Source organism: Neopsephotus bourkii, unplaced genomic scaffold, assembly GCF_033783945.1.
Source record: "Neopsephotus bourkii isolate Nb327-2 ecotype Australia unplaced genomic scaffold, CSIRO-AGI_Nbou_v1 NB_364, whole genome shotgun sequence".
Taxonomy (NCBI): Eukaryota; Metazoa; Chordata; class Aves; order Psittaciformes; family Psittacidae; genus Neopsephotus; species Neopsephotus bourkii.
In genome coordinates, this window is record NW_026900870.1 from 61,607 (window position 1) to 205,785 (window position 144,179).

Below are 144,179 nucleotides of genomic sequence, written 5' to 3' on the forward strand. Positions count from 1 at the left end.
AAAAATGAAGAGGAATGAGTTCCTCTTCTAAGATAGCCCATATAATCACTAACAGAAAGGCTGACCAAGGCAAGCAAACATCAGACAAGTTTGCTGGTTTACTCACAAGTTCATTTTCATTTAAACAGCATTTCAGGTTTGCAAGTGAGAGTTGATTGAATGGTAAACAATAAGGGTAGGTCAGTTCTCTAGTACTGTCTGGATCTACTTTCCCCTTTATTCAGCAGTGGTGAGGCTACACCTGGAGTGCTGCATGCAGATCTGCTCTCCCCAGTGCAAGAGAGGCACAAACACGGCAGAGTCCAGCAAAGGGCCACTAAGAGGGCTGAAGGGATTGGAGTATCTCCTGTGAGGAAAGGCTGAGAGCCGGGACTGTTCAGCCCAGAGGAGAGGGCTTGATTTTACCAATAGGTATAAATACCACACAGGAGGTTTCCTCTGAACCTCAGGAAACACTTTTTTACCATGCAGGTGACAGCATTAGCAGAGGCTGCCCAGGTAAGTTGTGGAGTCTTCCAGCTTGGAGATATACAAAAGACAATGTCCTGGGCAGTATCGACTCAGGAGTCACGGACAACGCAGGAACGATCAATGTGATCAGCAAATGCCAATTTATTACAAAGATTTAACTCCTTATATACTATTGCTTACAAACACAGTGATTTGGCATATTATGATTGGATACATGTCTTGAAGATCCTTAGTGACTAACATATAATTGGTTAAGCACAGGTGTGAGAACTTGACATTTAAAGCTTGGCAACAGTCCACAGTTCTCATTAACTCAGTGAATTCCAGCTGCTTCTTATCTTGCTTGCTTAAGCTTCCTTGGGCCTCTCATGGCCTTTCTGTATCTTTCAGGATTATTCAGAGTTTATGTACCAATTATCCATTCTCCTGTGAGAACACGGTCTCCACATCTCCCCCTTTTTGTTTTATATATATTTTAGATGACACTACTTAAGCAGGGGATTTGGGCTAGATCATATTTTCAACATATGCCAACTACAGGCTGCTGGGCTTGTCCCTTTTTCTCCTGCATAGCTCTCTGATAACAGGGGAGGCCATCCTCACATCAAGGTCTGGTATGGCATGTGTCCCCACCACTCCATGCCTGCTGGGTTGCAGCCAGCAGCGGAGCTAAAGGTTCTTGGTGGCAAACACAGAGGCCAACCCAGTCTTGCCCTTGATTGTGTTAGCAGGCATTTGGTCAGCCTCAGTCCTTGCACCTTGTTCTCAATGCAGAGTTTCACCTGCTTCATCCAATAACAAGTTGTTACTATGGCAAGGCACACACAAATTTGTATTAGCAGAGAAACTAGCCAATGAAATTTCCTACCAGTGGTGCTCTCTCACCCTCTTAATTTGTTCCATTACCTGCTTTATAACACTACCATTGTATTAGAATATTTCTAGCTTTTGCCTTAGCATTTTCTAACAGCTACTACAAATTTGCATACTATAACATCTCTTTTACAAGTGACAAATCCATACAATACAAGGTGTAGTTTCTTATCAGCAACTGGCTAGTAAATACAGGTGGTTTTATACACAAAATCAAAGCCTCTAATAATAGCTGCTTTACAAGCACACATATTCAAGCTGTTACTTTTCAGATGCCCCCAAATGATGTTTAGCAATCATTAGTTTTTCTCTTCCTCTATCTCATTCTGCGTGGGGTATTCATGTTCTGCTCCTGTATCTGAGGCATCAGGTTCCTCCATTCGTCTGTCCAGCTCATGGCAAGGCTTGACAAACTTTGCAGGCAGTTGCCATAGACCTGTAGGCAGGAGGACACAAATATGCCCCCTCCTCCAGGTTATCAGTTCTTGAGAAGCAGATAGGTTAAATGAGGAGTTTGCCACATCATTGCCCCCCCCCTTTTTTTTTTATCTGCCACCCTGACGCTGCTTAGGTGACGGCTCATACAGCTTGTGGTTGCACTACCCTCTCGCTTTTCCAGTTATCAGTTCTTGTTTCAACCGATCTGTTCCTCCAAGTCTTAGATTCACCCCCAGGTTACTTTAAACATGCTAAGCAAGGCTCATACAATGCGCCCACTGTGTTGCAGCTGCTCTTTATGCTTTGTCTGTGGTGTCTCTACAAACTGCCTTTGTTTGTTTGTTTGGTTTTGGTTTTGGTTTTGTGAGGGTTTTTTGTTGTTTGTTTGGTTTGTTGTTTTTTTTTTCACTCCTTGGCTCTGGCATCCATCCTGGCCGTTCCGCCGGTGGAGCACTGGGAGCCGAACTGGAGGGCAGCTTCTTATCTAACTGAGCTCTTATCAAATAACTCCGATGTCACTCACCCTGCTTTGCACAGCTACAGCTGCCTGCCTGCTTCAGCAGCACCCATAAATACCTGCCGGGAACCACACTTTTGCATTAATCCTGTCTTGCCCAAAATGTTACACTACTATCTATTAGAAACTTTTACATGAACCCAAGAACAAAAAAAAAAAAACACAGAACACCGTCTGCCCTCAAGAAACACACACACACACATATGAGATCCCATAAACACAGTCCACACAACTACAATATTTGAAGCACAAAATCCAGACACTGATTACTCCCAGTACACAATCCCACGTACAGAACGTGGCAGAAGGACTCTGTGGAGACGAACAAGAAACCAGCTCTGAGAAGCGTCATCGCTGTGCGAGGCGTCAGGCTCGACTTTAGCGGGCGTTCCTTCAGAGGCTCTGTATCCCCCACATCACATGAGGCTTGGGCTTTCATACTGACCAAAACACACACTCATTCCAACACAGGTGGCCAGCCTATGTTAGAAGAAGTGGCCAGCAATATCTATAAAGGTCTCCAAAGGTCAATAACCTGGACATACTTATATTTACCAATTTCTAGTACATGAGTATTGCAGAGAGACTGTATCAAATGAGTTGTATATGGGGTCCCAAGTCCACAGTCTGTCACAGTCTGCCCAATACCCCTGATAAGAGCATATGAGAGACCTTCCCACTGTGGGTTTGTTTTTGGGTTTTTTGGGGGTTCTTTGGGTTTTTTTTTTTTGGTTGGTTTGTTTTTTTTTTATTATTTTATTATTTTATTTTTACTTTAACGTAAAAAATGTTGCTCCCTTTACTTTAAGAAGGACTGAAAACATCCATAAAACGGATGTCCTAAGCTCAAATTTCATTTCATTCTATCACTGACAAGGGGGGTGTCAGGCCATCGCTGAAATACTACAATAACAGCACTTAGCTCTAGTGTTTGTAGTGAATTGGAAAAATGACCAAATATCTTCTGCTCTTTCCAACCATCGTCTGTTTCCCAAACTTATCCGGCTGTGTGATTGATTTTGCTTGCACCTGTAAAGACAGTTAATCCTACAACAGGTTTACTAGGATAAAAGGTAACATCTTCAAACTGATTATTCTTTAGCATTGTAAACATATTATGAGGTGGAAAATGTATATTAAGAGGACCAACAAAATCTATCAGAGCAAACTGAAAAGCAGAGCTAGATTGTTGTGCCCAGTCTAACCATACCCTGGTAAGTGGCAAACAAATTTGTGATGGATCACAGCCCATAATTTCCTGACAACGTGAACGACCTCGTACAATCAAAAGAGCAAATACTTCTAACCGAATAATTACAGTTCTACATAGGAAAATCCATTCTAAAATGCATAAAGGATCAGTCTTTTGAAGATCCCACTGTGCTAGTAGACTAAACGGGTAATACTCACTGATGACGATAAACAGAATAACCTGTAAATCTGGATTCCATCGAGCAGCATAAGAGGTAGTAATTTTTGTCATGATGTCATCTAAGTACTCATACTGAGCTTTTGATAGAACTCTCTTTTTTTGCCTTTGACTCACCCTTTAAAAGGGGCATGATATCAGTCAGATCATCATTTGTGATTCCACACAAAGGGCAGATCTATTGAATATCACCCATCAATTTCTGCACGTCAGACAAGGTTTTTATCTGTGTGGTAATTTTAACTTTTGAGGCCTAATTTCAGTTCCAGGAATGATCCACCCCAGATATTTCCAAGGGGCTTCACATTGCACCCTGTCTGGTGCAATTACCAGTCTTGCTTTCGCTAATTCTGATTGTAGCAGGTAGAGCAGATGGTCCTTGTTTAAATCTTTGCCTGCAATTAGGATATCATACATATAGCAATAGATAACACATTTTTGCAGTTTTTGCCAGATCGGTTGCAATGCCCAGGCAACATACAGTTGACAAATAACAGGAGAATTTTTCATACCTTGAGGTAAAACAACCCATTCATATCTCTTAGGAGGCTCTCCTTTGTTAACTGCTGGGACAGATAAAGCAGATTTTTCACAATCGCTTGGGTGTAGAGGAATTGTGAAAAAACAGTCTTTTAAATCAATTATTAAATCCCAACCCTGAGGTATCATTGAAGGACTAGGAAAGCCAGGTTGCAAAGTGAGACAAAGGGGCACAAAATCACAAAATGGGATATAGAAACTTTTATAAGTAGTTTTAAGTAATGTTAAGTTTGATGGCTTTGTAAGAGTAGCAATGGAAAATTACTGAGGTGCATGATACATAGAGAAAAAAAAATAGAGTACAACTAGAGAACATACTGAGAATTCTCACAAGATAAATCATTATAGTTGGCCTAGTTTTAAGAAAAACAGTCTAGAAGAACAGGACACAGGGATAAGGAGTATCTGGGAATGGCAGGTGTCCAGGATGGGCTACAGTTAAACTAACTGATAAGTAGGAGGATAGGAGGATTATTATGTCTCTGGTGCTAACGAACCAATTAAACTGGTATGAGCATCTACTGCGCGTGCTTCAAAGGCTGCCAGAAGTGATGAAGATTGTTGGAAGAAGTAAACGACCCTCAGAGACCACCACCACAATTCTGTACGCATGCGGGGAACTCTCTGGAAAATGATGTAATCCATACGTAGCCTCATGAATATGTATGTATGCCCAGTGACTATATAAGGGTGGCTTGAATAGCAGTACGGGGACACACGTTAGGAGGAGTTATCCCCTGTGTCTCCCAGTGCCGTAATAAAGAATACCTGCTTGTCAGCTTGAAATCTTTGCTGGCAAGTTTGTTCCTGGAGTTTTCTCCGAATCAATTTGGCGACCCAGGTGGGACCCTCTCTGCTCGGCTGCAGGACCCGCTGAGGACAGGGCTCCTTAGGGCCCTTGGGAATTTTTCCCGGAGGGACCCCTCAACTCATTCGGATCGCTACGGGAGCAGACAAGGACCATCTCATAAAAGGTATTCTTTTTTTTGTATAGTCTGTAAGGTGCAGGGGGCACCTCGGTTTGGTAAATTGATTTGGTAAATTGCCTTGGTAAGCGTACGCATGGTTTGGAAGCCTTCCATAAATCGAGATAAGAAATCTCGTAGGTAAAGGTGTATACCCGGCTGCTAGCGTCCATTTGGTGTACACCCACAAGAAGCAGGGGGCTTCTTGTGGTTTGGGTCCTGCAGGACACAGGGGGTGTCTTGCAGAAAAGGTTTTGGATTTTACTGGTATACACCCAAAGGAAGCAGGGGGCTTCTTGTGGTCTGGGTCCTGCAAGACGCAGGGGGTGTCTTGCAGAAAAAGGTTTTGGATTTTACTGGTATTTTATTTATTTTCTGGCTTGTTATAGTAAGGATTTTGGACTTGTGGTTTTGGTATCGGTGACAGACTGTTATAACTAAGCAGGGGGCATCTTGTGATTTAGGTCCTACAAGACACAGGGGGGTGTCTTGTGGAAATGGTTTTGGGTCTAGTGTGCTATCAACAGCCCATAAGGGATTTGATTCAGTGATGCTGTCAGCGGGCGTCCCTGAACAGGTTAGTAGAATCACCCTCCAATACAGTGGGCTGTTCAGTATGGTTCCCACAGTGGAACGCAGACAGGCTGGTCGGACACAAGGGTCTCATCCTTCCTGGGACACTGACAGGCTGGTCAACTATAAAGGGTTCAAGGAAACCCCCCTATTAATGTTACAATATGGTCTGAGCTATAAGGGTTAGGAAGTATTGCTTTTGATTCTACTGGTATTCGCTTATTTTGTGGCTTGTTACAGTAATGATTTTGGTCTTGCGATTCTGGTACTGGTGACAGGATGTTATAACTGTGTTATTAACTGTTGTTTGGTTGGTTGAATTTAAGTCTCTGTCTTTGTCTCAAGTATTGTAACTGTGTGGAGTATGTCTGGGGATCCCATCTGTGTGTGTGTGTGTGAATGTGAGATTGATAATGGAAAATTAGCAGAGTGAAGAGATCTTGAAAAAGAATCCTTTTGGGTGCATTTTGGCACACTGGAAAGAACTTGGAGGGTCTCCTGGGGGCTTGGTAAATAAGAAAATATTGGTAAAATATTGTAACCAATGGTGGCCTTTGTATACTTTGGAAGATCAGGAAAAATGGCCTAAAACTGGAACTCTGAACTATAATACAGTGTTACAATTAATGTTGTTTTAAGGGGGCAAGGAAAATGGGATGAAGTAATGTATGCAGATATGTTTTTCACTTTAAGAAATCACACGGAGTGACAGACTGAATGCAAAATTAATATAGCTCCGCCAGATTCCTTAATTTTGGCTTTGGAAAAGGACAGGGAAAAACTGAAAGTTACGCTGGAGATGCTCAGCCTCTGATATTGGGGAAAGATGTTTAAAGTTAAAAAACAGTAATCAGGAACATAAGGTGGAAAATCACGTACTACAGGTACCTCCGAGAGGAGCACCCTCTGCCTCTGTCCTATCTGATATTGATAAGGAGGAAGAGATTTCTGTCACTGGCAACAAGCAGCACATCCACATTCAGAGTTAAGAAGGGGTTAAACCAGAAGTGCCGTTGCAGAGGCAGGCATCTGCAGGCCCTGCAGAGCAGGGGGAGCTGCTGTGAGAAAAAGAAAAAAAAAAAAGGAAAACCAAGGGGGAAAGGAGGGGAGCTCGAGCAGCTCCAGTGTTTGAGCGTGGGAGGAGGGATGTCTGCAGGAGGTGGGGGAGTGGGCTCTTCTCTTCTGTGGGACCGGACCGGTGTGCGTGCTATGGGGGGTTTTGGATGCTGGAAGTGAGACTGCCTGGGGAGGGCAGTGCCATGGAGTGGCTCCGGTGACTGAACTGGAACTAAACTGACGGGGACCTGGGGAATCTACCCTAGCAGATCCACTGGTTACATTAAGACTATGAACTAGGGGAAATAAAGTGGAATTTTAGTGGATACAGGAGTAACTTATTTGGTGTTAAATAAGAGAGAAAAGAATTCGTTACAGATGTGGGAGCTACTGGCCACCAAGGAAAAGAGGAAAAAAAAAAAAAGGCATTCTTTTTGGAACCTTTAAAGTACAAATTGGGAAAACAAATCGGAATGCATAAATTTTTATGCATGCCAAATTCTCTAAAATCTTTGTTAGGGCGAGAAGCAACATTTAAAGAAGGCAAAATGGACTGCAGAGTTAAAAACAATTAATTGCAGTTTTGAGTTTAATTCAACAGAAAAGCAAAAAGGAGGACCTCCCTGAAATAGAAGAAATCCTTAATCAGGTGTATGTGGGAGTATGGGCACCTGAAGTTCCAGGTAAGGCGAAAAATGCTTTGCCTGTTATAGTGGAAATAAAAAGGGGGGCCTACCCAATTAGAATAAAAGAGTATCCCTTAAAATTAGACGATCAAAGGGAATAAAAAAAAATTGATAAATTTTAAAATATAGATTATTAATTGAATGTGAATTGGAATATAATACTCCTATCCGGACAGTAAAGAAATATGATGAGAAAAGTTGCAGATTGGTTCACGATCTCAGGGCAATCAACAGAATTGCAGAGGATATTCGTCCAGTAGGAGTTAATTCGTATGACTGATTGACTAAATTGAATAATAATCAGAAATGGTTTGCCGTCCTGGATTTAAAAGACACTTTCTTTTGCTTGGCATTGGCCAAAGAAAGCCACAATTATTGGCTTTCAAATGGGAAAATCCTGACAGAGGAAGGGAAACTCAATTAACTTGGATAGTTTACATAAAGGGTTAAAAAAAAAACAAACAGTCCGGCAATTTTTGGAAATCAGCTAGCATGAGAACTAGAATCATGGAAGCCACCTACTCAAACGGGACTCTGTTACAATATGTGGATGACCTGTTAATTGCTACAGAAACAAAGGAAGAATGTATCCAGTGGACAGTGGAATTGTTAAATTTTCTGGGACTGAATGGTTATCGGGTATCCAGACAAAAGGCCCAACTAACCCAAACCCAAGTTTCCTACCTAGGATATGAAAAAACAGGAGGACAGAGAGAACTTGGAACTGCTAGAAAAGAAGCCATTTGCCAGACTCCAAGACCATCGACCGTCAAGGAGCTCCGGACATCCCTGGGAAAGACTGGATGGTGCAGACTTTGGATCCATGATTATGGTGTTCTGGTAAGACCCCTATATGAACTGTTGAAAGGAAACTCTCCCTCTTTAGAATGGACTGATACAGCAGAAGGGGCTTTTAGAAATTTAAAAACAGAGCTAATGAGAACTGCATCTCTGTGACTCCTGGATGTGACTAAATCGTTTTGGCTATATTCCTGTGAAGAACAAGGAATAGCTTTGGGGGTCCTTGCTCAAAAACTAGGACCCTACAGAAGGGCAGTGGCCTATTTTTCAAAACAGCTGGATGAAGCGAGCAAAGGATGGCCCAGATGCCTAAAAGCTATGGCAGCAGTTATCACAAATATTAAAGAGGCTTGCAAATTTACTTTGGGACAAAAGATTACTGTACTAGTGTCCCATGTGGTATCAGTAGTCCTGGAGCAGAAAGGAGATTATCTCCTTCACGTTTTTTTAAATACCAGGCCACTATTGTAGAACAGGATAATACAGAAATTGCGGTCACTAACGTTGTGAATCCAGCATCCTTTTGCAGGAACAATCGACAGAACCACTAACAAAAGACTGCTTGACCACCATAGAGACTGTATATTCGAGCCGACCAGACTTGAAAGAAAGACCTCTGGAAGATGCTGATTCTTGGTTTACTGATGGTAGTAGCTTCATGAAAAATGGTAAATGAAAGGCAGGATATGCCATTACCACCACTTCACAGGAAAAAAAAAAAAAAAAAAAAATCTAAACCTTCACCTGGTAACACCTCTGCCCAGAAGTCAAAAATAATAGCATTAATAAGAGCCCTGGAACTGGCTAAAGATAAAAGGATAAATATTAGGACTGATTCTAAATATGCATTTGGTGTGGTCCATGTCCATGGTGCTATCTGGAAAGAATGTGGACCTTTGAACACACAAGGGAAACAGGTTAACCATGCTACAGAAATTCTACAATTACTGGAAGCTGTTCAGCTACCTGAAGAAGTAGCTGTTATGTACTGTAAAGGGCATCAACAAGGTGGCTCTGATCAAGAAACTGGAAATAATTTGGCCAATTTTGAAGCCAAACGAGCAGCTGAACAATTTCAAATCATGTCCTTAATCCCTGACGGCAAACTACCAATTGAAAAATCTAAACCTAGATATTCAAAAGAGGATAGAAAATTGATTGAGAATCTAAAGGGACAGGAAAATAGAGGGTTGGGCTCAAACACCTGGTGGGCGAATTGTAATCCCCTATAACCAGCTCTGGATGTTAGCTCAGGAAGAACATAATAAAACTCATTGGGGTAGCAACTCTTTGCATAAATATTTAGACAAACAAATCTATACACCACAGTTCAATTAGTGACAAAACAATGTCAGCTATGTCTTAAGAATAATCCTAAGACTGAAAATAGAAATCAAACTGGGACAATTGGGAGAGGAAGTTATCCGGACAGCAGTGGCAAATAGATTTTTCTGAATTACCAAAAAAAAAAAAAGGGGTGGTTATCGATATTTATGGGTGTTAACGGATACTTTTTCAGGCTGGCCAGAAGCATTCCCTTACAGAATAAATAATGCAAAACAAGTGATTAAAATATTATTTAACAAGATAATAAGATCATTTTGGGGTACCAGAGGCAATTTCTTCTGACCGAGACTCGCACTTTAGTGCAAAATTGTTACAAGAAATTAGCAAAAAATTAGAAACTGATTGGCAACTGCATGTTCCATATAGGCCTCAGGCCAGTGGGCAAGTAGAAAAGATAAACCATCTGATTAAACAACAAATTAGTAAAATATGTCAGGAAACAAATTTATACTGGTACCAGGCATTACCACTGGCTTTATTAAGAATTTGAACTAGACCCCGGTCAAAAGAAGAGGTTAGCCCATTTGAGATTTTGTATGGAAGACCATATCAGTCCCAGTTTAAAGGAGAAAGTCTTCAGGAAGTGGGAGAAGGCTATCTCCAACAGTTTCTGATCAATCTGGGAAAACAATTGGAGGAGATAATAGGGAAAAGAGCCAGAGGTTTGGATTATCCAATTCACCCTTTCAGATCTGGAGACTGGGTTTATGTTAAGAATTTTTCAGGAGATCCTCTACAGAAGTGGAGCGGAGTATACCAGATATTATTGATCACCTTTACAGCAGTGAAGATAAAGGAACAACCTGCTTGGGTACATTATTCAAGAATAAAGAAAGCACCAGAGCCAGAGAAGACAGGGTGGATCGAACCTTCAGTACCCTTGCGTATGAAATTGTGTCGGTCATAATTTGGACTCATATGATAACTGGCGCACAAGCTTGGGACCAGAATTTATACCTGAAATTAGTGCAGAATGTTACTAATGTTTTCATCATAATCACTGTTGGGTGTGTGCACAGTTGCCTAAATCAGGAGAAAGCCTGGATCTCCCATTAATTGGAGTTCCAATTCCTAACAGTGTCTCATGGACAAATTTGTGGGTGAACACTAGCAATGTGTATTCGAAGGAAAGGTTAACATTTGAAATAGTTAATCCTAACCCAGGTAATAAATACTAAACCTGTGCACAAAGATGTATTACATCAGAAACCAGGGTAGGAGATCAGGCTTGTTTAAATGCCACAGATGTAGGTCACCATTCAAATTACAATCATACAATTAACATAGATGGTATCGCAGTTCAGTGATGGCCCATTCCTAAAGGGAAAGGATGGTATTGGTTATGTGGAAAAATGCTTATCAGATTCTACCCCCAACTGGAAGGGGGCATGCACCTTAGGTGCTGTAATACCCAATTTTACTATTATCAACAGGTACCCTTCCAGGACCTGGATTAGAAGTTTTGCTAAACGAATTAATTGAGGGTTTTATCCCTATTATTGAACGGCACAACTCATTTCACAGTTTTGTAAAAGGGCTAATTCCATCTTTGGCAGTAAGTGAATTAGAGAAGGCAATTGTAAATATCTCAGCAACCATAGAGGAAATGGAAAGTAAAAACATCTACATAATCCAGGCAGAACAAGAGATAACTAGCCTATCTAAGGTGATATTACAAAACTGAATGGCTCTAGACATGTTACTGGCATCACAAAGAGGGGTTTCTTCCATAATCAATGAAAGCTGTAGTTCCTATACAGACTAAAGTGGTGGAATTGAAACAGATCTGGAGGAAATTTGGAAACAAACTAAGATATTTCGTGAAATGGCCATGGATGACACCTCCTGGGGCTTTGAAGAAACATGGAAAAAGTTAACTTCATGGTTACCCAATCTCTCCTGGTTGAGGCAACTGGTTGCAGGAATATTGGTGTTAATTATTTTAATATTGATTACTTGTGGTATGATACAATGTTCCCTCTGGTGTTGTAAATGGTCTATGATAAATTACGAGTATTGGAAAAGGAATGAAATTAAGCAACAAGTATAAACGGGAAATTATTTCAAAAAGACTTTTGATGGTAATGGTAATATATAAAATGTTGCAAAAGAATTTGCAAAAGGACAGAAAAAGGGGGGAATTTGAGACGAAGGGACACAAAATCACAAAATGGAATATAGAAACCTTTAGAATTAGTTTTAAGTAATGTTAAGTTTGATGGCTTTGTAATAGTAGCGATGGAAAATTACTGAGGAGCATTAGACACAGAGAAAAAAATAGAGTACAGCTAGAGAACATACTGAGAATTCTCACAAGACAAATTGTTATAGTTGGCATAGTTTTAAGAAAAACAGTCTAGAAGAACAGGACACAGGGATAAGGAGTATCTGGGAACTGCAGGTTTCCAGGATGGGCTACAGTTAAACTAACTGATAAGTAGGAGGATAGGAGGATGATTATGTCTCTGGTGCTAACGAACCAATTAAACTGGTATGAGCATCTACTGTGCGTGCTTCAAAGGCTGCCAGAAGTGATGAAGATTGTTGGAAGAAGTAAACGACCCTCAGAGACCACCACCACAATTCTGTACGCATGCGGGGAACTCTCTGGAAAATGATGTAATCCATACGTAGCCTCATGAATATGTATGTATGCCCAGTGACTATATAAGGGTGGCTTGTATAGCAATACGGGGACACACGTTAGGAGGAGTTATCCCCCGTGTCTCCCGGCGCCGTAATAAAGAATACCTGCTTGTCAGCTTGAAAACTTTGTTGGCAAGTTTGTTCCTGGAGTTTTCTCCGAATCAAAAGCAACGACATTCAATTGTGTTGTGTCCAAATTTGTCACATTTAATACATTTATCTGCAAAACCAGTAACACTACCCTGAGGGAGGGGCAGGTTGCTGAACTAATTTTCTTTACAGTACACTCTTTTGTTTTAAATGTTCCATCCGTCCACAATTATAACATCTCATACCTTTAGTACCCCCACGATCACCCTAACCTTATTGTAGAAGGCGTTTAACAGCAGCGGCAAAGGCAGTAGCCATGTATCCAGCCTTTTCCTCTGCTGTGACCACTTTAAACCATATCTGAAGGTGGGGAGTAAGCAACGATTGAGCTATCATACAGATATCATATGGTGCTAAGATATATGCAGGAAGAATATGTGCGATAATTACCTGAGTATGATGATTTAACCCGTAGGATGTTACCGGTTGACGCTCCTCCTTTACTACCTTTAAATCCAATGCCTCCCACTCCTTTCTCCCTTGTGGAGTATTAAACACCCTGAATGCTAAGGGACCCATCACCAAAAATTCCCCCGTAACAATTGCATCTTTGATCATCCCACGCCAACGTTTAGCAGGGTTATTATCATAATCCCCTACCCCATGCCCAACATCCCCCTCCCACTCCTCTTTCTTTACTAGTGAATTGTAGGGGGGGGGGGCAGAGGGTTTGGAGGTTTCTTTTGTCTCCAATGCTTATAATTTCTTCAGCAACTGTCGCAGCTGACCATCACTGAGGCTGGTTCACATCTGCTGATGAGCCGAACTGTCTGAATTGTCTGATTCTGAGTCGGGATCGGGGGGGGGGGGCACAAGTCTGGTTCTGCCGGAGACTCTGGGTCTGGTTCCAATTCCAGTTCGGGGTCTCCTTCCTCTGTGTCGGAGGTGGCCGCATTTGCACTCTCTGCCTGTAATTTTGGGTGCAAACGCCATTTCACTTTATCTTCCCCCTTATACCGAGGAGGCTTCTGCGATGCCGTGCCAGGTACAGCGGGGGGGCAAATACCATAGACATAGCACTCTTCTCTACCTCTGACTGACTTCGTGAATGAGCAGCAGCCAGGAAAACAGATGCCAGTGCTGCCCGTTTCTATTTTAATTCCTTTAAATTCTCAATTATCGATCTCCATAACGAATACTTCAGGGCTTCCTTTGTCCCTTTACTGATCTCATCCCACACAGCCTGGCCTATATGTTCCCATTCAGAAACCTGAAAGGTAGCTTGCGCTGTGGGTATAAAGCCACGATCACGGGCCCACTTTAACAGCCTCTGTAAGGCAGCACTATCATGTTTCAGTCCTCTTTTAGAGAGAATATGTTGGAGGAGCTCCATCACTGCCTGTTCATCTTTGGATAGGAAGTGCCCCTTCTCTTCCCCGGCCGCTCACCTGATCAGGGCAAGATCCCACAGTTTGTAGACCTCTGACTTCACAGCGCTGGGGCAGCGCTGACTTTCATCTGGCTCTCCACCCCCTCTTCTTTGATCAGACCTTCAAACTTGCATGCCACAAGTTACTGATCTGCGGGTCCCTGTTCGGGCGCCATTTGTCGAAGCGGGAGTCACGGACAATGCAGGAATGATCAATGTGATCAGCGAATGCCAATTTATCACAAAGCTTTAACTCCTTATATACCATTTCTCACAGGCACTTACAGTGATTTGGCATATTATGATTGGATACATGTCTTGAAAACCCTTAGTGACTAACACACAATTGGTTAAGCACAGGTGTGAGAACTTGACCTCGAAATCTTGCCAACAGTCCACAGTTCTCATTAACTCAGTGAATTACAGCTGCTTCTTATCTTGCTTGCTTAAGCCTCCTCGGGCCTCTTACAGCCTTGCTGTATCTTTCAGGATTATTCAGAGTTTATGTACCAATTATCCATTCTCCTGTGAGAACACTGTCTCCACAGGGCAGCTGGCTGTAGGTGGCTCTGCTTGAACAGGGGAATTGGACTGGATGACCTCTGGAGGTCCCTTCCCACCCCAACCTGTCTGTGACTTCATAGTAGGATGAGCTTCTTCAACCGTTTCATTACAGTCAAATGTATTGATATGCAGCCCATCTAGGACCAATGATCACACTAAAATTATTCTCATAGTAAATTCCTTTGTGACCGAAAGTGACTTTCAGTGATCACTGTAGATAATACTGTGGGGTGAGGAGGGGACCACTAGTAAACAGAAACACACAGGTCAGAAAGCTGCTTTTCCTTCTACACTCAGCAGCAAAACCAATTAGAGGAATGTGGAAAAGGGGTGTGTGGAGACAGTGTTCTCACAGGAGAATGGATATTTAGCACATGAACTCTGAATAATCCCAAAAGATACAGCAAGGCCATGAGAGGCCCAAAGAAGCTTAAGCAAGCAAGATAAGAAGAAGCTGGAATTCACCGAGTTATGAGAACTGTGGACTGTTGGCAAGCTTTCGAGGTCAAGTTCTCACACCTGTGCTTAACCAATTATATGTTGGTCGCTAAGGATCTTCAGGACGTGTATCCAATCATAATATGCCAAATCACTTTAAGTGTTTGTAAGCAATAGTATATGAGGAGTTAAGGCTTTGCAATAAATGGCTTTTGTCTGATCATATTGATCTCTGACTGGGTCCATATATTTTTCTGCGGCAATTGGTGCCCAACGTGGGGCACCCCCTTTTTTTCATATTGAAACTTAAGGAATTAAAGTGCGTGGCACCGTAGAAAGTGGAAAACGTGGAGCCACAGGGACGTCAGCTGGATTCGATCCGGCAGAACCAGTATCAGGAGGTATATGCCTCAGAACGGAGCCTTGTAAGCTCAGAAGACACTGTGCAGTGCAAATAAGGTAACAGCCGATGGGGTCTGGAAGAGGATTATAATGGGGAATCAATTCAGTAAAGAAGAAACGGCCATCCTTAAACTCTTCTAGCATATCCTCTCAGTGAGTATGACGATAATCTGTTAAAAAGACTATTGCTCTGGAGTAAAGAAAAAGAGTTGATCCAGGGGGCTAATGAAGCCTTTGAGCTTGGGACTTGGGAAAAAATCGCTAAGAAGGAAGCCTCTGTTTTATGGATGTTTTCGGTCCTTCTTAAGGTGAAGGGAGCAGCCTTTAAAGAGACAAATTTAAATTTAATGTTGAAATGGTCAAAGATGCATTATCCAGAGATTGATGAGTCATTGTATTTGAGGTCTCTGTGTGGAATGGCGCAGGAGTTAAACTGTGGGATGCAGTTACAAAAGGCAATGACACTGTGAAAAATTTGTTAGTCATTTGGAGAACTATTTTAGAGACTTTAAAATAAAAAAAAAAAAAAGAGATCATGGAGCCCAGTACCACACCCACCCCTCCCAAACCTCCGTCAGTTGCCGCCGCGGCTGTGAAGACTGAGGAGAGAAATGAGGACGATCTTTTTAACCCAGGCCCTATTGACCCTGAGAAGGAGCCTGTGCACGTCTGATTTATATCCCCCAGATACTCATGATAAATGGGTAGCTGTAAAGGGAGAAGCGAGACCAGTGGGGGATGCAGACGTACTGTGTGGTGTATGTGCTGGATCAAGACCCACGGTGGGAAGGTCTCTCGTATGCTCTTATCAGGGATATTGGGCAAACTGTGTCAGACCGTGGACTTGGGACCCCATATACAACTCATTTGATACAGTCTCTCTGTGATACTCATGTACTAGAACTTGGTAAATAAGTATGTCCATGTTTCCATTGACCTTTGGAGACCTTTATAGATATTGCTGGCCACTTCTTCCAACATAGGCTGGCCACCTGTGTTGGAATGAGTGTGCATTTTGGTCAGTATGAAAGCCCAAGCCTCATATGATGTGGGGGAGGCAGACCCTCTGCAGGGATGCCGCTAAAGTTAAGCCTGCCACCTCATAGTGCGATGATGCTTCTTGGAGCTGGTTTCCTGATAGTCTTCACAGGGTCCTTGTGCCACGTTCTGTATGTGGGACTGCGTAGTGGGAGTAATGACTGTCTGGATTTTGTGCTTCAAATATTGTAGTTGTGTGGAGTGTGCTTGTGGGATCCCATATATGTGTGTGTGTGTGTTGAGGGCAGATAGTGTTCTGTGTATTTTTTGTTGTTGGGTTCATGTAAAAGTTTTTAACAGGTAGCAGTTTAATATTTTGGGCAAGAAAGGGTTAATGAAAAAGTGCGGGTGCTGGCAGGTATTTATGGTTGCTGCTGAGCAGGCAGGCATTTATAGCTGCTGCCGAGGAGGCTGGCATTTGTAGCTGTGCAAAGTAGGGTGAGCGACTTTGGAAAAAAAAACACAAACAACAAACAAACAAACAAAACCCCTCACAATCTACTGACGTATTCAGGCAGTTTGTAGAAACACCACAGACAAAGACTAAAGAGTGCCTGCAACACAGTGGGTGCATGGTAGGAGCCTTGCTTAGTGTGTTTAAAGTAACCTGGGGTGAATCTAAGGCTTGGAGAACACATTGGTTGTAACAAGAACTGGTAACTGAAAAAGTGAGAGGGGCAGCACAACCACAAGCTTTATCAGCCATCACCTAAGCAGCATCAGGGTGGCAAAGAAAAAAAAAAAGGCAGTGATGCAGCAAACTCCTCATTTAACCTGTCTACTTCTCAAGAACTGATAACCTGGAGGAGGGGGTATATTTGTGTCCTCCTGCCTACAGGTCCATGGCGATTGCCTGCAAAGTTTGTCAAGCCTTGCCATGAGCTGGACAGACGAGTGGAGGAACCTGATGCCTCAGGTACAGGAGCTGAACTTGAATACCCCAAGCAGAATGAGATAGAGGAAGAGAAAAACGAATTATTGCAAAACATCACTTGTGGGCAACTGAAAAGTAACAGCTTGAATATGTGTGATCATAAATTATTAGATGCTGTGATTTTGTGTATAAAACCACCTGTGTTTACTAGCCAGTTGCTAATAAGAAACTACGCATTGTAGTGTATGGATTTGTCACTTGTAAAAGAGATGTTAGAGCATGCAAATTTGCAGCAGCTGCTAGAAAATGCTAAGGCAAAACCTGGAAAGATTCTAATACAATGGTAATGTTATAAAGCAGGTAATGGAACAAATTAACAGGGTGGGAGAACTCCACTGGTAAGAAATTTATTTGGCTAGTCCCTTTGTTAGCGTAGGAACTGACACATAACCACCGGAATGGTTATATGAGGTGCTTTATTGCAGCGCTGGGAAACCAGGGGCACGCGCCCAAATCTGGCTTCAGTCTTGTCACCTAGCATTCCCAATTTATACAGTATCCAACACAGATTACATCACCAATTAACACGTATGCCCTACATCAGTCCATTACGACATCAGCCTCTTCTGCGCTTGCGCAGCCCCCTCTGGTGGTCGTCCTGATCAAGTAAGGAGTCTTCCTCGGATGAAGTAAGTAGTCTTCCTCGGATGAAGTAAGAAGTCTTCCTCAGCTTGTCCTTTTCACCTTCTGTTCTTTGGACATGTTCCAACCATTATGTGGATGTCAGCATTGTTCTATTTCCCCTTGACTGCCTCTGGTATGTCTAGGTTCTACTTGGATAGAGTTTTACAATATACTTTCCTAATTTATCACTATACCCTTCACCATATACAGATGTATTACCTCCTGCTACCAAGACTACTATTGTATCACTGGTTACAGGTTAACCACGATACCGGACTGCAAAATTATAGCTCTTTCTAATCTACAAAATCACACTATTGATTTATAAACCTCTTAAACATAATCATTCCTACCAGTTATACATATATAACTATTCTATCTTTCAAAAATTTCACTCTTTTCCAACACCTTGCTGCCATCAGCATCTTCAGCATGCTGCTGCACCCTGTAATAGTTACTCTGCTAATGTAAATCTGTGTGTGCTTTGCCATAGTAGTGACTTGTTAGTGGATGAAGCAGGTGAAAGTCTGCATTGAAACAAGGTGCAAGGACTGAGGTTGACCAAATGCCTGCTACCACAGTTGGCCTCTGTGTTTGCCACCAAGAAGAACCTTTAGTTCCGCTGTTGGCTGCAACCCAGCAGGCATGGAGTGGTGGGGACACATGCCATGCCAGACCTTGATGTGAAGGATGGCCTCCCCTGTTATCAGAGACCCATCCAGTAGAAAAAAGGGGAGGCCCAGCAGCCTGTAGTTGGCATATGTTGGAGATATGATCTAGCCCAAATCCCCTGCTCAAGTAGAGTCATCCAAAAGATATATAAAACTAAAAGGGGGAGATGTGGAGAGTGTTCTCACAGGATAATGGATAATTGGTACATGAACTCTGAATAATCCTGAAAGATACAGAAAGGCCATGAGAGGCCCAAGGAAACTTAAGCAAGCAAGATAAGAAGCTGGAATTCACCAAGTTATGAGAACTGTTGACTGTTGGCAAGCTTTCGAGGTCAAGTTCTCACACCTGTGCTTAACCAATTATATGTTAGTCACTAAGGATCTTCAAGACACGTATCCAATCATAATATGCCAAATCACTGTGTTTGTAAGCAATAGTATATAAGGAGTTAAGGCTTTGTAATAAACAGCTTTTGTCTGGTCATATTGATTTCTGAGTCCATATATTTTTTGCAGCAGGTGTGAGCTGGGGAGGAGCCATAGAAGGTTCAGTAACTGAGTCTGGAAAAACCTGCCAGATGGTAGGGAATTTAAGTCATCACATAGAACTGACATCTGGGAGCTATCGTCATATCTCTTGCTTTGGGAAAATGCACCAGGTCTGGAAAGGATCTATACAGATCCATGTTCCAGACCTGGAAAAGATTTATTCAGTTCCACATTCCCTTGTTCATATCCTCCTTTGATCTCTGATCTTTCACTTCTATTCTGAGCTCTCTATTTTCATGCTCAAACTGACAGTTTGCTTCTTGCAGTGTTTGCTAGTGCTGTCTTGTGTGTTTTCCTTGGCCAGCAGATATGCAGCTCTTCACTCTGTCACCTGCAGCTGAAACTTTCCCTGCAGTGTCACTGGGACATGATCATTGTTCCAAGTGGTTCAAGAAAGACCACATAAACTCAGAATTATTTGAGCACAGAATTACAGCTGTAATCCGTCACACGGCCTTTAACCTTGCCCTCATCACAGGTCTCCAGATCACTGTGTATGACCTGAGAAGCCACATCCTCATGATCACTGATGCTACAGACGATAAAGAAGTCTCAAACACCAAAGGAAAAGCTATTGTTTTTAATATATATATACACACTGTGTTTACAGAGTCAACAAGTTAAATGCAATATTCATAGAAGCATTTACAATAAAAATACAATCTCTGTGTAGCCAAGTACAGATTTAACATGGTAAAACAGGAAAAAAGATCTCACCAAAAGTACAAATATACAGTACAAATTGATTTAGTTAAAAGGTACAAAAAAAAAAAAAAAAGCACAACAAAATAGAGATTATCTTTAGAATTATTAATGCTTTGTTAAAGATCAGGTAGAGAAGAGTGGCAGGAGCAACTTTGGAGTGGAGCACCTGACTAGTTCTAAGGCTTTAGATACAATGCAGTTGGTTACATGTTAATACAGCTATTACATAACTGGGATTATAGTTGAGGGATCAGCACTTATCTACAAAGACCTCCCTGCTTCAGTGAAGCCCAGTCCCTTCTTCAGGGCCACAGTGCTTCTCTGCTTTGCACAGGCAGACCTTCCCCTAGTGCCAAGGTGCCATGAAAGCCAAACCAACCAGAATGTGCATGGGTGTATTTGCAAGGGGAGGTGGCAGCAGCCTAGAAAGATATTAGGGGCAAGCCCTGCCCTCCATGGACAGATGCGAACACCATGAAAGGGCCTCGACTATCAGCAATTTAAGTCATACATGGAACACACCCGGAGCCAAATTCTGTACAGAGTGTGAATTCAGAGTCATTTTAGCAGGTTATGCAGTTTCAGGCCCTAGGACAGCCTGAAAGACAAAGAGCAGTTGTGAGTGGTGCTAGGGAAAGGCACATATGCTGCTGTGGGCAGGAGCTAGCATTTGGGCTACTCAAGCTGGTGTCATTTCTGTTACAGTATTTTCTAAGTAACAAGGGTTAGTTCTCTACAGGGCAAAGTGACTTCAAGTGTGGGGTGGAGACCAGGGGACGGGGACACTTAATGTGAAAAGTGCATTATACTTGTGTTCCTGCTGGAAAGAGGAGGCAGAGAGGCCTCTGCAGCTTCCTTTCTTTCCAGACAGAGCTTCCACTGCATAGTCTGGTACTGATGAGCACTCATTGCTTGGAGCAAGTCTCACGTTCCTGGAGCAACAGTGCACACAGAGCCTAAAACAGGCCTGGCCTCTGCTGGGCAGCCGACCCCAGGAATGGCTTGTGAGATAGTACAGATGGCTACAGACACCCATTATTGCATCCTACAAACTCTTGCCACAGAGTGTGAGCTGGATAAGACCAAGGCCAGGAGGTCACTGCCACTACCTCCTCCAGGTAGGACAGCCCACACTCTCCTCCCCTTCACAATAGCAGCAGGAAAAGAATATATTTCTCTGAGAAGCATGTCACACCTTTGCCAGCAGAAAAGCCCAGATAACCATTTCATTCCACAATGTCTTCCTGACTTTATCTCCTCCTTTCCCTGTAAACCTAAGAAATAAAAGCCTCCTCCATGGTTTCATTTATAGCATTTCTGCCTACAGAAGCACCTGTCTCACTCCCTATCTCAGGAGAGCCTCAACACTTAATACAACCACCACCACCACAGGGGCTGAGCAACACAGCCCAGCCCAGGCAGGACAGAGTCCAGTGATCACAAGAACTGCTAAGCTGGGCTAGACAGCCACCAGTGGCCCCTCCTGCCTACCACCTTTGGGGCAAGCAGCCAGATGCCCAGATACTTCATCTCAATGTCCTGCCATGAGATGTGCCCCAAACCGTTGCTTCCATAGAAGAGCTGGCAGCTGAAACGTGCACAACACTGGGACAGACAGGGAGTCTGTGTAGAAACACCATGGTCAAATTCACCCTGGCCTGTTCTACAGAGCTCAAAACCATGCTCAAGAGATAAGCAGCTAGCCAAAGCCTAGGCCAATGGCCAGGTAAACACCAGGGCAAGCGCCTTCACAGCTCTTCAGCTACCTACAGTACAAAGCTATTTTAGCCATACAGCATCTTGCCCCATGCATCAGTGTCTGCCCTTTCAGACCACTATTTAGTATGGCTGAGATCTAGGAGTAGTTACATGAGTAACTGATATAGAAGTAATTACATGAGATACAGCAGGGTCTCCAAACCCTCTCTCTGAAAGACAGACTTCTGTGTTCAGAGGTGCACATGAAGGGCCCTGCACCCCTCAGCTGCTCAGACTGTTCCCTCCGTGCGTGCAACCAGCCTGGATACATTCACACACCATATGTATGCAAGATCCTTTCTTAGCTGCCTGCTACAGCTCTGAATTCCTCTGCATGCATCATGCAAAGATCAGGCAAGAGAACTCGGGCTCTTCTGACTTTGGCCACAGACACCCTGGATATCCTGAGCATTAAGTACTAACCAACATTAATCAAAGTCTTCATGTAGAAGTATCCAACAAACAGCAACTGTGAAACACACACGGGGATGAAGCTCAAGCACCTGGGCCCAGACAGTACATTTCACTGACAAATGGTGCCACGAACACAGCTGCTGCATCCAGAAAGGTAGAATCTTCACATGACAGCATTACTGTGACTTCATACATTGCAAATATAGCTGATGAGATCGGAAGCAGTGTGTCATTTGGGGGAAGCTACATGTGATACAGGCAGCATCCTCATTCTGGAGAAACCCCCATGAGGCACAAATGATGAAGGCATGAGTAATGCATATCTCACCTAAGGCCTGAAAACAAACTGTCCTGATGCAGGCATTTCAAAGGCAACAGAAATGGCTAGCAATGTGCAAGGAAAATGACTGATGGCCTGGATGGAAGGGACATTTTGGAGACTAATTTGCCTAATATTCAGGCAGAGCACCCCCTTGTCTCACAGTCAGCTGAAGCCAACTAGTTACAGGACACGTTCCTGGAGCGTGCAGAACAGCCCTGAGACACCACCACTGCAGTTGAATGAAGGACGGTGGTGCCAAGGAGAGGTGCTGACACACAAGCTGCTTAGTGAAAGAGCAGCAGTGCCCTAACAGTCAGGCAGGCCTGACAGAACACTTCAGGAAGAGGAGACAAGATGGAAAACAGTATGCTGAACATCAGGAGCAGCACCAGGACTCAGCAGGGACCTGCACACTGAAAAGAAACCCTCTCAAAAGCTTGGTCCTAGCACAGAGATGGGTACCTTAATACAAGGAACAATTAACTTAGGTTAAGTCAGTGCAGACTCTTATCGTCCACAGTCCACCAACTCTTATCATTCACAGACTCTTATCGTCACTAATTTCTATTCCAGGTAAGTAGTTAGAGCTGGTGTCATAATACACCATCAGAAAGGGTAAATTAGTGTAACTACAGGAGCCTTCACTTGAATAGTGTTATTACCATAACGAGGTATTAATATACATTTGTATTAAATCTCACCATGAAAAAGACTACTCTTGATTTTACCACATTCCACAGAGGAACTCCAAAGTGAAGAATCAGAAAAACTAACACAAAACCACCCCAAAATGCCCCATGGTGCTGTGGAATTTTTAGATTCACTACATTAATCAGAGAAGTGTACTTAGCAGAAACTTTGTACCTTGCCTGCACATGCACTAACACTCCTCTCTTGTCTAGAGCTTATTCAGGAAACTGCCTGCAGGGAAGAATTAGCCATCTGGAAAGTGTTCTGATTTAATTACAAAATAGTCTTGGCCTTCTCACAGAAAAATGATGTTTCCATCCTTCCCTAGAGAATGATGAATATATTTTACTCCAGCTTTAAAAAAAACCCAACCAAAACACTAAAATCCAAACAATCCCCCTCCCAGTGCCATCCATCCACAGGCTAAGCCTCTACAAAAGCTGTAAACCCAAGAGACTTATTTTTTTAAGTTATTAACATGGGAAGAAATATTTGATTTGGTGACAAATGATTAAACGTATTTTATAGCAGGAAACTGACATCTCCCGTCCCAACTCGCATTCCATTCCAAGTGCTCAAATTCAACTACACCTACACCCACACCCAAACCCATCCTTCTGGTCCTTCTTCTTGAATTTCTGTGATTCATTCAAATCCGTACATTCTTTGCAAGAAAGAGCAGCTGGATTCAGTGGAAGAGATATTAAACAGAACCACCAGAGAAGCATCTCTGTCCTGGCCTCAAGAGCTCCATTGGTGAACGGTCCTTTTAAAGTGCATGTGTGAAAAAAAAGGGATACTCACAGTTGAGCCCCCTAAACTCCAGTAGGGATTCATTTCTCCCAATCATGAGAAAGGAGGAATAAAATCTTAAGCAATTTTATCTGCTACCTTAAGCCATGTCTGCCCTCCTTGTCTCCACACCTACCCTGAATACTTAGACCCTGCTCTGCAGGAAATCAGTTACTCAGGGAGGTGTGAGAAAGCCCCAGCCTTCAGCCTCTGTAATGCTCTCATTGCAAGCTCATGAGCACGTCCCTGGTCTCTACCCCAGCTAACTTGTTGTTGCTCCCTGAGGCACTAGAGCCCTCTTGATTCCCCAAGAGAAACTGGTCAGCCACTGAACTGGAATAAACCCAGTCCCATGGGGCAGAAAGCAGCTTTGCTGGTGAACCTGCTACAAAGTCTGTGAAACTTCTCCACCTAACGGTGAGGCTCACCTACAAGGGATGCCCTAGCTCACAGCCTCCAAGGGATCACTTCCCTGTATTAGAATGCCCTTCAATAGACAGCTTGACCTCCTGGGGAATGAAAGAGGGACAGAGCAGAGGTGGCCAAGGCTCCTCTGCCTGCATGCTGTATCTCTGGAAACCTGGGGCTGTCCAGCTGTGCTGACTGCCAGTCTCAGGCTGAAAGGGTTCCTCATGAGAGTTCTGGGTTGCGCTGTCCCTATCTGTGTGGCTCTTCCTTTCAGCAGCTCTGTCAGATGGCTCTCTGGACCCCTGAGCTGTTCTTTCAGCTGTCTCCCTAGTAGATAGCAACCGATCTGTGGGAGCATAGTTAGCCTGAGAAGCAGAGATGCCATTCATGCTCTGTAAACTGATTGATATGCAGACATCGCCCACCTGCAGCCTGTGACAGGGCAAAGCAAAATGCTGAGCAGTCCGCCCTGGGCTACAGGAGGACCAGCCCTGGCCATACACAAAGAAGGGATGCTCTGGGGACACATCAATGCTCACTTTACTTTGCTGCTCCCCAACCACAAAATACAGTGTGACAAGCCCAGGCCACTGGCTTTCCTGAATATCCACCACAGTGCTGGAGTTGATCTTCAGGCCCCCACTCACCTCTGCACTGCGAACAAAGTCTTGAGTCTGCAGGTCCTCTACCCGCTTCAGCTCTCCTGTAGCCAGCTGGATGATGGCTCCTTTCATGAAATGAGAGGGCAAGTATGAGGAGCTGGGGGGCTGCAGCTGGGCAGGGTCCTTTTCAAGCATACTTCCTTGAGCCTGTGCATCTGAGCTCCACCCCACCAGGGTTTCTGAAGTGTAAGACCTGATGGGCTCAGATCCAATGGCAACCAGGACTGGCTTGCCGTTGGCTATCACCATTCCTTTGGTTAAGTGTCTTTGTCTAACCAGCTCTTCAGGGCACATTACATACGGACTCCTGGACTGGCTTTTCTCAGCAACAGCCCTTTCCACTGTGCTCCTCAGCATGTCTTTTGACTCCCCCTGCTGATCAGGGTGTTGTGGTTTATGGCAAAGTTTTAAAGGGCTTGGGTCATCTTTCCTCTGGGCTGCCAGAACATGATAATCTTGAGATGCCAACACCCCCACCACCCTCTGAACCTCCAGATCAGTGTCTGGGGTGCTTCTGTGAGCTGGCACAGAGACCTCTGTTCCCAAGGTCTGGTAACCTGAAAGGAACTGTCCATCAACCACACATCCTGCTGCAGCTCCTGGCAGACAGTCTTCAGCTTTACTGCTGGCAGAATCCACAGCCTCGCTGGTCCTTCTCAAAACATTACGCTCTGGATGTCTCTGTCCACCACTTGCAGCAGCTACCTCTGAATTCAGCTGACTGTCTTTCTGAGGAGACTCTGGGCTTCTGCCTGCTGTAGGTGTCTCATGTGCTGAATACCCTGGTGGGAGGCGGGACATCTGATAATAAACAGGAATTCTACTTGGTGCAGTACCTAACAGCTGGGTCCCAGCATGGTGCTGCATCTGACCAGGAGAAACTGCAGAAGTGAATTTGCTGAAGGTGTGGGTAGGAGAGGTAGTCTGGGGGGAAGGAGTGGTTTCTTCCATGAAGAGAGAGGCGTATGGCACAAAGTGAGGGACATGAGAGGCAGTGAGGTTGGTGGAAGAAGACAGGAGAGGACTAGGCAGGAAGCCAGGAAGGACAGAACAGGGCACTGTGTAATGCAAGCCAATGAACTGTAGGGATGTTGGGGTTATCTGTCCATAGTGAACGGGAGGGTAGGGCACCCCCGAGTGCTGGATTATTGGTGAAGTCACACTGAAGGCAGGGGACAGGGGAGTCACGTTCACCATGGGGTGCAGATCTGGGGGGGAGAAGGTGGCAGGTGGCGCTGCCACTTTGTACAGCATCCCATACTGGTCCACTGACAGCCCTGCCACGGCCTCACCCGGGCCATAGCACAGGGCTGTCTGGGCCCACTCGGTGCCCTCGCCCGTGGCCTGGACAGTCCCTGCCCGTCCCACCTCAGTGCCGGCACTGGCAGCGGGAAGATCCCGCTTCTTTGGCGGGAGACGCTCCTGGCTCCGCTCGTGGCCTGCTCTCATGGTGCCCCGCGGTGTCCTGGCAGCTCCAGCCTTGACTCTCGTTCATGAGGGCACCCGCAGGGGCTGCCACACGCTGGCTCCCGGATCTCGGCCGCCGGCCGCCACCTCACCTGCGCCAGGAACAGAGGGAACTATGAATCCTTATTAGTGTATATAAATATATAAAGGGGGAGTGTCACGAGGATGGAGCCAGGATCTTCTCAGTGGCAAGCAATGATAGGACAAGGGACAATGGGTACAAACTGGAACACAAGAGGTTCCACTTAAACCTGAGAAGAAACTTCTTCTCAGTGAGGGTGATGGAACACTGGAACAGGCTGCCCAGGGAGGTTGTGGAGTCTCCTTCTCTGGAGACATTCAAAACCCGCCTGGACACGTTCCTGTGTAACCTTATCTAGGTGTTCCTGCTCTGGCAGGGGGATTGGACTAGATGATCTTTTGAGGTTCCTTCCAATCTCTAACATACTGTGATACTGTGATACTGTAATTCCGGCCCAGCTACCCAGGGCCCCAGAAAGCAGCAGGAGACCCAAGCCCCAGCCCTGCCAAGGAGCAGGGCGACGGCCCCCAGGTCTAGTCCAGGATCCCAGAGAAGGAGGGCGCCCGAGTCCAGTCACAGGACCTGGAACCCAGGCCGCGGCCCGCCCCACCGAGCCGAGCCCGCGGCATCGCAGAGGCGCCCCAGCTCGCGCCTCACCCGCCATCAGCCAGCTCCTCCTCCGCGGCCCGCATCAGCCCCAGCAGTGCCCGCGGCCACCTACAGCCTAGCCCAGCCCAACCCCTCGCCGCGACACACAGCGATAACGCGACGTACCACCCCGCGCAGAGAAAATGCCTCACCCATCGATCGAGGACACCCTCGCCGGTTGCCATGGCAAGCAGCCACACCCGGTGGCACTGCTCCCCAGGGTTCAGGGCGGGACCTGCTCCCTGCTGCGGGGCATCGGCGGCCTCGTCTAGAATGTGAGCAGGCCCTGCGGATAAGGTCCAGGCACTCGCTGATGTTCGAGGTGACGAAAGGTCCGGGAAGTGCAGAGAAAAGCCGCGCGGGGCGGGGACCGGCTGTGCAGCCGCTGCTCTCGATCCTCCTCCTAGGCCCGTGCACCCTCCGCCGCTCAGGCGCTGCCGCCGGTCCCGCCTCACGGCCGCTTCCAACACCAGCCGCAGGGAAGGCGCCGGACGGACCCTCTGGCGTCAGCAGAGTGCGTCGCTGTGCTTGCAGCCGCAGTGACCGCTCGGCAGAAGCGGCGCTGGCAGCGAGACCCTGGAACCGTGGTTGCGAACGACACGTTCCACCCGGCCCTGCTACGGGAGTCGCTACGGGAAAGGCCGCCCCGCGCGTGACATCATTGCTGACTGCAAAGGTGCAGACATATTACCATTCGTAGGACTGGGATCGCGGCTGCTTCCACGAAGAAAAGTAGTGCGAGCGGCTTTTGCCGCGCCCCTCCCTGACACGCCCGGTCCGCACTGTCCCCGCTGAGGTTGTCGCCGTCGCGCCTCGCCTCTGTGGCTGGCAAGGGCTGGGAGGCCGAGGGGAGCGGGCCGGGGAGCGGATCCTTCCGCCTGCGGTATTGGTGCTACGGCAGCGCAGCTGCCATTTTGAATGCCTGGCTCCGGCTGCCGCCGCTTTCTCCCCTTCAGGGACCAGTCCGGTGAGTGGGGTCGTGGCTTCGTCGTTATAGATCGCCCCACGCCGGGTGCTCGCTGCTTTCCTGATTCTTTCTCGCTGCCGACCACGTTGGGTCTTCGCTGCAATGGCCTGCGAGGTCTCGACCACCCTGGGTCCCCCGTGTGCCGTCGGCTGCCTCTGCCAGCCGCCGGGCCTCCGCGACCGTGCCGCGGGCTTTGCTGCAGCGGAGGTTTCTCGGTGCCCTTCCGTCGTCTCTGCTGGTGCGGCTTCCTGGGGTCTGTCCGCGCTCAGTTCTCGGCCGCGGCCTGTGTCCCCCGCCCGGTGTTCGGGCCCGCTCGGTCTCTGCTCCGGGCTCTGGACCGGGTGGTGGTTTCCTGGGGCGCGGTGGAGACTCGGCTGTTACCCGCTGGAGCGGCGCTGATGGCGGATTCTCTCGTCCTTGTGGTGAGAGTTGGGCGACCTTCCGCAGCGCTCCTGGCAGCTGAAGGCGTAGATCGCGGAGCCCTGTGGTGCGGATTGCAGTGTGGTACAGGAGGCCCCGGGCGTCCGAGCAGTGGCTTGTGCTTGTGTATTGTTAAGTTTCTTTTAATAAACATAAAAAATGTGGCATCTCATCTGCTATCTGGCATTAACAAAGGTGTAAAGAAAAGTGGGTGGGTTTGGTTACAAAGTAATAGTTCCTCTTTTGTGTTGTTTTGTTGTAGGTTTTTGTTGGGTTTTTGTTTGTTTGTTTTATTTTAGCTGTGCAGGAAAGTGAACAGGAAGTAAAATACCCAGATTCCCTTACAGATCCAAAATAGTTAGGAAACTGGAAGCAGGTGAGAAATACAAAGGTGTTGTGGTTTAAGCCCAGTTGGTAACTCAGAATCATGTAGCCGCTTGCTCACTCCCCCCCTCCCCCCGGCTCCTCCCCTGCTCCCGGAGGGATGGGGATGAGAATCGAAAGAATGTAACTCCCACAGGTTGAGATAAGAACAGTCCAGTAACTAAGGTATAACACAAACCACTACTGCTACCACCAATAATAATAATGACAAGGGAAATAACATGGGAAGAGAATACAACTGCTCACCACCTGCCGACTGATACCCAGCCCGATCGGAGCAGTGATCTAGCTCTTCCAGGTAACTTCCCCCAGTTTATATACTGGGCATGACATGCTGTGGTATGGAATACCTCTTTGGCTAGCTTGGGTCAGCTGTCCTGTCTCTGCTTCCTTCTGGCTTCCCCTCCTCCTGGCAGAGCATGAGGCTCAGCAAGTCCTTGGTCAGACTAAACATTTGAGCAGTAACTAAAAACTTTGGTGTTATTAGTGCTGTTCCCAGGCTGAAAGTAAAAAACACAGTGCTGCACTAGCTACTAAGAAGGAGAAAAATGACTGCTACTGTTGAACCCAGGACAATTTTTTAGCTTCTAAAGAAAGGGAAATATTTTTTTTTCTCTGGTACAAGTTGAGGTTAATGTTTTTAACAGTTGCAAGCTCAGTGCATCTTTTGAAGCCAGTTCAACAGGAGTTTGATGTACACTTATTGCTCGCAGGAATGGGAACCTCATTAGAAGTGCTTGTCTTTTCTCACTGACTGCTTTTGTTAGTGTCCTGGATTCAGCTGTAACAGTCTTTTATTTTTTTCTTCTTCTTAGTAGCTGGTTCAGTGCTGTCCCCATCCTTCTGGGAGCAGGGGGAGGAAGAAGGGGGGGGGTGAGCTGGTGGCTGACTGTATTACTGGATGGGCTTAAACCATGACAATGGGGCTGCAGCACTAGGAAGCCAAGAGAGGAGAGAGGTAGGACTGATTAATTTGACAGGCTAATAGGATCTGCTCGACCCATAGGTCTTTAGAGAAGAACAGTGCAATATCCTCTGTCACTAACCTGGTTCTTGTCCTCTCCACTTCTGAACAGCATGGTGGTTTGCTTCCTGAATACTCTTGGGTTCTGACTGAAACTGGAAAAATTGGGCCATCACTTCTTCTGTGAGACTGTGTTTTAGGTGGAAGAACTCTTGATTCAGTCCTACCTAATACTGTAGGTATTAACTGGTGTACAGGGATCATCCCTGATATCTAGAGCTTGTTGTTAGCAAAGAAATGGCAGAGTGAAACTGCTGCTGGAAATAAAATAAGGAAATTGGTAACTACTTTGAAAAATTGCCTTGTAATTTATGTTAATATGCAGAGAATAAAAACATTTGCCTGTATTGGGGGGAAAAATATTCACTAGTTGTGAAGATCAAGGCTTGCTACTTTGAAGGATTGCTGCTACTAAGCAGCATTTAGCCAGCTAAAGTTAAACTTCAGGTCTGCTATTACTAGACGATATGGTTGTTACCTTTCTGTTCATCATCTTGTGCAGTAAAATGCATTTCTATAATATAGAAAGTCTGTAAATTTTAATTCTTCATGGCAGTTTGCTGTCTGATAGCTTTGTGGTTTTCACCTGAAGCTGATTTTTGTTAAGGTTTCGCATGGTTCAGAGTGTGAATTTCAAAATTCTGTCCCATTTTAAGACAAGTGATCATCTAATTTTGACTATATAAAGTGTTTTAAGTCTTCTGAGCTCTGAATTGTTTAATCCTATTTATGGTTTGCTTTTGTAATTCTTTTGTATTGTTTTTGTTTTCACTCTCATCAGTAATCTGTTGTTCATTCAGATGCCTGAGCTGCATATTTAGCTGTATTTTTATCGAAGTAGTAGTTTCTGCCCGAGTAGTCCCTGCTGGCTTGGTCTCCCCCAGTTCTGTGATTTTCTCAGTAACCCTGTCTCAATACCATCTTGATGCTTGCCACCTGATGTAGTCAGAGAGCTAAGAGCTACAATTAAAGTTTTTGTTGGCAACCAGTGGCCCTTCCAGGTATATGTGTTCTGCAGATACCTGTAGTAGGAAGCCATTCTGTGGGGTGTAGCAAAGCTGACTGTATTTGTTTCACCAGGCTGCTGCTTGGGATAGTTGCTGCAGTAGCAGGTCATCTAAGCTTTTATGCCTGCAGAATCCCAGAGAGGCTGGTATTATCTGTGCTGTATAGGTGGGAACTGAGACCATGAGGTATTCTGAGAACTGATTTCCTGGTGGTTATGTGGAAGCTGTGTCTGACTGCCTTTCAGATGTGACAAAGTGTCTGAGAGATCCAGTAAAAAGGAAGAACTACTTAATGTTTGTTTGAAGTTCTTGGGGGTGGGGTGTTTGTGTTCCTAAGCAAGCTTCTTGATCTACTTTCTTGTCCTTATTCTTCTCAACTGGTGTTCATGTACCTGAGCATGGATGAGATGCATTTTTCTGTATTTTTTTAGTGTTCTAGTGACACTTAAATACCATGTGCCTGGATAGGATTCTATTTTGTTGCCCAGTATAAAAATATGATACATAGCAGAGACATATGCTAGAAGTATGACTGATAACCAGTGTGTGAAGAAAACAAATTCGTAGCAAAAATAAATATCCACTTTATTTACATCAGTGCTTTATATGGAAAAACTCATGTTGCAATCTGATAAATACTCTCAAACTGTAATGTCACAAGAACAACTCTTGGAACAAATAGGTAAAATTAGTAATAAATTGCCAATAGGAAGTGAAGTTCACAATATCTCTGAAGGAATGCAAAACTGTTCAACTTGTAAATCTGGTATGTAGCTATCTTAATGAATGCTTTATTTACAATAAGTGGTAGTTTGTGTGATGCATTTTTTGTTTTTTTATTATTTTATTCTTTTTTTTAAAGGACTCCAGGAGAGGACCCAGGAACTGCATGGTTCTTGACAAGTTCCTAGGAAATGGATACAGGTTGTCTAGATTATAAAACACTTGGATTTTTCAGAAATCTTGACAGAGCCTCTAACCAAAGGTTTTTACAGCACAGTTTTTTCAAGAGAGTTCTTATTGCGAGTTAATAACTAGCCAAGGAAGAAAGAAAAGTGTCCAGACAATGACAGAAAATCTGTCTGCTTTTGTAGTAGGAGGTGGTTATGGAAAGGTGTTCTGTGAAACTTCCAATCAGTGTGTTCCTAATGCACTCTGGAGGAGTGATTAGTGAGGTGATAGTTTCATCCTAAAGCTGTGGATTTTGTGGTATTGAGGAAGTATGCAGTAAGATGGTAAAATGCATTCCTTGTCAATAAATGCAGAGCAGTGCCTACCTGAAAAGCCATTAAGATAACTGTTAAGATAAATACACAGGGAAAGGCTGTTACTCAAGCCTGAGGTCTTAGAGCTGTCTGTAAGATCTTTACTAGAAATGTCAGTTCCCCAGCAGCCAAATGGGCAGAGTGAATTTAAACACTTTTAACTTTCTAAGTGCAGAGAAAATAAAAATCTATGTGAACTCTTGGTGCATCCGTTGCTTGAATTTTTTTTTTTTATAGGTATACTCTTTTTCAGTGGAATTTTGAGAGGTACAAAGCAATCTGAAGGAATTGTTCCATGGCTTCATAGAAATTGGAATAAGACTCTACTGCTTAGAAAGGGAGCTGGCTGAGGGGTAGATAGGCTGTACAATCACAGATGACATAAAGTCAATTAATAGGTGATGAGTATTTTATAATAGATCGATGTGATTTTTTTTTTATGGGAAGAATTCAAAAGTTTTGGGTGTGTTTTTTGTTTGTTTTTTTTTTGTTGTTGTTGTTGTTTTTTTGTTTGTGGATTGTTTCTTATTTTTAAATAGAACTGAATGATTTAATATTAACTAAAAAGGAAATGGAGCATGGAGTTGCAATACAAGGATGGAAGTTCTGAATGTTGGAAAATAAATCATAGCTTTGTCTTTTGCCTTTAGTCCTCAGCAGTTCTAATTTGTTTTCTCCTTATCAGGCAGGAAGTGTGTGTAAGATACAGTTGCTATTAAGAAGTAGTTCAGATTGCACTATGTCTGTAATAACTGCATGTTGGTGTGTTACACAGATGAAACCAGGAGGTAGCTTAATAATTTGGCTATCATCTGAATAGGAGTCTTTAATTTGCATTTTCCAAAATGCTAGTTTCTGCTTGTTTTCCAGTGGTTGTCGTTACAAGCTGGCTTGCTAATTGTTTATTTATGGAAGGACATTTGTAAATATAGACTGTTGCTTTTGTTCAGTGCCTGAATGATGTTTGGGTGAAATCATGTTAAATTTTCAATGTTTGTTTTCATTTTACCTGCCTTCTCAGTGAGGTGGGAAGTCCTGTCTGAGAACTGGTGAAGGATGAAAAATAAATGTTCATATAAAGCTGTATGGTAACTTTGTTCAATGCGGTTTTCCCTATTGATTAAAACTATTTAGGCAGTTGTCATGGTTCAAGCTCAGCTGTAAATCAGAACCATGCAGTCTACTTCCCCCCCCCCCCCCCCCCCCCCAGCTCCCGGAGGGATGGGGAGGAGAAAAGAAAGAAGGTAACTCCCATGGATTAAGAGAGGAAAAGTCCAGTAACTAAGGTATAACACAAACCACTACTGCTACCACCAATAATAATAGTAAGGGGAATAACAAGGGAAGAGAATACAATACCACCAGCCGACTGATAGCCAGCACAACCCAAGCAGTGATCTAGCCCTTCTGGGTAGCTGCCCCCAGTTTATATACTGGGCATAATGCGCTGTGGTATGGAATACCTCTTTGGCTAGTTAGAGTCAGGTGTCCTGTCTCTGCTTCCTCCCAGCTTCCCCTCCTCCCTCGCAGAGCATGAGGCTCAGAAAGTCCTTGGTCAGACTAAACATTTGAGCAGTAACTAAAAACTTTGGTGTTACCAGCGCTGTTCCTGGGCTGAAAGTCAAAAACACAGTGCTGCACCAGCTACTAAGAAGGAGAAAATGACTGCTACTGCTGGACCAAGGACAGCAGTCTGTCCTTTCTGTTGTCCAGTGCCAAACTTAACCTGCTGAAGCCCTCTGTGAGCATACTTAGAGCATGCTTTGGTCCCATGACAATAAAGCAGTGTGATTGTACAAGTCATGGGCTGAAGGTATCAGTGTTCAGCAGTTTGCAAACTCTTCAAATATAGAATAGGAGCAAAAGGACTTGTGATATCAAAGCAAGTTGCTGCCAAACTTCGTTTTCTTTGCAGGCTATGTATTGGTGTTTCAAAAAGTTTCCGAATAATTCTGTCTTTAAAATAAGAAAGTCAGTTATGGTTTTGTTATAAAAATTCCATCTTGGCCAAGATCTGATTTAATTTTTTTTTATTACAATTGATTAATATCAAGAGGCAATAAGCAAGCAGCGCTGGGTGTGCCGGGGAGTCTCCGCTCCACCCAAGACGCACACCGAGATTTCTGGGGTACAGTCTCCTATACTCCTCAGTCTTGGGTTTCAGCCAATCCTGTTGTCTCCTTCACCCGAATATCAACATGGTTCCTTTTCATTGTTCTCCTCCTGTTGCTGGGGTCTTATCTTTGGGTGAAGAAACTTCTTAAAAAGTTATTGAATTCCTTGGCAATACATTAACAGGGAATGTCTGTCACAAGCTTAACCACCATCTTAGCCCCCTAAATTCCAGTTCTTATATAGTTACTTATTCAATACTCAAGTTTCACCTCATCCTGTAACAGGATGTATCTCTTGATTACCTAACCCCCTTCAGGCATTCAAGCAGTTAAACAAAGTACCCCTTAAAGTAACAAAGTGTTTGAGTAGGAAGGATTATTCCTTTGTTTCTTCTCTTTCATCATTGTATTGACAGGAACATCTATCATAATCTGATCATTCTTATACATCCTACACATGATACAATGATTTCAAGGATTTTCGATTCCACCCAAAGTACAATGATGGCAAGAACTCCTAAGTTGCTGACATGAATCATTCCTATATATCTCACAGTTTTGACTTGTAATAACTACTGCCTATCTTCTCAGGAACATTAAAGTTCAAGATCAGTTAACTAGGGTGCAGAACAATGGCGTAAGTGTGGTTTACTGCTGGAGGGAATGCTTCCTCTCTTTCCCACTCCCCCTTGGGTCTCCCAAAGCTGTGTTCTCGCTGCTGCCTTCATGTCTACACAAGCCAAACTGAGGTCTCTCAAGATGACTGTTTGGGAGGAAAACAGTAAGCTGGTGTTCAGATGTACCACATGAGGCAACCTGGACACCATCCCAAGAACGCCAGTGTTAGAGCAAAGGAAGGGCTAGAACCACTTCTTTCTGCATGAGCCTGTGCACGGGTGACCTTAGTCATTGTGAAGATGTTACCCATAGGCTGCGGAGGAATATTCTTGCAGTGGTGCTTTTATTTATTTATTTATTTTTTAAACTTCACAATTTCCCAACAAGAGCAGGGCTTATGGAAGTCAGTTTAGAACTATGTGATATGTGTGTGTACTAGGTGAGTCAGGGCTTAAAAGTTAAGGGCTTTAAGCACACAAGAGAGATTTTTGGGTTCATGATATGTCGTGGTTTAAGCCCAGCTGGCAACTCAGAACCATGCAGCCGCTCGCTAACCCTCCCCCCCCCACCTTCTACCTGCACTCCCAGAGGGATGGGGAGGCAAACTGAAAGAACGTAACTCCCATGGGTTGAGATAAGAATAGTCTAGTAACTAAGGTATAACACAAAACTACTACTGCTACCACCAATAACAATAATGACAAGGGAAATAACAAGGGAAGTGAATACAACCACTCACCACCTGCCAACCGATACCCAGCCCAACCCAAGCAGTGATCTTGCACTTCCAGGTAACTGCCCCCCATATATACTGGGCATGATGTGCTGTGGTATGGAATATCTCTTTGCCTAGTTAGGGTCAGGTGTCCTGTCTCTGCTTCCTTCTGGCTTCCCCTCCTCCCTGGCAGAGCATGAGGCTCAGGAAGTCCTTGGCAGACTAAGCATTACTTAGCAACAACTTAAAACATTGCTATTATCAGTGTTGTTCCCAGGCTGAAAGTCAAAATCACAGCACTGCACCAGCTACTAAGAAGGAGAAAAATGACTGCTACTGCTAAACCAAGGACATCTGTTATGTGAAAAACACGAACAGAGCAGTTTGTAGCAATTGGAACCCCAAACAATTTTTAGGAAAATAATAGGGACCAAAATAAAAGACATTTTATACAAATAAATCAATGGCATATCTACCTCTTAACTGTTGCATGCAGCATATTGCTTCTCTCCCCCTTAAGAAAGAACACAGAGAACAAGGCAACGAAGGAAATCGGTCATGGAAGGGCTTGAATGTGAGGCTGTTTTTTGGACTGGGAAGGATAACAAATGGAAGAGTGTAGAATAATTGGGAGCATCAATGGAAACAAGTAATTGGCAATGCAGGGTGGAAGAAGTAGCTGGGTCTCCATATGTCATGCAGTGAAGCTGTGTGGAACCCAAGTTGTGTCCTGTGAAGTATAGTTGATTCTAGAAGATTACCTGGGTTCCAGATAAAACCAGAGTGTCTTTTATTTCTGGCTTTGGAAGTTCTTGGGCCGCAAAATGTTGAAGACTGCAAGAGGATTGTGAGGAATTACTGCTACATGCTTGACCTGTTCTTATGCACTTCCCTAGGCATCTGCTGTGGTCAGGAATGGGGTACTGGAGAAAGTGGAGCTTTGATCAGACCTGGGTATGCCATTTCTGATCTACTTTCTGCTGTCTTTGACTGCCCAGTTAGGACAGTGAAGGGTTGGCAGGGCATGTTCTTGGTGTATATGGGGGTCAACTTGTATTAGTTAAGAATAGCTTTTCTTGGAGATTGAGGCGACTTCCAATATGACAGATTCAAAATAGAAACATGAACTTAAGCAGATGTTACATGGTTTTATAGAATTGGAGAGGGGGTTGTATCCTACCTTATTGCAGTTTGAAGACTTCATCTAACTATAGGCTTCCCCATAGGCAGTATTGTGGTTTAAGCCCAGCTGGTAACTCAGAACCACAGAGTCACTCGCTCACTCCCCCTCCCTCTACCCCCCACTCCCAGAGGTAAGGGGAAGAGAACTGAAAGAATGTAAATCCCACAGGTTGAGATAAGAACAGTCCAGTAACTAAGGTATAATACAAAACCACTGCTACTACCACCAATAATAATAATGATAAGGGGAATAACAAGGAGAGAGAATATAAAACTAAAAGGGGAAAAGGAAAAGAAAACAAGCATAAATGATGCACAGTACAGTTGCTCATCACCTGCTGGCCAATACCCAGCCTGACCTGAGCAGCGATCTGGGCCTTCCAGGTAAATCTCCCCAGTTTCTATACTGGGCATGATGTGCAGTGGTACGGAATGCCCCTTTGGCTAGTTTGGGTCAGGTGTCCTGTGTCTGCTTCCTCCCGTCTTCTTGTGCCCCTTGTCACTGGCAGAGCATGAGACTGAAAAGTCCTTGATTGGGGTTAGCGTTACTTAGCAACAGCTGAAAACATCAGCGTATCTTCAGCATTGTTCTCAGATTAAAGTCGAAAACAGTGCACTGCACCAGCTAAGAAGGAGAAAAATAACTGTTGTAGCTGAATCCAGAGCAGAATTAAACCCTTATTCGATATTCATGTCCTGTTCAGATCCTGTATTTTTCAACATACCGTTGCTTTTTGTCTCATGTATGTGTGTGTATATGTGTGTGTGTATGTATGTATGTGTGTGTATATATATACACACAGAGATATCATTCCTTAGTCCATGGACCAATACCTATAAAGTTGCTGAATTCATCCAGTCCGTTAAGTTAGGCTCCATCTGTTGTAACAGTCTGAGGGCAGGAGAGATGGCGTGTAGTGTTTGATTGTTGCCTGTTGAAGACACTGCTGAACTCATCTGGTCACTGCTGAGCATGTCTGGTTTCATCAAACTTCGTTCTTTGTTGGGGTGATTGGAGGAAAGGCAGGGTCAGTTGCTGGTGACCTGAGGACAGTTCTGCTGCTGCTGGCTTTTCCTATGACTTTATTTTCCGCTGATGATCATGACAGCACATCTCTCCTTTTCACAGGCCAGAGTGATGGAGATAGACATCTAGCTGTGAAATAAGAACTCTCTCCTCTAAACAAGATAACAAGGTTTTATTGAGGGACAAAGTCAATAAAGCAAAAGCAACAGCACTGGGCTCATGACCGTAGCCAGAGGTACAAGTGATTAGTATTTGTTACAGGTTTATATACTTTCACTACTGCATTAGTCACATACATATTCATAATTCTCGTGTATAGGCAGGGAATATTAAAGTGGCTTCAGGAATTTATTATCATAAGTCCCCTCCTCTTGGCATCTACACACTGCTCTCTGGTGATTGTGGACAGGGGTCTTGAGGATGAAGGAAGCAGTCTTCCTCACAGTGTACTTTTCACCCTTGGCACATTTGGATGCCCCAGTAATCACACAACTAGCTGAAACCAGCCATATCTGTAATTCTTCTGATAACTAGCAACGATTTAAAACAGTGTGACCTTCCTGCAAAATTTATTGCAGGATGGGCAGGCAAGGAGTATCCCAAGCTAGCAGATGTTTGGGAGGCTCTGTCTCTAACTGATAAGTGGAAGGATGGTGTGAAATAACTCATTCATGCTTAGTGGGGCCACTAAATCCTGTTATCTCACCACAGACTTACAACGCAAACATTGTTCTTTAAAGCTGAAGATACTTTAGAAGACTAGTGTGAAACAATTAACTCATGTTTAGTGGGGCCACTACATTCCGGAGACTTACAACATAAACATTGTTCTCTCTCTACAACCTAAGTTAAGCTAATAAGTGCTTTAACTCTGTTTCCCAGACACTAGCACTAGCTTTTCTTACATCAAGTCCCTCCCCCGTCTTTTACCTTTACAAATTCTTTTGCTATGTGATTCCATTTTGCTCAAGAGTTCTGTTCCTTTTTAACTTCTTGTCTAATCTTGTGTCTTTAGTGAGATTTGTTTCTGTTATTGTAAACTCCTACAGTTATATCCACATAACCACACCTATGATTTACAAAAGCCTATACATTTATGTGTTTATCACATAGCTGATGGGCTATTGAAGTGTTATAGAGCAGGCAACAGCATATAAATGAGGTCATTGGCTGTTTACCCCCAAGATTAAATTCCCTTGAGGCATATGCTGGATTTCCCCATCCTCCCATATTATCCACCCAGTATATCCAGGTCCCTGAGCAAAAGCAATCCCACAAGTGGGTTTGCCTTGACCTGAAGCAGGAATAACTCTGACTGTCTTCCCGAGCAAGTTCCTTATGTGCACCGCAGGAACTTTATCCCTCTCTACAGTATGTAAAAGTTCTGATTGAACTGGGCCAGCCCTGTTGGCAGATCCCCTAGTGTTGACCAACCAGGTGGCCTTTGGTAAATGTGTATCCCAATGTTAGCAAGTCCCACCACCCATTGCTCTCAGTGTAGGTTTTAACAGCCTGTTGTACTGTCTGGGGTTCCTTGTCACTAAAAGACTTCTTTCTCAAGGCCCAGGATAGTGTTCTGTGCAGTGGCGTGGGGCGCAGCGTACGTTTCTAGCCATCCGGTGGTTACTTCCACCATGGTAAGCACATGGCGCTTGCCTTGGCGGGTTGGTGGGAGTGTGATATAGTCTGTCTGCCGGGCCTCCCCATATTTGTGCTTCAGCTATCGTCCTCCGTACCAGAGAGGGTTTAACTGCTTGGCTTGCTTAAACTGTAGCACATATTTCACATTGATGAATAACCTGGGCAGTGGTGTCCATTGTTAAGTCTACCCTTCGATCATGATCCCATCTGTATGTTGCATTTCTGCCTTGATGGCCTGAGGTGTCGTGGGCCCATCAGGCTAAGAATATTTCACCTTTATATTGCCCATCTAAATCCACTTGAGCTACTTCAACCCTAGCAGCTCTGTCCACCTATTGGTTGTTCTGATGTTCCTCAGTGGCCCAACTTCTGGGTGCATGAACATCTACATGGTATACTTTCACCACCTGGTTCTGCACCCGGGCAGCGATATCTTGACACAGTGCAGCAACCCACATGAGTTTACCTCTGCATTGCCAGTTGCTCTGCTTCCATTGTTGCAACCTCCTCCACAGGGCATACACCACCATCCACGAGTCAGCATAAACTGCTGGCCACTTTTCTCGTTCAGCAATGTCCAAGACCACCTGGATGGCTTTCCCCTCGGAAAACTGACTCGATTTACTCTCTCCTTCAGCAGTTTCTGCAACTTGTTGTTGGGGACTCCTTACAGCTGCCTTCCATCTCTGATGCTTTCCCACAATACAGCAGGACCCATCAGTAAACAAGGCATATTGCTTTTCACTTTCTGTCAGTTCATTATAGGGTAGGGTCTCTTCAGCATGCATCACCTCCTGCTCTGGTGATGTTCCAACGTCTTTGCCCTTTGGCCAGTCCATGATGACTTTTGGAATTCTTGGATAATTGGGATTTCCTGTTTGTGCTTGTTGTGTATTTAGTGCAGCCCACTTACTCTTTGTGGCATTGGTTGCATTATGTGTAGATGGGACCCTGCCTTTGAACATCCAGGACATCACGGGCAACAGGGGTGCCAGGAGGAGCTGTGCTTCAGTGCCAATCACTTCTGAAGCAGCTTGAATCCGTTCATAGGCTGCCAGTATCTCCTTTTAAGTGGGAGTGTAGCTGTCCTCTGTATCCCTGACTTCAAAAGCAGAGGGGTTGACCTCGCTTCTCCCCTGAAGCTTTGTGCCAGAGGCTCCAGGCAGGACCATTCTTCCTGGCTGCAGCGTAGAGCACGTGTTTTGCATCTGTCCTAGTCTGGACTGGTCCAGGCGCTATTGCATGAACTATCTCTTGTTTTATTTGCTCAAAGGCTTGTTGTTGCTCAGGGCCTCATTTGAAATCATTCTTCTGGGTCACATGATAGAGAGGGCTTACAATTAGACTAATTTGGGATGTGCATTCTCCAGACCTCCACAACACATAATACGGAAGAAGCACAAACTTTTTTAGCTGGTGGAGACACTGCTGTCATCTTGTTGGTCACATCTGTGGGTATCTAGTGATGTCTGTCTTGCTGTTTTTTTCCCCAATAATTGTATCTCCTGTGCAGGTCCCTTGACCTTACTCTGGTTGATGGCTGTCCTGGGTGCAGCAGTAGCAGCCATTTTTCTCCTTCTTAGTAGCTGGTGCAGTGCTGTGATTTTGACTTTTGGACTGGGAACAGCACTGATAACACTGATGTTTTTAGTTGTTGCTCAGTAATGTTTATTCTGACCAAGGACTTTCTGAGTCTTATGCTCTGTCAGGGAGGAGGGGAAGCCGGGAGGAAGCAGAGACAGGACACCTGACCCTAACTAGCCAAAGAGGTATTCCATATCACAGCACATCATGCCTAGTATATAAACTGGGGGCAGTTACCCGGAAGGGCTAGATCACTGCTCAGGTTGGGCTTTGTATCGGTTGGCAGGTGGTGAGCAGTGAGAATAACTCTTCCCGTGTTATTTCCGTTGTCATTATTATTTATGGTGGTAGAAGTAGTGGTTTTGTGTTATACCTTAGTTACTGGACTGTTCTTATCTCAACCTGTGGGAGTTACGTTCTTTTTTTTCTGCTCCCCATCCCTCTGGGAGTGGGGGTAGAAGGGGGAGAGTGAGCGAGCGGCTGAATGGTTCTGGATTGCCGTCTGTGCTTAAACCATGACAATGGCAAAACCTGCCTTCAGAAGGATTTGGCTTATTTTCTTTCCTTTCTCAAAAATGCTTTCCACTGTATCGCCTGACATGATAATGTCATCAATGTATTTTAGGTGTTCTGGAACTTGCCTCTCTTCCGGTGCAGTCTGGATCAGTCCATGGCAGATCGTGTTTCTGCCCCTTGGGGCACTTGGTTCCAAGTACTGGATGCCCCTCCAAGTAAAAGCGAACTGTTGCCTGCGCTCTGCTGCCAAAGGAATTGAGAGAAATGCATTGGTAGTATCAGTTGGGAGTTCCCACTTGGCTGCCTTTGACTCCAGTTCACACTGAAGTTCTAGCATGTCTGGTACTGTAGTACTCAATGGTGGTGTGACTTCATTCAGGCCATGATAGTTACTGTTAGTCTTCACTCTCTGTTAGACTTTGCACTGGCTATATAGGGATATTGAAGAGTGAGCCTGTCCTGCTGTTTAGTCTTTGGCTTTCCAGTCTACGGATTAGCCTGTGAATGTGAATCTGGGAGTTTCGGTTGGTGTGATATTGCCACTGGTGCACTGTTGTGGTTGGGATTAGCACTTGTTCATTGACCTTCAGCAACCCCACAACAGAAGGATCCTCTGAGAGACCAGGCAAGGTGGACAGTTGCTCAATTTCCTATATCTCCAAGGCAGCTGTACTGAAAGCCCATTGGTACCCTTTTTGGTACATGGTGCAGCATGTATATATAATGCTGAGCAAAGATTTTTTCAGTGTAGGAACATTGCACACTGCATGGAAAGAACATGACTGCCATGTTCAAAGACTTTATTGCATGTTCAGGTGTTTTTCTGGAGATGGTTTTCTTACTTCTCCTTGGCTGTTTCTGTGATGCTTATTAGTGCAACATCTGAATGCATAGTAGGCATTAATTTATTCATATCGCAGTATATTGTAACTTCACATGGGGATTGAGCCACGTCTAAGGATTCATGTGTCCAGTAATGCTTATCCTACATATGTCAGCATTTTGGGGCACAATTTCCTTATGCAGGAAGAACATCTCTTCCATTTTCAAAATTGAATGATTTGTGTCTCTGTAAATTTAGACTTTCTAGGTATGAAGATGGGTAACTAGAATGTGAGGGGTCTACATGGTTTGACTGAAGAGACTTAATGTTATGTATGGATTCTGTAGGAGGCTAGATTTATAATCCAGACCTACAAAGCTGTATTCATCTGTTTTACAGTGAGTCCACTGTTACTGGATGTGCATCTCTGCTTTTCTGCAGCAAACAAGTCCCTTGCTACCTCTGTATGCTTCCCAGTCTGTCCTGTGGTGTCATGCAAGCCAGTTACTACAGCATCTGAATGCTCAACTTTCTCTGATATGGCAGTGCTTAAAATACATGAGACACTGTCACTGGGAAGACAGCAACCCCGACAAAACCTGTAGCAGACTGCCATGGCAACTTACAAATTGGTGTGACATTACCTGTTATCAGAATGGCTTAATTATATTTGCAGTCTAGTGTGGGTAGAAGGAGACTGTGGAGATGCTTGTATAGCCTGATCTCCCAGAAAGTAAAATGTCAGCTTTGGCAACCATGAACTTAAGGTTCAACTGTTGAACATGATTCTGAAGTTTGGCTTTTGAGAGCCATTCTCCCCTTGAAGGATACTTGGAAGGATAAATTGCTTTCTAGGTCAGATGGCTTCATCAGTATTCCATCTGGCAAAGTGAAAATACTTGGAGTTCATTTAGAAGACACTTTTCTTGCACACTTTTTCATGCCAATGCCACCAGATGGTAATGCAGCAGGCTTGTTTTATTCAGAAAGGATTGTGCTGTTAGGGGTGTAATAAGAATGGTGTCAACTTGATTGATCTTCAAAAGAAGATTCTCTGAAATACCCATGCATCTAGGGCTGTTCTTCCATCTGCTTTTTCTGATGACTTCCATGCCTTTAAGAAGGAAGTATGTATGGCATAAGTTTGCAGGATTTTTGAATCATGGTTATTTGAAGCACTTGTATGAAATCTTGTGCAAATTCTTAAACACATTGCTTTTTGTGAAGGATTTCTGTCCCAAGTTGTCATGACTTTGGGATCAACTCTCTTTGGAGACTGACTTTTCTGGAAAGAGGCAGATGATATGAATATGAGAAGCATACCTTGCAGGATGTCATTTCTGCTTGTTTCAGGTGGGGAGTCATGTTACATTCACCTGACAGCTCAAAGCATAGTAATTCCTGTTTCTTATATTCTGGAAATGCAACTGTGGGGTACAGTGAATTCCTCTGGGTTTCAAGTTTACTTTTAGCCATGCTACTGAAGCAATCTGTGTTTTCTTAATTCTTCTACTTATCTAATTGTAGGGTAAGAAAGAAGAAAAAATATGCCAAAGTATGAGACCATTACAAAGCCTTTAGGTGCAATACAAAGGTTACAGGTCTCTTTCTTCTCCCAGAGGATGCCAGCCCCTATCAGACTGCGAGAGTTGATCCGGACCATCCGGACAGCAAGAACCCAGGCAGAAGAGCGTGAGATGATCCAAAAGGAGTGTGCTGCTATCCGGTCATCCTTCCGAGAGGAAGATAACACATACCGGTGCAGAAATGTGGCAAAGCTGCTGTATATGCACATGCTGGGATACCCTGCACATTTTGGACAGGTAGGTCAGAGTTCCGTGCTTGCTGTGCTATGTGCATATGTCAGTCTGCTTTGTGTGTTTTGGGCACATTGACTTGTTTGGAGCATTTCTAGCTGCAGTTTTACTGTCTGCTCTTTGAGATGTTTTGAGATCTGTCTTCATATATATTCTGAACCTACATTGGTTAGTTTTGACTTTTAGTGAGATCTGCTGTTTGGAGACTTACATATTTTGTTATGAAACTTGGGGTTTGTCAGCTTTTGCCAGACTGACTGCTGCTCACCAGCCATGTTTCTGCGGAGCAGTAGTTCCTGAACCACAGTCCAGTACATATGGATATTTTTTAGATGGGTTCAAATCCCATGTGGGAACATCTTTCTCTGATGGAAAATGCCAGATGCTTCAAAGGAGGTTCTATACCCTTTTCTTTCTATAGCAATCTGTTTTAGGCAGATAAGAGCTGGTCTGTTCCCAGCAATAAGGAATTGGTGTTCCTTATCCCCATCTGTTGTGGTTTAAACCCAGCCATGCAGCTCGTTCACTCACTCCCCCCCTTCTTGCCCTCCCCCTGCTCCTGGAGGGATAGGAAGGAGAATCGAAAGAATACAACTCCCATGGGTTGAGATAAGAACAGTTTAGTAACTAAGGTATAACACAAATCAGTACTGCTACCACCAATAATAATAATAATGAAGGAAATAACAAGGGAAGAGAATACAACACCTCAGCACCAGACGACCAATAACTCGTCCCACCCCACCTGACCAAGCACCAACCGATACCCCGTCCAACCCAGCAGTGCCCTAGTCCTTCCGGGTAACTCTCAGTTACATCCTGGGCATGACGTGCTGTGGTATGGAATACCTCTTTGGTCAGTTTGGGTCAGGTGTCCTGTCTCTGCTTCCTCCTGGCTTCCCCTCCTCCCTGGAAGAGCATGAGGCTCAGAAAGTCCTTGGCAAGACCAAACATTTGAGCAGTAACTGAGAATATCGGTGCTATCAGCACCGTTCCCAGGCCGAAAGTCAAAAACACAGCGCTGCCCCAGCTACCAAGAAGGAGGAAAAATGACTGCTACTGCTGAACCCAGGACACCATCTCAGTGAGGTAACTTGGAGAATGCTGGTATGGGTTTTCTATCTCTCTGCTTATTTTTGACATGCTGTTTTTGACACAGGTAGATTGTGGAAAAGAGAGACAGAAAGATGAGAGTTCTTGATCTACAAGATGTTCTTCAGGTCGAGCTTTGCTTAGTCTTTGGGGTACAGTCTGTTTTGCTCAGTTAAAGTATCCTGTTAGTAGTAATCTAATCTAGGCCTTCCATAAAGTCAAAGAAAAAAAAGTCAGTTAGATTGTTGTATTCCTTAAAGTAGTTTCCTGTCTTGGGAGTCTCTCCATTCAGGATTGGATTTATCAATCCTGGTGTTTTACTGAAACAGTAAACTCAAGCCACTGATATCAAATTCCAAATAGTCTTAGTTTTAGGGAGTGAGTCTGGGCTGTGCTGTTGCATATGAAGTGCATCATCTTCTACATCATTGGATTGTTCTCTCAGGATAACAACTTACTGAGTAAGAGCAAGTGAATTTGTTTTTTATCCTGTTCTTAACACCTCACGTAGCCAGGCTCCCTGGTCCAAGAGAGAAACTTCCTGTCACAAGAATTAAGACTAAGTATGTTAAGAGCTTCAAGAAGAATGAACAACGTTAAATAAGTGTCATCTAGAATATCTACATTTGACTTATGCTAGGAGCATGTTTAAATTTTATTGGGATTATTTTATCTTGTTACTTGAGTATTTAATCCCATATATGAAAGGTTAGACCACATATCTAATAATTTTTCAGTTTCCGCTTTGGTCAGTAATGGTAAATTACCTCTTTACTCTCAGTGGATGAAGTATAAATCAGGTTATTTAATACTTGTTGCCAGGGTTGCTACATCTCAGAATCATCAATGCTGACTATTTTGGGAATGGGCTACTTCGTTTGATGGCCTTGTTCTCATGTAGTTTATCAGCTATGCTTTCAGGAAGGTGTAGGGCCCAAGGCTGAAAAGAGATTTTAAGAAGTATTCTCAAAGTAAGTTGTACACCTTTGTATGTCCTCAATGCTTATAACTGGAAGAAATCTTTCAAAGTGCTAATTTGTGTAGATGGACTATAATTCACATGAGTTGAGGACCTGTTGAAGACGCTTGTGGTTCCAGCAGTGAAGTCTTGTAGGTAAGTCAACATTGTAGACAGGAGGTTTCTGAGAGGGACAGGATAAATATGCAGGAAATATGTTTTAGTGAAAAAAACAGAAGAGTGCCATAGGCTGTGCTAGACAGCCTCTCTTAAAGATGTAAGCAGAGCTGACTTCAGCTAAGAGTGTGGATGGTGTAGCCAGTAATAAAAGAGAATTTAGAGAAGGTGTCAGAAGTAGTGAATGGTTAATCTACTTCTTTCCATGCCAGGGATCCTCAACTTTGACCCATGATGTGTTGTACAGAAATCTGAGCATGAGCACCATGTTTAGTCAGTGCATGCTGAGGTGCACCGGATGGCAGACTGTCTGGATCATGTGCAAAGGCCATTTGTACAAGCTTAAAAGTTGTCAGGCTGTCTGGGCAAATGGTGAAATAACTTTATTAGTATTGTCATTATTTCTACTTGCAAAAAGGATCCATTTGGAAGAGAACTCACCAGCCTTTCATTGAGTAAATTTCAGTAATATCTTTCAAATTCAAAAGTACTAGAAATATATCTTGCATTATCTGTTGCAGTCATTAATTTCCTTCTGCTTTTTCTTAGTCATTTGTCTTCTGCCTTTGGCTCTTGCACTGTAGCTTAGATGTCATCAGTTCTACACTGGTTTTGCAGGGGCTTGTATAAGAAAGTGTCTTGTAAATGTGGGGCAGAAAATTGGTTCAGAGGTGCGTTATTCTCTTACAGACAGCTAACTTTAAGATAATTTTCCAGATACACTAGAAAGAGAAGTCTAGTGTTCTGTACCTTATTCCTGGTTGATCTTGCCCATTGTGCAAACTCAGTTATCCTTGTGATCTTACTGTTCAGAGGTGTTTCTTTATTCTATATTTTCAGCTCCTTTAAACCTAGCAAACTAAACTTTTTTTTTTCAAGCTTTTTTTTTTTTTTTACCATTTTGCCACCTTGCACTAGCTGAGTGTTCTCATATGTGAAAACTTCTTGCATAGTTGAGTTGTATGTTCTGATGCCATGTAGGTGTGTTGTCAGTGGCATTACTTTCTCTGGCACTTCAGTTTCTTTACCAGTATCCTGTACAACTTTACCCTCCTGATTTGTGTGTGCTTCTTGTATCTCACCTGTCTGTTACCCTGTTCAAGCTTCCCTATAGCTAGGGACCATGAAAAGCTTTTCATGACACCCTGTATTTTTGCCTGTGTATGACCCCTGTACTTCCTTAAAAATGATCAGTTGCGAGCTTTGTCTGACCCCTCCTTCAGCCCGCTACGTACACTGCCTTGCAGCCCCAGATAATTTGTAAAACAAGCTTGCAAGATGTGTTTGCGAGGGATAGAGCTCTTACCTGCTTTGAGAAGTCATTTCTGCTACTTCCTGGCTGGAAAGTAGATATTGATTATACTCTGTTATCTGTCAGAGAAAAATATTTGAGTGTATAGTACTGTGGTTGATGTCTTTTTGCAGTAAGAAAGTGTTAAGTTTAAAAATGGGTTACCAATTAAGACACATAGTTACCACTTGTAGTCAGCTGATTAATTTATCTTGGGGATCTCCTTCATGCTATTAAACACAGTTGATGTTTCTACATTGTTAAAGGGAAGCTTGTAGTGGCTACAGTGCATATGGTTTTAGTCAGACTTTAGGGGTTCAGCTAGATGTTACAGAGCAACACAAAAACTTAGCTATCTCTGTATCCTGGTTTGCTTAGCTAGCAAGTTAGTTACAGATACTAATAAACAAAAACTAGTTTTAGAATCATAGAATCACAGAATGGTTTGGGTTGGAAGGGACCATAAAGTACATCCAGTTCCAACCTTCTGCTATGGGCAAGGACACCTTCCACTAGACCAGGTTGCTCCAAGTTCCATCTAGCCTGGCCTTGAACACTGCCAGGGATGGGGCAGCCACAGCTGCTCTGGGCAGCCCATGCTAGGGCCTCACCACCCTCACAGGGAAAAACTTCCTAAGATCTCATCTAAACCGACCCTCTTTCTACCCCTTAAAGCTATTACCCCTTGTTCTATCACTACATGCCCTTGTTAGGACAACTTAGAGAGCATGATCCTCTCTCTGGTAGGTAGATACCATTTAAGCCTGGTTCAGAAGTTTCCAGTGCATATCAAATATGACGTATAATCTAGATTTTCAGATCTTTACTATTTTGTTTTTAATGATGGAGCTCTTGTTCTATATAAATGTTATGTTTTCCTTTTCTGATTTGTTGTGGTTTAAGCTCAGTTGTAAATCAGCCACACAGTCCTTGCTCACTCCCCCCCCTTTCCTCCCTCTGCTCCTAGAGGGATGGGGAGGAGAATCGAAAGAATGTAACTCCCACGGGTTGAGATAAGAGCAGTCCAGTAACTAAGGTATAACACAAACCACTACTGCTACCACCAATAATAATAATAAGGGAAATAACAAGGGAAGAGATACAATACCACCCGCCGACTGATACCCAGCCTAATTGAGCAGTGATCTATCCCTTCTGGGTAAGGCTCAGTTTACATCCTGGGCATGATGTGCTGTGGTATGGAATACCTCTTTGGCTAGTTTGGGTCAGGTGTCCTGTCTCGGCTTCCTTCCGGCTTCCTCTCCTCCCTGGCAAATCATGAGGCTCAGAAAGTACTTGGTCAGACTAAACATTTGAGCAGTAACTAAAAACATTGGTGTTATCAGTGCTATTCCAAGGCCGAAAGTAAAAAACACAGTGCTGCACCAGCTACTAAGAAGGAGAAAATTTGACGGCTACTGCTGAGCCCAGGACATGATTGGATATAAATGATGCACATTTATGATGGGGCTACAGAACTGATGGACACTGGTAAAGCAGTTGATGTCATCTACCTGTATTTGTGTAAAGCGTTCCCACACAACATTCTTGTCTCTAAATTGGAGAGACATCAATTTGATGAATGGACCACTCAGTGGATAAAGAACTGGCTGGAGGGCCGCACACAAAGAGTTGTGGTCAATGGCTCAATGTCCGGCTGGAGACCAGTAACGAGTGGTGTCCCTCAGGGATCGGTGTTGGGACCGGTCTTGTTTAACATCTTCGTCGCTGACATGGACAGTGGGATTGAGTGCGCCCTGAGCAAGTTTGCTGATGACACCAAGCTGTGTGGTTCGGTTGATACGCTGGAGGGAAGGAATGCCATCCAGAGGGACCTTGACACGCTTGTGAGCTGGGCTGATGCCAACCTCATGAAGTTTAACCATGACAAGTGCAAGGTCCTCCACCTGGGTCGGAGCAATCCCAGACACAGCTACAGGCTGGGCAGAGAAGAGATTCAGAGCAGGCCTGTGGAGAAGGACTTGGGGGTGCTGGTCAATGAGAAAATGAGCATGAGCCAGCAGTGTGTGCTCACAGCCCAGAAAGCCAACCGTATCCTGGGCTGCATCAAAAGGAGTGTGACCAGCAGGTCGAAGGAGGTGATCCTGCCCCTTTATTCTGCTCTCGTGAGACCTCACTTGGAGTATTGTGTACAGTTCTGGGGTCCTCAACATAAAAAGGACATGGATCTGTTGGAACAAGTCCAGAGGAGGGCCACGAGAATGATCAGGGGACTGGAGCACCTCCCATATGAAGACAGGCTGAGAAAGTTGGGACTGTTCAGCCTGGAGAAGAGAAGGCTGCTTGGAGACCTCATAGCAGCCTTCCAGTATCTGAAGGGGGCATATAGAGATGCTAGGGATGGACTCTTCATTAGGGACTGTAGTGATAGGACAATGGGCAATGGGTTAAAACTTAAACAGGGGAAGTTTAGATTGGATATAAGGAGGAAATTCTTTCCTGTTTGGGTGGTGAGGCCCTGGAATAGGTTGCCCAAGGAGGTTGTGAATGCTCCATCCCCTGGCAGTGTTCAAGGCCAGGTTGGACGAGGCCTTGGGTGATATGGTTTAGGGCGAGGTGTCCCTGCCCATGGCAGGGGGGTCGGAACTTGATGATCTTAAGGTCCTTTCCAACCCTAACTATTCTATGATTCTATAAAGCCACATATCTGGTATATCTGAGGTCAGTCATGGAAGACCGACAGTGTCTGGCTACTTCAGGATGGAGGAGCTGCTAATGACTTTCCTGCTGGCTTGCTGAGAGCTTTGGGCAGGTTGTTTAAGCTTTCTTTGCTTTCCATTTCACCAAAATGGGAATAAAATATACTTTTTAAAATGCATTGAGGCCTAAATGAGTACACATGAAAATTCAGACTGGTTCTCCTCTAGCTAAGAAGTAGTTTAAGCTAATTCTGTCTTTCTGGTGGTTTTTGTGTGTGTGTTTTGGTCCTTTTTTTGTTGTTTTGTTTTGTTTTTTTTTTTTTGTGGTTTTGTATTTTTTTCTTTTTGTTTGTGTGTGTAGGTTTTTTGTTTGCTTTTTTTGTTTGGTTGTGATTTGGAGAAATCTTCAGGAACTTGCCAACAAAGTTTAAGTTGACAAGCAGGTAATCTTTTATGTGGTGCTGGGAGACACAGGAGATAGCTCCTCCTAGTGTGTCTCTCCGAATTGCCAAACAAGCCATTCTTATATAGTCACTAAGGATGTATATTCATTATGTACATACATGCATATTCATGAGGCCACTTTTATGTATTACATCATTCTTCTAGAAAGTTTCCCCGCATGCATACAAAAATGTGGTGGTGCTCTTTGGGGGTCGTTTACTTCTTCCAACAATCTTCATCACTTCTGGCAGTCTTTGAAGCATGTGCTGTAGATAATGCTTACACCAGCTTAATTGGTTCGGTAACACTACAGACATAATCATCTTGTCCTTCTACTTATCAGTTAGCTTACCTGCAGCCCATCCTGGACACCTAATTTGAGCTTCTCTTTACCTTCACGTCCTGTTTTTCTATCCTGTTTTTCTTACGCTTATTTTTGTACTAAGGTCATAAGGACCTGAAACTATGCCAGCTACAATGGTTTATCTTATACAAGGATTCTCATTATGTTCTCTAACTACACTCTGTTTTGGTTTTTTTTTCTTCTGTGAAACATGTACCTCAGGTATTTTCCATTGCTACTGTTACAAAGCCATCAAACTTAATGTTACTTAGAACTGATTTTACTTATTTACAAAGGTTTGTATTTCATTTTGTGCCACCTTGTCTCACTTGGTTTTGGTTTTTTTTTGTTTCTTTTCCAGTTGGAGTGCCTCAAGCTCATTGCCTCTCAGAAATTCACAGATAAGCGCATTGGGTATTTAGGTGCCATGTTGCTGCTGGATGAGAGACAGGATGTTCATCTTCTTATGACCAATTGCATCAAGAAGTAAGGGTACTAGCTGTCCATCAACACATGCTTTGAGGTTTCAGGATTTGAAATTATATTTTGACTGCTTTGGTTTTGGGTTGGGGTATTTTTGTGGGGTTTTTTTGTGTGTGTGTTGTTTTTTTTTCCCCTCTCCTGTTTTAGAAAACTGGTATCTCCGGTTTGTTTCATGCTGTTGACCATACAAGACCGTTCTAATATTGTACTGTATCGGATGATCCTGTTTAGCTTCCTTTGAGGGAAGAGAGTATAAAATTGTATTGGTCCTGAAGAGGTGTACGTGACAAACAACACTTCATGGAACTAGTGTTGCAGAATGGTAGCATGTGTTTCTGGAGGTCATGTGAAGATAAATAAAATCGGGAAAATGAAATGACCACAGTAAGATGCTGGGCCAGTGCAGAAGACCTCTAATTGTTGCAAAGAACTCTTTTCTATTTCTGTAAATTAGTTCTCTCCCGGTTTGCAGTGAGAGAGAACCAGGTGAGCAGTAACGCAGTAAAGTATCAGTAAAGGTCCATGCACCTTCTAAATTTGATTGAATCAAGTTGTTCTTTAAACTTTGTGGGCTGGACTGGCTATCGTATGTCATAGTCACATATATTGCTGCAGCCATGTTGGCCTGGGTTTGTTTACTTGACTTCTGCTGATGAGCTCTGAAGAGTTGTCTGATTTTCAGGATCAAGGCAATTTATCCTGCTTTCTTTTTAAGGTTGGCCTAATGGTCTTGATGAATAGTTTTCCTTGGAAGCAAGGTGGCAACTTGGGATTTGCTGTCTGCTTGGCATCGTGCTAAAATCAGATGAGAGGATACTACATAACTAACTTTTTTTTTCTTTCTCTCAGCAGAATGCTGTTCAAGTGGGACTATTTTACATTATAGTTTAGTAGATGATTAGTGCATTTCCAGTAACATTCCTTTTCAAGATGGATGGGAGTAAGAGTGGAATAAGTGGATTCTAGCTGATTTAACCAGAGGTTTGATTGGTTGGGTGTGCTGTGTCTGTTTTTATTATTTACTTTTAAAGCATAAGCCTTACAGATATTAGCAAGTGAAGTTTTGATCTTCAGTTGGACTGTGGCCTCAAAGTGCTTGTAAAAAAAACTTGAGAAAACTTCAGGCCTGAGGATCTGCTAACTTTCCACCTAGTGTCCAGGAGAGAAGAGACATTTGGCTAAAGATTTTTCATTGAAGTGTCATACCTGTGAGGTTCTTCTATTAGAAGCAGGCTGCTAGGTTAACACTTCTTTTGATTATTTATGTGAAAATGAATTTGTGTGGTAAGGATGTAGACAGTTTGAACTGGAAATGGGTCAGACTGAAGCTGAGCAGAGCGGGTGGACTGCTCCCCACCACCTCAGTGGATTGTTTATTGCTTTCTCCTTTGGCTTTTGTACCTACTTGTTTGTCTTACTTTTATCTAGACATTAAGTTATTTGATTTATGGTATTGTCTTTCATTATTTAGATTGTAACCTAGATTTTTGGTAGAAAAAAGTAAGCGCCCTTGTGAAGCACATACTTGCTATATACACAGTTTTATATAGCTGCCAAAAATCTATTAAAGGAAGGAAACAAAACCCCCATTTAGTGGCTTGTGCTACCTGTTCTTTTGTCTGCATGTTGTCATAATTGCTTGGTGTTACAACCAGAATACTGTCTGGCTTTTCTGCATGCTGTGAGCATTTGGTTACATAGCACTCATTTCCCCAGCTTCTCCCAAACCAGGAACCATACTTCTTACTTTCTTCAACACTGATCCTGGATACTGTGGCAACACAAATACCAAATAGTCAGATGGAAATGTAGTGTAGAAATTGGTTTTAAAGGCTGTTGGGATTTTCATGTGGAAGCTGTATTGCTTGGCACATAGTGTAACATTGGTAGCTGGCCTCATAAATAGCATCTACTGTTAGGTGGTTTAACTTCTCATTGACTACTTTTTGCAACTTCCTTAAGCATAGGAATGGCTAGGATTCCTAAGCAAGGTTCCTGCATGGATTATTTTCCAGGTGTGTGAGTGGTGGAATTTGTTTTTTGACTCAGGACAGGATATTTTTACATAGATTTTCTACACTGTTAGGTTTGTAAATGCAGAAGGTAAAGTCTGTCCTAGAGCATGTTTAAACTGGGACAACCTGCAGGATCACTGCAGGACTGTACTTCATGGTAGGTTCCTTTCTGCATGCAAGTTCCAAAATACAGCATTTTGTCTTCAGAAGTTTTAATGGAATTGTGTGGTCTTTCTTCTTCTCAGCTCAATCCCTAGATACCCGCCTGATGGTTTTAACCAAGTATCTTTATAACTGGGGTTTCTAAGTAGAAGTGGTAGCAAACCCTGTGGTACATGCACTCAAAGTTGCTATTACTCCGAATTCATGCTCCCACATAACTGAGAATCTGGAGATTTCTAGGCAAGGTGTGCAGCCAGTTAGATGACTGCAGGTACAGATGCCTTTTCCTGTGTGTTCGGGTTCTCTGTGCATGCTCATTAGCTTTTTTCTATTTCTTTTTCCTTTTACAGTGACCTTAATCACAGCACGCAGTATGTACAGGGGCTGGCACTCTGCACTCTTGGCTGCATGGGCTCCTCAGAAATGTGCAGAGACCTTGCAGGAGAGGTGGAAAAGCTCCTCAAAACATCCAACTCCTATCTTAGGAAGAAGGTACATCAGGGAACTTTTAAATACTTTGTTATGGATTAAAACTCAAGATTGATTGGATGCCTTGTGAATATCTGGAATACTAGATGGCTTTGATCACACTGACTATTTTCCCAGTGTGCAAGACAGAGGTCAAAGCTCCTTGTCTATCTATAGCAGGAACACGCGTAAGTCTCTAAAAGACAAGCTTCCAACAGGAGAGGCAGTTGTTTTTGTTTGGATAGTCTCTACCAGTAGTATGTGTGAGAGAAAGGTTAAGGGCTTGAAACAGGCAAATGATTATAAGTTGTCTTGTTTCCATAGCAAGTGTGTCATAGCATCTGCAAAGTGTAATCACCCTTGTTCTTTTAAACTTAATTGTTCAGTTTTGGGGAGGGTGAGGATCAGTAGGATTTAAGAAGAGCTGCATACATGTTACTTCTTTGTCTACTGCTGGATCTAGAGAGAGATTGGAGGGAAAGCAATGCTAGGACCTCAGTGCACTTGTCCCTCAAGCAGCAGCAAAGCACAGTGACTCCTATTGTTTCTGTACCCTAGAAGAAGTAGGCACATTTTTTTGCAGCATACTTTGTTTTTCACGGGACCCATCACCTGTTGTAGTTATTTTGTGGGGAAGGAGATGATATTCAGGGGAAAGAAAATGAGCTATAATTTGATATAAATTTAACTGATTGCTTCCAATGCATTATGCCCTCCCTAGCAACAGGAAGACAGACTGAAGTAGCCTTAAAAGGCAGAGCTGCTTTGCAGTTGGTATCACTTCTGAAGTGAAAAATGTAAAAATGAGCCATTGCTAGTGGGAGTATTACTTTGTAGCTCCGTGCCTTCACCCCCTCACTCATAGCAGTTTTACTGAACTCTTTGATGCTCTTTAGTATCTCTTGTGGTAGAGAGATGGGAAAATGTGCCATAAACTTTCCAGAACTTTGTATATCATGAAATTTGTGATAGATCGCACTGTGCTAGATGTTCTCAAAGCATGTATCATTGTCATTACAATATGTACTAATAGAGCTATTTTTCCTATACAGGCAGCATTGTGTGCTGTTCATGTTATTAGAAAGGTTCCTGAACTCATGGAGATGTTCCTGCCAGCCACCAAAAACTTGCTGAATGAGAAGAACCATGGTAATACCTGAGCTATATATACCTGGCTAATACATTAGCCAGGCTATGCCATTCTTTATGGAATGGTGCACTTGCTACCTAAGTCTTTTGTTTGGAGGGAACTTTTGAGGTGTATTTGTATGATTTGTTTCTTCCCATTTCTGTGTAGTGAAAGCAAATGTCATTCAGAAGGAAAGGATGTGTATGACTACTAGTCAGCAGGACATTTATGTGGCATAAGTGACAAAAGGAACTCTTTCACTCAAATGTTTTTTGATAAACTTCAGAGTAGATGGAATGGGAAAGTTTCTGATTTTTGTTTTGGTTTTTTTTTTTATTTATTTATTTATTTTAAATCCATTTCTCTCCCTAAAGTGACTTTAAAGTGCACTTTTTAGGATTGGAGTGTTTTTATCTATGTTCTGTTAGCATAGGACTGTGGGATTCTTTGACGTTTTAGCAGGCATTCCCAGGACTGAGATACCTTTATCACTGTCAAGAAAGAGTCTTTCTTTGGTGCTGTTTTCCATCAGAACTACATCAGAAAATAGATTCTCATTTCAGTGTTCCTTTGTGAGTTTATTCTATTTTAATTCATTTTCTTGTATAAGTGTTTCTAGATGATTATTTAAAGATAAATTCTAATATTAAAGAGAAATTCTAATATTAACACCTTGACTAATTTGTATCAAGCCTAGTGCTCACTTCCCAAAGTCTTACTCCTGTGGCACATATGCAATGAGCATGTGCCTTAAAAAAAGTAGTTGTGTGTACAGTAGATGTCTGCAGTGCTGAAAACCCACTATAGGGAGAAGTTCTGTCCCAAGACAGGGTAGTTGTAAATGCCAACAGTACTAATGTGCCACAGTAGCTTTCTGAGAAGCTATTGGTTTTTGGGGTTTTTTGTCTCTTCTCTCCCCACTCCCCCCCCACCCCGCATGTCTTGTAAACCTTTGAGGTACAGGATAGTTTGCATGTGGAATGTGGCTTATGTGGTGCAGCTAGTTTACCTTGGTTTAAAACATGATGATCAGAACATTCAGACCAGGCACTACCTCAGATAGGCAGTGTCTGTAAGACTCTTTGTCAGTAAGTGATGCCTACGTGATTCATCTTGTGGTAGCATGAGATCCTCTGTCTTATGCAACTCTGAAAAGCTTAGAGCTGTTCTGTTCCTTCTGTTCCCCTTTTAAAGATGGGGATGCTCTTATTCAAGCCTTGGGCAAGCAGAGAATTGAGTCTAGGTTCACCAGCATTCAAGAACTGGATTATCCTTTCTTCTTTCCTTATCCTTAAAAATCAGCATCTCCCTTCCAGTAGCTTTAGCCATGGGCTTTATGTTGAGCTTTCTCCGAAACATAATATATATGAAACCCTTTAAGCAGACTTTTGGGAGGTCTTTGTGATAAGTAAGCGGTATCAGTGTGAAGAAAGCTGTGACATAAGCTTTATAGGTAGATACTTATGTAATTCAAAACATTTTTTTTTTATAGGACCTGTAATAGGTCAGAAAGCTGCATAGCTTGTGGAATATAAATGTTGTCATCTCTGTAGAAAATGTTGCTTAGTAAGCAAGCTTCTGGTATCTTTCTGAGTCAGAAGCTTAACACCTACAACTCAATTGTATGCTGGCGAGTGAAGTTGCTAAGCCACTGTCCATCATATTTGAAAAATCATGGCAGTCAGGTGAAGTTCTCAACGACTGGAAAAAGGGAAATATAACACCTATTTTTAAAAAGGGGAAAATGGAAGACTTAGGAAACTACAGACCAGTCAGTTTCACCTCTGTGCCTGGCAGGATCATGGAGCAGATTCTCCTGGAAGGCATGCTAAGGCACATGAAAAACAATGAGGTGGTTGGTGACAGCCAGCATGGCTTCACTAAGCGGAAATCCTGCCTGAACAATTTGGTGGCCCTCTATGATGGGGCTACAGAACTGATGGACAGTAGCAAAGCAGTTGATGTCATCTACCTGGACTTGTGCAAAGTGTTCAACACTGTCCCGCATGACATCCGTGTCTCTAAACTGGAAAGACATCAATTTGATGGATGGACCACTCGGTGGATAAAGAATTGGCTGAATAGCTTCACACAGAGAGGCCAGTGGCTCAATGTCCAGATGGAGATCAGTAATGAGTGGTGTCCCTCAGGATCAGTGTTGAGACCAGTCTTGTTCAACATCTTTGTTGGTCACGTGGACAGTGGGATTGAGTGTGCCCTCAGCAAGTTTGCCGATGACACCAGGCTGTGTGGTTCAGTTGATAAGCTGGAGGGAAGGGACCTTGACACGCTTGTGAGGTGGGCTGATGACAGTCTTATGAAGTTTAACCATGCCAAGTGTACGGTCCTACACCTGGGTCGGAGCAGTTCCAGGCACAGCTACAGGTTGGGCAGAGAAGAGATTCAGAGCAGCTCTGTGGAGAAGGACTTGGGTGTGTTGGTCGATGAGAAACTTAACATGAGCCAGCTTCAGCGCATGCTCGCAGCCCAGAAAGCCAACTGTATTCTGGGCTCCATCAAAAGAAGCATGACCAGGAGGTCAAAGGAGGTGATCCTGCCCCTCTGCTCTCGTGAGACCTCACTTTGGAGTACTTTGTTCTGGTGTACTGGAGTTCTGGTGTCCTCAAAAGAAGAAGGACATGGAGCTGTTGGAGCAACTCCAGAGGAGGGCCACAAGGATGATCAGGGAGCTGCAGCACCTCCCTTATGAAGATAGGCTGAGAAAGTTGGGGCTGTTCAGCCTGGAGAAGAGAAGGCTGCATGGAGATCTCATAGCAGCCTTCCAGTATCTGAAGGGGGCTTACAAGGATGCTGGGGAGGGACTCTTCATCAGGGACTGTGCTGATATGACAAGGGGTAATGGGTTCAAACTTAAACAGGGGAAGTTCAGGTTAGATATAAGGAAGAAGTTCTTTACTATAAAGGTGGTGGGCATTGGAACAGGTTGCCCAAAGATGTGGGTAAATGCTCCATCCTTGGTGGTGTTCAAGGCTGGGTTGGACAGAGCCTTGGGCAACATGGTCTAGTGTGAGGAATCCTCTAATGTGAGGCAGGGGATTTGGAACTAGATGATCTTAAGGTCCTTTCCAACCCTAACCATTTTACGCTTCTAATTAGTATGTCTTTGTAGTGTTCTGTGTTTATATATAATCATAGAAGGATTTGGGTTGGAAGGGACCTTAAAGATCATCTAGTCAAACTGTGTCTGATACCATCTGACTGTATATTTAACATTCAGGTTTCTTCAAAGTTCCACTCCTCTTTTCATTTGGCTATTACCTGCAGCTTTAAGGCACTGGTATGTTCGTATCTGCTTTCCATTTGGCACAGTGGCAAACCCAAATATAGATACATTGGATTCAAGAATTATTTTTTTTTTTTATTTTTTTGTGATTTCCTGTTGTTTCCTTATGATCTTTGAAATATATCTGGAGCCAATGAAATTAACTTAAATGGAGATACTTTTTTACCTTTAGGTGTTCTTCACACATCAGTTGTCCTCCTCACAGAGATGTGTGAGAGAAGCCCAGACATGCTTGTACACTTTAGAAAGGTAAGTGTGAACTGATAATACTGTAAAGTCAATATTAATGGATTTGTTTGTGGTGGGTTGAGGATTTTTTTTGGGGGGGGGGGGGTGTTGTTTGTTTTGGTTTGGTTTTGCCAGTGTGTTCTCTTAGTCTCCCTAGTGTTCATGTCTTAATTAAATCCTTGCAACTCTTTGGGTTGAAGAAGTCTGCTTGTTATCAGAATTAAAAAAAAAAAAGAAATCATTAAATTTAGCTATTTTGTGTGTATCTAGTCCTAATCTCCTTCAGTAAGTTGGGTAAGTTACAAAACATCAGTCTTAAGACTATGCAGTATGAAGCTCATCCTAAAGTTAGATTTAAAATGTCCTCTATGTTCCCTTAGGGTTTTTTCCACTCTTTGTAGTTAATTGCATAGTGACATTGGCATCACACATGTATTAAACATAAAGAGGCAAAGATAAAAAACTGAGGCTTGTGCTGACACCTGAATATCTTAACCACAGGCACGCAATTTTATAAACTCAGGTCAAAAATACCACTGGAAGTTCTAGTTGTGTAGGTAACTCACCACTGGTGCATGCTATATTGTATCATTTATCAATCTAACTTAAGGGGTTTGATAATCAGTGTTACTCTTCCTCCTTTGGTTAGGAATGTTTGTTTCTCCTCCCCACCCCTGAACTTCCTTGTGTTGTTTGTTGTAGTTTGCTGTGCAGTATTATTGCTGTATCAAAATTTCTGAAAATTGCATTGTCATTCTGACTTCTTGGTCAAAGAAGGAGAAATTTAACAAAGCTGGTACAACAGAACTGGCTGTTTGCTGTTTTGAAAAGTATTAAAGGTGCTTATTTATTTGCATGCCCAGTTTATTCTTCTTCCTTGGCTTGTCTGTATCATTAGGGATCTCAAACAGTACATCCTTTGATGCATCTTAGCATTTTGGCATGCATCTTCCCTTGCCCTGATTGCATATGTCATGGTTTAAACCCAGCCAGACAGCTTTTCACTCACTCCCCTCTTTTCCTTCCCCCTACTCCCAGAGGGACGGAGAGAAGAATCAAAAACAATGCAACTCCCACGGGTTGAGATAAGAACAGTTTAGAACTAAGGTATAACATAAACCACTGCTGCTACCACCAACAATAAGAATGGTAAAGGAAATAACAAGGGAAGAGAATACAACACCTCAGCACCAGCTGACCAATAACTCCCCCCCCCCCAGCCTGACCAAGCACCGACATATACCTCCTCCAACCCTGCAGTCCTCTCACCCTTCCAGGTAACAATCCATTACAATCTGGGCATGATGTGCTGTGGTATGGAATATCTCTTTGGTCAGTTTGGGTCAGGTGTCCTGTCTCTGCATCCTCCCAGCTTCCTCTCCTCCCTAGCAGAGCATGAGGCTCGCAAAGTCCTTGGCCAAACCAAAACATCATTGTTATCAGCTCTGTTCCCAGGCTGAAAGTCAAAACACAGCACTGCACCAGCTACCAAGAAGGAGAAAAAAGACTGCTACTGCTGAACCTGGGACTGGAAGTGGGACTAGGGTCATCTTGAAGGTAGCTTCTAACTGCCTTCTAATTGCTCAGTTATGATAGTGATGGGAAAAGAGGGAAGAGCTGAGTCCACAAAATTTAGGTACTAGGTACATTCTTTTCTAGTTCTCCCTTGTAGTTGTTTATGCTGTGAATGGTATTACATGGATCTCTCCCTAATGCCTGCTTCATCTGTTTTGTCTCTTGTCTGTTTGGAATCCTGCTGTGTGTAGAATGAAAAGGTAAGAATTAATTCTTCTAGATGGTGCATGCTTGCATTGAATCTGTAGATGCTTGTCACTTGTGAGGCAGTGCCTCTTAGTGCCACATTTGTGATTGATTGCCATATGCTTAGGTTGATTGTATTTGTGTAATGCTTTTTTGCGCTGGTCTTGTCTTGTCACTAAACCTCTATGCCCATGGCAGATCTGATTCGCAGTTGTGGCCTTTTCCAAACATGACTTTGTTTTCCTCAAACTCACTCTCATTTGAGGACTTCTTTAGGAATTTTTTTGTGTGCCTAAGCCAACTGGAGCCCTGGGCTTTTTTCTTATCAAAACCTGAGCTTTATGTTTTGCCTGAATCATGGGGCAACTTTGGATGATTTCCAAAAGGGAGCAGGAGAGACTTGGCCACCTGTAAGTGGGCTTACTGTGCTGCAAAGAGCTACCAAGTACAGCTGCACTGTTGGTGTTTTTCATGGGTGGAATCTGACAGCAGAAGATGGGGAGGGATGGCCCTCAACCTGTCTCCACGGCTGTAATGTTTCTCTTTGTTCTGTCCTCAGTCCTGGTAACTCTTGCATGTTAGAAGGAAAAAAAAAAAATAAAAAAATCAGGGTTCCAGGAATGTTCCACCATGTCACTCCATTTGTCTTTTACTCTTTCTTGAGGAAAGATGTTACAGCCCCCTTTGGTTTCCTCTTTAAGGCAGATAATAAGAAATGTATGGTTCCTTTTTGTTTGTGTGTTTTATGAAATGCTTGTTTATAGAGGGTTATGTAATTCCTGAACAATGAAGGTAGGAATAAAAAGAGATGATGGGGGAACTCTGCTGGTTTTCTTCTTCCACTGTACCTCAAATGTACAGGAATTCAGCCCAGAAAACATTGCCTATTTAGTATTTCCACATGCAGCTGTTGTGCTCTTTAAGTCACATTGTGCTTCTGGCACCTTCTGCTACTATTTGTCTTGAATCTGAAGCACCTTTGTGATTTGATGTTGTTAGAAGTGGCATTTTACTATAAGCAATCTCTGATCTGGTAACAATTTAGACTGAATGCAATTCCTGACCTGTAGGCATACAAGAATGCAGAAGCAGCCCATCTCAAGGATGGGAAAGTTGGTGAAGTCTTAAAGGTGAATCATTGGAAAGGGTTTTGTAGAGAACACACAGTTGGAAAGAAACTTTATGAACAGTGTGAGTTGATACAATTTTGTGCTCCCAAATCTGGCATAATAGCAGTGCTTCCATCAGTTTCTCTGTTGCTACGCAGAACCCATCTAACAGTGGTGAAGCAAAGAATTTGGTCACTTTAGTGTTGCTGCTCTTGCCAAGAAGTTTGTGATGAAGAGAAGGGAGAATAGACCCTGGAACTACTTGTGGGAGTCTAACAATAGAGCCCTGGGGGAAGGCTGGAGGGAAATCCATTCTCTGCCCTTTTTGGAAACTCTTTGAGAGCAAGCAGTTCACAAAGCTTTTCTTTCTAGAAGCTAAGTTGGATGGAGTGTCAAATAAAGTAATTATTAATAATTTAATCATAGCAGTACAGTACTTGAAAAGATCAAAACACTTGACTATGCCTGATGCTTCCATGGAGATGCATGCTAAGAATTAATCAGGAGCTAATGTAGAGCCCCCAGGCAAAGTCCTAGAATTGTATCATTTTTATAGTCCCAGTTGATCCCCTTCTCACGAAGAGAGGAATTTAAGTTGGTACTTCCTCTCAGGTCTCAACTGCCAAGCTCTGGCAGATTTAGTACTTTAAAAATACAATATGGTGCTCAGGACACAGCTTAACTGTTTCTTGTTGTGCCCTAGCTAAGCTGTAGGCATTTATGTAACATCAGCTCTAGGTGTATGTCGTGGTTTGAACCCAGCCAGACAGCTTTTCACTCACTCCCCCCCTTCTTGCCCTCCCCCTATTCCCAGAGGGACGGAGAGGGGAATCGAAAAGAATGCAACTCCCATGGGTTGAGATAAGAACAGTTTAGTAACTAAGGTATAACACAAATCACTGCTGCTACCACCAATAATAGTAATGATAAAGGAAATAACAAGGGAAGAGAATACAACAACCCATCACCAGGCGACCGATAACTTGCCCCCCCAGCCCAACCAAGCACCGACCGATACCTCCTCCAACCCTGCAGTCCCCTCTCCCTTCAGGGTAACTCCCAGTTACCTCCTGGACATGACGTGCTGTGGTATGGAATACTTCTTTGGTCAGTTTGGGTCAGGTGTCCTGTCTCTGCTTCCTCCCGGCTTTCCTCCTCCCTGGCAGAGCATGAGGCTCACAAAGTCCTTGGCCAAACCAAAACATCATTGTTTTCAGCTCTGTTCCCAGCCCGAAAGTCAAAACACAGCACTGCACTAGCTACCAAGAAAGAGAAAAATGACTGCTACTGCTGAACCCAGGACAGTGTACAGGTTGAACTTTGTGGAGAAATCCATAGACTCACTTGATTTCAAATATAAGATTTGTTCTTGGACCTGTACTTAAAAGTTGGGGTGAGGGAAGAAACAGCACCCTAATAGGACAACTCTCTGCTTAACAGCTTGTTCCCCAATTAGTTCGTATTCTGAAGAACCTTATAATGTCTGGATATTCACCAGAGCATGATGTGTCTGGGATCAGTGACCCCTTTTTGCAGGTAAGAACTGATACAAACTGATAGCTTTAATTCTAGCACTGTGTTTTGAGGCTTAGGTATGATGAGGTCAGTAACTCAGGGCAGCTGTGTTGATTTTAAGATTTTTGTGTCTTTGTTAGAGCTGATTGTACAGATGCTCTTCATCTACCTTAGTGAAAGACACCTGCTTTAAACAGCAGTTGTAGTGCCTTATATTATGTGAAGTTGTGACAAGGGGGGAAGCAGCAACATGTGTTGGTCTTGCAAAGTTGTGCCAAGTGGGTAATGGGGATACTCAGCAGTTCTGGTTGCTGGGAAGAAAATAAGCACAGCATAAGACTGTTCTTTTTGGTAAAGGTCATATTAAGGATAAGCATTTTGCTTAGGAATGGAAATCAGCAGCTTATTTTGCTGATTTGCCACTCCTCAGGAAGTGTCCTGGGCGTTTCATGGCCCCCAGGTAAAAAAACACTGCTATCCAGTGAGCATTGTTTTGCTTTATTTTGTCAAACAGGTACGAATCCTGCGGTTACTAAGAATTTTAGGACGAAATGATGATGATTCTAGTGAAGCAATGAATGATATACTTGCACAGGTGAGGTCTGCAAGGTCGATGAGCAGCTTAAACTTTCTCTTTTGGTTTCTTAGTACTTTGGATTGAGCAGCACTGGTGAGGATACAGTGGCTTCCTGTGTTGGGTGGAATTTTGCTGTAAGATACACATGTTCATAGGTGTGAAGCTTGTTTGCTAGGGGTTGGTTAATTTCACCACATGATCTGTGGAACAGTGCAAAGGGGATCTGCTTTGCATTCATTGGACTTACTGATACTGTTTATTTTCTCCAGGTTGCCACTAATACAGAAACAAGTAAAAATGTGGGAAATGCCATTCTCTATGAAACTGTGCTGACGATTATGGACATAAAATCTGAAAGTGGGCTCCGAGTAAGTTGACTTTAATATGCACAACCAACACCCCACCCCCCACCCACCCCTCCAGCTTGCATTAGAATAATTTGTGTAGAGGACATGAAACAAAGTTGTTTTGCCAAACATAGTGTTGTGGTTTAAGCCCAGCCTTTAACTCGGAACCATGCAGCCGCTCGCTCACTCCCCCTTCTTCCCCTCTCCCCACTCCCAGAGGGACAGGGAGGACAATCGAAAGAATGTAAATGATTGACAGAGCATGAGAATGAAAAAGTACTTGATTGGGGTAAGCATTACTTAGCAACAACTGAAAATATTGATGTGTTATTCATCACTGTTCTCAGACTAAAGCCGAAAACAAACCAAACCAAAAAAAAAAAAAAAGCTCTGAAGGAGAAAAATGACTGCTACACCTGAACCCAGGACAATATCCACCTCTTATTCCATACCATTCACATCATTCTCAGATCCTGTATTTTTCAATATACCATTACTTTTTGTCTTGTGTGGTGTATATATATACACACATATACATACACCCACACACAAGGAGACAGATATCATTCCTTAGTCCATGGGCCAGTCCCTATAAAGCTGATGAATTCACCCAGTCCATGATATTAGGCTCCATCTCTTGTAACAGTCTTTGAGGGCAGGAGAGATGGTGTGTAATGTTGGATTGTTGCCTGCTGATGACACTGCTGAGTTCATCTGGTCTCTGCTGAGCTTGTCTGGTTTCATCAAAATTCATTCCTTTTTGGGGTGATGATTGAAGGAAAGGCAGGGTCAGTCGCTGGTGACCTGAGGACAGTTCTGCTGCTGCTGGCTTTTCCCATGACTTTATTTTCTGCTCATGATCATGACAGCACATCTCTCCTTTTCAAAGGCCAGAGTGGTGGAGATGGGCATCTAGCTGATAGGCTCTAGAAGTGTTATATAGCAGGCAACAGCATATAAATGAGGTCATTGGCTGTTTACCCTCAAGATTAAATCCCCTTGAGGTATACACTGGATTTCCCCATCCTCCCATATTATCCACCAAGTATATTCAGGTCCCTGAGCAAAAGCAGTCCCACAAGTGGGTTTGCCTTGACCTGAAGCAGGAATAACTCAGACTGTCTTCCCCAGCAAATTCTTTATGTGCACCACAGGAACTTTATCCCCCTCTACAGTATGTAAAAGTTCTGACTGGGCTGGATCAGCCCTGTTGACAGATCCCCTAGTGTTGACCAACCAGGTGGCTTTTGGTAAATGTGTACCCAATGTTGTTAAGTCCCACCACACAATGCTTATGGTGACTGTTTTTATAACAGCCCATTGTACTGTTCGATTTTCCCAGAAGCTTGTGCATGGTAGGGGATGTGATATACCCACTCAGTGCCATGCTCTTTGGCCCAGGTGTCTATAAGGTTGATCTAGAAATGAGTCCCGTTGTCTGACTCATATAGTATAGAGTTGATGACCATGCTGAGAATGGATGCCAGCCCAGTTTCATGATCAATGAGTCTATTGTATTACAAGTCGTTATCATAAAGTACATCAAAACAAAAACCTTAGCCCAGGCCCTAAAGCTGATAAACACTAAAACAGTGAATCATAGAATAGTTAGGGTGGGAAAAGGACCTTAAGATCATCTAGTTCCAACCCCCCTGCCATGGGCAGGGACACCTCGCACTAAACCACGCCAACCAAGGCTCTGTTCAACCTGGCCTTGAACACCGCCAGGGATGGAGTATTCACAACTTCCCTAGCCAACCATTCCAGTGCCTCACCACCTTAACAGTAAAGAAGTTCTTCCTTATATCCAATCTAAACTTTCCCTGTTTAAGTTTGAACCCATTACCCCTTGTCCTATCACTACAGTCCCTAATGAAGAGTCCCTCCCCAGCATCCCTATAGACCCCCTTCAGATCCTGGAAGGCTGCTATGAGGTCTCCACTCAGCCTTCTCTTCTCCAGGCTGAACAGCCCCAACTTTCTCAGCCTGTCTTCATATGGGAGGTGCTCCAGTCCCCTGATCATCCTCATTCTCTCCAACGTATCAACCGACCCACACAGCTTGATGTCATCGGCAAACATGCTGAGGGCACACTCAATCCCACTGTCCATGTCACCGACAAAGGTGTTGAACAAGACCGGTCCCAGCACCGATCCCTGAGGGACACCACTCGTTACTGGTCTCCAGCCAGATATTGATCCATTGACCCCAACTCTTTGCGTGAGGCTATCCAGCCAGTATAGATCCACCGAGTGGTCCACCTATCAAATTGATGTCTCTCCTATTTAGAGACAAGGATTTTATTTGGGACAGTGTCAAATGCTTTGCACAAGTCCAGACAGATGATGTCAACTGCTCTACCCCTGTCCATCAGTTCTGTAGCCCCATCATAGAAGGCCACCAAATTGTTCAGGCAGGATTTCCCCTTAGTGAAGCCATGCTGTCTGTCACGAAGCACCTTGTTGTTTTTCATGTGCCTTAGCATTCCTTCCAGTAGAATCTGCTCCAAGATTTTGCCAGGCACAGAGGTGAGACTGACTGATCTGTAATTCCCTGGTTCATACTGGCTTGCAAGTAATGTACGACATGGTGAAACTGTAAGACCAAGTGCAACAACTCCAAGAGCAACTCAGTAAGCATTGTGATGAGTGACTATTAATTTGAAACAGTGAATGCTTATCACAAATACTGTTAGACACACTGGTCAGATCTGTCATAACCTCAACCCATCATGTGCCCCACGTTGGGTGCCAAAAAGAACTGTAATTCAAGCCCAGCCGGTAATTCAGAACCATGCAGCCACTCACTCCCCCCGTTCTTCCTTCCCCTGCTCCCAGAGGGATGGGGAGGAGAATCAAAAGAATGTAAATCATACAGGTTGAGATAAGAACAGTCCAGTAACTAAGGTATAATACAAAACTACTACCACCACCAATAATAATAATAATGTTAAGGGAAATAACAAGGGGAGAGAATATGAAACTAAAAGGGGAAAAGGAAAACAATTAACACAAGTGATGCACAATACAATTGCTTACCTCCTGCTGACTGATACCTAGCCTGACCTGAGCAGCAATCTAGGCCTTCCAGGTAACTCCCTCCACTTTATATAATAGAGTTTCTATACTGGGCATGATATTCTGTGGTATGGAATACCACTTTGGCTAGTCTGGGTCAGGTGTCTTGTCTCTCCTTCCTCCCACCTTTCCGTGCCTCTCCTCGCTGGCAGAGCATGAGACTGAAAATGTCCTTGATTGGAGTAAACATTAATTAGCAACAAATAAAAACATTGGTGTATTATCAGCATTGTTCTCAGACTGAAGTCAAAAACACAGCACTGCACTAGGTACTAAGAAGGAGAGAAATGATTGCTACAGCTCAACTTGGGACACATAGCTCTTTAGTTGCTTCTAGATAAGACTGTAGCCTGTTCAGAAAGTGATATTTGATTTTTGGTAGTTTTTGTCTTCTTTTTTTTTTTTAATTAAAAAATACAAAAGCAAAGCTTCCTGCAGACTATGTTCTTTTGAGAGCAGGAGAGAGCCTGTGATGTGTTTGTCTTAGCTTTTTCTCTGTTTAGGCAGCCTCTTGAGTTTTGTTATGCTTTTGGTTAAGAACTGCATTGGTAAATGGGACACATTGTTTTTAAGATAATCTTGAAATCATGGAGATGACTAGGAGCCTGTATTGATCACTGACCTTCTCTAATTCTCTCTGTAGGTGTTGGCTATTAACATCCTGGGCCGTTTCTTATTAAACAATGACAAAAATATTAGGTAAGTTGTATGAAGTATGTTTTACCAACACCCGCTTTCAAATGTATGAGAAGCCATTACATAAAGATTATGCTGCAGTAGAGCTTTTCAGGAGATCTCTTTGGCAAGTACTGTTGTTGGGGTTATTGTGACTGTCTAGCTTTCTTCTCTCTTGGTGCATGGTTTTCTCTGCAAATCTTCACTGTGGACCTGCCATTCTAAGTTGATGAGTCTGGGTGTGTGCCATCCCATCTCTTAGTATTCTGATTGCAAATCCTGGTATAGGTAGAAGACTCCAGCCTTGTGAATTACACTCAAACTAGCTTGAGTTGCTTAATCTTCAGAGATCTAATCTTTAATTGCCTTGTTTTTTTCAAAATCTTAGTGAAGACTGGGCAGCTGACGTGAGCCCAGGAGTTGGGACGGGTGCCTGTCTGGGCAGCGGGATGTTGTTGGGCTTGTTAGAGTTGAGCATGGTAACTAACCTTTGAAGATAGGCCAGGCAGTCCCCTGGAAGATTCCCATTTGTTACTGAGTACGAAAACCCTGTTCTGTTGCAAAATAAGACTAAGTTCTGTGCATAGGAATTAAATGCCTACTGTCAAGGATTCATTCCTGTATATCGTTATCTCAGATATGTAGCTTTGACATCATTGTTGAAAACTGTACAGACAGACCATAATGCAGTACAGCGGCATAGAAGCACTATTGTCGACTGCCTAAAGGATTTGGATGTCTCCATTAAAAGGTAATTGAAATATCCATTACATAGACTCTTAAGGTTGACAGCATATGGAAAGTGAGCAGGACAAAGGGGAGGGAAAATGGCAATAATCTTGGGGAACTGTGAGACTAGTATTAATGCACTGTATGGTTCATACTTCAAAGAAAGTAATGAAGATGTAAAAGCAGCCTCCCAAAGAAGGTGCCTGCACATTTTGAGCATGTAGGATTGGAGAAAAAAAATTAAGTTTGCCTGAATTTTTCCAAATGGAGTCTCAATGGAGATCAGATTATGTGCTCACAAGATGGAAAGTCTTCATGAAGTATGATCTTAATCAAAGCTACTCTGACATGCTCCATATTGCTGCTCTTCCAAGATGAACAGACAGTGCCATGTTATCTTGAAGCAGCACTAAGCTGTCCAAATAATGTATTCTAGATGAATTTTGATTAGGCAGTGGTAAAATTCAGACTTGACTTGATTGTTCAAATAATTTGCTTACATCTATGTCCTGTTATGCATTCTTGGTGTTCATTCTTTGGTGTTGGTCAGAGCAATCCCAGGCACACCTGCAGGTTGGGCAGAGAAGAGATTCAGAGCAGCCCTGTGGAGAAGGACTTGGGGGTGTTGGTCGATGAGAAACTTAAAATGAGCCGGCAATATGTGCTCACAGCCCAGAAAGCCAACCGTATCCTGGGCTGCATCAAAAGGAGCGTGACCAAGAGGTTGAAGGAGGTGATCTTGCCTGTCTCCTCTGCTCTCGTGAGACCTCACTTGGAGTATTGTGCCCAGTTCTGGTTTCCTCAATGTAAAAAGGACGTGGGACTGTTGGAATAAGTCCAGAAGAGGGCCACAACGATGATCAGGGGATCCCGCATGAAGACAGGCTGAGAAAGTTGGGGCTGTTCAGCCTCAAGAAGAGAAGGCTGCATAGAGACCTCATAGCAGCCTTCCAGTATCTGAAGGGGGCTTATAAGGATGCTGGGGAGGGACTCTTCATCAGGGGCTGTGCTTATATGACAAGGGGTAATGGGTTCAAACTTAAACAGGGGAAGTTCAGGTTAGATATAAGGAAGAAGTTCTTAACTATAAAGGTGGTGGGCATTGGAGTATGTTGCCCAGAGAAGTGGTAAATGCTCCATCCTTGGTGGTGTTCAAGACCAGGTTGGACCGAGCTTTGGGTGACATGGCTTAGTGTGAGGTCTCCTTGCCCATGGCAGGAGGGTTGGAACTAGGTAGTCTTTTCCAACCCTAACTATTCTGTGATTCTATGATTTGTCAGTTAAATAGCAGTATGTTGCTGTTGCTCTGGGCAGTGGGAGAGCTTGCAACCTTACTTCTCACTAGAGGAAGACAATTTAAAATACTTATGTTTCTTCTCGTTAGTCAGACATTCATAGATACTCTAATTCTTGATCTCACTTTTGCCCAACCTATGTGGAATGCTGCTCTTCTAAATTGAGTTCAGCCTGTTAATTGCTTGCTCTTTCTGTCAAAACTCTCTTCCTCATAGTTACTGTTTTTCTAACTGATGGTCTGAGCTCAGTGCAGCATATGACGTGGCAGTCATGGGGACAGTTACATCCCTGTTGCATCTTGTGGAATCTGTTTGCTGCAGGCCAAACATCATTAACATACTTCCAAAATTGATCAACCTATTTTTCCCCCCTTGTGAAACTGATTAGATATGCTACATACTTGTTCTGATAGGCATTTTTCAAATATATGCCCATGTTTGATTTACATCTAGATTTATAACAGCACTGCTCAGTCTAATATGTACAGAATAGGAAAGAAATTCGATCTGTCTCACTTCTGAAACTTAGTTTTAACTGCTTTATAGTGGGTATCGTGTAATCTATTTTTATAATTGCAATCAAAACATAAACATAAACTTGTATTTTACATGCTGAGCAAGTCAGGCTGCTGTTGCTGTTCAGTGCCAGAGCCAGCACTGAGTCGAAGCTGTGAGATAACAGAACCCCATCTAGGTTTTGGGTAGAAGGCAACAAAAGCATTTTGTTGGTGCCTGATTAGGAAAGCATAGGTAAGCTATGAATGATAGAGCTCCATGTCTGAGTGTTGTTGCAGGATGAAGCCTGTCATCCATCAGCAGAGCATGATGTTGCCATGATGATGCTCATGATGCTGACAGTGTACTATCTTAATTGAAGCAGTATATCGACTGGATGTCAGGGTCCCCAGCTACCAGGTTTCAAGCACTGGGACTTGAGGGGAAGAGGCAGTACCTGGTTTGGGTTACCTGAAGCATGGTCTGTTCCCATCATTTAACTGTTGCAGTGCATCTTTGGTCCATGTGGTATAAATAAGAATGTCTTTGCTGTTTAGTTCAAGTCTTCTTGTCTGTCTGTTTAATATGATCAAACTACATTATTAGGAACTTTGTGACAGGAATGAGCCATGTAATATGACTGAAGGTAAGCTATACGTATTGAGATAAATGTCTGGTATTAAGATTGCAGAGTAGCTCTGTGCATCTGCATTATTGAGATATCTGTTCTAATGTGATTGAGAAGTTAAACTTAAACATGGAAAATGTGTAGCCTGTTAAGGTTAGGTGTAAAGAGTTGGGAACTAATTGGAGGGATGAAAGCAATTCCAGTAATGGTATAGGTCTTCAACCAGGCACAGATCTAGATGGTAAAAGGTAATTAGTTATGTATTTCCACCTTAATTCTGGACACCTCCATGTTTTCTAGGTCCCTGGGTATTAGTTGGGTAAAAAGCAAAATAACACTGACTTGGAGCAACCTTGTCTAGTGGAAGGTGTCCCTGCCTGTGGGAGGGGGGAATGGAATTAGATGAGTTTTAAGGTCACTTCCAACCCTGATCATTCTATGATTACAGTAATAACTAGGGAGATGTTAAGAAGCAGTGCTGCTTTCAGATTCTTGATAACAAATAGCTTGAGCCCAATACCACTGGATTGGGTAATGTGCCTGGTCTAAGTTGATGTTTCACAAACATTGGGAAAATACTAAGCCATCAGAAATAACTGTGTCTGTGTTGTAAGTTGGCAAGCTTGGCACTGGAGCAAGACAGAATCAGTGAGACTGATCATGGGGTTCCTACCAGTAAATATGTGAAAGGATGACAGCAAAACTTGCACATCTCAACATTATGATTTTAATGAGAATTGCTGGAGTCAAACACACATTGAAATCTGAGCTACCTTGAGAAAGTATGTATTACAAAATAGACTTTAGGATTTTTGGCATAATTTTGGCTGTAACTTGTTGAAAACAAGCAGTACAAAATCACTGTACAAAGTAGTTCAGCAGCTATCCAGACAATTTCAAAAGATAACTGAAATGGGAGAGGAATTTTTTAATGTGCTGTGAGGTTCTTTATAGCCTTCTGGTAGGGTATCTCAATGACAGGCAGAGAATAAAGTTCCTGATACTATGAAGAGGGCACAACTTGGAGGGTTGGGTTCTGGATTATACTAAATGCTCAATTTTAAAGAACAGTCAGGGTTTTTTAGTGAGGCTTTTTTAATGCATTCTGACATAACTAATTGCCAGCGTTGTACAACAGTCAAATCACATTTGAAGATATTTCAAAAAATTCAAAAAAGTCAGAAGAATGGGAGAGCTGTGCTAGAATTGGCTGCAGAAGCTTTAAGTAGAAGGGCTAAGGACTAGACTCTGACTTCTCGATGAATATAACAAGGAATAGCAAAGAGCCAGTACTCTGTCTAGTTGTGGTGTCAACTTGGATGTGGGTTCTGAGAAGAGCATCAGGGTAATTTTTGGGTTGTAGAAGTCTTAATGTAGTCTGACAGAATACAACAAAGCCTATCTGTTAATATTTTAAGTCTACTGAATTCGAATCTCTTCTATATGGAGATTGAAGCAGGTCTCTTCTGGATCCCTGAAGCTGGATAAAGTGCGTTGTAGGATGGATTACTTCCTGCAGTTGTGTGTCAGAAATGACTACCATGCGAGTAATTTGTACAAATACTTGGGAAGTCAGACCTTAAAACTGATAGACTCTGGGTGGAAGATATTTCTAATCCTTAGGACATCTGGATAGGTATTTCTAAAGAACCCCACACCCACTTAGTATTTTGGGAGTTAGGTATTTGTTGTCTGCCCATGAACAGGAAACCATTGGTACATTTCATGTGGAAGGCTGTTTTCACAGGAATAATAAATACTGTTCTCCTAATGAAAATGTAAGTTCTTTGAAGTAGCTGGACTTGTGGTTTGTTGTTTTTGGTCGGGGGGTGGTGGTGGTGGTTGGTTTTTTTTTACTTCACTAGGGGAAGATACTTTATCTGTTTTCTGTCTCTTGCCCTAGGCGTGCAATGGAACTGAGTTTTGCTCTTGTTAATGGGAATAATGTCCGTGGAATGATGAAGGAGTTACTGTATTTCCTAGATTCCTGTGAACCAGAGTTCAAAGCAGACTGTGCATCTGGAATATTTCTTGCATCTGAAAAGTATGGGGCCAATTTATTTGCTATTAATTTTTTGTACATTCTCAGAATTATGAGCATTTTTTGTTGCTGCTTCCCTTCCTCATCCCCCAGGAGATCACATCTTCTTGTTTGCTCATCTGTGTGGTGTGTCAGTTTCAACTAACTCTGAGGAACAGGGCACACTAGTGTGTCCCATATGGATAGTCCTCGTATTGCTAAATCAGTCTAGTGTACTGATTGCTGCCTACTGTGTACTGCACTTTGGAACACATGTTGCACTGACATCCTGGCCCTGCCTCCCTGCCCCTCTCCACACACGCAACTTCTCTGGTTAGCTATACAACTGAAATGATCTCATTACTGCTGAGCCATTATAATCAGCACCCTGACTTTGAAGTACTGTATGTGTACTCTACTCTGCTCTTGTGCAACCCCACTTAGAGTACTGTGTGCAGTTCTGGTGTCCTCAGCATAAAAAGGACATGGAGCTGTTGGAGCAAGTCCAGAGTAGGTCCGCAAAGATGATAAAGGGGCTTGAGCACCTCCCATGAAGACAGGCTGAGAAAGTTGGGGCTGTTCAGCCTGGAGAAGAGAAGGCTGTCTGGAGACCTCATAGCCGCCTTCCAGTATCTGAAGGGTGAAGGGATTTAAGGCATGGAATCTGATTGCTGGTTGAAGACCTTTTTATTTTAGATTACATTGTTTATATATGTTTTTCATCATATCCACGTGCTTAAAGCTACAATTGGTTAGTTGCTGCTGTCCATGCGCATAATCTAAAATTATAATTGATTAGTCTGTTTTTTCGACACCATCCTTTCGACCTTCTCCTCATTTCTCAGTTCCTTCTTCTACTTCTCGTTTTCATCCCCTTTTGTTCCATTTCTTTTGCTCCACTTTTCTTGCTTGAGGTTAGTTCCCTACAGAGCTAAAATTAGAGTCTGGCTCAAAGTTAATTCCCCAAAGAATTAAGGTCACTCAGCATACTCTAACCAAGTTCAAACTCTTCTCCTACAGAAGGGGGCCTATAAGGATGCTGGGGAGGGACTCTTCATTAGGGACTGTAGTGATAGGACAAGGGGTAACGGGTTCAAACTTAAGCAGGGGAAGTTTAGATTGGATGCAAGGAAGAAGTTTTTGACTGTAAGGGTGGTGAGGCACTGGAATGGGTTGCCCAGGGAAGTTGTGAATGCTCTATCCCTGGCAGTGTTCAAGGCCAGGTTGGACAGAGCCTTGGGTGACATGGTTTAGTGTGAGGTGCCCCTGCCCACGGCAGCGGGGTTGGAACTAGATGATCTTAAGGTCCTTTCCAACCCTAACTATTCTGTGATTCTATGTGCAAGGTATGGCTGTACTATATTGTACAGCCTTGTATATTTATTTAGCTTTCCAATGTCAGCATTAATACAAAAAAAGTCAAAGAATGTGAAATGTGTTTTGGTTTGGGGGGTGTGTGGGGTGTGTGTTCTGTTTTGGGTGTGTCCCATTGTCCCGTCCTCCCCCAGGAAACAGTGGGCCAGGAATAACTGAAATGGGAGGTTCTGATGATGATGGGTTTCTTGCTGGTGTTGAAGGCTAGTAGTTATTGCTCTAACTTGTTTTCTTAATCTTGTCAGATATGCTCCTTCCAAACGCTGGCACATAGACACAATTATGAGAGTCTTAACAATGGTAAGTGTTGCCTCCCTTGTGTGTGACTATATACAAAATCTTATTTCTGTAGGAAGTTAATCACCATCAAGTTGGACATGGCTATAAAGGCTGGCAGATAACAAATGCTACCATACAGAGGGGAAGTATACCTAGATGGTAGTGACTCCAGGCAATCAGAAATATGTAAACTCAGTGAATGACTGAGTGTTTTTTTTTAAAGAAATATATGATTTCAGAAACAAACAAGAATACAGTGTGTAGCAGAGTTTTTCTGATGCAGTAATCATATTAGCTTCTAAGTTTGGATAGCTTTTGTGTTTTCAGGGGAGACTGAATACAGCCTTAAGTAACTTGCAAAGTGAAAGGGGATGAAGCATTATCTTGGAATTATTCCTATCCTCTAAGCAAAGAGTGAGATGCAGGCAAGATTCTGGATCCTGTGCTTATTTGGCATACAGTCTGGCTTTGAGCAAGTGGTTAATAAGTTGTGTTCTGCCCCCAGGGTGTCTTTCACTTAAAGCCTTCCATTTAACAGAGGAGTTTTCTATGTTGCTTTTTGTTCCTTCTGTAGCATAGGATCCTTATGTCCACACTGTCCTCCTGACAATTTCAGGGTATCTGTAGTATGGATATCTCTGGCTATAGTTGAGTTCATTGGGAAAATGTAATGTCCTGTGCTTCTATCCATCTGAGACTGCTCAAAATCAACTATAAAGTGCTTGATGATGAGGAGGTTGGTTTTTATTTCCATGCACATCAGGTGACTTTGTGAAGGTTATCAGGAGATGCTGGGTGTTACTGAGAAGTTGGATAGTGAAACCTAACAGTAGCTGTTCTTGCAGGCAGGAAGTTATGTTCGTGATGATGCTGTTCCCAATCTGATTCAGCTAATAACTAACAGTGTGGAGATGCATGCCTACACTGTGCAGAGACTCTACAAAGCCATCCTTGGTGATTACTCCCAGGTAATACCAAGCTTGACCAGCTTCTGTTTCCTTGTTTACTGCAATAAGCATGTTTACTAAGCATCTCAAGGTATGTCAACATCACACTGTGTAGCTCCAAGGGATAGATTGCAGGTGAGACATGTATTCTATAAGTTCATAAATATTCTTTTTATTTTGTCTAATTCTCTTATAGAATTCTTGATCAAATCAAATATTCTTGTTTGTTATGATGAGAGCTTCCTTGGCTGTAAGGAGAGCTAAGCTTGCTCTGGGAAATGGTGACGGCTTAATTTGTTATATAGGTATCCATTTATCTTGGGTATCTGATTTTTCTTCTTCAAACAGCAACCCCTGGTGCAAGTGGCCTCTTGGTGCATAGGAGAGTATGGAGATCTTCTGGTGTCTGGTCAGTGTGAAGAGGAACCACCAATACAGGTATATCTTGAGAAAGAAAAGCAGCTGTATACCTGGCTGAGGCTGGAGCTGCTTGCTGCTGCCTATGCAAGGGGAATGCTTGCAACAGTTACTTAGCATTGGTGTCCATGATGGTGATGGACTGTGAGGAGGAGTCTCCTTCCCATGATACAGGCATGGGCTGCCTAAGCACTCACTGTGTCAAATGCAGCTATAACTGACAGAGCAGTGTGCTTTCAGTGCTAGCCTAGCTTGCAGGGGAGCTTCTAGGGTCTTAGCTGTGTATTTTGATGATAAACCTGCTGTTCCATGTGTAGAACAGGAACTGTATTTTAAAGCTAATCTCTTAAAATCTCCACATAAATGCATGTGTCTTGTATGCTCTGAACATAATGCCGCAGGCTCACCAAGTTGCAGAGGAGGTACAACATGGCCATTAAGCAAGAGACAGGTTTTTACAGTATGTCCTGCAAGGCTTGCTGCAAGGCTTCTCTCTGCCTCAGCCTAACCTTTCTGTACCTTTTCAGGTAACAGAGGATGAAGTTCTTGATATTTTAGAAAGCATCCTGATATCTAATATGTCTGCATCTGTTACACGAGGCTATACTCTCACTGCCATCATGAAACTTTCCACAAGGTTTACCTGCAATGTCAAGTGAGTTCTAACTGATGTACTGCACAGGGCTTTGTTGCAAACATGCTGGCATTGGTTGTTTTCAGTGGAAGTATTCCTTAGACATGCTCTGCTTCCATGGTTTACAAAAGTCATTTGTTGGCTTTTACAGTCCTTCTTTGCTTGCAGGGTGGAAGACTTCTGCTGCTATGTACTGTTTTCTCTGTGGATGTCCTCTACTGTATAGGGACTTAATCCCTGTTGCTGTTGCTTGAAAACTCCTTTTGGGGAAGAGAAGTCATTACTTTCAGTGGACTGTCCTTTCCAGTTCCTTTTTTGGGTGATGGAGAGGGAAATAGCCTTATTTCTTACTGATGGCTTCTTGGTGTGGGTAGTTGAGCTTTCTTATGCTATACCTTGTGGTGGTATATTAATCACCTACTGATGCTGTTACAAAGGGACAGTTCAAAAATGGGGTTGCATATTTCATCCAGAAAAACAGCAGAGAATACTGTTTTAAAGGAGTTAGACAGGGCACCTGTTAAGCGGAGGACATATAGTGTCTTCTGGATGACAGGTTAATCCCTTTCTTATTGCTGCTAATTCCATGGTGTGGTGTGTTCTTTTGTTTCCCCCTTGTCCCCACACAGTCGCGTTAAGAAGATAGTTTCCATTTACAGCAGCAGCATTGATGTGGAGCTACAGCAGAGGGCAGTGGAATATAATGCACTTTTCAAGAAATATGATCACATGAGGTAAGTGCTGATGAGTTTGAACAGGATCATTATAATCTACTCTGATCTCCTGTGTGTACTGCACTTTGTGCTTTGAGAGCTTTGTCTGGTGATTTTAGTAGGGTTATAGAGGAACTATAATCCCTCCCTCTATAGATGAGTTAGTGAATGCTTTAAGAATTCAGCATATCCTGGGAGATTATTCTGTGCTCAGAGACTTTCTCTGCCAAAAACGTTGCCCTGCTTTGAGCTTGAACTTGGCTAGTGTTTACTCCTAAGTGTTGAATCTTAAATTTGCTAGCTGAGTAAATGTCTGCAGGTAGCTTTTATCATGCTAGCATTACCACAGTTGTTTGGTTCAGTCTCGTTTTAAAATGTCTTTGGAATAAGCATGCCAAGGTCTATTGACTTGTCTTTCTAAACTGCTCTGAACATGAGGCAATTCTACCAATTGTTTATATGTTTCCATTTTTCAGAATATCTCTTAAATTTACTGTATCTTCTTGTAGTATCTGCTTAAAATCTCAGATTCTGCATGCAAAGGCATGCTATTTCACTGCACCACTCAGCATATGTTTTACAATTTGTGAGCGTATTAATCTCCTTACACCTTATAATTGAAAGGTCCCCATTCATCACTGCTTTGCTCAAGTGGTTGTTTCTTTATGAGAAAGTTAAAGCCCTGTTTTATTGCAGTAACTAAAGGCATAATTCTTTGCAGAATAATCATTAATCTGCTATGTGTCGTAGTTAATTGTTCATACATAGGAGCACCACAGATTCATCTGTTCAGTGTGGATCGTAAGATTGGAGGAGATCTTGTGGGGATTGACTTCATCCACTCTTTAAAACTTTCCATAAAATTCCATTGGATGGAGGAACATTCATTTAAGAGTTTAAATGAGAGGACAGAGAGAAAATGGATGCCATTTGACTAAATATTGCCTGTGTTTGTAGGGGCCTCCAAGCCTTGTTTCAAAGACTTCACAATCCCTTTTTTCAATAGGTACCATCCTATTCACTGTGTGTAGAACACAACATCCTTGTGATTTCCACTTTTCTCTCCTCCTATGGGATCCATGCAGCAACTCAGATTTGTTCTTGGAAACATCATGTTAATGAGCATGGGCATGTGAGCTGCTTATGGCTTCATGTAAAACCGTATGAGAAGGTTGAGAAAAATCTAGCATAGAGGATTTTGATCTGAGTTGACCATTGCAGACAGCAGTGTCTAGTGATCAGCTGGCTTTTGATTACATGGCAGTGTATGCTGTTCGTAGTTTTGGGAGGTGGTGCACTTAAGAAAAACGTGTAACTTCATTTAATTTACAAGTGAGCACCTGTAGTTTCCTTCAATATATTCTGGTGTTTATTATAGTGTAAAGGTCAATGTTTAATAATTTCTGCTTAACAAGACTTTGTCCATGGTCAAAAATGGGGCCTATCGTTGGGTTTATTGGTACTGGAACACTTTTTTCATCCCAAAAGATCTGTAGACAGTGTGGCTTAAGCCTATTACATGCAGTGCTCTGCAGCTTGATCTGCAAGGGTAATGGCCTTTCTTGTATTACAGACTAGTTGTCTCGATACAGATTTTCCTAGTTTCTTGGTTTGATGTCAGGATTCTGGATCCCATGCCTCTTATTCAGTCTCTGTATCATTTCAGGAGGTGTAGTGGTTTAAGCCCAGCAGGTAACTCAGAACCATGCAGCCCCTCACTCACTTCCCCGCTTATTCCCTCTCCCCTGATACCGGAGGGATGAGGAGGAGAATTGAAAGAATGTAAATCCCACAGTTTGAGATAAGAACAGTCCTGTAACTAAGATACAATGAAAAACTACTACTACTACCACCAATAATAATAAGAAAAAGGGGGAAAAAAAGGGGAGAGAATGTAAAAATAAAAGGGGAAAAGGAAAACAATCAACATGAGTGATGCACAAAACAGTTGCTCACTACCCGCCAGCAAATACCCAGCCTGACCTGAGCAGCAATCTGGGCCTTCCAGGTAATTCCCACCAGTTTCTATACTGGGCATGATGTGCTGTGGTATGGAATACCCCTTTGGCTAATTTGGGTCAGGTGTCCTGTCTCCGCTTCCTCCTGGCTTCTTGTGCACCTCCTCACTGGCAGAGCATGAAAGACTGAGAAGTCCTTGATCAGATGAAGCATTACTTAGCAACAACTAAAACACTGGTATGTTATCAGCATTGTTCTCAGACTGAATTCAAAAATACAGTACTGCACCGAGCTACTAGGAAGGAGAAAAATAACTGTCAGAGCTGAATCCAGGACAGTAGCCACCCCTTATGCCAAAACCATTCAAGTCATGTTCAGATACCACATTTTTTTGATATACCATCGCTTTATGTCTCTTTATATATATATGTATACACACACACACAAAGAGAGAGATATCATTCTTTAGCCCATAGACCGTCCCTATGAAGTTTGCCGAGTTCATTCAGCCCATGTTGTCAGGCTCCATAAGTTGTAACAGTCTTTGAGGGCAGGAGAGATGGTGTGTAATGTTGGATTGTTGCCTGCTGACAAAACTGCTGAACTCATCTGGTCACTGCTGAGCTCGCCTGGTTTCCTCAAAGTTCGTTCTTTGTTGGGGTCATGATTGGAGGGAAGTCAGGGTCAGCCAGTGGCTGACATGAGGAGAGTTCTGGCAGACTGGCAGGTTGCTGCTGCTGGCTTTTCACATGACTTTATTAGAATCATAGGATAGTTAGGGTTGGAAAGGACCTTAAGATCATCTAGTTCCAACCCCCCTGCCATGGGCAGGGACAACTCACACTAAACCATGTCACCCAAGGCTCTGTCCAACCTGGCCTTGAACACTGCTAGGGATGGAGCATTCACAACTTCCCTGGGCAACCCATTCCAGTACCTCACCACCCTTACAGTCAAGAACTTCTTCCTTATATCCAATCTGAACTTCCCCTGTTTAAGTTTGAACCCGTTACCCCTTATCCTGTCACTACAGTCCCTAATGAAGAGTCCCTCCCCAGAATCCTTATAGGCCCCCATCAGATACTGGAAGGCTGCTATGAGGTCTCAACACAGCCTTCTCTTCTTGAGGCTGAACAGTCCCAACTTTCTCAGCCTGTCTTCATATGGGAGGTGCTCCAGTCCTCTGATCACCCTTGTGGCCCTCTTCTGGACTTGTTCCAACAGTTCCATGTCCTTTTTATGATGAGGACACCGGAACTGTACACAGTACTCAGGTGTGGTCTCACGAGAGCAGAGTAGAGGGGCAGGATCATCTCCTTTAATCTGCTTTTGATCCATTCACCCTTATGTTGCCAATCTAAATCCATGTGAGCCACTTCAGTCTTAGCAGCTTTATCCACTTGTTGGTTGTGGTGTTCCTCGGTGGCCTGACTCTTGGGTACAGGAGCATCTACTTGGTGTATGTTACCACCACACCAGGTTCTGTACCTGGGCAGCAGTATCTTGCCACAGTGCAGCAGCAAGGTGGGTTTACCTCTGCATTACCAGTTGCTCTGCTTCCATTGCTCCAACCACCCTCACAGGGCATTTGCCACCATCCATGAGTCAGTGTAAAGTACTAGCTGTTTTTCTCGTTCAGCAATGTCCAAGTCCAGCTAGATGGCTTTCACTTCTGCAAACTGAGTCGATTTACACTCTCCTTCATCATTCCAATGCTGAACATTCCAAAATCTGCCCTCTGGCCTGTCCATGATGACTCCTAGGATTCCTGGACAATTGGGATTTCCTGTTCTAGCTCCTTGTGTAATTAGAGCAGCCCACTTATTCCATATAGCATCAGTTGCATGGCGTGTAGAGAAGATCCTGCCTTTGAATTTCCAGCCCAGCGTGGGCAGCTGGGGTGCCAGGCGGAGCTGTGCCTTCAGTGCCAATCACTTCTGAAGCAGCTTGAACCCCTTCATAGTGTGTCAGTATTTCTTTTTCAGTGATAGTATAGCTGGCCTCAGTTCCTCTGTATCCCTGACTTCAAAAGCCGAGGGGTCGACCTGGAGTCTCCCCTGGAGCTTATTGCCAGAGGCTCCAGGTAGGACCATTCTCCCTGGCTGTGGTGTAGAGCAGATTTTTCACATCTGTCCCTGTCAGGACTGGTCCAAGGGCTACTGCATGAACTGTCTCTCATTTAATTTGTTCAAAGGCTTGTTGTTGCTCAGGGCCCCACTTAAAATCATTCTTCTTCCAGGTCACCTGACAGAGAGGGCTTACAATCAAACTGTAATTCGAGATGTGCATTCTCCAGAGCCCCACAATACCTAAGAAAGCTTGTGTTTCTTTCTTATTAGTTGGTTGAGACATTGCTGTTACCTTGTTGATCACATCTGTGGGGATCTAGTGATGTGTGTCTTGTCGTTTTATTCCCCATAATTGAATCTCCTGTACAGGTCCCTTGACCTTTCTCTGCTTGATGGCAAAACAGGCTTTCAGCAGGATTTGGATTATTTTCTCCATTTCTCAAGAACATCTTCCACTGTATCGCCTCACATGATGATGTTATCAATGTATTGCAGGTGTTCTGGAGTTTGCCCCTGTTCCAGTGCAGTCTGGATCAGTCCATGGCAGATGGTAGGGCTGTGTTTCCACCCCTGGGGCTGTTGATTCCAAGTGTACTGGATGCCACTCCAAGTAAAATCAAACTGTGGCCTGTGCACCAGTATCTACAAGAGCCTTATACTTCTGTGGGACTGATGTGCCAGACCAACTGATCCACACAGTCCAGTAAACCCGATTGTCCCTCCACCTGGGTGGAGGCAGGGCTACTCTAATAGCAATCATGAAGTTCTCTACTTACATCTTTGCCTCAGAAAATATATGGACCCAGTCAGAGATCAGTATGATCAGGCAAAAGCCATTTATTACAAAGCCTTAAGCCCTTATACACTATTTCTTGCATGCACTTAAAATGATTTGTCATATTATGATCGGATACATGTCTTGAAGATGCTTAGTGACTAACATATAATTGGTTAAGCACAGGTGTGAGAACTTGACCTAGAAAACTGCCAACAGTCCACAGTTCTCATTAACTTGGTTAATTCCAGCTTCTTCTTATCTTGCTTGTTTAGGCTTCCTGGGGCCTCTCACGGCCTTGCTGTATCTTTCAGGATTTATGTACCAATTATCCCTTCTCCTGTGAGAACACTGTCTCCACATCTCCCCCTTTTTGTTTTATTTATCTTTTGGATGACCCTACTTGAGCAGGGGATTTGGGCTAGATCATATTTCCAACATATGCCAGCTACAGGCTGCTGGGCTCCCCTTTTTTCTGCTGTATGGCAGATGGGGAGGCCATCCTTCACATCAAGGTCTGGCATGGCATGTGCCCCACAGCTCCATGCCTGCTGGGTTGCAGCCAGCAGCGGAGCTAAAGGTTCTTCTTGATGGCAAACACAAAGGCCAACCCGGTCTTGCCCTTGATTGTGGTAGCAGGTATTTTATCAGCCTCAGTCCTTGCTCTTTTTTGTCAATGGGGAGTTTCACCTGCTTCATCCAATAACAAATCGTTATTATGGCAAGGCACACACAGATTTACATTAGCAGAGTAACTATTACAGGGTGCAGTAGCATACTGAAAATGCTGATAGAACCGAGGGACTAGTCAAAGAAATTTCTTACCAGTGGAATTTTCCCACCCTCTTAATTTGTTTCATTATCTGCTTTATAACACTACCATTGTATTAAAATATTAATTTGTTTCATTATCTGCTTTATAATACTACCATTGTATTAGAATAACTTGCCTTAGCATTTTCTAGCAGCTACTGCAAATTTCTATACTCTAACATCTCTTTTATAAGTGACAAATCTGTACAATACAAGGTGTAGTTTCTTATTAGCAACTGGCTGGTAAATACAGGTGGTTTTATACACAAAATCATAACCTATAATAGTAGCTACTTTACAAGCACACATATTCATGTTGTTACTTCTCAGTGTCCCCCAAATGATGTTTTGCAATCATTAGTTTTTCTCTTTCTCTCTCTCAGTCTGCTTGGGGCATTTACGGCCAGCTCCTGTAGCTGAAGCATCAGGTTCCTCCATTCGTCTGTCCAGCTCATGGCAAGGCTTGACAAACTTTGCAGGCAGTCGCCATGGACCTGTAGGCAGGAGGACACAAATATACCCCCTCCTCCAGGTTATCAGTTCTTGAGAAGTAGACAGGTTAAAAGAGGAGTTTGCCGCATCATTGCCCCCTTTTTTTTTTTTTTTTTCGAGGTCGCTCACCCTGCTTTGCACGGCTACAAACACCGGCCTGCTTGGCAGCAGCTATAAACACTATAAACAGCTACAGCTGCCTGTCTGCTTCAGCAGCAACCATAAATACCTGCCGGGAACCGCACTTTTGCATTAACCCTTTCACAGTATGTTAGAGATTGGAAGGGACCTCAAAAGATCATCTAGTCCAATCCCCCTGCCGGAGCAGGAACACCTAGATAAGGTTACACAGGAACGTGTCCAGGCGGGTTTTGAATGTCTCCAAAGAAGGAGATTCCACAACCTCCCTGGGCAGCCTGTTCCAGTGTTCCGTCACCCTCACTGAGAAGAAGTTTCTTCTCAGGTTTAAGTGGAACCTCTTGTGTTCCAATTTGTACCCATTTCCCCTTGTCCTTTCATTGTTTGCCACTGAGAAGAGCCTGGCTCCATCCTCGTGACACTCCCCCTTTATATATTTATATACACTAATAAGGTCACCCCTCAATCTCCTCTTCTCCAAACTATAGAGACCCAGCTCCCTCAGTCTTTCCTCATAAGGGAGATGCTCCACTCCCTTAATCATCTTAGTTGCCCTGCGCTGGACTCTCTCCAGCAGGTCCCTGTCCTTCTTAAACTGAGGGGCCCAGAACTGGACACAATATTCCAGATGAGGTCTCACCAGGGCCGAGTAGAGGGGAAGGAGGACCTCTCTCGACCTACTAACCACCCCCCTTCTAATACACCCCAGGATGCCATTGGCCTTCTTGGCCACAAGGGCACAGTGTCGGCTCATGGTCACCCTGTCGTCCACTAGGACCCCCAGGTCCCTCTCCCCTACACTGCTCTCTAACAGGTCGTTCCCCAACCTATACTGGAACCTGGGGTTGTTCCTGCCCAGATGCAGGACTCTACACTTTCCCTTGTTATATTTCATCAAGTTATTCCCTGCCCAACTCTCCAGCCTGTCCAGGTCTCTCTGGATGGCAGCACAGCCTTCTGGCGTGTCAGCCACTCCTCCCAGCTTAGTGTCATCAGCAAACTTGCTGATAGTACACTCAATTCCCTCATCTAAATCGTTGATGAATATATTAAATAATACTGGTCCCAGTACCGACCCTTGAGGCACTCCACTAGATACAGGCCTCCAACTAGACTCCGCCCCATAGACTACAACTCTCTGGCTTCTCTCCTTCAGCCAGTTCACAGTCCACCTCACTACCCGATCATCCAGACCACACTTCCTCAATTTAGCTGCGAGGATGCTGTGGGAGACTGTGTCAAACGCTTTGCTGAAGTCAAGGTAGACCACATCCACCGCTCTGCCATCATCCATCCACCGTGTTATTTCCTCATAAAAGGCTACGAGATTGGTCAAGCATGACTTCCCCTTGGTGAAGCCATGTTGACTGCCCCTCATAACCCTCTTATCCTTGATATGCCTTAAGATGGCACCAAGGATAAGGTGTTCTATCACTTTCCCAGGGATGGAGGTGAGGCTGACTGGTCTATAGTTACCCGGGTCTTCCTTGCCTTTTGAAGACTGGAGTGACATTTGCTTTCCTCTAGTCCTCAGGCACCTCTCCCGTTTCCCAAGACTTGGTAAAGATGATGGAGAGTGGTCTAGCAATGACCTCTGCCAGTTCCAACACCCGCGGGTGTATCCCATCTGGACCCATGGATTTATGGATGTCCAGATTGCTCAACTGGTCTCTAATCCATTCCTCATCGACTAAGGCAGACCGCTCCATTGACCTGACTTCATCTGAGGTCTCAGAGGTACAGGGCTCTTCAGGACTGCCTCCAGCAGAGTAGAAAGAGACAAAGAAGGCATTCAGTAACTGCCATCTCTGCATCTTCTGTCACCAGGGCACCTATCCCGTTCATCAGTGGGTCGACATTGCCTCTGGTGTTAGTTTTACCTGCCATGTATTTGAAAAAGCTCTTTCTGCTGTCCTTGACCCCTCTCGTCAGCTTTAATTCCAAGGAGGCCTTAGTCATCCTAGCTGCCTTCCTACATCCTCTAGCAGCAGCCTTATATTCCTCTCAAGTGGCCAGCCCCTCCCTCCATGACCTGTAAACTCTCCTCTTCCACTTGAGCATACTCAGCAATTCCTTATTTAGCCACGCAGGTCTCCTGGCCCTCTTCCTTGACTTTCTACGTGTCGGGATGTTCTGATCTTGAGCTCGGAAAAAGCAGTCCTTGAATGACTACCAGCTATCTTGGGCCCCTTTACCTTCAAGCAACCTTGCCCATGGGATTTCCCCTAGCAATTTCTTGAAAAGACCAAAGTTTGCCCTGCTAAAGTCCAGGGTTCCAATTCTACTTGCTATTCTACTGACCCTACCACACAAGATCCTGAATTCCAACATCTCGTGGTCGCTGCAACCAAGGCAGCCCTCAACCTTCACTGCTTTGACCAGACCCTCCCTGTTAGTGAGGATGAGATCCAGCAGCACTCCTCTCCTGGTTGGCTCATCCACCATTTGCATGAGGAAGTTATCATCCATACACTGGAGGAACCTCCTGGACTGTGGCTGGGTTGATGAGTAGTCCTTCCAGCAAACATCAGGGAAGTTAAAATCCCCCACGACCACCACAGCCTGTGACTGTGAGGCCACTCTCAGCTGCCTGTAGAAGGCCTCATCAACTTCCTCACCCTGATCCGGTGGCCTGTAACAGACACCCACAACAGTATTGCCCCTGCCAGCCTGCCCCTTAATTCTCACCCACAGACTCTCAACTCACTCGTCATCTGTCCCTGGACAGAACTCAACGCATTGTAGCTGCTCTCGCACATAAAGAGCAACCCCACCACCCCGCCTGGCTGGCCTGTCTTTCCTGAAAAGGACATAGCCCTCCATGACTATATTCCAGTCATGTGAGCTGTCCCACCACGTCTCTGTAATTGCCACTAGATCATAATCTCCTGACTTAACACAGGTTTCAAACTCCTCCTGCTTATTTCCCATGCTGCGCGCACTGGTGTACAGACATTTCAGGGAGCGAGCTGAGCACACCGATTTCACCCTAGGATTATAGGAGGCCTCCCAGTCTTCATCAATTCTGGAGTGCTGCCACACTGGGGCAAGCCAAGCTACAACCCCATCCCCCTTTGAATCTATTTTAAAACTTCAAATGAGCCCTGCTAATTCGTGCCCCAGTATCCTTTTGCCTCTGTGAGATAAACCTTTCCCACATGCCATTGTCCAGACTGGTGCCCTATAAAACCAGCTGTTATCAAAGAATTTAAAGCCCTGCCTGCAGCACCAGCCTCAAAGCCAGTCGTTTATGGACTGAATTTTCCCATTCAGTCCCACATCATCAATGTAAGATGGAAGGAGTGAAGAGAAGATCACTTGAGCCCCAGACTCTTTCACCATTCGCCCCAAGGCCCTGTAGTCTTTCTTCATCCCCCTCAGACTGCAGGAAGCAGCTTCCCCCTCACCTGTCTGGAAGACCAGCAGCGGGTAGTAGTCTGTCGGGTGCACCCGGTTGGGGAGCGCCCTGGTGATATCCCTGATCCGGGCTCCAGGCAGACTACACACTTCCCTATGATGAAGGTCAACTCTGCATATCGGGCCCTCTGGTCCTCTCAGAAGGGAATGGCCTACTACAATGACCCTTCTTTCTTTCTTATCAGAGGCAGTCTTGAGGTGCGAAGTTGAATGCCTTTTCCTGTGTGGCCTTGTAGGCGGTCCTTGCACCACATCCTCACCTACCTCTCCTTCAAGATCCAGGGCCTCAAACCTATTATGGAGGGACACCTGGGGAAGCAGGGCAGGAAGGTTGCCCATGACGCCAAACTGGAACTCGCTTCCAACCCTCGTCGTCTTTTTGGTCCCCTACCTCTGCGCGACAGCTACAGGGCAGGGGCTGTCTCAGGCCATCCCCCTCTGTCTAAGAGGGCAGGGGGTCCATCCCCTTTTAGGGGGTATCTCCGTGGAACCGTTCCAACTGGCATGCCAGGGAGTTACTCCACCAGTCGATCTCCCTTTCACACTCCCTTATGGTCCTCAGCATCTCAACCTCCTCCTTAAGTTTTGCCACCAAGCTAAGCAGATCTTCCACCTGCTCACACCTCACGCAGGTGGAATGCTGTCCTCCCTCCCCCCGCAGCAGCAGGCTCTTGCACTCCCTGCATCCAGAGACCTGAACAGCCACGGTTTGGGACGGGGTCTCTGTCTTAGTTGCTACAGTCTTCTTACTGCAAGCTCTCTTTCTGGAGGCGACCATATTGGTCAGCAGTCTGGGACACCAGCAACAGGGTCAGCAACACGACCTGCTTGTTCCTCCCTGCGCCTGGTGTCGCTGCCCTCTCAGAGGCTCTTTCAAGGCAAGGGGCAGGGGGGTGGTCGCTGTCCCCGTGGGAACGCTCCCTGCCACGTTAGCCGCTCTCTCGCAAGGGCTGTTGGGGCTTCGGGGATCGGGAGATGTCGGGAATCGCGATGCCTCTTCGCTATCCCCTCTGATTTTCCTAATCTCTGTTGAGACTCGCGGTCACTGAAGCATGCCGGCTGCGGCTCTAGCTGGGCTAGCTCCAATCAGCTGACTGATATCTTCCATTTCAGGCAATAGGGTGCCTTCTGTTAATAGCTGATATGTGGGTCTGTGCATGTGGGGCCCTGGATAGATCATCTCTCAATTGTTTGAACTCCTGGGACAGTTTTTCCACAGCTGAAACGATGGAAGGGGTGGGTTTGTCTTCAAACTCTCTCAGAGCTGATGACTCGCTTCATCCACTTCTGGTGCTGCTGCCTCCCTCTGGCTCATTCTTGCCAATGAGTTGGCACATGCTGATGGTGCGCTCTGTAAATTTCCACCTATTGGGTTGTGTACATCCAACTTTGTCTGGATCTACGGATGCATTCCTTGTTTCTGGCCTATGGTAGATCATCTCTAGAATGACTGATTCCCTCAGGGACTGGAGGCCGTTTTCATTTGTGGTCTACTTGCCTGGGCAACACAGAACATCGTCCTTGTATGGAAACCTTTTCTTCACAGCTCTTGAGAGCTGCCTCCAGGGGTTGAGGCTTCGTTTCTGTTTTGCACTCGCTTCATCAGTTCATCTTCCCTAGCAAGTGATCCCAGCTGCTTAGCTTCCCTACCTTCTAGTTTGTGAATGTTGGCCCTGTTTTCCCAGCATTGGAGCATCCATGTGATGATGTGCTCATTTGCAAGATGGCTGAAATGTTTGCATATATTCTGCAGCTCAGTCAAGGACAGGGATCGAGAAGTTATTTCTTCTGATTTCTGGACTAATTCCTCTCATTCAGATGTCACCCCCTCTGGTATGCACACTGGGTCTTCATCTCCCTTCACTACCCGAGTTGCTCTTTGTGGCTCTTGTTTACTTTTCCCCTTGTTTATAGGGGCAACTGGTATTGGCACAGGTTGGTCCTTTGGTTTAGCTGCAGTATCTGGGTTAGAGTGGGGTCAGTGTCTGTCAGGGTTTGAGTAGCTGCTGTGTCTGTTGCTTTGCCATCAGATCCAGAGACTTCTTTTTCCTGCTCCTTGCAGAACACAGTTCTGTAGGTGTAGGGGAATCCCCAACACGTTGCAGTGACTTGTCCCTCTTTGCTATTGCCAGGACGACAGCATGCTTAAACAAAGTGTTCTGCTAATTTTTGGGGGTTCCACATTTTGTTCAAGAGTGTTAAGTTCCAAAACACTGGAGAGGCCAACTGGTTAAGTGCTTGCCACTCATGACTGTCCAACCTCGGGGAAGATCTCTTGGTGGTCCTCTTAGATCGTTATTTAACCTTAGAGAAGACCCGATCCTGACCCTGCTTAGCTTCTCAGATCAAACGCTATTGGGCGTTCTCAGGGTGGCATGACCATGGGTAAAGCTCATGTAGTATATGCAGCAACATGCTGATTCCTAGCAAAAGAAGCAGGCAGGTTTCAAGGGCTTTAAAATGATATTCAAAACCTTTAGAATTCTCAAATGCTGCTGTAAATAGCCTGGTGGGAGAGCGGAGGGTGTGAAGGAATGTCTCCTTCATAGGTTGACCCTCGGGGGGGTGGGGTGTGGAAAGATGTGTAATTGCTAAAAATTCCCATTACATTCTTCACGAAGTATAGAAGTGATGACCATGCTGAGAATGCATACCAGAGCAGTTTCATGATCAACGATTCTATTCTGTTACAAGTCACTGCCCTGGAGTACAGTGAAAAGAGAACTTTAGCCCGGGCCCCAAAGCAGAGAAACACTAAACCAGCAAATATTGGCTGTAAGCAAGGTGTGACATGCTGAAACCCTGATACCAAGTACCACAGCTCCGAGAGCTAATAAATCAACACTGTGATGAGTGACTATTAATCTGAAACAATGAATGCTCATCACAAATATGATTAGACACACTCTGGTCAGATCTGTCGTTATCTCAACCCTTAGTGCCCCATATAGGCTACCGAAAAGGACTGTTGTGGTTTAAGCCCAGCTGGTAACTCAGCATCACACAGCCACTCAATCACTCACCCCCTTTTTCCCTCCTCTCCCCCTGCTCCCAGAGGGATGGAGAATAGAATTATAGAATCATAGAATCATAGAATGGTTAGGGTTGGAAAGGACCTTAAGATCATCAAGTTCCAACCCCCCTGCCATGGGCAGGGACACCTCGCTCTAAACCCTATCACCCAAGGCCTCGTCCAACCTGGCCTTGAACACTGATAGAATCGAAAGATTGTAAATCTCACTGGTTGAGAGCAACAGTCCAATAATTAGGGTATTATACAAAACTACTACTACTGCCACTAATAATAATAAGAAGAAAAAAACAAGGGGAGAGAACATAAAACTAAAGGGGAGAAAGAAAAAGAAAACAATGGACAGAAGTAATGCACAGTGCAATTGCTCACCACCTGCTGACCAATACCCAGCCTGATCTGAGCAGTGATCTGGGCCTTCTGGGTAACTTTTCTTAGTTTATATACTGGGCATGATGTGCTGAGGTATGGAATACCCCTTTGGCTAGTTTGGCTAAAGTGTCCTTTCTCTGCTTCCTTCTGGCTTCTCCTGCCCCTCCTCACTGGCAGAGCCTAAGAATGAAAAGTCCTTGATCAGATTAAGCATTACTTAGCAACAACTAAAAACATCAGTGTGTTATAAGTGTTGTTCTCCGATTAAAGTCAAAATGCAGCACTGCACCAGCTACTAAGAAGGAGAAAAATAACTGTTAGAGCTAAACCCATGACAGGAGGGTACTCTCAAGGGGTGAACTTAATGTCTTTGGAAACTTAATTTGTCCACTTGAGAGCATGGTGATTTGCTTGTCCAACTTTCTTGTGTGTTCTAAGTGGTTAACCCTTCTGCAAAGACAAATCAAAAGAGCTGACTGACTGAGCTGCATACAGAACAGAGCAGTTGTGTCCCACGTCTTCAGTTAGTCCACTTTTGCTCAATTATTTAATCTTTCTCTTAGGTTTGTTATCCTAGCACCACAATAGAAAGTGTGTCAGGTACTGGGAGAAAATGCGAGGCAAGAGGATTGGTTTGTTTTTCAGTTGTCAACTAATGTATTTGCACTGGCACAGAATGCCACAGTTGCTTCTGACCACCTCAAGCTGTCACAGAGTTTTGCAGCTTCCATGCTAAAAGGAAAAAGCAGGTTGCCCTGTGTATTTTGCCTCCTGAATGTCTGAGTATTTGGTTTGGGATTCAGGAAGATGGCACAGAGTAACTATGTCAGCTTCTTTCAGGCCAGCCCTGCTTGAGAGAATGCCAGTAATGGAGAAAGTCACCATAAATGGCCCTACTGAGATTGTACAGTCCAACGGAGAGACAGAGTCAGCAGTACTGGAAACCAAATCTCCACTCTCTGGATTGCAGCCTCTTAGCCAGGTAATGGAAAATGACTTCAGATTAGTTTCCACTGCCTATCAGACCACTCTACTAACCACTGCCAACAGTAAGCTTGAGATGGTCTCCCTCCTTCTTCTCTATCTCTTTGCTTGTTCTGGCCTGGTGATGGCTGCATCATCTCTACTCTGATGGCTCTAGTGTCAAGAAGAGGTGTGTGGGAGAGAGATCACTCTGGGAAGGGCAAGAGCAGGGTGAGGTAAAGCCGTATATCTGCCAACCTGTCTTGGTGTGCACAAACTTAGTCCTTCACTATCTCCGTGGCCCCAAGAGTATGAAAACTAGATCTCTTATGGGGCATGGGACCATAGACAAACTAAGAACCTCTCTGACTGGCCAGCAGCACTGTTGGTCTTCAATCCAAGAGCAAGTAGAATCCATTACGTTTGTAAGGGAAAGCAACAGGAAGCTGAATATGTAACTATTACATCTACTCTCTTATTAGGTAAATGATTTATTGGACTTGTTGGGGGGAAGTGATATAACACCTGTAATCCCCACTGCACCTACAAGCAAGCCAGATTCTACTGGTGGGGAGCTCCTTGACCTCCTGGGGGACCTCAACCTGACAGGTGAGCAGGCTGCATCTCTTAAAAGTGTGTTCTCAGTCCTGGGGTGGGATGAGCTGGCTTGTTCACATTCTACAAAATCCTAGACTTCATGCTTATTTTTACCAAGGTCCATAATAGCATACAAGTGGGAGTTGGGGAATGAAGTCACAGGTTGACTCTGCGTGATTAGCTGGTGAGACGAGCATTTTCACACTCCAGCCTGGGAATGCTGTGAGCCTTTCCAGGGAGGGTTGGGAGATGTGAGGAATGAATTCCATCTGAATGCTTCCTAGCTCAAGAGGAGCCAGTCCTTATTAATGAAAGCAGAAAAGGGGAGGATGTCAGCACAGATGATTTGTAGAGCTTCATGTAAAAGAATATGATATGCAGCAGTCTTTGGAGAAGGAGTAATTACTCTTCATTACAGCTAAGTAATAATCCTTCAATGTTTCTTGTAGGTTCTCCAGTATCTGCCCCTGTGCCCCAGATAACACATCCTCCGTTCCTGCTTGATGGACTTCCAGCACAGCCTCTCTTCAGTGATATTGCTGCAGGTTAGGGACATGTAAATCCTTAGCCTAAGGTGACACAGCAGCCAACTAAAAGAGTAAACAAGGGGTAGTAAAAAAAGGGGGGGATTTGGAAGTGTGGCACAGACACTGGAGCCAGGAGGAGGGGGTGTGTTTTATTTTCAGAAGAGTTCATGTCTGGGGTAAAGTAAATGCACTCTATGATGTTGGGAATTATCTCCAGATTCTGGAGATTCATGGATTCCATGCTGGTTTGTTTTCTACAGGAATCCCCTCAATTACTGCATACAACAAGAACGGGATGAAGATTGACTTCACCTTTGAGAGGTCAAACACCAACCCTAGTGTCACTGTAATCACAATACAGGCCTCCAACAGCACAGAGCTGGATATGACAGATTTTGTTTTCCAAGCTGCAGTACCAAAGGTAGAGCCACTTAGAGCAACTACAGGGATAGTTTGAGGGCCAGCTGCAAATACTTCCTGATTGGTGCTTTCCTGTAGACAGAAATTGGCAAGGTAAACAAGGATAAAAGCTGTTAATAGGTTCTCCTAGTGCTCAGTTTGGTCATCTCTAGTCTGAAAGTAAACGTTATCAGTAGAACACTGATTCCTATCAGATTGGTCTACTTCTGCTTGGACAAAATCTTGTTTTAAAATCACCACTTCCTAGGAAAGTTGTTAAACCACATGCAGAAAAATGTTAAGTCAAAATAAAAGTGAAGGCACTAATCTTTCCCTTTATTCTTAGTTTATAAGAAATATACCATGCTCTTTGCAGTTCTAAATACTTGGAAAAAGAAAATCCTCTGAAGCCCTTAGCTTCAAGTTTAAATGAGTCCCCACATGATCAGTGATGGTCCTCCTTTAAGCAGTGAATCATCTCCCCTTGCACTTACCTGCAGCACAAAATATGGGAGACAGATATTGACTAGTTCATAGTAGAGCAGACCATTTAAGCAGGGTGTGATTAGACCTTTCTTCAAGTTTGGGAAAATAGATTCACTTCTGGGAGATTCACCTCTAGGAATTGGTAATGCTCTAATTGGGGTTGGTTTCATACCTGCCATAGGAGGGAATTGAGGAAAGAATGGGCCTCCTGCGAAGCTGCAAATGTGCTGAGCAGTTTTGACTGTTTGTCATGGTTGACCCTCTTGGTTGACCACACAGCTGCTCACTCCCCACCCCCCCAGTGGGGAGGAGAATCAAAAGAATGTAAATCCCACGGGCTGAGATAAGAACAGTCCAGTAGCTAAGGTATAACACAAAGTCACTACTGCTACCACCAGTAATAATAATGATAAGGGAAATAACAAGGGGAGAGAATATAAAATTAAAAAGGGAAGGGGGGAAAAATCCCCAATAAACACAAGTGATGCACAATATAATTGCTCACCACCTGCCAACTGATACCCAGCCCAACCTGAGCAGTGATCTGGGCCTTCTGGGTAGCTTTCCTTAGTTTAGATGCTGAGTATGACATGCTGTGATATGGAATACCCCTTTGGCTAGTTTGGGTCAGGTGTCCTGTCTCTGTTTCCTTCCGGCTTCCTGTGACCCTCCTCACTGGCAGAGCCTGAGAATGAAAAGTCCTTGATCAGATTAAGCATTACTTAGCAACAACTAAAACATTGGTGTGTTATCAGCATTGTTCTCAGACTAAAGCTGGAACACAGCACTGCATCAGCTACGGGGAAAGAGAAAAGTAACTGTTACGTCTGAACCCAGGACACTTGTTCCTCTGTGTGTGACACTGGAAACAATGCGTCTTTGCTATTTTGGTACACTACAGTAAGCCCTCACCCCGCAGTATTTGTGCTACCTGGATCTTATTTATGTAGAAAGCAGGTGGACCAATGAATGTTTTATTTACAGGTAGGGAATTGGAAGAACTGATTATTCAGAGCTGGGAATTGAACTCTTAATTTTTCCTTGCTTTCATTCAGTGCAAACAAATCACTTTATGTTCTTACTTGGTTAAGCGTGAAATTGTTTTCTCTGCCCTTTCTTCAGACATTCCAGCTGCAGCTCCTGTCTCCCAGTAGCAGTGTCATCCCTGCATTTAATTCAGGGACCATCACACAGGTCATTAAAGTCCTGAATCCACAAAAGGTAAGTGATTCCAGGAACAGTTATTGAATATATTGTCTTGTAATTGGGCATTTAGTGGCAGTTAGGGATGCATCTCTGAGAGGTAGGGAGTGATGGTAGTGAATTATGTGTTTTTAATGGCAGTCATCTTTGTTAGGTTTAGGAAAAAGTTATGAAAAAGACATGAAGTGCTGGGCACAGGTTTGTCCTTCTATTGGGTTATACTGCTAAAACAGATTCACAGCTTTGGTAGCTTCCTGAATTCATGAACGTCTTTTGCGTTGGAATGGAATGGTTGTTAAATTTTTAGATGGCCTTTCTAGAGGAGCTCAACCTGGTGTTTGTATGTGTTGTAACAACGTTCATTCTTGCTGTCTGCAGTGGTGTTAGTTGAAATGTTTGATCCATAATCTTAAAAAAATTCTCTGTTTCTCCAGTGGTGTTACTTGTTTTTAATGTGATTAGTGTATTTTTAAACAGCAGATGGAAAGAATTTTTAGGTGTGATTTAATCATAATTCCATTTGTTTTACAGCCTTCATAGATGAGCTTCAAGACTGGGATACAACAGACTTGAGGGGAGTGTGAGGGGTGGCTCACATGTCCTCCTTAAGAGGCTTTGCAAGTGTTCAGATAGCATCAGAAAGAAAAATAAAATTGTGATCAGTTATTTCTTGCTTTGTGGAAAACCCTTAAGATTTTCAATATCTTTAAGAACTTAAAACATCTTAAGTTTTTCGTAGGTCAACATTTATGTACTTTTGTAGATGTTAAGTGTTGCTGCTAGGCTGATGCGCAGATCAGAAAAATTCTCAAATCTCAGCCTAAGATTTCACTGAAATGGCTGGGTTTTAGTGCATAGCTTTTGTGGCTTCCATGCATCTCCCCTTATCTCTGTGCAGGGTGCTCCCCTCTGCCTAAAAGGCACAAGACTATTCTCTTTGTCTTTTATGCAACTGATAAGAATTTCTTTGTGGTGCTGTAGAGCACCTTTCAAAGATCACCTTGAAAGTTATTTTCTGAATGTTGGAGGGTTTATGAGCTTTCCTGTAGGGTGGCAGAAGTCACAGTATATTCACCTCGGGTAGGACTCACAAGGTGAAGTACCCGCAGATAATGGGGTGTTTTCTTGTTGGAACACCAGAACACTTCAGAACACAGAGGTGCAAAATAGTATTTTCCTACCCTCTTCTCTTGCCTACTCTTTTCTAACTCTTCCACTTCAGGCACATATGCATCTCTTACTGTCTTTTCAGTTGATACTGCCTGAAAGTACAGCTTCACAAGAGCCCTCTCCATGAGATTGTGTATTTACCTGGAATACTCCAAAGGAGGCAACTTTGGAGTGTTGCTTTGCTACTTAGGAGGTAGCTGTCAGTATTGTAAAAAAAAAAAAGTCTGTTCACCTGGACATGGACTGTTATTATGCTGGATCAAAACTGATGGCCAATTTTCCAAAGCAACACTAAATATAGCAAAAACTGCTACCGATCATATTGATCTATCAGTGATAAGGCATAATTTCTTTATCCTGAGGCTGGTTGGAGCAGTCATTGTCCTCCTTTCCTCCCTCTGCTCTCCCTTTTCCCCATACCTACAGGGCAATATGAAAAAGAGGCAGAAATAGCCAACTTTTTGCTTTTAGGGTTTTGAGGAAACAGGGTTTTTTGAGTGAGGAGAATAGGGAGCTTAGCTGGAGCATGCTGTCCTCTAGCTATTATTAAGGGCCACCTAGTATCTGGATGACAGCCAAATGACAGTGTAAAATAACTTGTGAGCTATTCCATCTTTAACAGCAGGAGGAAATATTCCTAGAGACTCTGTTTTCAGTCTTTCTTAGGTTATTTCCTTCACAGCGCTACGGAACAATACTTGAAGTTCCCAGACCACTCTTTTGAATGAACAGCTAATATGGGAAATGACACCTCTCCCTGAAAGCCTGAGTGCAGAGCAGCAGAGTCTGGATCTGCCTTGTGCTTTTTTTCCATTGTTAAATGGGATTTTAAGGCAGCTATTTTTGTATTTAAGGACTTCAGTGCTTGTGAGAACAGGGCCAGTGCAGAGACAGATGTGGGTAGGAGCTGTGCTATAGCTTTTATGAGAGTTTGTACCTATCTGAGAACTACAGTGACCAGTCAACATCCTGTCTGATTAAGCATTAATCTGCAGTGTCATAGCTTATCCTGCACATCCTTCCAGCAAGCTCTTGTGGTGAGGAAAGGTACATGTTTTGTATTCATGGGGTAAGGGAGGGAAGCTGGATGTAGGGGGATTCATTGACCTTTAATGAAGACCTGAATTTGTTTTTGTTTTGTTTTGTTTTGTTTGTTTTGTGGGGTTTTTTTCCTTTTCTCTTGTAGCAACAACTACGTATGCGGATCAAGTTGACATATAATCACAAGGGCTCAGCGATACAAGATCTAGCAGAAGTCAACAACTTCCCCCCTCAGTCTTGGCAGTGAGGCTCCATTCTTATTCTCACCCCACCCAATCAAAAGAACTCTGGGAAGAAGGTTGTGATCCTTGGCAATCTCCCAAACTGCACCATGGGCATGGGGAACAGATGAGACCTGCTGATGAGGAGGAATTTTCCTGAAGTGATGGCTGACTTTGAAGCATATCTGTTAAAACTAATCTCCTTTCCTCTGCTGATGAGGCTGGCAGCTTGTGGAGGCTACTGTGCATTCCTTCACACATGCATTCATAGCCAGAAGCAACATTCCCTTCTCCCCTTCCTCATCTCTGCCCCCTGCAAAGAAACACAGCCTGGTTGGAAGAGAAGTCTGGAATTTCTATCAGGGAAACTTTCTTGTCTGCAGCAGATGAACAGCTACCCCTTCTTTCTGCTGTCTCTTTCCCCTGGGGTGGGCAAGGTGTGTTGTCCTTCATTACTAGCTGGATTCCTTCAGGCACTTTCATCTGGGGCTCAGATTGGGGACTTAGGGAACACCAGGCTGCTTTGCCTCTTTATTCTTGTATCCCCTATGTCTGATGGGGCTGGGGACTGCTTATGGCCTATTCAGTGCATTATTGTATACACCCACCTCTTAGTTATGTGATACATATCGAGAGCAAGATAGGCATTGGGAGTTCATTTGCAGACCTAGAACAGTGCAGGAAAAGAGGTGTTGGTGAGAGCTGATAAAATTGCTTTGGTGCTGTACTTGGAAATTAAGACCTTACACCTGAATTTTCTTTCTTTACATCAATAGCTACAGCCATGCAGATTCAGACAAGCATTCCCAAAAAGTGTTGTGATATATGAGAGATGCAGAGATCCAAGGAGAAGCTGTTTTTTTACCAAAGATGGTTTCAAAGCCTTTTTAACCCATTAGTAGCGATTTATGGGTAGAAAAGACATTCAGTTTTGTAGATCAGTCTTTGAGCAAGGGCTCTGTTCCTGCTGGGAGACTCATCAGAGACTATGCTGCAAAGTTGCCCTTCCCAGTTATTCCAGACCTTCTCTGCAATTTAATTTCCAGAACCCATTGTAGACCCCCTGGATTCTGTTTGAGTTACTTCTGACTGGGATATTTGTGTTGTATCTGTAATATTGGGACTGAAATAAAGACGATGCGGTTTAAAGAGACCTTTTCCCATTTTGTTACTTAATTGATCTTTGTAGTTTGCTCCTTGTTCCCCTTTCAGAGAAATGTGCTAATTCAGGTTCAGACTGAAAGTTACTAAACTGTATTTCGAATGGAAGCCAGTTGTTGGAGTATTTGGATCCAAAGATGTGAGGTCCACTACTCTTCCAAGCTTGCAGAAAGCCGAGTTCAGTTCTGCTTCCTAGGGTGAACTGTTATCGAGGTAGTACAGCTCTGTGAGTTCTCATGGAGTTGATGTGTAGGACATAAAGCATGGTGTGACAAAACTGTTCAGATGTTGAGCCCTCTTCAGGGAGGAAGAGAGGAGGATGTATCTTGGATCTTCGTCCCCGAGTGTGCTGGCAAGCTGAAGGTACTGATTTGGAGAAATCTCCAGGAACTTGCCAACAAAGTTTAAGTTGACAAGCAGGTATTCTTCATTGCGGTGCCAAGAGAAACGGGGGATAGGTCCTCCTAGTGTGTCTCTCCGAATTGCTAAACAAACCATCCTTATATAGTCACTAAGCATGCATATTCATTATATACATGCATGCATATTCATGAGGCTACTTATGTATCACATCATTCTTCTAGAAAGTTTTCCCGCATGCATACAAAAATGTGGTGGTGCTCTTTGGGGGTCGTTTACTTCTTCCAACAATCTTCATCACTTCTAGCAGTCTTTGAAGCATGTGCTGTAGATAATGCTTACACCAGCTTAATTGGTTCAGTAACATTACAGACATAATCATCTTGTCCTTCTACTTATCAGTTAGCTTACCTGCAGCCCATCCTGGACATCTGCTAGTTTCTGCTACTCTTTATCTACACGTCCTGTTTTTCTATCCTGTTTTTCTTACACTTATTTTTGTACTAAGGTCATAAGGACCTGAAACTATGCCAACTACAATGGTTTATCTTATACAAGGATTCTCATTATGTTCTCTAGCTACACTCTATTTTGTTTTTTTTCTTCTGTGAAACATGTACCTCAGGTATTTTCCATTGCTACTGTTACAAAACCATCAAACTTAATGTTACTTAGAACTGATTTTACTTATTTACAAAGGTTTCTATTTCATTTTGTGCCTCCTTGTCTCAGTACTTCACCTTCCAACCCAGTGCTTGCTCAAAAGAAATGACACGTGCTTTATTTCTGTTCTAGGGCTTTTCAGATAGTGAACATTCAGTGCTCTGATGGCAAGCTTAGACACAGCTTTTTGCCTCTGCAGAAGTGGTAATGCTAGGCTCCAGTCCTTGCCAAAACCACTGCAAGTGTGGTACACAGTGTACTTGGAAAATGTAAGACTTCTTCTGCCCTTGAATTGGGAGCAGGAGGCCACTAAAAGTTGTTCAGTTTGGTTTTAACTGCATTAAATAATATCACATAGGTCTGACTGCCACTGACTTAAGTGCTGGTCTGTGTAGTAGAGCAAGTTCAGCTTTTCTTGGGAGAGCAGTTTTTGCTGCCTTACTGATTAAATAGGTTTGGGCCTTTGGATTAGCAAAGAGCTTTATTGTTCTACTGGAACTGGCATCACCACAGGGTTATAAAATCTAGAAGAATAATGTATGACTTCCTTAAAAATAATTCTGGGCTGTGGTAGGGTCATGCCTTGGCTGTCAGTGTTGAGATAGATACTGTGCTTCAGCTAGAAGCATCATGAAGCAGTCAGTCTTGCTCAGCACCTACAAATCATAGAATCATAGCATAGTTAGGGTTGGAAAGGACCTTAAGATCATCTAGTTCCAACCCCGCTGCTGTGGGCAGGGACACCTCACACTAAACCATGTCACCCAAGGCTCTGTCCAACCTGACCTTGAACACTGCCAGAGATGGAGCATTCACAACTTCCCTGAGCAACCCATTCCAGTACCTCACTACCCTTACAGTCAAGAACTTCTTCCTTATATCCAAACTTCCCCTGTTTAAGTTTGAACCTGTTACCCCTTGTCCTATCACTACAGTCCCTAATGAAGAGTCCCTCCCCAGCATCCCTATAGGCCCCCTTCACATACTGGAAGGCTGCTATGGGGTCTCAACACAGCCTTCTCTTCTCCAGGCTAAACAGCCCCAACTTTCTCAGCCTGTCTTCATATGGGAGGTGCTCCAGTCCCCTGATCACCCTTGTGGCCCTCCTCTGAACTAGTTCTAATAGTTCCATGTCCTTTTTATGTTGAGAACACCAGAACTGCACACAATACTACAAGTGAGGTCTCATGAAAGCAGAGTAGAGGGGCAGGATCACCTCCTTCGACCTGATGGTCGCTCTCCTTTTGATGCAGCCTAGGATATGGTTGGCTTTCTGGGCTGTGAGCACACACTGCCAGCTCATGTTCATTTTCTCATCGACCAACACCCCAAGTCCTTCTCCTAAGGGCAGCTCTGAATCTCTTCTCTGCCTGACCTGTAGCTGTGCCTGGGATTGCTCTGACCCAGGCGTAGGACCTTGCACTTGGCATGGTTAAACTTCATAAGACTGTCATCAGCCCACCTCACAAGTGTGTCGAGGTCCCTCTGGATGGCATTCCTTCCCTCCAGTGTGTCAACTGAACCACACATCTTGGTGTCATTGGCAAACTTGCTGAGGGCACACTCAATCCCACTGTCCATGTCACCGACAGAGATGTTGAACAAGACCAAACCCTGAGGGACACCACTCGTTACTGGTCTCCAGCTGGACATTGAGCCACTGACCACAACTCTTTGCATATGGCCATCCAGCCAGTTCTTTATCCACTAAGTGTTCCACCTATCAAATTGATGTCTCTCCAATTTAGAGACAAGGATGTCATGTGGGACAGTGTCAAACGCTTTGCACAAGTCCAGGTAGATGATATCAACTGCTCTACCCCTGTCCATCAGTTCTGTAGCCCCATCATAGAAGGCCACCAAATTGGTCAGGCAGGATTTCCCCTTAGTGAAGCCATGCTGGCTGTTACCAACCACCTTATTGTTTTTCATGTGCCTTAGCATGCCTTCCAGGAGAATCTGATCCAAGATTTTGCCAGGCACAGAAATGAGACTGATTGGTCTGTAGTTCCTTTTGTCATCCATTTTCCCCTTCTTGAAAACGGGGTTATATTACACTTTTTCCAGTCGTCAGGAACTTCACCTGACTGCCATGATTTTTCAAACATGATGGACAGTGGTTTAGCAACTTCATTCGCCAGCTCCTTCAGGACCTGAGGATGGATTTCATTAGGTCACATGGACTTGTGCACATTCAGGTTCTTAAGATGGTCTCGAACCAGATCCTCTCCTACAGTGAGCCCAAGGTCTTCATTCTCACAGTCCCTGCATCTGCCTTCCAAGACTTGGGTAGTGTGGTCAAAGCATTTCCCAGTCAAGACTGAGGCAAAGAAGTCATTAAGAACCTCAGCCTTCTCCAAATCCAGGGTAGCCAGTTCTGATATCTTCCGGAGGTGGCCCAGGTTGTCCCTAATCTTTGCAGTGGAACTATAGAATCCCTTCCTGTTACCTTTCACATCCCTAGCCAAGTTTAATTCTAACTAGGCCTTAGCTTTCCTAACCTGGTCCTAGCTTCCTGGACAACATCCCTGTATTTTTCCCAGGCCACCTGTCCTTGCTTCCACCTTTTATGAGCCTCTTTTTTCATTTGAATTTTCCTCAGCAGCTCTGTATCCATCCATGGAGGTCTCCTGGCCCTCCTACTGCACTTCCTTCTAGTTCGGGCACAACACTCCTGAGCTTGTAGCAGGTGATCCTTGAATATCAACCAACAGTCTTGGGTCCCCCTGCCCTCTAGGGCTATATCCCATGGTACCTTCCTAAGCAGGTTCCTGAAGAGGCCAAAGTCTGCTGTCTTGAAGTCCAGGGCAGTGAGCTTGCTGCACATTCTTCTCACTGTCCTGAGGATTTTGAACTTGACCATCTCATGATCACTGCAACCAAGGCTGCCCTGGAGCGTCACATTTCCAACCAGCCCTTCCCTGTTGGTGAGCATGGGGTCATGGACTTCTCTTCAGCAATTTTCTACATTTTCTGTTGTTGCTTTCACTGCAGTTCTGTCTCTTCACCCCACTCATTCAAACCCCATAGTTTTAGAGGCTGAGCATTTTAAATCTAGGCTCTAGTGAGCTCTGAGCGTGTCCCAGGTGCAAAGCTAGTGGAAAGTCTTTTACTTACTGAACTCCCCGTAAGCTTTCCATTCTACTCACAGGATTGTATATGGTCCTTTGTACTGAAAGCTGGCACACCTCCATCTTCATAGGTTTTGCTGAGGAAGAGCACTGGTGCAGATTAGATGGGGAGAAGGAAGTAAATGGTCTCTCACTATTTGTCTCTCAACAAATGGCCTGTTTGTTGCAGCATAGTTGGGAACAGCTTACGGTGTCCCTCTTAATGCACTTGTTTTCTATCCCCTAGAGCAGCTGAGGCTTGTTGTTGGTCTCTGTCTGGTAAGTGTGTATTTTAATGCTATGTTCTTGGCTCCTTCAACTCCCCTCACAGTGTATGTGTTCAGGGAAATGGGTGCTGCCCCCAGCATTTATGAGTGGAGCTGGAGCAGGCAGTGCATGTACTTGAAATGATTTTTGCTTGAAGCCATCACTTGGCTGTGAAGTACTGCTTTGTACTCCAAGCTTTTTCCCTTTCCTGCTAAGGGCTGGGTGCTAACTTTGCACAGGCACACAGGTGGGTTTCATATGTTCCCCTGTCTGCAGTACCAGATACCATTGCTTGTTCCTTGACCCTGAAGTGCATTTCAAGCTCTGTGCTGCTTTGTTTTCTTGCTGGGGAGTATTTGTGTGTCCATGTCTGAGGCACTCTGAGGAAAGATAGGGCGAGTCTTTTTTCCACTAGTTGACTGCAACAGTTCTTACAGGTCTGGTCAACATTTTCCTTGCTTCAGTTTAAGGGGAATGTAAAGGGAGCAAGATACAGACTTCATGGCTAATCTCACTCATATCTGCATTGGAAATTTTGGAACTGGGAGAGATTGAACGTCTGGGTTTTTTCAAGTGAATGTATTTTGAGTCAAGAAATGACAGAGAGAATAGTGTCCATAATGGGCCTGAAGGGGGAGGAGACATGGGAAGGTCCTAAAATTCAACTTTGTCCAGGTTTTGATGTGGCAAAATATGACCTTGAATAACCTTTTGAAGCAATAGGAGTGAGGGTACTGGCATCTATATAGTACCTTGGGTTTGTAATGCAGAAGATAATGAAACAACTGGGAAAGGTGACTTTGTGCTTCCCTAAGGCTGGGACTAGCTGCAAGATGAAGCAGCAAAGATGGCTTGCTGGTGTGCTTTCTGTGTGTTTATTTTCTACTTGGGGGCTGTGAGGGAAGGGACTGCTGGACTACTTCCGTCTGAACTTTCACCCTTCTGTATATTCACTTTTCTGATGTTGTAATTTACATAGAGCTCATCCCACCTTTTAGACAGTATAGTGGGGGGAAAAGCAAGGAAAAAAAAAACACAAAAAAAAAAAAAACAAACCACAAAAACCTCAGCAAACTCAAACAAATTCCAAGTGAAGCCATTCCATTTGAGCAGAGAGTCTTGTGGCATTTCAACTTCTATAGGTCTGTCTTTGAGACATGAAAACACTAAGTGCTGAATCTTAGGTGAGTGAGGAGCATAACAGATGTAAACATTTCCATGGGATTCATTAGACCTCTGCTGTGTGTATTGTCTTTTGGTTGAACAAATTATGAAGTGACTAATAAAATTAGTCAATATTCAATGACTTGAAACTGTGCCTTGTTACTTTTTGTAAGTGCAATGGGATAGGACTTATGATTCTTAATGTTTGGCCATGACAGATGATGTGAAATGACAGAATTTGAAAAATTTTCCAGGAAATTTTGGAAAACAAACTGAGTAGACAATTACAGAACACTTGAGCAGTTTATGTGTGTCATGGTTTAAGCCCAGCCGGTAACTCAGAACCACGAAGCTCCTCACTTCCTCCCCCTGCTCCTGGAGGGATAGGAAGGAGAATTGAAAGAATGTAACTCCCACGGTTGAGATAAGAACAGTCCAGTAACTAAGGTATAACACAAAACCACTACTGCTACCCCCAATAATAATAATGATAAGGGAAATAACAAAGGAAGAGAATACAACCACTCACCAGCCACCGACCAATACCCAGCCCAACCTGAGCAGTGATCTAGCCCTTCCAGGTAACTGCCCCCAGTTTATATAGTGGGCATGACATTCTGTGGTGTGGAATACCCCTTTGGCTAGTTTGGGTCAGGTGTCCTGTCTCTGCTTCCTCACAGCTTCCTTTCCTCCCTGGCAGTGCATGAGACTCAGAAAGTCCTTTGTCGGAGTAAACGTTACTTAGCAGCAACTAAAAACATTGGTGTTATCAGCGCTGTTCCTAGGCTGAAAGTCAAAATCACAGCAGTGCACCAGCTACTAAGAAGGAGAAAAATGACTGCTACTGCTGAGCCCAGGTGAATGTGAACTACCACCCTGAAAGAGAGCTGGTCCATCCCCAGCAGCAGTACTTGTTAGGTGGTAGAAGGGTGTGTTGACATCTGAGTGAGATAAATGGTTTCCCCTGGCCTCTGCAGCCTGCCCTTGGAGCTGGTTACAATTCGCATGCTGCTTAAGAAGCCCCATTCCATACTCTACATGCCTGTGACAAGGCCTGCTGTGACCTCGCTTACCTGTCAGAGAAGTGCTTGTGCATGTGCCTGCTGAATGGTTCCTCCTTGTGTTTTCTTGTCACAGTCATGTTGTGTTAGATAATGTTTCCTGTTTTCTAGCACATAACTGCACTTCTCTTTGCCAGGTACTATCTCCTCTGTATTGCCACATATCCTTCCTTATGGAAATTCTCTTGAGGCCAAGTAGTTACAGAACTCCAAAGCTGCAGCCAGATGTGCACTGTAATCAGCCCTTTCTGTAGGGGGAACTCAATGGAAACTGGATTTATGTTTAAAGTCATCTCATCTTGTATCATCTGGAAGTGTTAAGAACTAGGCGTCCTTTTCTGGGACTGCCTTGGTTTAATGGCATGAATGAGCACAGATTGCTGGGGAGCACTTTTAGCCTTGCTGCTAAGATAAGTTGTCTATCAGTTCCTTGTTTTTAAATAGAAGAGTCTTCCAGATACTGGGGAATTCAGAAATGGCATCAGGAATTGCCAGTCTACATGGGAGCAAGGTAATTTGTCAGCCCTGGTTCTGGAGTGGGACAGGCCGCTGGGAACTTCTCTTGGTGTTCCTCATGGACCATCCTGGCAGCACTGTGCACATCGTATGTCCAGTAGTGGATCTGCAGTGCTGCACAGCAAAACACTCAGACCAGGGGAAAGGCTATAGCTGTTTAAAGGAAACATGTAATAGAACTGAAAGTGTTTGGCACAGTAGTAACTGGAAAGTATGTCTGCACTATAGTGCTGAAGTGAGACCAGGAACTGGTGCAGCAAGAAATGTGGTGATGGCAGGCTTCAGCATGTTAAAGTTTGGAACCATTGGTGTTTATGGGGAAGGCAAAAGGCTTCTGTTGTTTTAGTTTTGATGTGCTTGATCCTGTTCAGGCTGTCTTAAAGCACTGATCAAATTCTGGTAAACTGCTGTCCTGGGTTCAGCAGTAGCAGTCATTTTTCTCCTTAGCAGCTGGTGCAGTGCTGCGTTTTTGACTTTCAGGCTGGGAACAATGTGGAGACAGTGTTCTCACAGGAGAATGGATAATTGGTACATAAATCCTGAAAGATACAGCAAGGCCATGAGAGGCCCGAGGAAGGAGGAAGCTTAAGCAAGCAAGATAAGAAGCTGGAATTCACCGAATTAATGAGAACTGTGTACTGTTGGCAAGCTTTTGAGGTCAAGTTCTCACACCTGTGCTTAACCAATTATATATAAGTCACTAAGGGTCTTCAAGACATGTTTCCAATAATAATATGCCAAATCACTGTAAGTGCATGTAAGAAATAGTATATAAGGGGTTAAGGCTTTGTAATAAATGGCAATCGCTTGATCACATTGATCGTCTCTGCGTTATCCGTGACTCCCACGTAAACAAGTGGCGCCCGAACAGGGACCCTCAGATTGGTAACTTACGGCATGCAAGTTTGAAGGTCTGATCAAAGAAGAGGGGGCAGAGAGCTGGCCGAAAGTCAGCGCTGCCCCGGCGCTGTGAAATCAGACGTCTGCAAAACTTCGGGAATCTCGCCCTGATCAGGTAAGCGGCCAGGGAGGAGATGGGGCACACGCTATCCAAAGAGGAACAGGCAGTGGTGAAGTTCCTCAAACATATTCTCTCTAAGAGAGGACTGCAATATGATAGTGCTGCCTTGCAGAGGCTGTTAAAGTGGTCCCGTGATCATGGTTTTATCCCCACTGTGCAAGCGGATTTTGAGGTTCCAGAGTGGGACTGAATTGGCCAAGCCTTATGGGATTCGGTTAGTAAAGGGACCAAAGATGCACAGAAACACTCTACACTTTGGAGACTGATGTTCGAGACTTTGAAAGAGATGAAAATCGGATAGGGCAGCAGTAGCTTCTGTATTTGCTGCCACAGCTCCAGAAGAGGCTGTCTCCCCTAACTCCCATCCTAGTGCTGCGGCTATGACTTTTGCACCTCCTGTGGTACCTGGAACGGCACTGAAAAAATCAACGCCCTGAGCTGATGCGAGCAAGAGCCAGGTCCGCAGACGATCATATACCGAACGAGAGACACCTGACAAGAAAGACATAGCTGCAAAAAATGGAGACCCTGAGTTCGACCCCAGACCAGACTCCAAGTCCCCTGAATCCGAGCCAGATTTATATCCTCCGCTTCCAGACTCCGACTCTTCGTCTCCCGGGTTGGTGTGGGGCACCCCCCGCTATTTTTCATATTGAAACTGAAGGAATTAAAATGAAGCACCGAAGAAAGTGGCAAACACGGAGCCACAGGGATGTCAGCTAGGTTCAATCCGGCAGGGCCAGGATTGGGAGGTAGAAGCCTTGGAACCAATCCTTGTGAGCCTGAAAGACACTGCACAGTGCAAATAAGGTAACAGCCGACGGGTCTGGAAGAGGGTTAGGATGGGGAATCAATTACGTAAAGAAGAAACGGCCATCCTTAAGCTCTTCCAGCATATCCTCTCAGTGAGAGGGATAGAATATGACGATAATTTGTTAAAAAGACTGTTGCTCTGGACTAAAGAAAAAGAGCTGATCCAGGGGGTTAATGAAGCCTTTGAGCTTGGGACTTGGGAAAAAATAGCTAAGGAAGAAGCCTCTGTTTTATGGATGTTTTCAGTCCTTCTTAAGGTGAAGGGAATAACCTTTAAAGAGACAAACTTAAATTGAATGTTGAAATGGTTGAAGATGTGTTATCCAGAGATTGAGTCTACCACATTTGAGGTCTCTTTGTGGCATGGGGCAGGAGTTAAATTGTGGAATGCAGTTACAAAGGGCAATGACACTGTGAAAAGTTTGTTAGTCATTCAGAAATCTATTTTTAGAGATGTTAAATTAAAAAAATGAGATCGTGGAGCCCAGTCGTCGTTCCCCTACACCCCCACCCGCCCCCCCCGAACCTCCGCCGGTTGCTACCATGGCTGCGGAGACTGAGGACAGAAATGATGACCCTTTTGACTCAGGCCCTCTTGACCCCAAGAAGGAGCCTGTGCACGTCCATCAAACTGCTGTTGCTGCTCCTGAGGTTCTGATGCCTGATAATTCTGATGCTGACCTGGATGGTCCTTTTGACCTGGAGCCTATTCATCTGGAAAAGGAGCCTGATTTATATCCCCCAGATCCTCATGTTAAATGCACAGCTGTAAAGGGAGAAACGAGACCAGTGGGGGATGCAGACGTATTGTGTGCTTTCCTGGTGGTGTGTGTTCCGGATCAAGACACGCGGTGGGAAGGTCTCTCGTATGCTCTTATCAGGGGTATCGGGCAGACTGTGATGGACCGTGGACTTGGGACCCCATATATAACTCATTTAATACAGTCTCTGTGATACTCATGTACTAGAACTTGGTAAATATAAGTATGTCCAGGTTTCTATCGACCCTTGGAGACATTTATAAATATTCCTGGCCACTTCTTCCAACATAGGCTAGCCACTTGTGTCGGAATGAGTGTGCATTTTGGTCAGTATAAAAGCCCAAGCCTCATGCAACGTGGTTGAGGCAGAGCCTCTGCGGGGACGCCCGCTAAGGTTGAGCCTGCCACCTCGCACTGCGATGAAGCTTCTGGGAGCTGGTTTCCCATTAGTCCCCACAGGGTCCTTGTGCCACGTTTATAGCTGCCGAGCAGGCCAGAGTTTGTAGCCATGTTCAAAAGAAGCTGCCCTCCAATTCCAGTGGAACGGCCAGGATGGATGGCAAAGCCGAGGAGTGAAGAAACAAAACAAAAGCTTTGTATGTTTAAAGTAACCTGGGGGTGAATCCAAGACTTGGCGGAACAGATAGATCAGTTGAAACAAGAACTGCTAACTGAAAAAGCAAGAGGGGTAGTGCAACCACAAGCTTTATGAGCTGTCACCTAAGCAGTATCAGGGTGGCAGACCCAAAAAAGAACCTCCTCGTTTAACCTGTCTACTTCTCAAGAACTGATAACCTGGAGGAGGGGTTGTATTTGTGTCCTCCTGCCTACAAGTCCATGGCGACTGCCTGCAAAGTTTGTCAAGCCTTGCCATAAGCTCGACAGACAAGTGGAGGAACCTGATGCCTCAGCTACAGGAGCTGAATACCCCAATACAGGACCATGAATATCCCAAGCAGAATGAGATAGAGGAAGAGAAAAACCAATGATTGCTAAACATCATTTGGGGGAAACTTAAAAGTAACAGCTTGAATATGTGTGCAAATAAAGTAGCTATTATTAGATGCTGTGATTTTGTGTATAAAACCACCTGTATTTACCCACCAGTTGCTAATAAGAAACTACACCTTGTATTTTATAGATTTGTCACTTGTAAAAGAGATGTTAGAAATTTGCAGTAGCTGCTAGAAAATGCTAAGGCAAAAGTTAGAAATATTCTAATACAGTGGTAGTGTTATAAAGCAGGTAATGGAGCAAATTAAGAGGGTGGGAGAATTCCACTGGTAAGAAATTTCTTTGGCTAGTCCCTTGCTGGCATCAGCATCTTCAACATGCTGCTGCACCCTGTAATAGTTACTCTGATAATGTAAATCTGTGTGTGTGCCTTGCCATAATAACGACTTGTTATTGGATGAAGCAGGTGGAACTGCATTGACAACAAGGTTCAAGGACTGAGGCTGACCAAATGCCTGCTACCACAATCAAGGGCAAGACTGGGTTGGCCTCTGTGTTTGCCACCAAGAAGAACCTTTAGCTCCGCTGCTGGCTGCAACCCAGCAGGCGTGGAGCGGTGGGGACACATGCTATGCCAGACCTTGATGTGAGGGATGGCGTCCCCTGTTACCAGAGAGCCATACAGCAGAAAAAAGGGGGAGGCCCAGCAACCTGTAGTTGGCATATGTTGAAAATATGATCTAGCCCAAATACCCTGCTCAAGTAGGGTCATCCAAAAGATATATAAAACAAAAAGGGGGAGATGTGGAGACAGTGTTCTCATGGGAGAATGGATAACTGGTGCATAAATCCTGAAAGATACAGCAAGGCCATAAGAGACCCGAGGAAGCTTAAGCAAGCTAATAAGAACTGTGAACTGTTGGCAAGCTTTCGAGGTCAAGTTCTCACACCTGTGCTTAACCAGTTATGTGTTAGACACTGGGGGTCTTCAGGACTCATATCTAATCATAATATGCTGAAGAAAGTTAAAGTTGTAAAGTACGTATGCTTTTATTCAGCACTGAGACACGCAGGGATAATTCCTCAAAGTCATGCGTGCCTCAGTGTTGTTTCTCTCTACATTTATAAGGTTGCACCATACGCCTATACATATTCATGTCCTATCCCCGCTTCCTATTACAATGAGCTAGAAGGTCCTTTGCGCCTGCACAGTGCCCCCTCTGGTCATGGGCAGGGGTCTCATGATGAAGTAAATGAGTCTACCTCCTGTGGGTAGGGGTCTTCAAGATGAAGTAAATGAGTCTTCCTCTTCTTGAACTTTTCACCTTTTAGTCTTCACATATGGCCTTAGGGTTTGGTCCCAGCCAGAAACCATCTGCTTCTCCCCCTTAACAGTAGATTCAGGGGTCTGCTTTTCCTTATCAAGAGGTGCTTATCAGTAGAATCAGGTGTCTGCTTTTCCTTGTCAATAGAACCAAGTGTCTGCTTTTCCTTATCAATAGTTAGTGCCTTTGTTCTGCTTAGTAGGCATGATAGGTACAGACAATACCTTTGCTTAAGCAAGGGAATTCCTCTAACCCCCCTGTACAACCCCCCTGTACATTGGTCAACCCTCTGCATCAATCCCCCATTTTTCTATAAAGTGAGTAAATTCTTTTACTCTATTATTTATGACATAGCTATCCATGTTCCTTCTATCGATCCAGTAACTCCCAGGTTATTTAGCCATTCATCCAATCCGCCTCCAACAGTTCTAAGCTTTTGCATATTTTCCTGAGATTTTCAGAGCTTAGCATGAATTGATTCAGAATGATCAGATAAATTCACGCAGCACATACCTTCGAAATCCTCACAACCATCCTGTAACAATATCTTTGTTACCTCCCTGGCTTGTGTGCTTCTACTTGGAAAGGCTTCTGGCCAACCTAAAAAGGTGTCTGTTAGTACCAACAAATGTCTATCACCCTTTTTCTGTCCTTTTGAAAACTCTGTTGCAACATTTTATATACTGCTATTACCATCCAGAGTCTTTTTGAAATAGTTTCCTGTTTCTTCTTGATATTTACATTTCATTTCTTTTTCAATCTTCATAATTTATCATAGATCATTTATAATTCCAGGAAGAAAATTTTGTTATACCACAAGTAATCAATATTAAAACAATTAATATTAATATTCCTGCATCCAGTTGCCTTAACCAGGAGAGATCAGGTAACCATGAAGGTAACTTCTTCAAACCTCAGGAGGTATCATCCTTGGCCATTTTATTAAATATATTAGTTTGTTTCCAGATTTCCTCCAGATCTGTTTCAGGAACAGCAATTTTCATTGATTCTTGTTCCACTGGGATTATATCAATGGTTTTACTTTCTATTTCCCATGGTTGCTGAGATATTTATGATTGCCTTCTCTAATTCACTTATTCCCAAAGATGGAATTAGCCATCTCACAAAACTACGAAATGCAGTACTCTGTTCAGCAATAGGGTTAAACCCTCACTTAACCAATACCATCCTTTCCCTTCAGGAGCAGGCCACCACTGAACCACAATACCATCTATATTAATAGTGTGATTACAATGTGAATAGTGACCTACACCTGTGGCATTTAAACAAACATAGTCTCCTATTCTGGTTCCTGGTGTAGTGCATCTTTCCAGGAGATAGTGTTGGAAATTGGAATGCCAATTAATGGAAGGCCCTGATCTTCTCCTGATTCGGGCAACTGTGCACACACCCAACAGTCACTACAATTAACAACTTTAGTAACATTCTGCATTAATTTCAGGTATAAGTATTAGTCCCAAACTGGTATGTCAGTTATCACATAAATCCAAATTACAACTGATATAATTTCATATGCGAGGGTCCTGAAGGTTCGATCCACCATGTCTTCTCTGGTTCTGGTGCTTTCTTTATTCTTGAATAATGTGTCAGGCAGGTTGTTCCTTTATCTTCACTGCTGTAAAGGTGATCAATATTATCTGGTACAGTCTGCTCCACTTCCCCTGTAGAGGATCTCCTGAAAAATTCTTAACATAAACCCAGTTTCTGGATCTAAAAGGGTGAGTCGGATAATCCACACCTCTCACTCCTGTCCTCAGTATTTTCTTATTTCTTCTAATTGTTTTCCCAGATTGATCAGAAACTCTAGGAGATAACCTTCTCCCACTTCCAGAAGACTTTCTCCTTTAAACTGGGACTGATATTGTCTTCCATATAAAATTTTACGTGGGATAGCCTCTTCTTGCGACCGAGGTTTGGTCCAAATTCTTAATAGAGCCAGTGGTAAGGCTTGGTCTTTTCAACTTGCCCACTGGCCTGTATGGAACATGTAATGAAGTTCTAATTTTTGCTAATTTCTTGTAACTATTTTGCACTAAAGGGTGAGCCTTGGTCAGAAGAAATTGCTTCTGGTACTCCAAAACAAGCTATTACACTGTTTAACAATGTTCCAATTACTTGTCTTGCATTATTTATTCTACAAGGGAATGCTTCTGGCCACCCTGAAAATGTTTTCATTAACACCAACAAATATTGGTCTCAATAATTCAGAAAAAATTGTCAGTGCTGTCCCAGATAACTTCCTCCCCAGTTGTACCACAGAGCTGACATTGTCGCTAATTGAACTATGTTATACAGATTCCTTCCTTCAATTTGTTTATCTAAGTATTTATACAAAGAGTTGCTACCTCAATGTGTTTTATTATGTTCTTCCTGAACTAGCTTCCAGAGTTGGTTATGGGGGATTGTAATTCGCCCATCAGGTATCTGAACCTAATCTTCTTTGTTTTCCTCTCCTTTGAGATCTCCAATCAATTTTCTATCCTCCTTTGAATATCTAGGTTTGGATTTCTCAATTGTTAGTTTGCCGTCAGGGATTAAGGGAATGATTTTAGATTGTTCAGCTGATCGTTTGGCTTCAAAATTGGCCAAATTATTTCCAATTTCCTGATCAGATTCACCTTGTTGATGCCCTCAACAATACATAATAGCTACTTCCTGAGGTAGCTGAACAGTATATAGTAGTCAAAGAATTTCTGTAGCATGTTTAATCTGTTTCTCCTGTGTGTTCAAAGGTTTTCATTCTTTCCAGATGGCACGCTGTGCATGGACCACACCAAATGCATATTTAGAATCAGTCCAAATATTTATCCTTTTGTCTTTAGCCAATTGCAGGGCACGTTCCAGAGGTTTCTTTCAAATCTGGTTGGCTTGAATATACAGTTCAGTCGGGTGTTAATAGTTCTGTTGGCTGTTCTGCAAAAGGATTCTGGATTGACAACATTGACCACAATTTCTGTATTATGATGTTGCACAAGGGTGGCCTAGTTTTTTAAAAAAACATGAAGGAGATAACCAGTGGGCTTCTTTCTGTTCCAGGACTGCTGATACCACATAGGACACTAGCACAGTAATCCTTTGTCCTTGAGCCTCTTCAATAGTCATGACAATTGCTGTCACAGCCCTTAGGCATCCAGGCCATTCTTTGCTCACTTCATCCAGCTGGTTTGAAAAATACACCACTGCCCTCTTATAGGATCCTAATTTCTGAGTAAGGACCACCAAAGCTGTTCCCTGTTCTTCACAGGAATTTGGCCAAAAGGATTTAGTCAAATCCAGAAGTCAGAGCTACAGCTCTCATTAGCGCTGGTTTTTCATTTCTAAAGCCCTCCTCTGCTGAACCAGTCCATTGCAAAGAGAGGGGTTTCTTTTAACAGTTCAGATAGGGGTCTTACCAGAACACCATAATCATGCATCCAAGTCTGCATCATCCAGTCATTCCCAGGAACGTCTGGAGCTCCTTGACAGTCGACAGTCGTGGAGTTTGACAAATGGCTTATCTTCTAGCAGTTCCAAGTTCTCCCTGTCCTCGGTTATTTCATATCCTAGGTAGGAAACTCGGGTTTGGATTAGTTGGGTCTTTTCTCTGCTTACCCAATAAGCATTCAGTCCCAAAAAATTCAATAATCCCACCATTCACTGGGTACATTCTTCCTTTGTTTCAGTAGCAATTGATAGGTCATCCACATATTGTAACAGAGTCCCCATCAGAGTGGGTGGTTTCCATGATTCTAGTTCCAGTGATAACTGATTTTGAAAAATCATTCAACTGTTTTAAAAAACTTGAGATAATACTGTCCAAGTTAATTGGGTTTTCCTTACTGTATCAGGATTTTCCCATTCAAAAGCAAATAAATTCTGGTTTTCTTTGGCCAATGGTAAGCAAAAGAAAGAGTCCTTAAATCCAAGATGGCAAATCATTTCTGATTCAATATAGTCCATGAGGTATACAGATTAGCTATTACTGGATGAATATCCTCTATAAACTTGTTGATTCCTGAGATCTTAAACCAATCTGCAACTTTGTTTCTTTACTGGCAAGACAGGAGTATTATATTCCAATTCACATTCAATTAATATAAATGATTTCTTTATTATTTTTTTTAATTCCCTTTCCTGCAATTTTAGGGAATATTGTTTTATTCTAATTGGGCAGGTCCCCCTTTTTATTTCTACGTTAAAAGGCAAAGCATTTTTCACCTTACCTGGAACTTCAGATGCCCATACTCCCAGATATACCTGGATTAAGGATTTCTTCTATTTCAGGGAGGTCCTCCTGTTTGCTTTTTCTGTTGAATTAACGATAAAGTCAAAACTGCAATTAATTGGTTTTTAACCCTTAATTCCATTTTGCCTTCTTTAAATGTTGCTTCTTGCCCTAATGAAGATTTTGGAGAATTTACCATGCATAAAAATTTTATGCATTCCTATTTGTTATCCCAATTTGTACTTTAAGGGTTGCGGTTTTGTTGTTTTGTTGTTTGGTTTTTTTTTCTTTTCCTTTGTGGCCAGTAGCTCCCACATCTGTAACAAATTCTTTTCCCTCTGATTTAACGCCGAATAAGTTGCTCCTGTTAGCACTAAAATCCCACTTTATTTCCTCTAGTTCATAGTTTTAATTTAACCAGTGAATCTGTTATGGTAGATTCCTCAAGTCCCTTGTCCGTCTAGTTCCAATTCAGCCACCGGAGCCACCCCATGGCACTCCCTCCCCCGCAGGGCAGTCTCACTTCCAAGGTTCAAAACTCCCCACAGCACACACACACCGATCTGGTCCCATAGGAGAAGAACCCACTTCTCCCACCTTTGCCCGACATTCCTCCTCCATCAAAGCACTTCTGTCCACATTTATTCAACAACCCCCACATTTGTTCAGCAACCCCTCAGTCCCGTCTGTCACCATGTCTGTTCCCACTTGTTTGCCTGCCCCAGCACCCATCCCGTGCTCAAACACAAAAGCTGCGCAAGCTCCCCTCCTTTCCACTTGGTTTCCCCCCCCTTTTTTTTTTTCACAGTTGCTCACCCTGCTCTGCAGAGGTTTCAGATGCCTGCCTCTGCAACAGCACTTCTGGTTTAATGTGAATGCGCTGCTTGTTGCAGGTGACAGCAATCTCCTCCTCCTTATCAATATCTGATAGGACAGATATAGAGGGTGTTCCTCTCGGAGGTATCTGTGATATTAATTTTCCTATTTATAACTTTTAAAGATCATTCCCCAATATCACAGGCTGAACAACATCTCTGAAGCTTAGCTTTCAGTTTTTCCCTGTCCGTTTTCAAAGCCAAAATTAGGGATCTGGCAGAGCTATATTAATTTCACTTTCTGCCTGCCACTCCGGGTGGTTTCTTAAAGTGAAAAACATATCTGTATATGAAAATCCCATTTTCCTGGCCACCTCAAAACCAACATTCATTGTAACAATGTATTGATGCAGAGGGTTGACCAATGTACAGGGGGGTTGTACAGGGGGGGTTAGAGGAATTTGCTTGTGTTAGAGGAATTTACTTGCCTAGACAAGGTATTGTCTGTTGTAAGTGCTTGCTAAGCAGAACAAAGACACCAAGTCCTACTGATAAGCAAAAGCAGATACCTGGTCCTACTGATAAGAAAACACCTGATTATAATGATAAGTAACTATTGATAAGGAAAAGCAGACGCCGGATACAGGAAGAAGCAGATGGTTTATGGCTGGGGCACCGACCAAACCCTAAGACCATATGTGTGAAGACTAAAAGGTGACAAGTTCAAGAAGAGGAAGACTCATTTACTTCATCTTAAAGACCCCTACCCACAGGAGGAAGACTCATTTACTTCATCTTGAGACCCCTGCCCATGACCAGAGGGGGCACTGCGCAGGCGCAGAGGACTCTCTAGGTCATTATAATACGAAGAGGGGATAGAATATGAATATGCATAAGCGTATTGTGCAACCTTGTAACTTTAGAGGATAAATGTAGAGGGAAACAACACTGAGGCACGCATGACTTTTGGAGGACCAATCCCCCGTGCGTCTTCAGCTGAATAAAGCATACCTACTTTACAACTTTAACGAAGTTGTGGAGTCTATTCCGCTATCATAATAAAAAATTAATTAAATCAGATCATGGCCAAGATGGAATTTTTATAACAGTACTATGGTTCTGCTTACCCTTCTCCTGCTTCTTATGGTAGCAGGTTCGTCCTGCTCCCAAAACTTGGGATGCAGCGAAAACCCAGACTGACACGATCCACCCTCAGGGTCGCTAGCAGCCGATCTATCAGTCGGCGAGTTCCCTGCTTGCAAGCCCTACCTACCAAGGGGAACTACGCTGTGCACCAGATGTCTCTGCTCACCTTAACAGCAGCCCTGGGCCACGCGTACGCCTTACAGGCCCCCTAAATTACCTAAATTTCAAGCATACCGTTTCTCCACAGCCGGCACAGGTTGTTGTCTGTCCCTGCAGTGAGCGGACGAGAAGCAGCGCTCCTCCAGGCAAGCGGCCTGGGGCGCCTAGGATGCCCGCCCCTCAGCCGATCCTGCAGCTGAACAGAGGCCTCCTGGCTGGCTCGCCAAATTGATGCGCGGATTGACTCCACAACTCCTTAAAGTTGTAAGGTAGGTATGCTTTTTATTAAGCGCTGAGATGCACGGGGATAATTCCTCAAAGTCATGCATGTCTCAGTGTTGTTTCCCTCTATATTTATAAGGTTGCGCCATATGCCTATACATATTCATGTCCTATCCTCGCTTTGTATTACAATGAGCTAGAAGGTCCTTTGCACCTGCGCAGTGCCCCCTCTGGTCATGGGCAGGGGTCTCAAGATAAAGTAAATGACTCTACCTCCTGTGGGTAGGGGTCTTCAAGATGAAGTAAATGAGTCTTCCTCTTCTTGAACTTTTCACCTTTTAGTCTTCACATATGGCCTTAGGGTTTGGTCCCAGCCAGAAACCATCTGCTTCTCCCCCTTAACAGTAGATTCAGGGGTCTGCTTTTCCTTATCAAGAGGTGCTTATCAGTAGAATCAGGAATCTGCTTTAACTTGTCAATAGAACCAAGTGTCTGCTTTTCCTTATCAATAGTTAGTGCCTTTGTTCTGCTTAGTAGGCATGATAGGTACAGACAATACCTTTGCTTAAGCAAGTGAATTCCTCTAATCCCCCTGTCCAACCCCCCTGTACATAGGTCAACCCTCTGCATCAATAAAGCTTGTGGTCGCACTACCCCTCTTGCTTTTTCAGTTAGCAGTTCTTGTTTCAACCGATCTGTTCCTCCTAGTCTTGGATTCACCCCCAGGTTGCTTTAAGCACACTAAGCAAGGTTCCTACCTTGCACCCAGCGTATTGCAGGCACGCTTTAGGCTTTGTTTGTGCTGTCTCTACAAACTGCTCCAATACTTCAACAGATCGAGAGGTTTGTTTGGTGTTTTTTCTTTTGTTGTGGTTTTTTCTGTTTTGTTTTTCTTTCCTTCTTCACTCCACGGCTCCATTGTCCATCCTGGCCATTCCACCGGTGGAGCACTGTGAGCAGAATCGGAGGGCAGCTTCTTTTGAACATGGGTACCCACCTCTTATCAAATAACTTTTTTTTTCCGAAGTTGCTCACCCTGCTTTGTACAGCTAAAAGTGCCAGCCTGCTCCGCAGCAGCTGTAAATGCCTGCCTGCTCAGCAGAAGCTACAGCTGCCTGCCTGCTTCAGCAGCATCCATAAATTCCTGCCGGGAACCGCACTTTTGCATTGACACTTTCTTGCCCAAAATGTTAATTTGCTACCTGTTAAAAACTTTTACGTGAACCCAACAACAAAAAATACACAGAACACCATCTGCCCTCAACACACATGATGCGCAGATTGACTCCACAACTCATTAAAAGTTGTAAAGTAGGTATGCTTTTATTCAGCGCTGAGACACACGGGGATAATTCCTCAAAGTCATGCACGTCTCAGTGTTGTTTCCCTCTACATTTATCCTCTAAAGTCAGAAGGTTGCACAATACGCTTATACATATTCATATTCTATCCCCGCTTCGTATTATAATGACCTAGACAGTCCTTTGCGTCTGCCCAGTGCCCCCTCTAGTCATGGGCAGGGGTCTCAAGATGAAGTAAATGAGTCTTCCTCTTGTGGGTAGGGGTCTTCAAGATGAAGTAAATGAGTCTTCCTCTTCTTGAACTTTTCACCTTTTAGTCTTCACATATGGCCTTAGGGTTTGGTTGGTGCCCCAGCCATAAACCATCTGCTTCTCCCCGGAATCAGGCGCCTGCTTTTCCTTATCAATAGCTACTTATCAATAGAATCATGTCTCTGCATTTCCTTATCAATAGATACTTATCATTGTAATCAGGTGTCCGCTTATCAATAGGACCAGGTGTCTGCTTTTCTTATCAATAGGACTAGGTGTCTTTGTTCTGCTTAGTAGGCATTTACAACAGACAATGCCTTGTCTAGGCAAGCAAATTCCTCTAACCCCCACGTACAACCCCCTTGTACAACCTTGTACAACCCCCCTGTACACTGGTCAACCCTCTGCATTAATCCCCCCTTTTTCTATAATGTTAATAAATTTTTACATTATTTATGACAGTTATCCATGTTCCTTCCATCAATTTATGAAGTGATCTTGATATCACAGTATCACAGTATCACAGTATGTTAGAGATTGGAAGGGACCTCAAAAGATCATCTAGTCCAATCCCCCTGCCGGAGCAGGAACACCTAGATAAGGTTACACAGGAACGTGTCCAGGCGGGTTTTGAATGTCTCCAAAGAAGGAGATTCCACAACCTCCCTGGGCAGCCTGTTCCAGTGTTCCGTCACCCTCACTGAGAAGAAGTTTCTTCTCAGGTTTAAGTGGAACCTCTTGTGCTCCAATTTGTACCCATTACCCCTTGTCCTTTCATTGTTTGCCACTGAGAAGAGCCTGGCTCCATCCTCGTGACACTCCCCCTTTATATATTTATATACACTAATAAGGTCACCCCTCAATCTCCTCTTCTCCAAACTATAGAGACCCAGCTCCCTCAGTCTTTCCTCATAAGGGAGATGCTCCACTCCCTTAATCATCTTAGTTGCCCTGCGCTGGACTCTCTCCAGCAGGTCCCTGTCCTTTTTAAACTGAGGGGCCCAGAACTGGACACAATATTCCAGATGAGGTCTCACCAGGGCAGAGTAGAGGGGAAGGAGGACCTCTCTCGACCTACTAACCACCCCCCTTCTAATACACCCCAGGATGCCATTGGCCTTCTTGGCCACAAGGGCACAGTGTCGGCTCATGGTCACCCTGTCGTCCACCAGGACCCCCAGGTCCCTCTCCCCTACACTGCTCTCTAACAGGTCGTTCCCCAGCCTATACTGGAACCTGGGGTTGTTCCTGCCCAGATGCAGGACTCTACACTTTCCGTTGTTATATTTCATCAAGTTATTCCCCGCCCAGCTCTCCAGCCTGTCCAGGTCCCTCTGGATGGCAGCACAGCCTTCTGGCGTGTCGGCCACCCCTCCCAGCTTAGTGTCATCAGCAAACTTGCTGATAGTACACTCAATTCCCTCATCTAAATCGTTGATGAATATATTAAATAATACTGGTCCCAGTACCGACCCTTGAGGCACTCCACTAGATACAGGCCTCCAACTAGACTCCGCCCCATAGACTACAACTCTCTGGCTTCTCTCCTTCAGCCAGTTCACAGTCCACCTCACTACCCGATCATCCAGACCACACTTCCTCAATTTAGCCGCAAGGATGCTGTGGGAGACCGTGTCAAACGCTTTGCTGAAGTCGAGGTAGACCACATCCACCGCTCTGCCATCATCCATCCACCGTGTTATTTCCTCATAAAAGGCTACGAGATTGGTCAAGCACGACTTCCCCTTGGTGAAGCCATGTTGACTGCCCCTCATAACCCTCTTATCCTTGATATGCCTTAAGATGGCACCAAGGATAAGGTGTTCCATCACTTTCCCAGGAATGGAGGTGAGGCTAACCGGTCTATAGTTACCCGGGTCCTCCTTCTTGCCCTTTTTGAAGACAGGAGTGACATTTGCTTTCCTCCAGTCCTCAGGCACCTCTCCCGTTTCCCAAGACTTGGTAAAGATGATGGAGAGCGGTCTAGCAATGACCTCAGCCAGTTCCCTCAGCACCCACGGGTGCATCCCATCTGGACCCATGGATTTATGGATATCCAGATTGCTCAACTGGTCTTTAACCCATTCCTCATCGACTAAGGCAGACCGCTCCGTTGACCTATCTTCATCCGAGGTCTCAGCGGTAAATATATATTGTATTATGCAAGGTACAATCATTAAAATGAGTAGTCCTATAACCAAGATTAGAAGGCCTTGTTTATGTATTTCCCTGAACCATCCAGTAACTCCTAGGTTATTTAGCCATTCATCCAATCCGCCTCTAACAACTCTAAGCTCTTGCATATTTTCCTGCAATTTTCAGAGCTTAGAATGAATTGATTCATAATGGTCAGATAAGTTCATGCAGCACATACCTTCGAAAACCTCACAACCATGTCCATGGTCCAATAATGAAAAGTCAGTTGCTGCTCGGTTTTGTAAAGATGCATGTCTTACACTATCTGCGTCTGTGTCAATTGCTTAGCCGCCCAACATGCCAAATGATGTATATCTGGCAATGCTTTTCCCGCAGCTATACTTGGTACAAATAATGCTGCCAAAAATCTTGCTGTCCTGGGTTTAACACCGGCAGTCATTTTTTTCTCCTTCTTGGTAGCTGGTGCAGTGCTGTGTTTTGGCTTTCGGGCTGGGAACAAAGCTGATGAAAATTATGTTTTGGTTTGGCCAGGGACTTTGTGAGCTTCATGCTCTGCCAGGGAGGAGAGGAAGCTGGGAGGAGGCGGACACAGGACACCTGACCCAAACTGACCAAGGAGGTATTCCATACCACAGCACGTCATGCCCAGGGGGGAACTGGGAGTGGCCGGAAGGATGGGGGGTCGGCCGGGTCGGACTCGTGGATCGGCGCGTGGTATTGTGCTCCTTTCCCTTGCTATTTTCTCTTATCATTGTTGTCATTGGTGGCAGTGGTGGGATTTGTATTGTACATTAGTTGCTAGACTGTTCTTATCTCAGCCCGTGGGAGTTGCATTCTTTCGATTCTCCTCCCCATCCTTCTGGGAGCGGGTAAGGGGGGGCAGCCCCTGGGGAAGGGGGGGGACTAACGTGGGCCTCGATTGCTTCCAGCCTGGCACCACTCACTGGGAGTAAGTGCACAAGTTGTCTGTCTGGGGTTAAACCATGACACTTGCGATGTGATTCCAGATTCTCAAAGTGGATTTGCAATTCGGGCCTAATTGCCCAATGGATTGTTTGTGTCTGCGAAGGCTATGCTTCATATCCTGGACTAAATGCCTTTTGGAGGCTGCAAAAAGGGATAATTTACCTAGATAACATGGTCCTCCAAAGGGTTTAGAAGGAATTCCTGTCTATGCACGGTCTCCACATATCAAGAAATATCCTGAGGGTAGAGCTTTAGGATATTCATCACTGTACCGTAACACTGGAGATGATCCTGAGCAGTAAGCGGTCATATTATGATACCATAATATAGTGGAATATAGGGGATAGTGGAATGATTTAAGTTTTTTATTATTACCCCCATTTGGGCTGATGCAACTGTCCAATCGGTCCCATGAGCTCTTTTGACCATTTTGATCACTGTGGTAAGATTTATAATTGAATCATTCCTTACCCATCCCTGAAAATCAAAGGGGTTCAAGTATGGTTGAGACAAAGGGGCACAAAATCACAAAATGGGATATAGAAACTTTTATAAGTAATTTTAAGTAATGTTAAGTTTGATGGCTTTGTAACAGTAGCAATGGAAAATTACTGAGGTGCATGATACATAGAGAAAAAAAAAATAGAGTACAACTAGAGAACATACTGAGAATTCTCACAAGATAAATCGTTATAGTTGGCCTAGTTTTAAGAAAAACAGTCTAGAAGAACAGGACACAGGGATAAGGAGTATCTGGGAATGGCAGGTGTCCAGGATGGGCTACAGTTAAACTAACTGATAAGTAGGAGGATAGGAGGATTATTATGTCTCTGGTGCTAACGAACCAATTAAACTGGTATGAGCATCTACTGCGCGTGCTTCAAAGGCTGCCAGAAGTGATGAAGTTTGTTGGAAGAAGTAAACGACCCTCAGAGACCACCACCACAATTCTGTACGCATGCGGGGAACTCTCAGGAAAATGATGTAATCCATACGTAGCCTCATGAATATGTATGTATGCCCAGGGACTATATAAGGGTGGCTTGTATAGCAATACGGGGACACATGTTAGGAGGATTTATCCCCCGTGTCTCCCGGCGCCGCAATAAAGAATACCTGCTTGTCAACTTGAAAACTTTGTTGGCAAGTTTTTTCCTGGAGTTTTCTCCGAATCATGGTATACCAATTAGGCACGTTTGAAAGGTATTTTCCACCTGTGCCAAGGTCAGGCAAAAATCAGTAATCCCAGTCTTGTTTGCCCAGGTGAGCCAGACATTCGTATTTGAACCCAGTATTGACGTTTCTTTATCTATGGCTTGGACCATGGTATCGATATAAAGGATTAGTATTAATAACTGCTTCATAACCAACTATGTTATTTAAATATGTTTGTCTATTATAATTGGGCCTAGCTTCATACAGTATGTGCAGCACTTGCACTATACTGCCCTTATCTCATATCCAGGTAGTAAGTGATAGTCGGATTTATATTCTGATTACAACTGCAACATTGTGTTGACACCCATGGATGAATCTATTTTTCGCGAGTTAGTTTTAATTTCAGTCTGTCATTGCCGCTTGATGTGATTTTCCAGGGTGCCTTTGGAGCCTTCTTGACTCGAGTACGATGAATCCAGACGTTTTGTTCTCTAACTGTGATAGCTGTGAAAGTTGTGAGTAGTACTTGGAACGGCCCTTTCCACCGTGGTTCGAGGTCTTCTTCCCCTGTAGGTCTGAAAGATTTTATATACACATAATCTCCAGGTTGTATATTATGTACGGGACTATCCAGTCCTCTGTTTCGAGTTCCAGCCACATATTTTTCAATTTTCCTGAGCTGTTTTCCTAACTCTATTATATAATTATTCATAGTCTCTTCTCCCACTTGGAGAGACGTTCCCTGTTGGACCCCATATGGTCTTCCATACAGAATTTCGAAAGGACTCAACCCTTCTCGAGTTCTTGGTTTAGTTCGAATTTTCAACAGGGCTAACGGAAGTGTCTGAGGCCAAGGTAAACTGGCCTCCTGACCCAATTTCACAATTTGTTGTTTAATTAGGTGGTTCATTTTCTCCACCTGACCACTTGACTGAGGACGGTAGGGAGTATGAAGTTGCCAATCAATACCTAAATGTTTGTTAATTTGTTGTACCACTTTTGAAACAAAATGTGGTCCTCTACCTGAAGATATAGTGGCTGGAACTCCAAAGCGTGGTATTATTTCCTGTAACAATATTTTTGATACCTCCCGGGCTTGTGCGCTTCTTGTTGGAAAGGCTTCTGGCCAACCTGAAAAGGTGTCTGTTAGTACCAACAAATGTCTATACCCCCTTTTTCTTGGCAGTTCCGTAAAGTCAATCTGCCATTGTTGGCCTGGTCCATTACCTATGCCAATTTGGCCTACTTTAAGCTTGGGAGTAATTTTGGGATTTGTTTGAAGGCAAAGATCACATTCCTGAGTTACTTGTTGGATGGTAGCATATAAATTTCTAGCTAGGATTTTGTTTATTAAATATTTATGTAAGGCATCCACTCCCCAATGGGTTTTCTGATGTTCATTTTTTATAAGGGCCCATAACAAGCATGAGGGAACAATTAGCCTCCCCTGTGGTGTACTAGCCCACCCTTCCTCATTAAATGTTCCATCCTGATCTATAATCAATTTCTGACCTTCCTTATTAGAGTTTGGCTTGCCTTCCAGAGAAATTTTCCCATCAGGAACTAAAACTCCTTCAATTGTTATCTCACCCTTTGCCGCTTCTTTTGCCTCTCTGTCCGCCAGCTCATTTCCTTCTTCTAATTCTGAGCTCACTTTCTGGTGTGCTTTGATGCGCATAATTGCCACCTTCTCAGGTTGTTGGACCGCTTCCAATAGTCTCAATATTCCTTGTGCATGTTTGATATTTTTCCCATGTGACTTCAACAGTCCTCTCTCCTTCCAAATGGCACCATGTGCATGTACAACTCCGAATGCATATCTTGAATCTGTATAGAGGTTTATCCTTTTCCCTTTTGCTAGTTCCAGAGCTCTAGTCAGTGCGGTCAGTTCCGCCTTTTGCTCGGAAGTGTTTATTGGCAAGGGTCCAGATTCTATTACTTCTCTGCAGGTGGTGACTGCATACCCAGCATGTCGCTTTCCACTGGTGATATAGCTGCTTCCATCAGTAAACCAGGTTTCTGCGTTGTCCAAAGGGGTATCTTTCAGGTCTGGGCGACTGGAGTATGTGGCTTCAATAGTGTCCAGGCAATCGTGGTGTGCAGGTTCTCCTTCATTTCCACTAAGGAAAGAAGCTGGGTTGACAATGTTAGTTACCACTATCTCTATATCATCTTGTTCCACAATGACAGCTTGGTATCTCAGGAACCTCTGAGGGGAAAGCCAGTGTCCACCTTTCATTTCCAGTACTGCAGACACTGTATGGGACACTAGGACTGTCATTCTCTGGCCCAAGGTAAATTTGCGTGCTTCTTGGATATTCAGCACGACTGCTGCGACGGCTCTAAGGCACCCAGGCCATCCTCTTGTCGTTACGTCTAACTGCTTAGAAAAATAAGCAACTGCTCGTCGGTATGGACCCAAGTCTTGTGCTAGTATTCCCAGGGCAATCCCTTGCATCTCATGAGAAAATAGAAAGAATGGTTTGCTCACGTCTGGAAGTCCTAGAGCTGGAGCTGACATGAGAGCATTCTTCAGCTGGCCAAAGGCCTGCATGGCCTCCTTTGTCCATTGGAGGTTTCTATTTCCATTGACAATGAGTGTATATAGGGGCTTTACAAGCAGCCCATAGTTGTAAATCCACAGCCTGCACCACCCTGTCATACCCAGGAAGGTTCGCAATTCTTTTATTGTCCGGGGTTTCGGGGTTTGACATAATGCTTCCTTATGATCTTGCCCTCAAGTCCGTTGTCCAGCACTAATCTCATAGCCCAGGTAAACCACTTTCTGTTTCACTACCTGAGCCTTTTTCTTAGACACCCTATATCCCTGGAGTCCCAGGAAATTTAAGAGGCTTACTGTCCAAGCCACACAGGTTTCTTCTGTCTGGGTGGCAATTAAGATGTCATCTACGTACTGCAGTAGCTTCCCTTCTCCTGGCGGAGCCTCCCAGGATTCTAAGTCTTTTGAAAGTTGTTCTCCAAACAGAGTGGGGCTGTTCTTAAATCCTTGAGGCAGCACCATCCACATGACCTGGGTTTTGCGCCCACTCTTAGGGCTTTCCCATTCAAATGCAAAGATTTTCTGGCTGGCTTCGTGGAGAGGGAGGCAAAAGAAGGCATCCTTTAAATCTAAAATGGTAAACCAAGTTAGCTCTGGTGTTAAACATGCTAGCAAAGTGCATGGATTTGCTACTACAGGGTAAAGATCCTCAGTTATTTTGTTGACAGCTCGTAAATCTTGTACCACTCGGTATGACCCGTCAGGTTTCTGAACAGGTTAAATAGGGGTATTAAAATCTGACTGGCACTCCTTTAACAGTCCCAGTTGTAGGAAATTCTCAATTATTGAGTAAATTCCTTCTTTATCTTTCTTTTTCAGAGGGTACTGTTTAATCCCGACTGGCTGTTTTCCCTCCTTGAGCTTAATCTGTATCGGGGGTGCATTTTTGGCCCTCCCAGGTATGTTTGTGGCCCATAACCCTGGGAATACTTGGTCCAATATATCTTCCCTGATTTGTTCCACAACATGATTGGCAATTAAAACTAAACTTAACATCTCTATATATTGTTGGCCATTTACTTTTAAAGTAATCTCGCCTCCTCTGAAAGTAATAATTGCTCCCAAATGTTCCAGTAAGTCTCTCCCTAGGAGAGCTTTTGGGGAATTAGGCATATATAAGAATTTATGAATGCCCCATTGCTTTCCCAATTGATATTTCAATGGTTTACAAAAATACGCCTTCTCACTTTGGCCAGTTGCCCCTTTTACCATAATATAATCATCCCCTAAGGGCATTAAGGCTTTGTTTAAAACAGAATATGTTGCGCCTGTATCAACCAAAAATTCCACCTCCTTCTCCTCGCCCCCTAGCTTCATCATAACCAGTGGATCTGCTAGGGAAGATTCCTCTGGTTCTCGTCATTCTTCCTTCACATGCGCAACCACCCTTCCTTTAGTAGCCCTGTTTGGACGGCAGTTCTTTTTGTTTTCCGGACATTCGTTCTTCCAATGTCCAAACTTTTTACACAATGCACATTGATCTCTACCCAGTTGGGGTCGTTGTCTTTTGTCTCTTCTTCCCCCTTCTTCCACTACTGCCATCAATCTTCGTATTTCTTGCTTATAACCTTCCTCCCGGTTACTGAATACTCGCCATGCTTCGTCCAGCAAAATCTCTAAATTTCTACTTTCTGTTGGTCGTAACCTTTGGAGTTTCCTCCTAATGTCTCCAGTAGATTGTCCTAAAAATAAAGATACTAATTGCTGTATTCCTATCTCTGATCCAGGGTCTAATGGCGTGTTACGGCGCATAGCATCTCTTAATCGATCTAAGAATTCCGATGGTGATTCTGAAGGGCCTTGTTTCACCGCATATAGTGCTGACCAGTTTATGGTTTTTGGTATTGCCCTCTCGACTCCTTTTACAATCCATTATTGGTAAGCTTGTAATTTTTTCTAACTCTGCCAAACGGTTGGGATCCCATTTTGGATCCTGAAGTGGAAAAAATTCCCTTACATCTTCTTGTTTTACTTTGTAATAGTCTTCAGCTAGTTCTCTTGCTGTTTTTAGTATCAGTTGTTTTTCTGTTTCCATCATTGCTTCTAATAATAACTGCATGTCACTCCATTCTGGATTATGTTGTTTTATAATGAACTGCAAATGTTTTGTAGATCGTTACGATAATCCTTTGCCACCTTTCTCCATATTTCCAAATCCAAGGTGGAGAACGGTACTTTAATCAGCACTGGAGTTCCTTCAGGACCTACTGCTTCCCAAAGAGGTGCTTGCAGGACATGTCTTTGCTGGTTTTGTCGGGTTCGTGAGGAGACTGGACTCCCCAGGGGAGTAATGGTGTCTTCTGAGTCTGTGTCCACCTGTCCCTTTGGTGGGGGCTTAAACACATCTATTAATTCCTGGTTTGCATCTTGGTAAATTTTATCCTGTTTAATACATCTCTGACCTATATCACATGATGAACAGCATTGCTTAGGCTTAATTTTTTCTTTATTATCCCTTTCAAGGGCTAATACCAAGGGATCCTGGGGTGGTATTATCCCACAGGCTCTCTGCCATTCCGGGTGGTTTCGGAGAGTGAAGAACATATCTGCATATGATACTTCATCCCACTTCCCTTCTTAAAAATAACATTAATTGTAACATAGTATTATAATCCAGTGTCCCATTAAGTGGCCACTTCACCTTGTCTTCTAATTTATGGAGAGGCCACCATTGGTTACAGTACTTAATCAGGGTTTTCTTATTTTCTGAGCCCTCGGGCCCTGTAATTTCTTTCCAATTTACCAAAATACACCCTAAGGGGCTCTTTCTTAATATTTCTTTACTTTAGTTTATTCCCATTTTACTTTCTCCTTTGTAATCACGTCTCCTCAAACTTCTTTGATACTTTTACAAACACGTTCTCAGGTTTTTCTCACTTCCCGAGAACTCCCCAGGACTCTGTGGCTCCGCCACAGATTAATCCACTTATCTTAGTTCCAAGAAACGGCCAGCCAGAAATTTCTGATTATCCAGAACAATATCTAGCCCACCGGAATTCTGTATGACTAAAAAACTTTGCAGTGGACACACTGTCACCACATACAGTTACAGTCACACAGCCACAATATCCACATGAAATGCAGCCACTCTCCCACAAGGCACGCAGCCACAATGCCACCGTCACGTTTACTTAACTCCCACAAGGCACAATGCCACGCACTTAAGTCCCACAAGGCACACAGCCACAATTTCACTGTCACGTCCACTTAACTCCCACAAGGTCCACAATGGCACCGTCACATCCACTTAACTCCCACAATGCCACACACAGCCACAATACCACCGTCGCGTCCACTTAACTCCCAGAAGGCACACAGCCACAGTACCACCGTTACGTCCACTTAACTTCCACAAGGCACACAGCCACAATACCACAGTCACGTCCACTTAACTCCCACAAGGCACACAGCCACAATACCACCGTACAGGGCACACAACCACAATGTCCACAAGGCACAATATCCACGTGAAATGCCACCGTACACTCCCACAATGCCACTGTACACGTAACTCCCACAAGGCACCCACATGAAATGCCACTGTCCCATACAGTTGCACTCCCACAATACCACTGTACCCTTCACTCCCACAAGGCACACATAGAATCTTTTCTTGGTGTCTGGCGTGAAGGTAGCCCCCGTAGGAGGGGCAGTTGCTCCCTCCCCTAATTTTAAACTGCCTTTAGTTACAAGCAAGACACACAAGACAATAGAAAGGAAACATAAACACTTCGTCCGTCTCCGGCCGCTCTCCTCACGGAGAATACGGAACCGCGGATTAGGACTCCGCACTCGCTTCATAGCTATGCCACGTCTCAGTCACACAAGAGTACACACGGTATCCCACACATTCACACAGCGGTTTCGCTTACCCTCCTCTTGGCTCCCGAAATCTGAGATGCAGCCAAAACCTGGAACTCGCTTGGTTTACGGCAGCCCCTGCTGGCGATTTTCTGAACTCACCCGACCCACTCTCAGGGTCGCTAGCGGCCGCTCTCTTTGTCGGCGAGTTCCCCGCCGTTTGCAAGCCCTACCTACCAAGGGGAACTACGCTGTGCGCCAGACGTCTCTGCGCGCCTTACCAGCAGCCCCGGGTCAAGCGTACGACTTATAGACCCCCAAAATTACTAAAATAAATTTCAAGCATACCGTTTTTCCGCAGGTGGCACAGGTTGTTGTCTGTCCCCACAGTGAGCGGACGAGAAGCGGAGCTCCTCCAGGCAAGCAGCCTGGGGTGCCTGGGATATCCGTCTCCCAGCCGGTCCTGCAGTTGACAGAGATCTCCTGCCTGGCTCGCCAAATTGATGCGCGGATAGACAACACAACTCGTTAAAAGTTGTAAAGCAGGTATGCTTTTGTTCAGTGCTGAGACACACAGGGATAATTCCTCAAAGTCATGTGCGTGTCAGTGTTGTTTTCCTCTACATTTATCCTCTGAAGTCAAAAGGTTGCACAATACACCTATACATATTCATATTCTATCCCCGCTTCGTATTATAATGACCTAGAAAGTCCTTTGTGCCTGCGCAGTGCCCCCTCTGGTCATGGGCAGGGGTCTCAAGATGAAGTAAATGAGTCTTCCTCTTCTTGAACTTTTCACCTTTTAGTCTTCACATATGGCCTTAGGGTTTGGTCGGTGCCCCAGCCATAAACCATCTTCTCCCCCATATCAGGGGTCTGCTTTTCCTTATCAATAGCTACTTATCAATAGAATCATGTCTCTGCATTTCCTTATCAATAGATACTTATCATTATAATCAGGTGTCCGCTTATCAATAGAACCAGGTGTCTGCTTTTCCTTATCAATGGAAATAGGTGTCTACTTTTCCTTATCAATAGGACTAGGTGTCTACTTTTCCTTATCAATAGGACCAGGTGTCTGCTTTTCCTTATCAATAGGACTAGGTGTCTTTCTTCTGCTTAGTAGGCATTTACAACAGACAATACCTTGTCTAGGCAAGCAAATTCCTCTAACCCCCCCTGTACAACCCCCCTGTACAACCCCTCCGTACAACCCCCTTGTACATTGGTCAACCCTCTGCATCACACTCACGCACACACACACACATATGGGATCCCACAAGCACACTCCACACAACTACAGTATTTGAAACACAAAATCCATACAATCCTTACTCCCACTACAATCCCACGTACAGAATGTGGCACAAGGACCTTGTGAAGACTATCAGGAAACCAGCTCCAAGAAGCATCATCACAGTGTGAGGTGGCAGGCTCAACTTTAGAGGGTGTCCCTGCAGAGGCTGTGCCTCCCCCACATTGCATGAGGCTTGGGCTTTTATACTGATGTCCTGGTTTTAGCAGTAGCAGTCATTTTTCTCTTTCTTGGTAGCTGTTGCAGTGCTGTGTTTTGACTTTCAGCTGGGAACAGAGCTGATAAAAATGATGTTTTGGTTTGGCCAAGGCCTTTGTGAGCCTCATGCTCTGCCAGGGAGGAGGGAAGCCGGGAGGAAGCAGAGACAGGACACCTGACCCAAACTGACCAAAGAGGTATTCCATACCACAGCATGTCATGCCCAGGAGGTAACTGGGAGTTATCTGGAAGGGCGAAGAGGGACTGCAGGGGTTGGAGGAGGTATCGGTCGGTGCTTGATCGGGCTGGGGTGCGAGTTATCAGTTGCCTGTTGATGGGGTGTTGTATTCTCTTCCCTTGTTATTTCCTTTATTATTACTATTATTGGTGGCAGCAGTAGTGATTTGTGTTATACCTTAGTTACTAAACTGTTCTTATCTCAACCCGTGGGAGTTGCATTCTTTCTGATTCTCCTCTCCGTCCCTCCGGGAGTAGGGGGAGGGCAAGAAAGGGGGGGGAGTGGGTAACAAGCTGTCTGGTTGGGTTAAAACTACGACAACTGACTAAAATGCACACTCATTCCAACACAGGTGGCCAGCCTACGTCGGAAGAAGTGGCCAGCAATATCTATAAAGATCTCCAAAGTTTGATAGAAAACTGGACATACTTATATTTACCAAGTTCTAGTACATGAGTATCACAGAGAGACTGTATCAAATGAGTTGTATATGGGGTCCCAAGTCCACAGTCCGCCACAGTCCACCACAGTTTGCCCGATACCCCTGATAAGAGCATATGAGAGACCTTCCCACCGCGGGTCTTGACCCATCACATACACCACCGGGAAAGCACAGAATACGTCTGCATCCCCACTGGTCTCGCTTCTCCCTTTACAGCTGTGCATTTAACATGAGGATCTGGGGGATAGAAATCAGGCTCCTTTTACAGATGAATAGGCCCCGGGTTAAAAGGACCATCCAGGTCAACATCAGAATTACCAGGCATAAGAATCTCAGGAGCAGCAACAACAGCAGTCTGATGCATGTGCACAGGCCCCTTCTTGGGGTCAATAGGGCGTGGGTCAAAAGGATCATCTTCATCTCTGTCCTCACTCTTCACAGCTGTGGCGACAAACGGCGGAGGTTCGAGGGGGGTGGGGCGGCACTGGGCTCCACAATATCATTTTTGACTTAAACATCTCTAAAATAGTTCTCCAAATGACTAACAAATTTTTGACAGTGTCATTGCCTTTTGTGGCTGCGTCCCACAGTTTAACTCCTGCCCCATTCCACAAAAAGACCTCAAATGTGGTAGACTCATCAATCTTTGTATAACACGTCTTCAACAATTTCAACATTAAATTTAATTCTGTCTCTTTGAAGGTTGCTCTCTTCACCTTAAGAAGGGCTGAAAACATCCATAAAACAGAGGCTTCTTCCTTAGTAATATTCCCCCCCATAGTCCTGTTCCCAGCTGCTCACCTTTTCCAGGTGATTGTGATGCAGAGGGTTGACCAATGTACCCGGGGGTTGTACAAGGGAATTAGAGGAATTCCCTTGCTTAAACAAAGGTATTGTCTGTACCTATCATGCCTACTAAGCAGAACAAAAGCATTAACTATTGATAAGGAAAACCAGACACTTGGTTCTATTGATAAGGAAAAGCAGACCCCTGAATCTACTGTTAAGGTGGAGAAGCAGATGGTTTATGGCTGGGACCAAACCCTAAGGCCATATGTGAAGACTAAAAGGTGAAAAGTTCAAGAAGAGGAAGACTCGTTTACTTCATCTTGAAGACCCCTACCCACAGGAGGAAGACTCATTTACTTCATCTTGAGACCCCTGCGCATGACCAGAGCGGGCACTGCGCAGGCGCAAAGGACCTTCGAGCTCATTGTAATACGAAGCGGGGATAGGACATGAATATGTATAGGTGTATTGTGCAACTTTATGAATTTATATAACTTTAGAGAATAAATGTAGAGGGAAACAACACTGAGACTAACCCTAACCCTAACCCTGACTTTGAGGAATTATCCCCGTGTGTCTCAGCGCTTAATAAAAAGCATACCTACTTTACAACTTTAATGAGTTGTGGAGTCAATCCGCGTATCAATTTGGTGAGCCAGGCAGGAGGCCTCTGTTCGGCTGCAGGATCGGCTGAGGAGCGGACATCCTAGGCGCCCCAGGCCACTTGCCTGGAGGAGCTCCACTTCTCGTCCGCTCACTGCAGGGACAGACAACAACCTGTGCCGGTTGCGGAGAAACAGTATGCTTGAAATGTAGGTAATTTAGGGGGCCTGTAAGGCGTACGCTTGACCCGGGGCTGCTGGTAAGGCACACAGAGACGTCTGGCGCACAGCGTAGTTCCCCTTGGTAGGTAGGGCTTGCAAGCAGGAAACTCGCCAACTGATAGAGCGGACACTAGAGATCCTGAGGGTGGATTGGGTGAGTCGGGCTTTTCACTGCATCCCAAGTTTTGGGAGCTAGGAAGGATCTGCTAATGGCCGTAGTGGAAACAGGTGAATGGTAGGTGAACCCACCGGGTCTCCGCTCGTTCTCAATTCTGGGAACCAGGATGCACCTGCTACCATAAGATGCAGGAGAAGGGCAAGGGGAACCATAGTGTGAGTGTGTGGGATCCCATGAGTAAGTGTTTCTGTTTCTGTGTGACCGAGAGGTAGCATAGCTATGAAGCCAGTGTGGAGTCCTGATCTGCGGTTCTGTGTTATCCGAGGAGAGCAGCTGGAGACAGACAAAGCGTCTTTGTTTTGTGTTGTGTCTAAGTGCTTTGTGTGTGTGTATGTCTGTCGTTAGTGTTAAAGATTACAGTGTTTAAGCGGTGGGGGAGGAGTAGACAAAAGTAAACTGTAGCTAATGGGAGGATTAAGAAGAGTTCCCTCTCTGCACCCCAGTGGCTGTATAAGAGAAGTATTGATACGCGGATAGACTCCACAAATCATTAAAAGTTGTAAAGTAGGTATGCTTTTATTCAGCTGAGACGCACGGGGATAATTCCTCAAAGTCATGCGTGCCTCAGTGTTGTTTCCCTCCACATTTATTCTCTAAAGTTACATATATTCATAAGGTTGCACCATACGCCTATACATATTCATGTCCTATCCCTGCTTCGTACTATAATGAGTCTGTGCATTGCCCCCTCTGGTCATAGGCAGGGGTCTCAAGATGAAGTAAATGAGTCTTCCTCCTGTGGGTAGGGGTCTTCAAGATGAAGTAAACGAGTCTTCCTCTTCTTGAACTTTTCACCTTTTAGTCTTCACATATGGCCTTAGGGTTTGGGGGGTGTCCAAGCCATAAACCATCTGCTTCTCCCCCTTATCAGTAGATTGAGGTGTCTGCTTTTCCTTATCAATAGCTGCTTATCAATAGAATCAGGTGTCTTCTTTCCTTATCAATAGAACCAGGTATCTTTGTTCTGCTTAGTAGGCATTCACAACAGACAATCCTTTTTTTACGCAAGCAAATTCCTACAACCCCCTTGTACAACTCCCTTGTACATCCTGAAGAGTGGGGTTGATTGAAGAATAGGGTGGATTGAAGAATGGGGTTGATTGAAGAATAGGGTTGTAAATAAGTAACCTCAAGAATGTTAGGCTTTGTTTAGCAACTATAGAGAAAACAAAATTGCTAAGATAAGCTTTGCCAGAACCACCTGGTGGTTACTCATATGACAACGATCCTAAAATAAAGTGATGAAGAAATAACCACCGGGGGTCCGAAGGCCCACTGCCACATTTTTGTATGCATACAGGAGGCATTGTCTAATACGTATGATGTAATGTATGTAATCTAATGAATATGTATGTTTAAAGACAATATAATCACAGCCTGATTGATGCCTGGGAGAGACACACTTGGAGGAGCTATCCCCCATGTCTCCCGGCGCTGCAATAAAGAATACCTGCTTGTCAACTTAAACTTTGTTGGCGAGTTCCTGGAGTTTTCTCCAAATCAATTTGGCACCCCAGATGGGACTCTCTGCTCGGCTGCAGGACCCGCTGAGGACAGGGCTCCCTAGGGCCCTCGGGAGATTTTCCCATAGGGACCCCTTGACTCATTCGCATCACTGCTGGAGCAGACAAGGACCATCTCATAAAAGGTATTCTTTTCTTTTACATGGTCTGTAAGATGTAGGGGGCATCTCGGTTTGGTAAATTGGTTTGGTAAGTGTACACAAGGTTTGGAAGCCTTCTGTAAATCGAGATAGGAAATCTTGTGGGTAAGGGCGTATACCAGGCTGCTAGCGTCCGTTTGGTATACACCCACAAGAAGCAGGGGGCTTCTTGTGGTTTGGGTCCTTCAAGACACAGTGGGTATCTTGTAGAAAAGGTTTTGCGTTTTATTGGTATATACACACAAAAATCAGGGGGCATATTGTGGTTTGGGTCCTGAAAGATGCAGTGGGTGTCTTGTAGAAAAGGTTTTGGATTTTTACTGGTATTTGACTTATGTTGTGGCTTGTTATAGTTATGATTTTGGTCTTATGATTTTGGTATCGGTGACAGACTGTTATATCTGCGTTATTAAATGTTGTCTCTGTTTCAAGTATTGTAACTGTGGAGTGTATTTTGTGGCTTGTTACAGTGATTAATTCGGTCTTGTGATTTTGGTATTGGTGACAGACTGTTATAACTGTGTTATTGTCGTTCGTTTGATACAATTATTGTCTCTGTCTCAAGTGTAACTGTGTGGAGTGTGTCTGTGGGATCCCGTGTGTGTGTGTGTGTGTGTGTGTGTGTGTGTGAGTGTGTGTGTGTGTGTGAATGCGAGATTAATAATGGGAAATCGGCAGAGTGGAGAGATCTTGGAGAGTCCTTTAGGGTGCATTTTAGCACACTGGAAAGAACTGGGAGGGTTTCCTGGGGGCTCAGTAAATAAGAAAATGTTGGCGAAATATTGTAACCAATGCTGGCCATTGTATACTCCGGGAGATCAGGAGAAATGGCCTAAAAATGGAAATCTCAATTATAATGCATTGTTACAATTAATGTTGTTTTTGAGGCAGCAGGGAAAATGGGATGAAGTGATGTATGCAGATACATTTTTCACTTTAAGAAAACACCCAGAGTGGCAGGCGGAATATGAAATTAATATAGCTCTGCCAGATCCCTAATTTTGGCTTTGAAAAAGGACAAGGAAAAACAGAAAGCTAATCTGGAGAGATGTTGTTCAGCCTGTGATATTGGGGGGGATGATATTTAAAGTTAAAAAAAAAAAAAAGAACACCAAAACCACCCCAAACCAAACAGAATAATCAGGAAGTTAGGTTGGGGGATTATGTATTACAGGTACCTCTGAGAGGAGCACTCTCGGCATCTGCCCTATCTGTTATTGATAAGGAGGAAGAGGTTGCTGTCACTGGCAATAGATCAGAAGGACTTGAGAATGTTAAAGAAGTGTGGAGAGTATTGGAATCGGAAACATGTAGAGAAGAAAGAGCTGAGTCATGCTATAGGCACGGCTACAGTGGCTGCTTTGGGACATGTAGAAACTGGTAGAGGGACTAATGTGAGAGAATGAGGCAGAGGTAGAGGAGGAATGACAGGCAGAGGTGAGAAATTGAATCCTCCTGTGGGATGGGATCAGTGTGTATACTGTAAGGAGTTTGGATGTTGGAAGTGAGATTGCCTGGGGGGGAATGCCGTGGGGTTGCTCTGGTGACTGAATTGGAACTGGACTGACAGGGACCTGGGGAATCTAACCTAGCAGATTGACTGATTAAATTAAAACGAGGAACTAGAGGAAATAAAGTGGAATTTTTAAGTGGATACAGGAGCAACTTATTCGATCTTAAATCAGAGGAAAATAATTTGTTACAGATGTGGGAGCTACTGGCCACGAAGAAAAAAAAAAAGAAACAAAAACAAAATAAAGCATTCTTTCTGAAACATTTAGAGTATAAATTGGGAAAACAAATAGGAATGCATAAATTTTTATACATGCCAAATCCTCCAAAAATCTTTATTAGGGTGAGAAGGAACATTTAAAGAAGGCAAAATGGAATTAAGAGTAAAAAATGATCAATTAATTGAAGTTTTGAGTTTAATTCAATAGAAAAGCAAACAGGAGGACCTCCCTGAAATAGAAGAAATCCTTAATCAGGTATATCTGGGAGTATGGGCATCTGAAGTTCCAGGTAAGGCAAAAAAATGCTTTGCCTGTTAAAGTAGAAATAAAAGGGGGGCCTGCCCAATTATAATAGAACAATACCCCTTAAAATTGGAGGATCAAAAGGGAAACAAAATAAATATTTTTTAAAAAATATGGATTATTAAGTGAATGTGAATTAGAATATAATATTCCTATCTTGCCATTAAAGAAATCTGATGGGAAAAGTTACAGATTAGTTCAAGATCTTAGAGCAATCAACAAAACTGTGGAGGATATTCATCCAGTAGTAGCTAATCTGTATACCTTATTGACTAAATTGAATACTAATCAGGAGTGATTTACCATTCTGGAATTAAAGGATGCATTTTTCTGTCTGCCCCTGGCCAAAGAAAGTCAAAATTTATTTGCTTTTTAAGAGGAAAACCCTGAAACAGGAAGAAGGACACAGCTCACTCGGAGGGTGTTACCTCAGGGATTTAAAAACAGTCTGACCATTTTTGGAAATAAACTGGCACTAGAATTAGAATTCTGGGAAGCACCCACCTAGATGGGGACTCTGTTACAATATGTGGATGACCTATTAATTGCCACAGAAACAAAGACAGAATGTGTCCAGTGAATGGTGGGATTATTGAATTTTCTGGGACTGAATGGTTATAGGGTAACCAGACAAAAGGCCCAACTAATCCAAACCTGAGTTTCCTACCCAGGATATGAAATAACAGGACAGAGAGAACTTGGAACTGCTAGAAAAGTAGCCATTTGTCAAACTCCACGACTGTCGACCATCAAGAAGCTCTAGACATTCCTGGGAATGACTGGATGATGCAGACTTTGGATGCATGATTATGGTGTTCTGGTAAGATCCCTATATGAACTGTTAAAAGAAACCCCTCTCTCTTTGGAATGGACTGATTCATTAGAGGAGGGCTTTAGAAATATAAAAGCAGAGCTAATGAGAGCTGCAGCTCTGGGACTTCTGGATGTGACTAAATCCTTTTGGCTATATTCCTATGAAGAACAGGGAATAGCTTTGGTGGTCCTTACTCGGAAACTAGGACCCTATAAGAGGGCAGTGGTGTATTTTTCAAAACAGCTGAATGAAGCAAGCAAAGGATGGCCTGGATGCCTAAGAGCTGTGGCAGCATACCTTCAATATCCTCACAACCATCCTGTAACAATATCTTTTTTACCTCCCTGGCTTGTGCGCTTCTAGTTGGAAAGGCTTCTGGACAACCTGAAAAGGTGTCTGTTAGTACCAACAAATGTCTATACTCCTTTTTCTGTCCTTTTGCCCAATTTTGAAGCCAAACGAGCATCTGAACAATCTAAACTAATTCCTTTAATCCCTGACGGCAAACTAACAGTTGAGAAATCTAAACCTAGATACTCAAAGGAGGATAGAAAATTGATTGGAGATCTCAAAGGAGAGGAAAACAAAGAAGATTAGGTTCAGATACCTGATGGGCAAATTATAATCCCCTATAACCAACTCTGGAAGCTAGTTCAGGAGGAATATAATAAATCTCATTGGGTAGTATCTCCTTGTATAAATACTTAGATGAACAAATTGAAGGAAGGAATCTGTATAACATAGATCAATTAGTGACAATGTCAGCTCTGTCTCAAGAATAATCCTAAAATAGAAAGTAGAAATCAAATTGGTTCAACTAGGGAGGAAGTTATCCGGGACAGCAATGACAAATAAATTTTTCTGAATTCCCGATACCAATATTTGTTGGTGTTAACGAATACTTTTTCAGGGTGGCCAGAAGCATACCCTTGTAGAATAAATAATTCAAGACAAGTAATTGGAACATTGTTAAACAGAATAATGCCTTGTTTTGGAGTACCAGAGGCAATTTCTTCTGACCGAGGCTCACTCTTTAGTGCAAATTAGCTACAAGAAATTAGCAAAAATTAGAAACTGATTGGCAACTACATGTTCCCTACAGGCCTCAGGCCAGTGGGCAAGTAGAAAAAATAATCGAACAACAGATTAATAAAATATGTCAAGATAGTGGTACCAAGCCTCACCACTGGCTCTATTAAGAATTCGAGCTAAACCTCGGTCGAAAGAAGAGGCTATCCCATGTAAAAATTTTATATGGAAGACCATATCAGTCCCAGTTTTCTGGAAGTCGGAGAAGGTTATCTCCTAAAGTTTCTGATCAATCTGGGAAAACAATTAGAAAAAATAAGAGATTACTGAGGACAAGAGTGAGAGGCATGGATTATTATCCGACTCACCCTTTTAGATCCAGAGACTGGGTTTATGTTAAGAATTTTTCAGGAGATCCTCTACAGGGGAAGTGGAGCAGACTGTACCAGATATTATTGACTACCTTTACAGCAGTGAAGATAAAGGAACAACATGCTTGGATACATTATTCAAGAATAAAGAAAGCACCAGAGCCAGAGAAGACATGGTGGATCGAACCTTCAGGACCCTTGCGTATGAAATTATATCAGTTGTAATTTGGATTTATGTGATAACTGACATACTAGCTTGGGACTAATACTTATACCTGAAATTAATGCAGAATGTTCTCGAAGTTGTTAATTGTAGTGACTGTTGTGTGTGTGCACAGTTGCCCAAATCACGAGAAGATCAGGGCCTTCCATTAATTGGCGTTCCAATTTCCAACACTATCTCATGGACAATTTAAAGATTGGGAATAGTTAATCCTAATCCAAATAAAGACCTTTATCCTAATCCATGTAAAGAATATTATACCTGTATACAAAGGTGTATTATACCAGGAACCAGAATAGGAGACTGTGTTTAAATGCCACAGGTGTAGGTCACTATTCAAATTCTATTAATATAGATGGTATCGTGGTTCAGTAGTGGCTTGTTCCTGAAGGGAAAGGATGGCATTGGTTAAGCGAGGGTTTAACCCTATTGCTGAAGAGAATACTGCATTTCATAGTTTTGTCAGATCGCTAATTCCATCTTTGGGAGTAAGTGAATTAGAGAAGGCAATCAAATATCTCAGCAACCACAGAGGAAATAGAAAGTAAAACCACTGATATAATCCAAGTGGAACAAGAATCAGTGAAAACTGCTGTTCCTGAAACAGATCTGCAGGAAATCTGGAAACAAACTAAAATATTTCATAAAATAGCCAAGGATGATACCTGCTGGGGGTTTGAAGAAATGTGGAAAAAGTTACCTTCATGATTACCTGATCTCTCCTGGTTAAGGCAACTGGTTGCAGGAACATTATTATTAATTGTTTTAATATTGATTACTTGTGGTATAACAAAATTTTCTTTCTATAATTGTAAGCAATCTATGATAAATTATGAAGATTGTGAGACAAAGGGGCACAAAATCACAAAATGGAATATAGAAACCTTTGGAATTAGTTTTAAGTAATGTTAAGTTTGATGGCTTTGTAGCAGTAGCAATGGAAAAATACTGAGGTGCATGATACATAGAGAAAAAAAAAATAGAGTACAACTAGAGAACATACTGAGAATTCTCACAAGATAAATCGTTATAGTTGGCCTAGTTTTAAGAAAAACAGTCTAGAAGAACAGGACACAGGGATAAGGAGTATCTGGGAATGGCAGGTGTCCAGGATGGGCTACAGTTAAACTAACTGATAAGTAGGAGGATAGGAGGATTATTATGTCTCTGGTGCTAACGAACCAATTAAACTGGTATGAGCATCTACTGCGCGTGCTTCAAAGGCTGCCAGAAGTGATGAAGATTGTTGGAAGAAGTAAACGACCCTCAGAGACCACCACCACAATTCTGTACGCATGCGGGGAACTCTCTGGAAAATGATGTAATCCATACGTAGCCTCATGAATATGTATGTATGCCCAGGGACTATATAAGGGTGGCTTGTATAGCAATACGGGGACACACGTTAGGAGGATTTATCCCCCGTGTCTCCCGGCGCCGCAATAAAGAATACCTGCTTGTCAGCTTGAAAACTTTGTTGGCAAGTTTGTTCCTGGAGTTTTCTCCAAATCAATTTGGCGACCCAGATGGGACCCTCTCTGCTCGGCTGCAGGACCCGCTGAGGACAGGGCTCCCTAGGGCCCTCGGGAATTTTTCCCGGAGGGACCCCTCGACTCATTCGGATCGCTGCGGGAGCAGACAAGGACCATCTCATAAAAGGTATTCTTTTTTTTGTATAGTCTGTAAGGTGCAGGGGGCACCTCGGTTTGGTAAATTGGTTTGGTAAATTGGTTTGGTAAATTGGCTTGGTAAGCGTACGCATGGTTTGGAAGCCTTCCGTAAATCGAGATAAGAAATCTCGTAGGTAAAGGCGTATACCCGGCTGCTAGCGTCCGTTAGGTATACACCCGCAAGAAGCAGGGGGCTTCTTGTGGTTTGGGTCCTGCAAGACGCAGGGGGTGTCTTGCAGAAAAAGGTTTTGGATTTTACTGGTATACACCCAAAGGAAGCAGGGGGCTTCTTGTGGTTTGGGTCCTGCAAGACGCAGGGGGTGTCTTGCAGAAAAAGGTTTTGGATTTTACTTGTATTTGATTTATTTTGTGGCTTGTTATATTAAGAATTTTGGTCTTGTGGTTTTGGCATCAGTGACAGACTGTTATAACTAAGCAGGGGGCATCTTGTGATTTAGGTCCTACAAGACACAGGGGGGTGTCTTGTGGAAATGGTTTTGGGTCCAGTGTGCTATCAACAGCCCATAAGGGATTTTTTTCAGTGATGCTGTCAGCGGGGGTCCCTGAATAGGTTAGTAGAATCACCCTCCGATACGGTGGGCTGTTCAGTATGGTTCCCACAGTGGGACGCAGACAGGCTGGTCGGACACAAGGGTCTCATCCTTCCTGGGACACTGACAGGCTGGTCAACTATAAAGGGTTCAAGGAAACCCCCCTATTAATGTTACAATATGGTCTGAGCTATAAGGGTTGGGAAGTATTGCTTTTGATTCTACTGGTATTCACCTATTTTGTGGCTTGTTACAGTAATGATTTTGGTCTTGTGATTTTGGTACTGGTGACAGGATGTTATAACTGTGTTATTAACTGTTGTTTGGTTGGTTGAATTTAAGTCTCTGTCTTTGTCTCAAGTGTTGTAACTGCGTGGAGTGTGTCTGGGGATCCCGTCTGTGTGTGTGTGAATGTGAGATTGATAATGGAAAATCAGCAGAGTGAAGAGATCTTGAAAAAGAATCCTTTTGGGTGCATTTTGGCACACTGGAAAGAACTTGGAGGGTCTCCTGGGGGCTTGGTAAATAAGAAAATATTGGTAAAATATTGTAACCAATGGTGGCCTTTGTATACTTTGGAAGATCAGGAAAAATGGCCTAAAAATGGAACTCTGAACTATAATACAGTTACAATTAATGTTGTTTTAAGGGGGCAAGGAAAATGGGATGAAGTAATGCATAAGATGTTTTTCACTTTAAGAAATCACACAGAGTGACAGACTGAATGCAAAATTAATATAGCTCCACCAGATTCCTTAATTTTGGCTTTGGAAAAGGACAGGGAAAAACTGAAAGTTAAGCTGGAGATGCTCAGCCTGTGATATTGGGGAAAGATGTTTAAAGTTAAAAAACAGTAATCAGGAAGACAGGGTGGAAAATCACGTACCACAGGTACCTCCAGAGGAGCACCCTCTGCATCTGTCCTATCTGATATTGATAAGGAGGAAGAGATTTCTGTCACTGGCAACAAGCAGCACATTCACATTCAGAGTTAAGAAGGGGTTAAACCAGAAGTGCTGTTGCAGAGGCAGGCATCTGCAGCCCCTGCAGAGCAGGGTGAGCCGCTGTGAGAAAAAGGAAGAAAAAAAAAGGGAAAACCAAGGGGGAAAGGAGGGGAGCTGAGCAGCTCCTGTGTTGAGCGTGGGAGGAGGGATGGGGGGAGTGGGCTCTTCTCTTCTGTGGGACCGGATCGGTGTGCGTGCTATGGGGGGTTTGGAAGCTGGAAGTGAGACTGCTCGGGGAGGTGGGGGGGGCAGTGCCATGGTGTGGCTCCGGTGACTGAAGTGGAACTAAACTGACGGGGACCTGGGAATCTACCCTAGCAGATCCACTGGTTACATTAAAACTAGGGACTAGAGGAAATAAAGTGGAATTTTAGTGCATACAGGAGCAACTTATTTGGTGTTCAATCAGAGAGAAAAGAATTCGTTACAGATGTGGGAGCTACTGGACACCAAGAAAAACAGGAAAAAAAAAAAAGAAAAAGAGAGGCATTCTTTCTGAAACCTTTAAAGTACAAATTAGGAAACCAAATAGGAATGCATAAATTTTTATGCATGCCAAATTCTTTAGAATCTTTATTAAAGCAAGAAGCAACATTTAAGAAAGGCAAAATGGAATTCAGAGTTAAAAACCTTCAATTAATTGCAATTTTGAGTTTATCTTTAATTCAACAGAAAAGCAAAAAGGAGGACCTCCCTCAAATAGAAGAAATCATTAATCAGGTATATGTGGGAGTATGGCCATCTGAAGTTCCAGGTAAGGCAAGGAATGCTTTGCCTGTTAAAGTGGAAATAAAAAAAGGGGGGCCTACCCAATTAGAATAAAACAGATTGGTTCTCAATCTCAGAGCAATCAACAAAATTGCAGAGGATATTCGTCCAATAGTATTTAATTCGTATGACTGATTGAACTAAATTGAATAATAATCAGAAATGGTTTGCTGTCCTGGATTTAAAGGACTCTTTCTTTTGCTTACCATTGGCCAAAGAAAGCCACAATTATTTGCTTTTGAATGGGAAAATCCTGATACAGGAAGGTAAACTCAATTAACTTGGACAGTATTATCTACAGGGTTTAAAAACAGTCCAGCAATTTCTGGAAATCAGCCAGCATGAGAACTAGAATCATGGAAGCCACCTACTCAGACGGGTGACTCTTTTACAATATGTGGATGAGCTGTTAATTGCTACAGAAACAAAGAAAGAATGTATACAGTGGACAGGGGAATTATTAAATTTTCTGGGACTGAATGGTTATCAGGTATCCAGACAAATAGCCCAACTAATCCAAACCCGAGTTTCCTACCTAGGATATGAAATAACAGGAGGATAGAGAGAACTTGGAACTGCTAGAAAAGAAGCCATTTGCCAGACTCCACAACTGTCAACCTTCAAGGAGCTCCGGACATTCCTGGGAATGACAGGATGGTGCAGACTTTGGATTCAAGATTATGCTGTTCTGGTAAGACCACTATATGAACTGTTGAAGGGAAACCCTCCCTCTTTGGACTGGACTTATAAAGCAGAGGAGGCTTTTAGAAATTTAAAGATAGAATTAATGAGAGCTCCAGATCTGGGACTTCCGGATGTGACTAAACCATTTTGGCTATATTCCTATGAAAAACAAGGAACAGAACATACTGAGAATTCTCACAAGATAAATCACTATAGTTGGCATAGTTTTAAGAAAAACAGTCTAGAAGAAGGGATAAGGAATATCTGGGAACCGCAGGTGTCCAGAATGGACTACAGTTAAACTAACTGATAAGTAGGAGGATAGGAGGATTATTATGTCTCTGATGCT

General features: G+C 43.8%; 2 protein-coding genes and 1 non-coding gene across 8 annotated transcripts; 2 read left to right on the forward strand and 1 right to left on the reverse strand.

The window, feature by feature from the left end:
• Nucleotides 1-19,649: 19,649 nt before the first annotated feature.
• On the reverse strand, nucleotides 19,650-27,649 carry LOC133209783 (ataxin-1-like). 2 transcript variants are annotated; one of them, XM_061348591.1, is made up of 3 exons: nucleotides 27,125-27,649; nucleotides 24,821-26,394; nucleotides 19,650-20,387 (listed from the first exon to the last, which is right to left on the reverse strand). In XM_061348591.1, exons 2-3 carry the CDS (start codon nucleotides 26,282-26,284, stop codon nucleotides 20,361-20,363), a joined length of 1,491 nt encoding a protein of 496 aa, XP_061204575.1. In that variant the 5' UTR covers nucleotides 26,285-26,394; nucleotides 27,125-27,649; the 3' UTR covers nucleotides 19,650-20,360. The 2 variants fall into 2 exon arrangements, with proteins under 2 accessions (XP_061204575.1, XP_061204574.1); XM_061348590.1 differs by lacking the exon at nucleotides 19,650-20,387 and having other exon boundaries at nucleotides 23,431-26,394.
• A 146-nt stretch (nucleotides 27,650-27,795) lies between these two features.
• On the forward strand, nucleotides 27,796-98,248 carry LOC133209782 (AP-1 complex subunit gamma-1-like). 5 transcript variants are annotated; one of them, XM_061348587.1, is made up of 23 exons: nucleotides 27,796-27,939; nucleotides 43,879-44,082; nucleotides 51,403-51,527; nucleotides 54,052-54,193; nucleotides 55,222-55,318; nucleotides 58,775-58,851; nucleotides 63,141-63,236; nucleotides 63,730-63,810; nucleotides 64,062-64,160; nucleotides 67,860-67,915; nucleotides 68,529-68,642; nucleotides 72,942-73,082; nucleotides 74,678-74,732; nucleotides 75,557-75,679; nucleotides 76,007-76,096; nucleotides 76,603-76,730; nucleotides 77,339-77,443; nucleotides 91,329-91,470; nucleotides 91,934-92,060; nucleotides 92,498-92,593; nucleotides 92,836-92,996; nucleotides 94,583-94,681; nucleotides 97,020-98,248. In XM_061348587.1, exons 2-23 carry the CDS (start codon nucleotides 43,882-43,884, stop codon nucleotides 97,119-97,121), a joined length of 2,457 nt encoding a protein of 818 aa, XP_061204571.1. In that variant the 5' UTR covers nucleotides 27,796-27,939; nucleotides 43,879-43,881; the 3' UTR covers nucleotides 97,122-98,248. The 5 variants fall into 5 exon arrangements, with proteins under 5 accessions (XP_061204571.1, XP_061204570.1, XP_061204573.1 ...); XM_061348586.1 differs by lacking the exon at nucleotides 27,796-27,939 and adding an exon at nucleotides 36,419-36,440 and having other exon boundaries at nucleotides 77,369-77,443; XM_061348585.1 differs by lacking the exon at nucleotides 27,796-27,939 and adding an exon at nucleotides 36,420-36,440.
• Nucleotides 70,697-70,779, forward strand: LOC133209785 (small nucleolar RNA SNORD71). The gene has a single exon (XR_009724766.1). It is a non-coding gene; the product is annotated as a small nucleolar RNA SNORD71 (small nucleolar RNA).
• Nucleotides 98,249-144,179: the final 45,931 nt, after the last annotated feature.

What these genes read in the sequence shown, in the direction of transcription:
- LOC133209783 (XM_061348590.1), bottom strand. Translation starts at nt 26,284, where the DNA reads ATGAGAGCAGGCCACGAGCGGAGCCAGGAGCGTCTCCCGCCAAAGAAG.
- LOC133209782 (XM_061348587.1), top strand. Translation starts at nt 43,882, where the DNA reads ATGCCAGCCCCTATCAGACTGCGAGAGTTGATCCGGACCATCCGGACA. An exon ending in ACCCTGCACATTTTGGACAG is followed by an intron (nt 44,083 to 51,402) that starts GTAGGTCAGAGT and finishes TTTCTTTTCCAG; the next exon opens with TTGGAGTGCCTCAAGCTCAT. An exon ending in AAGAGGAACCACCAATACAG is followed by an intron (nt 76,097 to 76,602) that starts GTATATCTTGAG and finishes GTACCTTTTCAG; the next exon opens with GTAACAGAGGATGAAGTTCT.